Source organism: Thunnus thynnus, chromosome 16 (genome assembly GCF_963924715.1).
Source record: "Thunnus thynnus chromosome 16, fThuThy2.1, whole genome shotgun sequence".
NCBI classification, from domain to species: Eukaryota; Metazoa; Chordata; class Actinopteri; order Scombriformes; family Scombridae; genus Thunnus; species Thunnus thynnus.
In genome coordinates, this window is record NC_089532.1 from 17,221,094 (window position 1) to 17,330,047 (window position 108,954).

The following is a 108,954-nucleotide window of genomic DNA, read 5'->3' on the forward strand; positions in this document are numbered from 1 at the left end:
CTCGATAAGGTGGAGCCAGACATTGGAGGTAAACAAGACTATTTCGGTGTACCCCCCTCCCTTCCCCAAAGTGGAAAGCCCCCCCCCCCCCCCCCTCCCACCTCTTCCTCCTCCATCCCCTCTTCATTGGCAGCAGCGAAACAGATTGGCCCACGCGTATACCAAGCAAACACAATTACCTTTGGCTTAATGTGGTTTGTTATGATTAAGCATTGTTGTGAGGTCTAACCACATTACCACGAAGCTCTTGTCTGAGAATAACAGATGACATGACAGCAGGGCTAGAAAGCTGAACAGCACATTAATCTTTGTTTTGATCTTCACTGCTGCAAGGATTTCATTATCAAGCTTTAAGATGAATTAGATCTGATGATATTAATGTATTCTGCATGAAGAAATTGGTTTATTGGACAAAAATAAGACAAATTTGATTTGCATATTTCTTCTTTTAAAATTGTAGTTTTTTAGTAACTGCATGTATAAGAGGAACCATGTTGAGAGGTGTGTGCCAAATGAGTCACTAGTATAATGATTTCACACACCGTGACTAATGAACACACACACTGGCGGACATATACACACACACACACACTCCCCGGTGACCCCAAGCGAGCTAAATCAGGTTGCAGTGCCCCTTCTCATCAACCTTTAGTCTTGGCTCATCAAAGAGCCCCTCTCCTGCTGTGTGCCTCTGTGTGTGTGAGTGTGTATTAAAGTGATTCTAGGTGCAGGTGTGTATGTGCATGTGTCCCTGCATGTGCACAGGTGTGCGTGTGTGTGTGTTTAATCAAGTCCCCCTTGCTCTGGGGTTGCATCTGTCAGCCACTGCCACCGTCGTGATCGTTTGAACTCGCAGCCCTTTTCGAAAGAACCTCTCTCATTAGCAGCAGCTTATGTAATCAGTGTCCCACAGGTATCCAGCACTTTCCCCGCCCCTGCCCGCCTGCCTGCTGCCTCCTGGAGGACCATATGGGAGCGCTGACCTGATGAGCAGGCAGCTGGAGGTACTGAGGGTAATTAACGCTGACCAAAGGCCTCTCAGGCAGAGAGGGTGTGAGTGGGTCCTCAAAGATTGTGAAGGTCAGCTTTGAAAGCACTGAGTGTGAACTGTTCAACACACACATACACACTCACGCACCAGCAGGATGCATCACCAGGTGTGTGCGTTGGTGACATTCCTTGATTAAAGATCAGGTTGATGGAGGTAGTCTTGTACAGACTGCAGCAGATCAAAATAACCAGTAGTTTTGGACAGGGAGAATTTCAAGAACCCACACTTAGAGAATCTGTGTATCAGCGTCCTTTTCGCTTCATGGAAATACCTTCTGAGAGGCTCATAAAGCTTGTTGAGACAGTGACAATCCCTGGTCCCCCCGCCTAGTGCTGTCACATTGCTTTTATTACAGTGAAATCCTCAGTGCCCTGGCTGGACAATGCATGAATGTTTAAATTGCTCAGAATGTCCATTGGCATTACCATCAAGTGGCACATCTAAAGCAGGGATGGCAAAGTACTCTATGGCCCCTCATTCACATTATAATTCATTGACATTCCTCTTCAGTGCTCTTCTGCATCAGCCTGTATACTACAGGTTTGTCCCCCTTGCTTGTTTCGCATCATTAAGTAAATGTATAATGTGCAAATTAAAATAGAAATGGGAAAATGTCTATGTGATTTAATGTGAGTGACAGAGGTGTTTCGAATCGACTCCATTCTTTTAGCTTCCTGTAAAATCCTAATTCTGTTGAAGCCGTTTTACAATTTGTGTTCTCGCTTTTGCTGCAGAAATCCTTCACACACATTTTTGTGACATTATTATTGATTGAGCCCAGAGCTAGCACAATATGTGACCTATAAGTTTTCTGATTTGCGTCATTAAGCCCCACGGAGTGGAATACACTTGATAATCGCAGTTCATTAAAGATGCACTGTGTGAGACAGACTGAGAACATGTCCTCCACTGTAGGGAGGGGGGCCCAGGGGACGTGGCCGGCACAGCTCTGCCCAAGACATGAACGGCACAACACAGCATAGAGCAGACGGGATGGGCACAGGCTAAATATAACAGATTCACTTTTATCACCTTCGTCACATATGGGCCAGTTTGTCTGCCATCACATAACAGATTTATATCTGCAGGGGCTTCAAACACAAAAGACTGTAGGTCTGTTGTTATGTACAGTTTTATTTACAACTGAAAAACTCAGCAATGAAATCAACTTATGCACATCTTTCTATCTGTTTGATATAATGCATAAATTGTGTATGTACTATTGATTGCCATATATACATTAATGGCTTGCTCCATCAACATGACAACATTGACATAATTCTAAATGGTAGCACATTGTTTAAGTTTTACTATGTATAAACATATGTTCTGTTACACTGTACATGAATTAACAGTCCAGAAGGCAGATATTTAAATATCAATATTTACATTCATGCATCCATCATTTCTCTCATATAGGTACATGGTGGGGTATATTGTTAGCTAATACCTGTGCATGTTTAGATGCAAGCATGTGTTTTTCCAAATTTCAACAGTTTAGCCAATATCTATACTTAACTGACAGCCACAGAGTACAGCCCACTCTCACTGAGTACACTCATCTGCATGCACACTCACAGACAGACAGACAGACACACACTCACACACACGCACACACACACACACATGCATGCACGCACACACAGACACACAGATTTAATGTAAAAAAAAAAAAAAAGAAAAGCAGAGCAGCGTTGAGTGATGCTCTAGTTCAGCTTGGTTGTGTTTTTTTTTTTTTTTTCCAGCGGGGATGTGGAGGATGCCTGTGACAGCACTGAGTCACACACACATCTTTGCTGAGGCCATCCTCTGTGCAACCTGATCTCTGGCTATTGGCTAAGTCTCCTGTCTGTCACCAGTCACAAGGTCAGCCCTGGGCTCATGTCCTCTGTTTCTATAGTGATGGGCTAAGCCCTTCTTGACAGATAGAAAAATGAAGATTGTCAAATCCAAACAAAACGTGTCTGAAGGCATCTAGCTGACCCCCAAGACTTTGAAACAACAAGATTTAACCAGATGACAGGTGTGATGTGATTTAGGGGGCTTGCATTGAGTGAATAAACTAAAAATGGGGACTGGCATATGATGCTGCACAGAAATAATGATTGAAAAACACCCATTCACATAGCACATCATAGAGACCCCTGACTTTTTTTAGCTGAAGTCTCAAGGAAACAGAGAAAAGCATATCAAACGACCAGAGACAAAGCAACTGATACAAAAACTCTTTGCAGAGCAAGCGTGTTTTCTGCATCAGTGTCTCAACAAACTGACAGCAGGCTTAAAGCATCGGAGCATCACAAATGAATTATATGCTTTATAAATAATCCACTTAAAAAAAACCAGAGCTATCAAGAAATAAAATGAATTCTTCAAGACGTTCGTCAAGATTTGTCAAGATGTGAAGAATGTACGAGACAGTTTTTTTTTCCTTTTAAGTAGAAAAATAAATTCAAAAGGTAGATAAGTAAATAAATAGAGCAAATAAATGATGAAGATGAATGATTGAAGTATATTACATTGAGCCTAAGTCTTCAGTGGCATTTTTGGCATGGTAAAATAACCAGAACGTCCCATGTTGATGTCGTTGCTCCTCTTTTTTTTTTCTTTTTTTTTTAAATATGGATTTCTTTAAATTGCATAGTCAGATGAATCCACATCTCAGAGCCTGGACCAAAAGTCAAATCATGCCTCTCACAAAGCATCTGTCTCAAAAATGGAGAACAAAAGATGGACAGTGTGAGCATCGGAATATAAAAAATGTTGCATTCTCTGTAAAAACTGCATGCATGTTATTTATTGTGTGTGATTGGCTGTCCTGTCTAGCTGCCCCATGGGAGTGTGGGGCTGCTTCATTGTCCGTTGTTCCATTGCAGATGTCAACAGTGTGTGTGAGGTCTGGATCTGCGGCAGACTGGCAGACAGTCCCTCTCCAGCCAGCAGCCAACCAGCCTGTCAGCAACACTTGCTGTTACTAAGAGCATAATGTTCAGCCTGCTGTGCCACTTTCAACACCATGGGGGTTTGTGGATCTTTCTCTCCTCGTCCTTTCTGCCTTGATTTTTTTTTCCTTCCATCTTTTTTTTACAGCCCCTCTTGAGCTGAATGGTGTCTTCAGTCCGGGCAACATGCCAAGCAAAAAGGAAAGGTTTACCTATTTGAAAACCTCGGGTAAAATCCTGTTGCATTCTGGGTGAGAAGGGATTGTTGTATTTGGGGTTAAGGTGAGAGACGATAATGGTGATGTCACTTCCTGCGTCTACCCGGAGACAGTCTATACCACAGTGTTGTTGGTACCCATGGCTTTCTTGTTACGGATACTCATGGCGTATTCCCCGCGACTTGTCCCGTTCTCTTCTTTCCGTAGTGGTTTCCTGCGGATAAACATTTTCATAAAGTGAGGATATATTCCTTGACAGGAGAGATTTGGCGTTACACTCACTCTCAACTAAAGGCCATGTCATTAAACAGAGTTTCTAGACTGTTAACCTTTAGGGAGATGTGATTTCTTGCGCTCCTCTGGGTGGATGCGCTGGTCTCAGCGATCCTTTCTAATAAGCTCAATGTTCAAAGGTCACTTTTGCAAGGAGACAGGAGGGAAAGATACATCGCAACACAGGGGATAAGGCAATTACCTACTCTGACTGGTAGATGCAATCTTCCCTCTAAGTAATGAGTATGTATGTGGCTGTCAAAACAACTTGGGAATAACATCGATACATAACCTCCTGTGAAATTCCCTCTCTACACTCGGGTCATTTCTGTGTGTGAGTACGTTCTGGTGCAAAATAAAGCTGCAGCACATGATCCTCTTGCTGCTACTGGCCTGTGAAGAGCAGTATCATTCAATGCAGCCCTTTTCATGCGCTCTGCGTGCCTTTGTGGTTATTATATTTGTCCAGTGTACTGTGGCTTCTGTACCGACCCCCTCAGCTGCTCTCCCCTGCTCGGGCTTATGTAACTCAGAGACAGATCTGAATACAGTTAGTACAGTCATTGTCCCACTCAACACTGTACAGTGCCTTCACTGGCACAGAGGACCCTTGAGCGACATCTTAGCTCAGTGTCTCCTCTCCTCTCCTCTCTTCTCCTTCTGAAATCCCTGCCTGGCCAGTCCGACTTTGACGAACAGTCATTCTCAGTCAAGTCCAGCACAGATCTTTTCCTTTCTCAGGCATCGTGCAGAAAGGGAATCCTTACAGTGTCAAATGAGCTCATACATGACATAATTCAATGTAACACAGAAACAAAACTATCTTTGTGACATTTAGAGTGTTTAATTTGTGGTGAGACTGTGTCAGAGAGGTGTGCATTCAAAATTTAAACACTTGTTAGGGCAGCATTTTGTGGTGCTGTTATGCTATAGTGGATTATACAGTTTCTGTTATTTTGTCCATGGACTCAGACTATGGGAAAATTTTTTATATTATGTGTTTGACAACTGCAGCATTAAAGGATGAGTTCACAATCTTTCAGATCTGTCTTAAAACAATACTCAGGTGCCCATGTGAACATGGAAACAGGTTTTGCTCGCTGTAATCACTCCCCCTGTTCATACTGACCATTGGAAGATCCCTAGCTTATTATGTAAGTGATGGGGGACAAAATCCGCAGTCCTTGTTTTGAGCAAAAATGTGAAAGTTTTTCTGAAGATAATATGAGGCTTTAGCCATTTGAGTTAGTCATATAAAGTGATTATTTTCCACAATTACAGTCTTTTTAGTAACAAATTCCCTCTCTGTGTCTCGACGGACAGTGCTTTCTTGTTGAGCCGCAGTGGAAGGATGGAAACAAAAAGAGGGGATTTGGCACCAAAAACACTGTAACTTTGAAAGACATCAACTTAATTTGACTAATGTGGGCGACTGAAGCTTCATATTATCCTCAGATAAACTTTTAAATACATATATTTGCGCAGGAGTGGATTTTCACCCCCATCACCTACACTGTAAGTGCATTATGAAGAGATTTTCTAATGGCCTGGAGAAATGATTACAGCAAAAACAACATGTGTCAATGTTCATTTGGGCACTTGACTAATGTTTTAAGACAGAGTTGAACATTTGTGAACCTCTCCTTTAAAACATTAAACTGTATTGCAGTTCATACTGCTGTGACACTTGCTGATTCATAAACCAATCTGAGACTGTGAGACAAAAATGAAAAGCTACTGTAAAGTCTTTAATTTCACATTACGTAAAATGTACAAGCTTCAGATCAGATAAGGTTGATTTTTTTCTTTTCTCTAAGATATTAACTATACTGATATTTCTTGTTGGTAAATGTTCTGTCAGGTCTTTTTTGTGCACATGCTCAATTATGCAAATTTCTCCTGCTGTCAACTCAATTTATCAGCTGTCTTTTTTGGTCGCTCCCATTCACTTAAGTCAATCTGATTTTGCCACACCTATTAAACAGTCATCTCGGTGCTGTCAACGCTTACACCTGTTTCTGTCTGGACTGTTTTCAGCTGTCACTTCAGTGCCGTGCACCTCCACCCTCCTGTGTTCATCAGAGCTCCTCAGAAATCCTGCTCAGCTTGAATCCATCCAGCTGAAAGAACTTTCATCTGTCACCAAAGTCAATCTCAAGAACATCAAACATACGGACTTTAATGTGTTTCCACCCCAAACAATACAATCTCCTCACTATTAACTCAAGCTTTTTTGGATTTTTTTTTTAAACCTAGATCGGTTATGACATCTGTGTTCATATTTGCATGTATCTGTGTGAGCAGCTGATAAACAAAACCCTGCAAAATGAATGAGAATACTTGTCCCCCAATAAAAATGTCAGTCTTTGTGGCCTTAATGTGAACATACGGACACGCTGCATTTAACTTACAGTGGTCCGGGGTTGTTGGAGGTGACGTGAGCTCTCGGGCAAAGCTGTAAACAAAACGTCTATGACTAAGCCTAGAACTCTGTCAGCTGGAAGGGGTCATACAGCTCAGGACACCAGGGATATATGCTGGCCATGTAGGACAGATGCTGCTTGCTGTGTCCCTGTGGGACCCGGGGAAAGCCTGAGAAAGGAAACTGTCCGGCCCTGGGGTGGAAACACATTCTGCTGCGGGGGAGAAGATTGGCTGATGCAGTTGCAGCTAAGGGAGAAGGGATATACCGAAGTTTTCTCTAGGGGACAGGCGGTATTGTTTACAGCCAGTCTGGAAAATCTCCTACTCAGAAAAGAAAGTCAGCGGGGGTTGATATTCGTTTCATGTTATGCAACGTCCCTGCGGCTCACTAATGATTTTAATTTTGGAATATTTTGGGCAGGTCAGTATCTCATGTGTTATGTTGCAAAGGACTGCTGTTCAATTTGACACTGGTGATCTATAACCTGCTGGAAGGTGCTTCAGCTCTGTTTATTTCTCCCAGGATTGTAATCTCCAGTCACACTGACCATGTCGCTTCGGGGCCACCACACAGGGCCGAGCTCTTGGGGCCTCAAACCGACCTCTACCCGGGCTTTCAATAATAGATGCCATGCTGTTGACACATGGCAGGTGGCAACACAACACTTCACAGGTTAGATGAATATTTCATATCAAAGCTGTGCAATCACAGCGCACATTCCTGTTTGAAGTTTGGGGAATGGATCATGGTGAAATTGGGACATGTGTTGTGCTGTTTACAATTACTCCAGCCATCTGGAAATTAGAGTAACATGCTATGGTTCAAAGAAAAAATATTAAAAAACAGACTGTAAAAATCTGTCACTTGTTTTGATGGTGCTGGTGTAGTAATTTTGAAAATAAGAGAGGAGACAGAGGAGATTAATAATGTATCAGTAAATATTGGATTTTAAACCATTTTGCCTGACACGTCCTTTTATTGTATACTATCTCTAGTTGAGTATTTTGGATATACTGTGTTACCCTTGGACAGAACCAGCTGTGATGTATTATCCGTCTTTGGACAAGCCTCCCAGAGCGGTAAGTGATTGGAAAAAGCATCTAGCTTCATTAGTCAGTGGGTTTGAGTTCTGTTTGTTTTGGCTTCTTGGATGGCTGACAGCCTGGACTGCAGCATCATGTCTTTTGCTTTGGATGGCACAGCAACACTGAAACGCAGCGTGTGTCTGAATCCTCTTCTCTATGCTTGCACACACCAGCCTCCCTGGTGCTGTGGACTCTGAATAGAATTGTATGGAAGTGTTTTTTTTCCAGGCCCTTTGCTTCTGACAGATGAGTGGCAGACAAAGATTATAAAAAATAACAAAAGGCCAGGAGGGCTGGGACCTGCAGAGCTAGCTACTCTGCTGTCTGTGGAGCTCAGGCCCTGGCCCTTGGCCAGCTGATTTTCATTGGGAAAGCCCGGAGCACTGAGGGGCTGGAAGGGCTATATATAACCGGCTGTGTTTTTCTCACTGACAAACCCTCTCTCACATTGTTATTGACTAAGATGCTCAATTACTGCCTTTGCTTGCTTTGGTAGACAACATTTTATCTGTCCTTTTCGCTGTGCTGTTTCCTCTCCCTTCCTTTCAGGAACTATGGATGATTAGGGCATCCATGACAGATGTTAAAGGAATCACATTTTTCCTTAGACTGCTCTCCTATAGGCTGGTGACTAATGAATGTCTAATGAAACCAGCCTGGCTGGACTTGTGTATTTTTCCCTTCTCATTCAGAGTGGAGGGCAGCTTGGCGTGGCACAAAGTCTGCAGTCTAGAGCCCACAGAGCTTCAGGACACGACCCGGTTGCATGTATAAAAGATGTGGCCTGCGACTGAATGACTGCGCAAATTAATTCATAAATAATGACTTGGGTTTGGGGCTAGAGCCCGTATTGCAACAACACTTTCCTACCACTGCTGCATTAAAAAAGGTGCCCCTTGGCTACACAGGGGGCTGGAGAATTGCCATAATGAATTCCTGAGCCAACCACCCATTACTTCCGCTGCCTGACTTTGCCTATTTGTTGTTTAAAGAAAGGAGAAATAGAGTTCTGCTGAGGAAAGCCATATCTGGCATGCAGGCTTAATATAGTCCCATAAATATAATAAGGTATGATACTAAATCTGTTTAAACACACATCAATAAAACATAGAAGTGGCTCCCTGATTTAGCACACACATCTGTGGTGACTCTCACATGGGTGTGTGAGAGTCACTGTTTATGCCGTATTTTATAGAGTGTGTAAATATGTCAAGATGATATATGTACGTATGTAAAGATGTTGTGTGTTTATGGATGGGTGCACACAAGTATCCTTTGAGTAGCACTCTGTGCATGTGCAGTGCTTTGCACGATGTGGACGTGTATGTGTATGTGTGTGTGTTTGTTGAATGTCTGTGAACATTAACGTGTAAGTCACAGTGCATGTGTGACACCGTGCTGCCAGAATGTCACACAGAGAATTGGGTCTGGGTTGTGCTGCGGGCTAAAACCTCACGCAGCCTTTTCTTTAATAAGCCAAATGGGGGAAACAGTTCCCGCTGCAACAGCAGTGTCTTGGGATTCATCTGCTTGCCTCTCGCTTTCACTTCCATGAACCCAGCTGCCATTCTAAGAAGCTTTAGACACTTATGTAAATTAAAACCAACACAGTATCGTAACGTCAGGTCATCATGCACCTCGATGAATTAATTTAGAGTGTGGGATGTTTCTGCGTGACTCAGTGTAGTGGATCATCCTCGGTGACATTTACAACCCATTCCATTATCTAACCTCTGACCTCAGTGTGACCCGGCAGGGTGATGACAGGGTCAATACTTCTGCATCATTCTAACAACAAAACCTGGAGAAATGGTACAGTTTCCCATGGGTCAGTTTACACATGATATGCTGAGTAACCTGCTTGTGACAGTTCCAATTTAAATCTGTTCTCACTTTAAGATATTTCAGTGATAAGTGACAGTATGATCTAACTGGGACAGAAAATAAAATATTGACATCCAACCTCTTGATGGCCTTGTAGCAGATGATGATGGCTGAGAGGAGGAAGACAACTGAGGCACAGCCCACCGTTCCAAGCACTATAATGTCCATCTCCATCCACCAGGGCCTCAAGGGCACTTTTGGCCCTACCACTTCAAAAGGGAGAGAAGAGGGGGCAGGAGGGAGAGAGACGCACATACAGGAGGAGAGAATGAGCAGAATGTTATAAACACAATAATCTAAACTTGTAACACCACATGAAAAACAAAGCACAATGGCGGTGATTTTCCTCCCTGCTCTCTGAGCTGGGAAGCAGCCGTGTCCTCGCCTGTTCTGTAGGTCTTAGGTTCAACGTTCAAAGATATCCAACCCGACACCATGAATCATTTAAGGTCCCGTCAGCCTTCCTTACACCAGCACTCTTGTCCACACCAATTACTGTTGCAGGAACCTCCTGCTCTTTCCACATTAGATCTGTGGAGTAAGACCACTCACCAGAAATGTTGTATAACATTATGTGCATCAGCAACTTTGTGTGTGTAATGCAGAAATTCTCCTCTTTTCTCTTTCTGCAGCATTTGATGCACTCCCACAATCCATAAATCAGTTTAGTCATGTGCATATTTATCTATCTATCTATCTATCTATCTATCTATCTATCTGAAGGCTGGTTTGTCTCAGTTTCATGTCTTGAAAAAAAAACCACACTGCACTGCATATACAATAACAAACTTGTAACCCCTGCATTTACAGTTATTTTGTCATGAATGAGAGGAAGGTTTACGACATAGCAACAAATACTCCTTAGTAATGCTGTGGACTCTTTTCCAACACAGCACATTTCGACGGAGCAAATAACAAGGCACGGCTCTCCCCGGCACAGCGCACGTCATAAGTCACTATGATTTTAAAAGCTCCTCTCAGCCAAACTTCCATTTTAATCCTGCGTTTTGTCAACGGCTGTAGGATTTAATTCAGTCAGTGGTAAGGATCTACTTCATTGTGATAAAGCACGCTCCTTTGAAGGGAAACCATTTTTAGCACACACAGACGCTTACTTCGCACTGCCAATTGCTCAATTTTTTCAGACTTTTAGCAGATAGATAAGGTCTCAGCCATTGTCCCAGTTTTTCATGTTAGCCATGCATATTCATGGCATTTTTAAAGACTACAGTTTAAAGCAAAAAAATTCAGCTGAATTATTCATGATGTCTCCACCTACTGCAAACAAATCCGTGTAAAGTTAAGAAGGAATAGAAATGGGCCTGTTTATCATATTTATTCGTGACATACTGCTGTTTACGGAGGCATCAAACAGTGTGGATACTGTGCTCAGACTTCCTCTCATGCGTTGGACATAATTGGGCATTCAAACCCCCACATAGCTTACAGTCAGATGGTCCTGGCAGCATTTATGCAGTGACCTTGACATCAATCACAGAAGGGTCTATAACTCTCGATTCATAGGTAGCTCACATGGTGAGTCGGGGGGAAAAAAGAAAGAGGTCTACATCTAAATTGACCAGACAGAAAAAAAAAATCATTGGAACGGATTGATTAAAACCTTTCCATTGCTGTCTGTTGAGACTTTGATGATTAAGTACACCTCCCTAGTCATAACATTAAGGGCTCAGGGTGAGTGATTCTAAAGAGTCACAGTAATAGCTCACAATGGCTGCATCATCAGCAACGCCTGTCCCATATCTCAATGTGCAGTTCATTAAGGTGCTTGAGACTACAAACAAATCATATCAACTTTCAGCGAGCAGGCTGGTGAAATATGTTAGCCTATCTGTCAATAGATTTACCATCTCAGAGTGGGACCAAAGAGGGAGTTTTGGAAGGGGCAGGGGAGAAGGATTTGCTGTAACAGGCACTGGATCCTCACAGATATGCTCGCTTGTTGTATACAAGCACTCCGGCATGCACAACTGCAAACACACACACACGCACACACCCTCATTGCCGCCAGCTCAACTTCAAAACGAAGCCGGAACTACTGGGCTGGTTCATTAGCCCCTTATCTCTATCAAATTAAAGCTAATTTAATTAACTCATCTGTGTTTTAATCAGGGGTCCTCCGGGGGAAACCCTTCCACTGAACCACTGTGCTTGGCAGCCCAGCAGGCATGGATTTCACAGGCAGCTGGGTACTCCCCAAGGTTAGACCCGGCATAAATTAGCCCTGTGTTCAGCTGTCAACATCCTGCTGGCTCTATCACACGCACAGACACACAAGTGTAAAAACTGCGCCTATGCATGGGCACTCGCACGCTAGTCTCAGAGGACTGATGGTACATTTTTCCCCCTGTGCGCAAAAGGAAACACTTCAAAACAGTTTCTCCAGACTATAGCCAGTTGCTTGACACCTGCACCTGGTTTGGAATATGAGATCCAACTGTGGGGCGAGAGCAGACTGAGAGTGAGACAGACAGTTGTGGAGCCAGACAGGTGTGAAACCTAGGAGTGCGAGCTGGGATTATTACCTGTGGTGCCCAGTAGCCGCGGAGGAGGCGGTGGAGGCGGCGGAGGAGGAAGGGGAGGGTATCTTCTACAGTGGCATGCCAGCTGGCACTGTTCACTAACTTTCTCCGCCACAGTCCGTGAGCATGACCTCTGGAGTTCTCCCTTATGGTGAGGGAAAGAGAAACACAAAGGCATTGAAATGACTGAGGCACTGTCCTTTAATGCATTACTCATAAGTACCATCAGCACAACACCGTGCAGCACAAATGGAGATGCTTGAACACTCAGCAGCCCTCTTAGTTAGCACCACTGTGGATATCCTCTCAGCGTTCTTTTCATATCACAAGCTCCAGTGTTGTTGTCACCGGGGCTGTTGTGTATGTAGTTCATGCGGAATAGTAGCACGTCTATGGCTGCAGCCCGCTCCCTGTAAGAAACCACCCACCAACAGAGTGGGCAGCAGGCTGCCCCGAGGAGTGTGCGTGGGTGGACTTGGAAACTCAAGCAGATCACATTACACATGAACCCTGGCAACACTGCGTGCGTGTGAACAACAGCTCACCACTATCTGTAGGCAGCAGCACAGGGCAGAGGTTAGAATACTCATCACTAACATATGCCTGCTGCGGGGATCCTAGTGGGATAACTGAATATTGTTATCATAAAAAACACAGTTGGCTACTCCATGTTCCCACTACAAGAGAGCTGAGTGTTTGTCTCCCTATATGTGTGCATTGCTATATTTCTCATGCCTTCCAGGAAACTCTACACATGCATGTCTGTCAGTATTTCCTAAACACAGGTGTGCCATGAACTGGTGACCCCAACATCTGGTGCAAACACACAAACAGTGAATTATAGATTAACAGTAGCTTAATAAGGAAATAAGTTACTTGACTAATCTCATCAGCTTCCCACTCCATCCTCGTAGTGAACCATTAAATCAAACTCCTCTTACATTGGTGTAACCTCTTCTCATGCGTAAACTGACAAGTGGCGCGCCTGAACATGATCCTTACCTGGCATGAGAGTAAAAACAGTGAGAGAAGGCAATGACCGAAGAAAAAAGGCCAAAAACTTAAAGTAAATGGCATTAGATCTTGGACCAGCATTCCTCTTGCGCTGTTCTCGAAGATACTAGGCAGCGTTTCCAATAAATGAATGCAGTATACATAGGCTTGAACTGTTTGGGAAATAACCATCCACCCTGTCCAGTTCAGCGGCGATATCTGTGACAGGCGTCTCCAGAAATAGTTTATGCCACAATCATTTTCCTCTTGAAATCCCGTTGTCGATAGCATAGGACAGGCGAGCCGGCGGGAATGAGTAGCAAATCTCGATAATTCACATCTCGAAAGTAGTTTCTTTGCTTATTGGCACTCAGATAGCGACCTGAATCACGCCGCTACTCCGTGCAATGTGAGGGCGGTAGACGGCCCGTACCTTACATCCCTCCTCGGCTGCAAGCATGAGTGCAAATGGGCCACTCAAGCCATCGAAGTTGAAGAAAAAAAACGGACAGAGAGATCCTCAGGAATATCGTGCGGTAGGATTCCTCACAATAAGCTGACACATCCCCTCAACTTATCTAGGCTGAATACTGTATGGGCGAGTCCGGAGGGCAGAGCCGAGGGTTAAACTGATGCATCCCCCTCTGTGCCAAAATACAGTGGGCTGTTTTATACGGGAGCATCACCACCGCGCACTTGATGCAGCGCTCACATCAGCTCATCCTGACAGCGTGTGCTCAAACAAATTCAACCCTCCGCTCCTCAAAAAGTCCCCAAAAGCACTGGGAGGGAGGAGAGGGAGGTGGGGTGGGGGGTGGGGGGAGGAGGGGGATGTGGTTATGAAAGGCGTTGGTAATGTCAGCTGGGTTTTGTTTGTTTTGTTTTGTTTTATTTTTTTTTTTATTGTGGTCCAGGCAGAAAGTATAGTCTACAATGCGTGGAGGCGAGTCCGTAAGGATGACGCGTACTAGACCGAATTAAAGTCAAGTGGAGAGAGAGAGAGAGAGGGGGAGAGAGAGAGAAAGAGAGAGAGAGAGTGCAAGACGCCTACCGACTGAAAACATTGCCATACCCAGTGTTTGATGTGCTGTGTGCCTGCTAGAACACTCTGTGGTCCAATGTCCCAAAGTAGGCTGAGATAAACAGCACTGATGTAACCTGGCACTTACTTGTAATGCTGAACAACAAAAGACATTTATAAGATATGTATTTCTAAACCTAAGCTTCATATATTTTTTATTTTTGTCACTATACTTTACTGTTGTAGTTTATAAGATGATGGTGATGTAGGCCAGAGTGCAAAGATTCAGAGTGCAATGGGTAGTTTTTTAAGAGGAGAGAGTTGCATAATAATGTTGGTGGTCTTCACTAGGCACAGTTATGAAATTACCCCACAGCCCTCAGCCATGTACATGGTACTAGGATGCCAATGTGACATGCACTGTTTACTGGGATTTACTAAAACAGTTAGCTGACAGTGGGGATATAACCTTAGTGTTCACCCTGGTGTCATTAAAAAGTGCGGAGGGAGGGCAGGGAAGAACAAGAGCTGATACACAAGACGTCTTTTTGGATCATCTTGGACACTTTATCAAATAATTAATTGACATCACTGCATTTATATAAAGTAGCATCTAATCCCAGTACTAAGAATATTATTGTCTATTGTCAGAAAATGAATCTGTAATGATTTTGATGATCAGCTGATTGCTTATGTCATTTTACAAGAAAAAGTGCAAACAATACCAAGTTATTGATTTTCAGTTGTGAAGATTTGCTGCTTTTCTCTGTTCTGAATCACTGTAAATTGAATATCTCTGGATATTGGACTGCTGATAAGACAAACAAGACATTTACAGATGTCACTTTGGGCTTTAGGAAATTATGGTGGCATTTTTCTGACACTTTACAACAATTAATCCTGAAAGCAATCTGTAGATTAATCAATCACACAGTTTGAATAATTTCTCCTCCTGTACCCTCCACAGGGAACTTTGTTCTTTAACCTCACTTCAACAGGGGTTATATACTTGCACCTGATATGTGTGCTTTGCAGGATAGTTTCTATGCTCAATATACAAAACCTGCTGCACAGGCCGCATGTAATTTTCATTGCTTATTCATGTTTCATAGGTCCACGTTCATTCGTTTGCACCCACAGGATTTGTCTTTCTGTTTCAAAGTATTGCCTGTGGTTTAAATAACAGAAGCAACAGCCAATTGTGTCATATCCTGCTTATATTCCAAATAACACAAATAGCATCTAAGCCAACTATTCAAAACAACTTTGGATTAAGATCAGTGAATTCAGCATGGAGCTCTGCAGCCTTTTGTTGCGGCTGAGCGTTTATCACATCTCCTGCTTATCAAAAAACCTCTTCACAGACAGTAATGGGGTGAGCTCATGCACAAGAGCTGTGGATGACTTTTAGAGTGGAAAATCCACAGCTGCTGTTAAACTGCATTTGCACATACACAATGCAGACCCCCCTCCTTTTTTTCCAGAGTTTTTGAAGTGTACAAACCTGGATTTGGCATACGGTCTACCCAGCGGTTCAGCTCGTCCATCCTCTCCTACAGTCTGTCCCAGTATCGATTATCTGACAAGAGAAAAGCACTACATCCTCCTGGTTCCTTCCTGCTGCCTTACCTCACTCTAACAACCTGCAATCAGCCACAACATACATCACAGCCCTTTTAAGCTCAGATAAGGAAACCTCTTAATAAAATTGCTGTGGTCTTTCAGTGAGATTATTGGTGCCAAGATATCTAATCAGCATTCACATCTTTGCAAACACACATATTGTTTCCTTCCGACCAAAAGTCATTTGAAAACCCCCTCTGCCAATCAAGGAATATTAATGTTCAGAGAAGATTAACTCAACTGCATTAAGCTTTGCAATCTGTATTTCTTCCCTAAATACAACAGTCCTGCTTGGCTTCATCATAATGGAGGTAGATTGCCATCTAGTGTCAAAGTCTGGCAAGTCATGAAATTAAGGTCCTTAAAATAAAAACATTAACAGATCAGATTGGAGAAAATTGAAAAATGAGTTATTTAAATCAGAGAACTGTCCCAGAGTGTCTCTCAGTCTGAAGAAGATACCCATCACAAAATACCTGAAAAGCCATTATTATTCAGGAATATGAGGAAACTGCATACTTGGCTAAAGTTGGATTTTTTTTTTTTTTTGCACATATTGAACTCATTTTACAGTCCTTTTCTATTTACTGTATACTTGTCTGTACTTATTTTGTATATGTATATAGCTTTTGTCACTTTTTATTCATAAAAATTTAGATATACTGTATGTTACTGTAGAAAACAAAGTTAAACAATAAAGCATGGAAACCAAGCATGGATCACATTTCACATTTCTGTCAATTGTTTTTATAGATTCAGATTTTGTATAAGGTGATCCATTTTTCCCATTTTCCGAGAAAGGCCAGGTTGGTTTTTTCATCACATATGCAACCTATTACTTACTATTCCCATCTATTGTTTAAGACAATGAGGTTCAGTTCATCTGAATTTTTAAAAGATACAAGTTGTATCTTCAAACAACTTCTTCTGTTATCAATTTACTGTCCTCAGGAATCCCAAAAATGTCTCTAAGGATTAAAGATATTTTCTCCCCAAATATGTTAATCTGTTCACATGATCAGAAGATGTGGAGATGTTTGGCATACATGTGTGCGCCCACACACTCTCAAACAACACTGCTGTTGAATATGGAGTTTTTAATGTGAGGTGTGACGAAGAAACAAATTAAATTCTTCCAACCAAATTTCCTCCATTTCCTGGAATTTGTAGATGTGTGTTGCATTTCGTTCCTCCTCTGATATTTCTATATTTAGATCTGATTCCCATTTTACTTTGATATATAGAGAACTATTGGGTTTATGGATCTGCCAGCCCTGATACTGTATACTTTTAATAGACTTTGATTTATGATTCAACTCTCCTTATTTTTATTTTCTCTGATCTATTTTTATCTTTGTCTGGTCTGTTTCTTGTGCTGCTGTAACCCCTAATTTCCCCCTTGGCCATAAGTGAAGTGTTATCCAATCTTATTTTTGCTATTTTTGAGCAAAAAGTAATAAAAGTGACAGAAAAAAAGTACTTATATGCATCACCGCAGTTTTGCCAAGGGGAATGTATGAACAGAGTGCACACGACAGCAGAATTAGAGATCCACTTGACTTCTACTAAATAGATATCTACTTCAGTATGCAAACAAGGTGATTGTACATCATCATCATACAAGACACAAGCAAACTCTTGGCTGCTGCCTTTTCTGCATGGAGTTTGCATTTGCACCAAAGATATGCAAGTTAGGTATACTGGAGAGACTTGTCTGTAGGTATGAATGTGAGTGTTTGTCTATCTGCGCTAGGTGGACTGATGTGAGATAAGTGAATATAGAAATTAGGCAAAATGTTTTTACATTGAGTATTATTCAGAAGTTGAATCCACCTGTCTTGGCGCAAGGACAGCGACACATGGTGGGATCTATGGATGCCACTATGCTTCCTCTTTCTCATTCTCCCTCACTTCAAAAGCACAGGAGTGGGGTGACAGGCCAGGGGAGGGGAGCCCCATTGTTAATTGGCCTTTTCAGCTGAACAGAGAGGTGAAGGGAAGAAGAAGAGAGGAGGACAATAGGGTCCCATTGCCTCTCCACAACAAGAGGGATGCACCGCCTTAAAAAAGAAAGAAAGAAAGAAAGAAAATAGACCAGTCAGAGCACATATAGACCGGCAGGGCTCTCCTCAGACAACCCCAAACTGACTGAATGGGACAATCAATCATGTTGCCTACAGTTCACTCAAAATAAATGAGCTGTATCCTTCATATAGCCTGAAGAATCTAGAAAAAAAAGTGGGAGACTGATTTAGGCTGTATGATATTAGGGCAGCATAAAGCGCAGGCATGAGGTGTTACTTACCAGACAAACTGTTTCCTCACATCTCATTCCACTGCTGCTGCGGTTCAATGGAACGATAGGTACTCTTTTCCCACTTCAATAAGGGGATGAAGCTCAATTAGCATTTCACAAGTCCCCTTTTCCTCCTCTATTGCAACCTTCCCCGCGGAGCCCATGCTTTCTCTGGGGATTGTCCTGTTTTGGGCCCTTGTTGCCGTTGGCAGGGTGACAGTATTCGAGTGTGCAAACTTGTGCTATTGTCCGCGGGCCAGAGGGAGCCATGGAGACCCCATAATATGACACAGGAAAATGTTTGCTGATGGCAATTCTATGGGCTTTGTCCGACTCTTTCTCCTTCATGACGACTCGATTTAAGTCTCTAAATGTTTGACTACAAATGCAGGAGTGCTATCCAGCTCCTTTCCCTTTGTCCTGCGAGGTTTGAATGAGTAATTCAGCCTTTGTGTCGCTCGATTGAGGGGGCAAACAGAAAGACAAGATTCTTGAGCGTTCAAGCCCCTTTCCATGGTTATGCACTCTTTAGATCCCCCCACACCCCCTCTCGCCAAATCCTACAGCTGACATCACTCTTGGGGAGGGTATGAGGGGTATCTATGTTAAAAACTCAACTTTAAACAGCTCCCGTGTGAAGTTACAACGCATGCATATTCTAGCAGAATTTGCACTCATTTTTATTCATGCACACTCCGGATTTTAGATGTTTGGCCAACGAGGAGAAATCACCGTGTAAGAGAAATATCGCATCCCCTCGGTGGCTTTTTTTTTTCTTCTTCTTTTTTTTTTTAACAGATCTCCATGACAACAATTTGCAGTGGTGAAGAATTCGATACCAGGGCGCTTGGAGGCTGATTGGGGTGCATTGTGAGGGGCCTGGGGTCGCTGATTGGTTCAAGGAAAGCACCATAACTACAAGGAGTTTATATTCATTCAACTTGTTGAAGTGCTCCTACTGCAGCCTGGAGAGAAGTCTGTGCTTGGACTGTTGCTTCGCGAGAGTCTGGATTCATCCAGCAGTGGTGGGTGAAGGGTTATTATTTTATGATATAATACAAATTGATCGATATCATATACAATTTGTGCTTAATTGCATTATTTCTCTAGCAGAAAAAAAGAGAACAACGCGCGCAATTACGCACTGTTACATTTGTTTTCTGATTTCCTTTCAGATCTTGATTGTGGACTATAACTTTTTAACATGGACTGATTTAATAAAAGTCTTGGCAATATGGCAAATGCAGACAGTGAGGTCAAAACGTTGCTGAATTTTGTAAATCTGGCATCCAGCGACATCAAGGCGGCCTTGGATAAGTCAGCTCCATGCAGACGCTCCGTGGACCACAGGAAATATCTGCAGAAACAACTGAAGCGTTTTTCTCAGAAGTACTCCAGAGTCCCAAGATGCCACACGCACAGGTCTGCAGAGTATGGGTGTGCCAAACCGATGGGGACTGTTCACCAGAGTATGAAGGTCGCAGAAAAGGCCGGTTCAGATGCGCAAAATGTGGAGAACGCGGGGAGCGCTGTGGAGCAGGTGCCTATGAGGAAACGCCAACTACCAGCCTCTTTCTGGGAGGAACCCAAGTTGACCCAGACTAAGAGGGAGCACTCACATTTAGGATTGAAAAAGAGCCCCGCAGACACAAGTGAGAATGGAGAAAATGAAAAGAGGAAAAGAGGTTATGATGATGATGCAAAGCCCACATTGTCTGCGTCCAGTCGACGCAGCTCTGCGGACAAAGAGACGCTGAAATTGGACCTGACCTCTCACCACTGTGTGAGTGTGTGCGGCTGCTGCCCGTTCCAGTATCACGGACACCAGGTCCTCCACAGTCACATTGTTGTCCCCCATCCGCCTCTGGGACTGTGGAGCAAGGCAGCAGGGACTGAGACAGAGAGACTTGAACATCCTTATGGACAGAAAATTCACACACACGTTGTGGTTAAACCCATACCGACCAAGCCCACCGTCCAGTCACCAATATTCAGTGTGTTTGGGTTCATTTAATTAACATATTAATGGACCAATCACACACACAAAAAAAATGTAAATAGGACTAATTATTTTCATCTTTTGTTCTACACAGCCAACTTTTTCTCTTTCAGTATTTGAAAATGAGACACTTCCCCAAGCACTTATTGGAATTAGTCATCTATTTTTGTTGTTTAAATCTAAAGGACTAAATTGCACTTGCAGAATAACTTCATCATGTTCTCTTTCATGTCAGTCTGATGCCACCAAGTATCTGAAATTTGACAGTAAGTTAAAAGGTTTCTACTTTTAGGTTTCTTCAGAGCTACTTTAAAAAAAGAAAGAAGAAAAAAGCAGTCAAGGTCATGCAAATGAATGAAGACATCCTGTTTTAGTTTCCTCTTTCAACTATGAGAATAGAATGTGGCACATAGATTGCTTCTCTTTGTCAAAGTAATGTTTGATAGACACATTTGATACAATGATTTTTTATTTTTAAATAAATGATTCAACTTCCCTTAAGAACTCATTTGGGCATAAGATCATTTTTACCTTTCAACAAGGGTTTGTGTGAAACTACAAAACATTCAAACAGACAGAATAAAGAAACGTGTTGACACATCACATGTCTTATAAATAGATATCTTATACGTAGAGAATAGCTTTGAGAATCGGACCATTTACACATTCACAATATTAGATGCAGCTAAAAAAAGAACCACCTATTCATGGCTCTGATGCTTATGTTACTTAAAGTTCATCTTAAAGTCAGTCAGTCAGACTCAGGTATCTGATCAGTTTGTCTGGCAGAGGTAGGCTTGTGAGAGATCTCAGTCTTTGTGTCCCCACCTGGGTCCGGATCCTTAGTCTGCAAAGGTGCAGCAGTGGACGAGGTGACGCTATAAAGAGACAAAGAGGATTGGATGTAATTTTGCTTTTTCGTAGGCTAATTTTGTGTTCCCATGCATGCATGCATGAAGGACAGAAAGATAGAGGAGATGGAAGGATGTAAGTGGTTTATGTAAATGTGTAAGATTTTGTTTAATACTTACACAACTTCCTCTTAACAGGGAGCCATTCCTCTCTACTGTCAAGGAGTTGAGTGAGCTTGCTGCACAGTTGAACATGACTAACATGCTCCAGCAACAAGTCTATGATCGGTCCTGCCCATTTACACATAATCGATGTTGAAATCCACTCACAGAACTAAAGAGGAGAAGAATCACACAAAAAAAAGATAAATTATTTCAAAAGAACAAACAGATTTCAATTATTGTGATTTCATAATATTGTTTTTGCTCATTTTTCACACCTGTGTTGCTTTTTCTGGTGGTTCAGTGCAGTTTAAAGGAAGCATACTGTCGCTCTGCAAATCATATCTGTTACTGCCAAAAGTTCTTAAATGGGATTCTGCTGATGTTGGGTGACGGGCACTTCCGTATGTACAGGTGAAGCAGGAAAGGGCATCACAGCCATTGTCCAAAAGGCACTTGAGTAGAGGCAGGTTATTCATGCAAAGTGCAACAACAGCAGGAAAAGTTGTGGCGTAAGATGGGATTCTGGTGTTGGCATCGGCCCCTCTCTCCAGCAGTAAGGACACAGTGCTGACGCAGCCCTGCCGTACTGCCATCAGCAGAGGACTGACCGGGTCCAGGCTTAGACTAGCGCCAGCTTTCAGTAACATTTCTGCTGTCTCCGCGCTGCCGTTGGCGATAGCAAAGCTGAGGGCTGTTGCACGTCTATCAGCATACTGGATGGAGTGACTGTGGGCCAGTGTAGCATTTACATCTGCACCTGTCTTGAGAAGCACAGCTGCCACAGTGTGTCTGTTGTGCTCAGCTGCCAGGTGGAGGGGGCTGATCCAACTGTGGCGAAGCCTGGCTCGACTTGTCACTGAGACGAGCAGGGACACAATCCTGAACACGTTAAACAAACATTTTTAGTAAAAATACTTAAAGACAACAAATAGAGAACACTATAACTGTTATCATAGCACCATTTAAAATAACCACTCTATTACTGTTCATTATAACCATGAATTTTGCATGAATACAAACAGTGTTTTCAATTATAATGACTAATTAACAAGTTATCTTAACTTACTCGTGGTATCCATATTGGGCAGCAACATGTAGAGGCAGCAGTCCTGAGTTAGTGGGTTTGTTGGCATCTGCATTTTTAGTCAACAACACTGCTACGATTTCCTTGTGGCCATTTTTACTGGCCTCATGCAGTGCTGTGACACCATCACATGTCTGCATGTTCACATCAGCACCTGCAGAAAAACATTTGTTCTTTTAAACCCTTTTAAAAATTATTAGGAAGATTAGGGGGATCAGTATGAGAAGTAGGTAAAAGTATACCTTTTCCAATAAGGTAACACAGTGCCCTCATCTGTCCTCGCTGAGCTGCTACAATGAGCGGTGTGATGCTGTATGTATTGGGGGGGTTGATCGCGGCTCCGGCTTTTATAAGTATCTCACAGATCTCTGTGTTGTTCCTAGATACGGCCTCATGGAGGGCCGTCCAGCCCTGACCACACCGCTGGTTCACAGTGGCCCCGTATGAGAGAATGAGACTCACCATGTCTACGTTCTCCAACTCACAGGCTGCAGAGACACACAAGACATGTAGTCATATCAGACCAACATTTGGCTATAACATGATTATCCATATATATTTCATATTTTAAATAGTTGTGCTGTGTACAAATGATTTAACGCTGAACCTTTGTACAAAGGAGTTTCTTTGTTCTTGCTGCCGATGTCGGGGTCAGCGCCTGCCTCCAGAAGGCACCGCACACATGACAAGTGTTCACAAGACACAGAGAGTAGCAAGGCCGTCTGTTCATGCAAGGTACGTTTGTCTACTGAACCTGGATGGGCTGAAGCAGAAAACATACATATCACACAAACTCACACTGAGTGACTCATTCGGCATTTTGAAAATGAACAAACAGTTCCCCAAAACACCTCTTTGAATATATCTAACAGTATGTTACCCTTACAGATTAAATGAATATGTGTCATACCCCTCAGTAGGGTCTTCAAACACTCAGTCTGTCCACAGAAGGCAGCGTCATGCAAAGGTATCCACCCATCTTTGTTCTCCTTCATCAGGCTGTGAGGAGTGGATGTTGCCAGATCATTAACAGCCTCCACATCTCCTCTCCTGATGGCAAAGACCACCTGGTCAACATCCCTTGAAAGGAGAAGAAAAATCACTTTAATTGACACACATAAATTCAATCAAGTGTCATTTCAGACATCCATTAGCACAAGGCTATAGTTTAGATGCAACCATGGACTCTAACCTTTATATTTATGTGATTTATTTGACTTTAATTAACCTAAGTAAGAGTTCTAACTGAAGGGTATTAAACCAATCATGATTAAATGTGTCTTACTCATATTCTATATTGACACATAGGCTAAGACCTCACTTGTACACAAAGACCCTTGACACACATACACACACACACACACACACACTCTCACACATAAACACATGCAGCCTCCGTGTCGAGCAGCCCACAACAATAAAGACTCACTCCGGCTCTGACGTTACGTCGCCCTGACTGTCTCTTCTCCTCCTGTCGCCTTGTAGTCGCGACTGAACATTTGTACGTCTGACCCCTGCATTACGAAACTGCGATAAATATTCGGAATAGCTGAATTTGGTCATTACTGGTGGTAGATGTGACGGCAGTGTGTCATTCAGCGCGCAGCGCGGCGACGCAGCGCAGCGCAGCAGCTGTGCCCTCCTCCCCCAGATTATTTTGGGACCGTATTGTCAGCCAGCAGGGTGACGGGTTTATCCATATATGTCAAGAGACTCGGACATCCAGAGATAAGACAAAAAGCACTGGAGATAATGCAGGCCAAGCCAAGCTATCTTTCCTCTTGTGCAGCCTTTCTTTCACTGGCCGGTTTCCAAGTTAAACAACCAGATATACAGAAGATTGAGCAAGAGAAAAGCGCAAGGACGCACAAAACTGACAATACCGCACAGGATAAAAGATAGACCCGCAATTAATGAGTCACTATTCACTTTTAATGGCTCAGACATTGTCACACTGTACTTTATGTGTCTACAGGGTCAGTTGGGCGATTTGGATTTTACTGCTGTGATTAACTCTCATTTTTTATGGGGGGCGCAGACAAATCATAAATGATGGCTGAAAGCTCCTATGATGAAATGCACTATTACCAGGGCTGTAGCCAGGAGTTTAGAAATACTGGAGTCATGAGTCCAAATCCCCCCAGTGTCCCCACCCCCACTTAGACAATTCTGACTGTTGTTCAGATTTATTTAATGTTACTAATATTACATTTTCTTCAGTATAACTATGCAACCATGTAATTTTATCTCCCAAAGTGATGGTCTTATCATTAAAAAAAACATTTTATTCAATTTGTTGAGTCTAAAAATATGATAATCAACTTTAAAAACCCATCATGTGTAATTTATGATTTTGTAGAATGTAAACTTCTCATGAGGCTCCTGTGTTTTGGGGTATTTGCTGAAATTATTCTGTTGTTTTTCTTGGGAGGACAGTCTCCCTGGGTATTTATCACAAAATAATGAATGTGAACCACTGGCTTTAATTTAACCCCAAAGCTTTCTAAGAAAATGACTTTCCCTCCCAGGCTTCTTAAAATGATTCAAAATATTTCCTAAAAGGGGCACTGGTGAGAAAAGTGTGTCTGAACGCAGTGTTTCTTCTTTAACATAAGGACTGTTTAAAATGTGATTGCTACATGTTTTCTCCAGCAAGACTGTCCAGTAAGGAGATTTGTGTTTCTTTCGGGTTAACCACCAGATATTAGTTAGTGTCTACAGAGTGGGCACAATGACACAATTAACAAAGTCACTAATTAATGTTTAAAGGGCTGCAGTTTCTCCAACAGAGGAAGGTGTTTCATCATCAACAGACCAGCTCCACACCTGTCAACCTTCACCATCTACAGGGAATTAAACCAACAGCAGCAGCAGCAGCAGTTTAGACCTGCAGACATTTCAAAGTCGCCTCTTACAGGAAAAGGAAAGTGTTTTTTTTAAGTTACTCTTTTTTTCTGTGTGTGTCTGTGTGTTTTTGAGGGTTTAGATTCAACATTTGTGCTGTTTCAGCTGAAATTAAATTATAAATACAAATTGAGTATTGTTTACACTTCACCTACAGCGGATGTTTCATAACGCTGTAATGCTTCAGTTCAGCTTTGTTGCTGTAAACACCAAATGTTGGCTTTAGAGTTTTAAAAGTGAATGTATCATTTCATTTCCTTTCCATAAACCAGATTAAACATTAATCTGACCATCAGGAGTTAATTGTCTGGAGAAACAGACCCCTTTCACAGCAGACATCTTGACTAGTCACACTTGGAAAAGCACAAGTGTTACTAATAACATTAATGATGGCTCTGTTCTTTTTAAAATGTCTCGTTAAGCCATGACACTATCATGCAGTACGCACATTACCAGGACCCTGAAACTAAAGCAGCTTAATTTTATCATTTATACCTGTGCCTCTCTTACTGTGACATGTTAAAGATGTATTTATATGCCTTTGAAATGTAATTCATTACAGCTTTATAAAATACCATTGAACTAAGTGATATCATGTATCCTCACCTGAGCAGATTTGCTGTGGTGTTGGGTGAAGTGGGGAGACTCAGGGAGTAGACAGCCAACCTGTCTGTGATATCCGCATTCAGTCTCTTGTACAGAGACCTGGATCTGCTGACTGCGATCATCACAGAAGGAGATTTGTTGCTCAGTCTGACGACCCTGTCATCCAACAGCGTGCTGCTGTGCTGTTCTCCTCACAGACCAGTGATGAGGCTGATGATCCAAATCAGAAGATTAGAAAACTGCAGTCAGAACACTAAAAGTAGCACATTGCACGGTCCCTGACAAAAAACAATATATCAACAAACACACATATTCTGCATATTCATACTGTGTGAATCACAGACCAAGCTCATTTGAAAGAAGTGAAATCTGCACTGGCAGACATCAGAGTGCAGCAGCTCAGGCAATGAGGCTACATGCCTTTTAAGGGCATGTTGAACTGTGTTTGGTTCCACTTGATTCTGCAGCTCCAGAGGAAACGTTGATGTGAGGTTATATATATGTTACAAAGAGTTATGCAGATTAAGATTGGTATCAGAATTACGCATAAAGCTTTGGTCACAGGTTCAAGTTTATTCACTCAACTATGACTCATGATAAAAAAAAAATAAAGAAATGATCATATGTTTAAACACAGATGAAACACACACACACACACATACACACACACATACACACACACACACAAAACCCTATAAAACTATATTTTAAACACAAACAAAAACATTGCTTTAAAGACTTCAACTCACCTTGTGCCTGTGTATCTCGTCTCCAGTCACACTGCTTTAATATTGTTGAATGTTTTCACACAGCTTGTTGACAACAGTAAAGCTGCCTTGATTCTTGTATGAGCTCTTCCTGTGACAGAGTAAAGTGTGAAAATGTGCTTGACAAGCACACAACAATGAAAGACAGATGATTTCTGTTTCACAATCACTTCTTCAGAAGTGTGTTTGTGAAAAATGCTTCCTGCATCTAAACTGGAAGTAGCCCCTGGCTTTTGTCTAACACAAAGTAAATAAAGGAACTAGACTAGACTAGCTCTATAAGGCTGTTTCCAATTTCTGAGGAACCTACATTTTTACCCAACAAAGACAAACTTGATGAAAGTCGCGTCATTCTTTGATTGCAGGTAATGTTGCAAAAACATCAGCATTGTTTATGACTGTTCAGTTCAAACTGTGACAGGATATGTAGACACACTAAGCATCCATTCAAATAAACCTAAGCTACTGTCATGACCAATCATCATTGTATTCAAATGTGTTTTATAAGATATGTAGACAAATGCCAGTGCATTTCCTTGGTATAGTCAAAACTTGATTTTAGATTTTAAGTATTTCTCTATAACGTTAAATATTAATGAAAGTTAAAGTGAAAGTCAAAGTTTGGATAAAAAGCTCCTTAGGTAGGTAAAGATCAGCTAGTCTGCTTCATCAGGATTGTGTTTGATCAAATTTGATTGACAATAATAATGATAATAATAATAATTCCTGATTGGGGCTCATAAATGTGTGACATCACCTTTTTTTCCCAACTGAAGCCTGTATGTCAAACCAGTGAGAAAGGTTTAAACTTTGGCATCAAATTGTTCATATAATTGTTAATTAACTCATAGTAAGAAGCCGATTTAGAATAAAAAGGTTTTCAGGGCCTGTTTACTACATAAAACCTTAAATCTAAACTAGAAGATGTAAATCCACAATGATACATCCACCTTCATGAATACAACATGAGTGGGCAAAATATTAGAAAAGCCTCTCACACTACAGTGTGACAGCATCAAAGAGGTCAGTCTCAGCAAATCATAACCCCCCATGAAAGTCAGATTCATAACAGGAGCTGCATTAGTTTTACATTCTGTTGTCTTACTATGTTATTTGCACATGAGAAAGTGAGAAAGAAGATAATGGGTAACATACTCAGCCCTGTCGTTACCTGTTTAATAAGTAATTATAGACTTTTTTTTTTTAAATGTCAGACTTGTCATAACAGGAAGAGCTCAGGTGGAACTAACAACATGACCGATGGCCCTGTTTCATTGAAGTGCATTCCAGTGAACTATCGTGTATTATACCGGGGTCCTGAGACTAGCCTTTTACACAGTGGATATTTTGACTTGTCATAGCAGGAAAAGCACAGGTGTAATTACTAGAGTTAACTGGCTCTGGTCCATGTAAGTGTCAGTAAGTGTTGTCAGTGAGCCAGCATACACAGTGGCAGAGCACTGAAACTAATAAAGCTAAACAGAGTGAAGCTTTTATTAATAATATTAATTACACCTGTGGTTTTCTGCTTGTGGCCAAATGTCTGCTGGGAAAAAAACCTAATATTTCTAAAGCCCCGTTCATGTAAAAAGTGTCTTATTTATTGTTACTTCACTTCACCTGATTACTTCACTGTGAAGAATGACATATGTGCAGAGTTTGTCACTAGAAGACTGTTTTCACATCCGCTGAAGGGAGAAGTACAGCAGATGGGGAAGTAATTGTTTTTTTCCACAAAAACATTTAAATTGTCTCATTAAAATTTTGTAAAATTACATTTACTCCTTCTCCCTCATTAAAAAACTCAGAATCTATGACTATGCAAATATTGTTCATTTTAGAAGTTTAACTGCTGGACGCAAGATGTCTCCTACTTCACTGAAAAGTTCATTCACAGGCTTCAAGTTTCCACAACAAATTTGTGTAAATTGCACACTGGAGCACGACTGGCTCTAAACTCTAGTTGTGATGTCACGAATCATGCTTAAACTCAGATTTCACAAACTTTCAATCTTTCATCACAGTAATCATCAGCTTCTGCACTTACATCCTTCTGCACAGTCAAGCTTAACCATCCAAACATAAAGCAAAACACATTTTTGAGTGGAGGGGGGCTTTAAGACTCTAAATATAAACAAGACAAAGGGTATGTTTTTCTGTAAAACCATGGTACAACCTCCTAACACTGATATTCTCATCAAAAATACAACTTAGCGCATTTTAGACATATTAGAAACTGTCTCTCTTTGGACGCAGCCAAGATAAATGCATGCTATGATTATTTCCCATATGTCTAATTGCATCACATGTTGGGAGCAGGCTGGAGAAACAGCCATAAAACCTCTTGAGTCCTTGTACAAACAAACTTTAAAGACTCTTATCAAAAAGCCAATGTATTTCCATCACTGTAGGGTACTGGAGAAACACAATTTACTGAGCTTTGAGAATTTTAGATTATTCTCAAATTTGTGCCTAGTTTATAAAATTTTAAATGGTTTGGCCCCTCCTCCACTATGTGACTTTGTGTACACTCACTCAGTAAGTTCTATTAGATCCTCCAGAATATCCTCTTTACAAGATTGTACCATTTCATCGCACTGCATTTGGGCAGTCAGCTTTCTTTGTGAAAGCCACAACTCAGTGGAACGTCCTACCTGATGATATGAAGAGCTGCAGTTCCATCAGTATGTTCAAAACCAAATTTAAAAATCTGCTAAAAACTACTCAGCTGTAATCACTGACTCTGCATTTCATCTCATAGTCTTCTCATGAAAATAATCTTGCTTTTAATTTGACAAGTTTACATTATTCATTTCTAGTTGACATTGTGAGTGTATGTGATGTGCTAGTGAGTGTAGATTTGTATTTTGTATTATGCGTCCTGTGTTTTCTTTGCTTTGTACTGTTTGTTATTGTTCTGTTATATGTTTACACACACAGTATTTTTTTAGGGCCTATATGTCACATGTCTGGAGAGGATCTTTAATGCAAAGTAGTAGCCTATCTGAAGTCTCTTTTACTGATGCCTGACTGAATATAGATGTCTGGTGTGGGCACATGCATGCATGTTGGTTGGGATGCTCTGCTTGATAAGCTCCTTGTCCGGGCAGGAGGATGTGAAGCCTTAAAGTTTTTACGTTTCATTGCATGCCCGTACAGTGAAATTAGGTCTAATTATGGGACTTTTCCCTCATTTTCTCTTATGTTAAGTCAGACTCCCTGCATAGTTTACTGGAAGCAGGAAGGAGTGAGCGCTCTCACCTTTCTCCGTCTCTCCGACTTCTCATTTCTATGCCAGTCAGTAAAACAGAACCGCCTCCCTGGCAGTTGCCATGACAACGGAGAAACGATCCCGGCACATTCCCTGTTGTCTCGCCTGCGGTTTCCAGGCAACAGAGACACCGATCCAGGAAAACATCCGGAAAGATCCTTGATCGTCCGAACGTGGAATAACTGCAGGACTTTATTTGTTTACTCATCGGGATTCCTGGACGATATATCTGCAAAAAAACAAACAAACAAACATGACGACTTCTCCCCTTCCTTTCTTAGACACCAGCGACCCCCGTCTAAAGCTCAGGGTGGAAAACAGAAGGAGAAACATTTTTGTAACACAGCCGGAAGACACCAGGTAGGCCTGTGCTTTTAGGCGTCATTTCTGTGTCAAATATGTCAACTTCATTTCTCTTTAAAACCCATTTACACATGTTTTGACTGGGCGATTTTAAGACTGACAATCCATTTTCTGCACAGGCATAGAGAGGAGGAAAATGTCAATCTCATACCAGTTGTAACGGAGGTAAGACTGAATAATGATTAGAAGCATGTGATTAAAAATAAGGGGAAAAAAAATATTTGTTATCAACTTGTGCATTCATGAAAAATATTGCTGCAAATTGAATTTTCTTACCCACAATCACTTTAAGGGGGTGTTCCAGCAATTTAGTACCGTATTGCACTTTCTAATGTTGGTGAACTTGCAAGAAACAAATTTTAAAGATATTTTCACTTTTAGTCCCCAAAAACTCTGGATCCTACAATTCCCATCATGCAACTCAGTAGTATCTTCCAATAGACCTTACCTGTCTGTTAATACCCTCATCTTTTAAACTCCATGACCCAATTTGCAGATTTTCTGTCAAACATTTGAATACTAAATACTCTCAATAGTATTCTTCACAATTAGTAAACTGACTGTTGCGTGTAAAATCGGTGAAGTGCCCCTTTAAGTTGTTTTAGTAGTGGGAAGAGTTTCATTGTTTATGCAATATAAATGTTTTGTTTTTTTTTACATGCAGACTTCTAGCAGAGTCCTTGACGCAGGAGTGAACACTTTGCAAAAGACCCTGGTTCTGAGGAAACAGGCTGAGTTGGAAGAGGTGGACAAACAGCTCACACTCAAAAGGCAAGAATTTAAGAGCTGTGTGCAGGCGCTAACTCAGAGAAGATCTGAACTGGAGATGAAACAACAGCAGGTGAGTTGTACACAAGCTGAGTTTAAGAATTTAGCTGACATGCAAATAACATTGTCCTAATACAGATGCCCTTGGGATTTGTTTGTTTTTTAACCCAGACTAAAGAGAGGGCGATGAAATTTGAAAAGTTTGTGGCTGAAAATGAAGCGAAGCGACGTCAAGCGCTGAAGAAGTATGAGGCTGCACAGGAGCAGAACATTTTGAAGCAGAGAGAGATCCAGGAACTGACGACACAGCTGAAACAACTTAGAGCCAGGTGAGAAGTCTAAGCCTGTAGGCCTTGAGTGAGGACGTTGCTCAGTAAGTCACTTTTCATCTCAGCTTTTCCACATCTCAACTCTTGCAGACAGCAAGTTTTAAAAGAGAGGATGGCAAAATACAAAATCTATGAAGATTACTTGATGAAAACACTTGATTATCTTCCCAGCAGTAAGTCCAAAACTGACTTTTTTGTTCTACTGACTTAATTACACACTGGCTGTAAGAGGGACCAAACTGTGCAATCCCTTTTTTTTAGATTACCTTGAGAATGGATCTGAATCTCTGGTTATGCCCATCATTCGGCGCCATGAGACGCTGTCCATCACCCACCAGGAGCTGCTGCAGCGTTTGTGGCATCTGGAGGAGGAGGTGGATCAGGGCCAGCGACAACTGCAGACCATGAAGCAGGATCACAGCATAAAAAAACTGGTCAGACTCTTACATACAGATGTGTAGCACACCTTGTCCCTAAATTAACAGTGCTTGAATGAACAACCTGGAGTTTTTACATCTGTTGCAGATGGCCAACAAGGAACTTTCTGAACTCCAGAGTGAGTTAGAGAGCCTCAAAGAGAAGAACAAGCAGGCAGAGGTTAACCTGCTGATGGAGCAAGGCCAGTCCAGACAGAAGGTTGTGACTTCACTGTTAGCTAATTTATAAACTGGAGTATTTTGGACAGAAATAATGTCATACATGTCATTATCTCTCAGGTTGAAGAAGAGGGCAGCTTACTCATGGCCATCAACAACCTTGCAGAGCAGTGTTATCTGCCAGCATATGGACCTCTGGAAAACATGAACGTATTGATGATGATGGACATGGTGAAGGTAATATCTTAAGATCTATTAGTATTCATATACTGTTATTTATATCACTTTACATAACTCTTGACTAATCAAGTGTATGATTTCAGGAGTACATTCTAGACAAGGCAGATACAGAGAAGAGAGCCAGGAGACTGATGGAGTCTGGGTCTGCAGTGACGAGTAGAACCGCTCTGACAGACAAAAGAGAGAGGATATCAATGAAAAGCATCGGCAGCAAAACACAAATCAAAAGTCCAAGTAAAGTCAGCAGGAAGAGTGAGACATTTAGTTGATGTAGAAATGTTATGATGTATAATGGCTTGTAGTAATTTAAGATTATAAAGCATGAAAGTTCATTCTTGACTTTGGAACAGTAGTTTGAAAAAAAATCTTGACAGAAGGTTCATTTACTATTAAAATGGAGAACAAGACAACTTCAACTGTCAATTTGGCAAATGACATCCACTGATGAAGCTCTGGTAGAAGTTATAGGAAATAGACTTTGTATTAAGATTTTTTTGTCAAACCAATACATGATTGGTTTGACTGTTTGACAGAGTTTCATTGTGCTAATAATACTATGCACTAAACTGTGCACTCAGTAGATTATGAAATGAGAAAAACTGTTTTACATGAGGTAATCAGGTTTATTGGAGTATCAGAACTTTGGAAATGTTTATTAATGAAATGTAACTTGTTGAATTTTAAAATAAAAATAAAATCACAATTAAATGATGCTGTGAGACCAACTAATTCTCATCAAAACAATGGTATGTATGTAATCTCACATATTTAGATTATACAAATAGCTATAAGAAAAAGATTTGTGATTTACATAAAATGTATTATTTGTGATATTCTGCATTTTACTTACTGAATACAGTGAATACAGCAACATGCAATTGCAGAGAGACTCAGGCTTTTCTACTGTAAGTGCTACATATTGTGCATGGCAAAATATTGCATCCATTTCATTCATCCATCTCTATCTTCATCCATTTTCTGTTTGTGCTTGTACACAGCACATCAATCATTAGCAGTGAAGCCAATCAGCTACAATCCAGCCCTTCAGCTGTGTTGTCACAGATTGTTATACCGGTTTTCTCACATACTTCTGGTGCAGACAGAGATAGTCAATTATGTTGACATGTCAAGCCATGCTTTTAAGAAGTTTGTTTTGGCAGTAATTTGCGTTCCTAAGGATTTAACAATAATCTGGGTTGTCAGATTGTGAGCCAACATTTCAATGAAGGTGTGTGTATCCTCTGCCACAGTAGCTTTCTTTATCTTTTCTTTTTAGCTGTCTCTTCATTAATCAGGAAGGACTGTCTGGACTATGGACTGTCTGACCCCAGCCTGACCTTGAGGAGGGCTAAATTTACCCAACAATTGTACCCAAGTACAATTTAAAGGTACTTTACCGGAGCATTTCCATTTTATGCTAATTTGTAGTTCTACTCTACAATATTTCTCCATGAAACATATGACCAACAAACAAAATATGGTGCATTGTAAATGCATTCAAATTCTGCTTATGCATCGATAATAAGAATCTTATACATATAATAATAATAATAATAATAATAATAATAATATACAACTTTGAAAGGGGCTATTATGAATTATAATTAGCCTACTTTAACTGTGCTACTTTGAATAATTTTACTTTTGTAAAATTTTGAATGCAGGAGATTTACTTTAAACCCACCATGAACCTATATGGGTTTCCAAGTTTTGAGCTAACACAGGTTACACTGGTTCATATTTTTTAAGCTAATTTTAATGTTTTTCGATATTCCATGTTACAATTTTGAAACTTCGTATGTTTTTTTTTCTACTAATGTACATCATGTCCTGAGTATAAACAAACCCTGTACTGTCCGTCAATTTTTTTCCTAGGATGGTGAAGACATGACCCGCCCTACTCTGCCTCTGGTTGGCTAGTGCTCGTTCACTTCGTTGGTTGGATTGGTTAGGATTAGGGTAAGAATATCAGTGTAAGCCAAACAGAGACAGAGTAGGCCGGGTCATGTCTTCGCCATCCTAGGGAAAAGAAAATATGGTACTGTCCCTTTAACATAGCACGTGGTACTGGCAAACATCCGGTATACGGAAAATGGAAACAAAATTGCAACAATGTATTGACACACAGCTTTGACGTTTCGGTGTCTTACCAAATTTTTATTGCGTTTTCGTGTAGTATTTCCATGTTGCTGACATACGACGGAATGACGTACAGTCACCCGACCCTTAAAACCGTTTGGACTCGCAGATAATGACGTTTGTTTCTCGACAGATGGAGGCTGGCAGCCTTGTCTCATGCAGGGAGGACATTTCTGCGGTGTTCCCGGAGGAAACGCCGGATGCCAAATATAATGTAGGCTATTCAGCTGGGGGTGGGTGGTGTACTGCAGGTGGTCGTAGCCACTCCAATTAACTTTAACATGCCCGTGCCGCAAAATAACCAGACGTATTGTCCTTTGTTAGGATTTAAGCAGCCAGTTTTCCTCCGTGAGAAAAGTGCGCGGGGATGGAAACTGCTTCTACAGAGCCTTCTGCTTCGCACACTTGGAGTCAGTCCTACACAGTGCCAGGGCTCTGCAGAGGTCAGTTATCATCATCAGCCATACGCCCTAACTAAAAGTCATTTAAAATTCAAGGGAGTGTGTTAAACACTGCATTATCGAGGGGTATAAGATCACTTGACTAACTGGTTTCATTTTCAGATTCAAGGACCAAATTATTCAAACCAGCAAAGACTTGACCTCTGCGGGATTTGATGAGAGTTCCTTCAGGCACCACCTGAACACAGTAAATAATGTATTTCCTTCACCAATCACACAGTCTGTTGAATTTAACAGTTACGTAATTCAGGCACAAATTCTAATAATAGTGATTAAAAAGCACTTTTTTTCTGTATTAAAAATAAACGAAATTTTCTGCTCAGATAGAAGCATTAAGTCTAATTCAGGCTATGAACCACTCAGAAATTAATGTCAAGCAACAAAGCAAAACCCAGTGGCGGATAAAAATGTAAACTTTGTGGAGGTAACAGCAATGACAAAGTAGCCTGAGATCATAACAGATACCTCGATCACTCCAGTTAGGCCCTCCATCCTGGGTAGCACTACATAACATTGTACATGTGACTTGTCTTATTACTTGAATGCACCATTTCATCAGAGTCCACATTCACAACTGCAATTTCGAAAGGTACATGCATACAAAAAAATGTGCATGTTACTGAATCGTGTCTTGAGGGAAGCAACTGAAATAGGAAAGTCCCTGTGATGGCACACAGTCTGGCCTATTAAGACTCTCTGCCATTTAGGTAATGATTACCTGGTAGAGGTACTGTAAATGAAAACCAACTGGACTTGACATCTTAAGACTTTGGTGCTCATCTAAGAACATTAAAAACCTCTTGGTTGAATGTAGGTAGTTCTGCTACTAGGTTTCTCTGCCTGATAATAGATGCTTGCAATGAAACACAAAGGATTCAAGCCTGACTAGCAGCACTAGGAGGGAAAAAAAGTTTGTTAAACCAACGTGCAATTCCTGAATTCTTTCTCTTCCTTTGAAGGTCATAAATGTTGTAGAGCAGTGCCAGGCTGATGAGCAGGAGGAAACACTGTTCAGGCTCTTCAATGAGCAGGTGACCTCTGACAGTGTAGTGCAGTATCTCAGGCTGCTCACTTCAGCGCACCTGCAAAACCACGCAGACTTCTTCTGCAACTTCGTGGAGGCGCCCAATCTGCAGGTCTACTGTCATCAGGTTAGTAACGAGGTGTTGCTGCCCTCTAGTGGGAAAAACAAGTAGATGATTTTTTTTTTTTTGGAAAGGAAATGCAACGGTAAAGTGCAATAACGTCTACCTTCTCTTCATTCAGGAAGTGGAGGTGATGGCGATGGAGTGCGACCATGTGGACATCCTGGCTCTGACGCAGGCTCTGGACGTTTGCATCCACATCGTCTCTATGGAGGGCGATGAACAGGAGTTGGCTCACCACATCATTCCAGAGGCCGCTGAACCCTCCCTGCACCTCCTCTACCAAACTTCACATTATAACATTCTCTACCCACGACCTCGACCCTGACCACTGATCCCTAAGGAATCAACCCAACTCAGGAATATTGACTTTTAGTTGAATAAAATCCCAACTGGGCTTGAAGACACTTATGAAAATAGCTTTTTTTTAAAAATAGAATCTTGCAGTGTAAAGTGACTCAAAAAACATCTGGAGATACATTTTTTTGCACACTGAGCAATAAGTATGTAAAGACGCTTTGATACTTTAAAATGAATTTATATGAAAATTACATAAATCAACAATTACATAAATCCTGTGATAGTTGTTTTTTTTTTTTTTAAATACACATTTCCACAAACAGATCACTGCTGCTGCTCTTCTTTCTTCTGCTTCTTCTGTTGTAGCGGAATGCCTTTCTTTAACTTTTGTCTCTTCTGTATTGAAACCTTGGTAAGGGCGCTTTCCCTCCCTGCGAGAGGCATGTGAGGCAGGGAGAGCTTCCCCATTTGAGTTGGGTACTTGGTCTTTATGACATTCTTGAACACAGGCTGGGAGATCAAATGCTTCAAATGCTTTTTCATCCCTTTCACCATCTTCTGCTGCTCCCTGTCAGCTTCATCATCATTTGCTCTGCCTGTGGACACAGATGTAATATTCAGTCATCTGCAGTTTGATCATTTCTGAACAGATTGAACATGTTTTACGACTGTGGTGTGGTTATGATTGTCGTACCAACTAAAAGTTCATCATCCAGGTCCACCTCCAGGGCCTCTGCTGCTTGTCTGAACCAGGAGTTGTGCTGTTTCTCCCTGCTGTTGTGGAACTCAATCTTCTCTATCTTCCTGGCTAAGTTAACACGTTCCTGTGGAGCGATACATACATAAATATTCAAATATAAACTTTTTAAATCAGCACATAAATAAAAGGACCTAATGGTGATGGTTCTCACCTTGATGGCTTCCATGCATTTGATCTCTATGGGAAACATTGGAAGCTCCTCGTCCTTTCCCAGAGTCTTGTAAATCTTTTTGAAGTTCATCATGTCGTCTGGGCCTATTAGCAGCAAACTGAGACCCTGTTTGGTGGCTCTTGCTGTTCTGCCACTCCGATGGACATAAGTCTCAGATGTCCTAGGAACCTGGCATTTACAGGAAAGCATTGGGGAGATAATTATATCAGGTACAGGAAACCTCTTTTTAGAGATAATGTTGCAGTAGAGTATCGACAACAGCTTCTAATACACTACAGCAGTTAACAGAGCAGAAAAATCCAACCATATTAACTAATAATGATATTTTCATTGATCAATTGAAGACCATAAATGAAAAAATAACTTGGTGACCAAAATTCTGCTTGACAGTAGAATATAACAATGCTCGTGTCTTAGCTAGAAGCCTTTGATAACTGTCAAAAAGCTTACCTGGTAGTGAATAACATGCTGAACATTGGGGATGTCTAGTCCTCTTGCTGCCACGTCAGTTGTCAGCAGAACACAACTGTGGATGAAATGATCAGATTTAAGTGTCAGTTCAGTAAGTTCAGCCTGGAGTCAACTGAAGAGTATTTCTTAAAAACTACTATGCATTAGGGCTGCAACCAACTTCTTGATCAATTGTTGGTCTATAAAATATCAGAAAATAGTGAAAAATGCCTATGAACGTCGTTCAGGTCCCATGATCAAAGGTATTGTCTTTAAATGTCTTGTTTTGTTTGACGAACAGTCCAAAATCAAAAGATATCCAATTCACTATCATGTTTGACAAATAAAATCATTAAGTCATTACATTTGAGAGGCTGAAACCAGCAAATTTTGGGAATTTTAGCTTGAAAAAAAAAGATCAAAATAGTGAATAATTTTAAACTATAAATAAATTATAAACTATTTATATACAATAAAGGTGTGAAATTTCATAAAAATATAAAGTAATCACATGTTTTAACTTTACTCTAAACAGGCAAGTCCCACTGTAATCGTTTTTTTTTCCCCCAAAGAAAATGTGGCCTGAATGCCAGCAGCATGAGTACATGTACAGACAAGATTGTACTAGTTACATCACCATCCAGCTTTAGGAGTGATGAAAACTCTTGTATGAAACTGTAAGTCTGTCCTCTGAATGAAGATCTTCCTCAAAAAAAGGTTTGGGTAATGGTTTAAATTATAAACTACTTTAGTTGAAAATTTGCAAGTTATAGAACATATTCTGCAGTTATGCATATGAAAAGACACAAGAATTCAATTACTGATAGGAAGTATAATCCAGGACTTTTCAGGCATACAGAATGAGTCATAAGGGTTCTTATTTCATCATAGGTTCATAATGAATGTAAACTTTAGCCTAAGGCTGACACCTTCTGACCACGACTGCAAGACTCACCTCTCCCTCTCAGCAAACCTTTCCAGGTTTTTGAGGCGTTGTTTCTGGTGCATGTTGGCATGTAGAGGCAGTGGAGTGCAGTCTAGGATAACCAGCAGGGAGTTCAGCCTCTTGATACAGTCTATACTGTTGGCAAACACCATGGTGCGCCCAGGGTACTGGAGCAAGAAGTAATAGAGGAAGAAGTCCTTATCGTCCTTCTGACAGTGGATCTGTGTCTCAGTCAGGGTCTCCACGGTTGCCTCCTTCCTGGTAAGATCAACTATTTTGGGTTTGGACTTAATCCCCACTCTCTCCATGAGAATTTCTAGCTTGCTCCTCTGGTCCAGATTCTTCTTCTTCTTCTGCAGGAGGCGGGTGGGCAGGCTGCGAGCCATGGTCAGTGTGGCGGAGAACACAAAAGTTTGCCTCATTGGATTGAAGTGAATGGTGTTCAGCATCTCCAGCAGACTGTCAAGCTCTGCAAAGTGACCTCTTTCTACCATACGATCTGCTTCATCAATGACCAGGCACCTGTCCAATAACACAAAAGATAAATGGAACAAACCAGCATCCCTGTATCACAGTTGATATTCATCACACTTTTGATGTTTGAAAGCCCTCCTGCAAACAGCAACTATGTGCATGCAGTCAAAACTGGATCCCTTTTCTTAATTCACACTTTCTCTGCAAGCATTGTACTTAAGTCCCTACATGCCAGGGTTTACATTATTTTATGTATTTTTCAGTGTAACTGCAAACAGGCCATTGTTGTAATAAAGCATGGATGCTATGCCGAAATAAATGAAAAAAAACTTCAAAGAAGGAGAATACTCCGATACTCTTTGTTAACACCTAACGACTGAATAACAAACAACAGCTGTGACCTACTTGAGTTGTCTGAGGTTGAGCAGATGTGGATGTCTCTCCTTGATCAGGTCCCACAGACGTCCTGGAGTGGCAATAATGATCTCTGGCCTGCGCTTTAGCATCCTCCTCTGTTTTTCTTGTGCCATCCCACCCACCACTATGGCTGTTTTGATATCTGTACAAAAGTAATAGTTTGAGTGTCTGATACCAAATTGTTGAGGTTGATATTGATATGAGAGAATTAAAAAAAAAAAACAATAAGATAACGATATATTGTCCAACAGTAATTTTTAAAACTTAAATACATACATAAATTAACAATTTTGAGTGAGCAACTACAGCTCTGTAATTGAATTAATAACTCACCAGTGAATTTTGCGACAGCGTCAATATGGTGTTTGACCTGTACAGCCAGCTCCCTGGTGGGAGTGAGAACCAGTCCAAGCAGAGGCTGATTCTGACTAGCAGCGGCTTTCTCTTCCGCTTCGGCGGTGACGTCAAAGTCAAACTCTGCATTTTCAATTACTTGAACACAACCAAGCCTTTTGTCCTCATCATCTTCTTCAGCGCTGTGATCATCCTCGCTGGCGTCTTCATCTGAGTCACCTTGATCCTGCTCAGCGCCACTTTCACCCTCTTCCTCAGCATCCATGTTTCCCTCCTCGTCCTGTTCTGATGTAGATTCGACACTTACGTCTGCTTCGCCTCCTGCTTTCGTGGACTCATCAATAGCAGGTAAATACAAGCTCTCCAGCTTTGTGGCTGGCTCCTTGTTGTCATCAGCAGGTCTTTCTGAGCCTTTCTTCCACTCCAGGATGGTGTGGATCATGGGAATACCAAAAGCTAACGTCTTACCGCTTCCTGAAATGACAGCGCTGACATTAGCTTAACTTGCGGAAATGTGAGGATTGATTGTTACGGGACAAAACAATAACTTAAGAATTAAAATACATTTGCTCTTACCTGTCTCAGCTGCCCCCAGTATATCCATACGATCTCTGATGGCTGAAGGCAACGTCAGGGCTTGAATAGGGGTTGGTGAGCCAAATCCAAGACTGCTCAGTGCCTTCAGCACAGCGGAGGGAACAAACAGGTCTTTCCATGCACTAACATCAGCATTTTTGACATCAGAACCAGAAAGTGCAGCATTTGTCCAATTCTTTGCTTGCTTTTTGGGCTGCTTTGTCACTTTATCTTGACTGGATTTGTCTTTTTCCAGAACCTGATGTTCAGAAGACGGAGACTCAGAGTCTGGCTGTTCCTCTGGGGTTGTATCCTTTTCTTTCTGCTGCTTCTGTTTCTTTTTCTTGTTTTTGTTCTTCTTTTTCGTCAGTTTTGATTGAGCACCATTTTCTGAGCTAATGGCAGAGGAATCTTTTGAGGTGTCTTCTGCGGCTGTTTTATCTTCCCCTCTCCCCTCCTCACCTACACCTGCATCCTCTACAGAATCTGGTTGGACTGATTCTTTTGCAGCCAGTTTCTTATTTTTCTTCTTCTTCTTTTTGGCTTTTTTCTTGGCTGGTTCAGTTGTTTTATCTCCCTCTTTGCTCTCTGCATCTGCCTTCTCTCCACCCTCCTGCTCTCCCTCACTGACTTTCCTCTTCTTCGCCTTTTTCTTTTCCTTTTTCAGTTCTTTCGCTGCTTTAGCCGCAGCCTTTTCAGAGTCTATCAGACGGTAATTTGTCAGTTCTTCAAAGCACACCAGACCCTCCATGCCCTCGTCGGAGAAGAGACTGGGATCCAGCTCGATAGCTTTCCATTTACCTTTCACATGGATGCTCCGTTTGTCTGGTTTGCGCAGCCCGGAGGACATACGCCTGTTTTTCGGATTCATCTTCTTTGTCTTCATTTTCCTACAAATCGTCACAAGTATAAGTGATCCAAGTCACGCCAACACTGACTGGTTAAAAACGTATCCAACAGTTCAATGTTTGCTTAAGCTAGCTTGAAACTGCGTGCCGAAGCACACACTTGTTAAATGTTGCTCGTAAAAAAATATACATGTATACATATATATAAAACTCGGATACAATTACATAACTATACGCTGAAAAAAATGTCTTACCTTTACTTTGTTTGGCTCCTTGAAACATCAAAATATGACTACACGTAAAGACAACCACGCATGACACGAGGACGCTGCCATGACAGTGTTGATCACGTGGTTTTGAAAAACTTTATTTGTCGAACAACGGGAACAGTGCCATCTAATTTCAAACTCCACTAATATTTAGAGAGGATGTGTTGCACCATTTTTCTCCTTCCAAATAATTCTGTGTTAATAAACACAGAAATATCTTGCGGTATTAACCGATAAGTCATTAATTAAGGCTCATGAGTTTCTCATTTTCTAACAAGTCATCAAAACTGTAGTTATACATCAAAACAAGTCTAAAATACAAGGTAATAAACAGTCATTTCTGTAGTTATACGTGCTAATATGGTTACGAGTTTCTCCACTTTCTAATAAGCCATCAAATCTGCAGTCATGCCTCAAAGCAAGTCTAATAAAATGTAAAAAATAAAACAAAAAAAAAAAACAAAACTTTCATTTTTACAGTTATATATAGCAATAATGTCATTAACAAGGACCATGATCATGAGTTATCTGCATGCAATTATAAATAAGTCACTGATAGTTACGGGTTAATGAATAATTATGGGTCTTTTTCAGAAGTTCAGCAGTGTATTGATCCTTTGGAGTAATATGTTTGTTTATTTAATATATTTAACAAGATTGAATTACTGTGGCTGTCTCATTTATGTACCCAATATTGTTCTAATTTTGTATAACTTGAAAGCTGGAATCATTTGTTACTCATTAAATGCAAAAAATATCAAAATAAAAATGAAAAAATAAATAAAAAATAAAAGGCACAGTAATGTTAAGTCTTTATTAATATGGATCACATATAGGTTTCAAACCAAATTTGAGATTAAAAAATACATCAAAACAGGTTTTTAGAAACCTGAATAAACACAGCGTCATGTGCAAACACTTCTACCCTTGAACCGTACAGTCATGACTGTTAGTATTTGCTGGGGTCAATCACCCTGCCCATGAACAGCAGACAGTTTGTGTCTTCGTGGTATATGAAGAAGAAAAATGGTTTGTTGATGTAGAAGGTCCTTGGTAAGGAATATGCAATAATGCCAGCTGTTGTAGCAGCTGCTGCGGTGGTCCCTTTCTCATCCACCTCAATCACAGCCTTGTGCAGCACCTGTGATTGTCCACAAGAGATAAAAGTCATCATCTGCAATCTGGAAAATGCAAGGATGTTAATTATAGCACTTTGAAATTGAATACCAACCTCTGACAGTTTGAGGCCTTTGTTCTTACTCAGCCTTGTCAAATTGGCTGAATAATTGAAGATACTGGCAACACCCATATGGGGTAGAAGTTTGTGCAGATGATACGACTGCTCCATCTTGAATTTGGGCATGTTTATCTCCAGTTTCCTGTGAACACAGTGTTTTACTCAGTAAATTAAGTTGTATTTTTACAGCAACCATTTCAGAAGTGCTTCACAATAAAGATAAAATACAATGGACATACAATTATACAATACCGTTGGAATATAAGAGAGTAAAGCTAAACAAGTTGGTTTGACAAATGACATTTTTCCATGCACTAACGTTTTTTCCAGCTTTTTGATCCAGCTGAGGAACCTTTCAGTGGTGATCTCGTCATCAATGACAGTGTAGTCGACACCTTTGTTGGGTAGCACGATAAGCATGGAAATACCTTGCTTGTATGATAGTTTCAGGACTTTGACACCAAGAACAACATCTTCCATTGTGTAGAACTTATCCTCTTTAAACATCATCTGCACTTGCACAATATTATAGTTGTCAATGTAGAAGGAGTCATTTCGTGTGAAATTGGCATTGAAAGGCATCTCCCAACCTCCTGTGGAGGATATAATAATGTTTGTGTTATTGTGTAGGCTGGAGGTCAAAGGTTAAGGTACAACTGGGAGTCAATATACAGATGTTAATAACCAAAGAACTTACCCTGGAAGAAAATTGTGTTGATTAACATGAGTTCGGTCATTTCATTAAGAGTGGAAATCATGTTTGTCACTTTGTCCTCAGTCATGTGCCTTATATACTCATTGATGACACTGATACTCTGCTTTGTGTCTGTAAAGTTTAGGCTTTTGATGTCCGCATGAAAAAACTTCTGGATTCGGTCCTCAAAAGCCTGCTCTATGTCGAAATGCTGCTGGATGAAGAGGGCCATGGCTTCGTCCACTTTCAGCGATCCATTCTGTGTGATGTTCTCATGAAGGAGCTCGAACAGCTGTGGAATGAGTTCGGGCTGGTCGGCCCGCTCCAGCTGATCCAGCTTGAATGCCTTGAGTATTTCTTCACGTGTGGCACCATCAGAAGCCATTAAGAGGGCAGCAAAACTGGTGGAGATGCTCAGAGGTGAGAAGAAGATGTTCTTGTCGTGGTAACTGGATATTTCCTGGTAAAGGTTCATAGCAAAATCCATATTTTTGAGGGACAGATCCGAAATGGTGGCGCTTGGACGTTTTGCTTGGTGGACAGGAGCGAGGAAGCACATGTAGGTTAGGATAAAAACAAATGCCATCTTCATTTTGTTTACCATCATTATTTGTGTCTGGGAAAGTTTTGCTGCACAACCTGAATCATGAAGAGAAGTACACATGACAAAAGATATCAAGGAAGCATAATTGAACAATCACTAACACAACTCTACAAATGATGATAAGGCAGGTTACATCTCTTAAATAACAGTTGTGACTAAATAAAGTAAGCCATATGATAATATTTTTTTTCCAAGATGGACTAACTGTCATACGTACCATTCAGCTTGGGCAAGATTACATCTGAAAGCAGCATCTATTATTTGGGGAACCAAAGTGCAAGTGTGCTCTGAGTGTTACATATTAACTATGACACACAGCCTGTGGTGTTGATCCAAATGCTGTCAGAGCTGTTTTCTGAACATTCAGGACCTCACAACACTTCACTGTAACAAAAATCAATAGCTGCACATTAATATGAAAAGAAATGAGACGTGAGAAACTTTAGGAGGAGTGAATGTTGCTTTAATCCTGGAACATTACCTAATACATTAAAAGAAAGAATGTGCTGTTGTAACATGTGAAATATAACCAAAAAAAGGATGAATTAGTACTTATTGTAAGAATGTAGTGAGTGAAAATAATGTAATCATAAAAACCCGCCTACCAACATTTGATATTCTTTCACAAGTGCATTTTAAATAGAAAAAACAAGCCTAACAGATCCAAAGAAAATGAAAACAACGATGAAATCATGGAATCCTCCTGGAAGTCAACCAGCACAAGAAGTCAAACTTTACATGACATCCAGTATGTTTGTGGAGGAATTGTTTTAAAGATATATCCACGCTAAACTATAGATGTTTATGCACTAATAATTGGTTCCATGAAAACACTGTAAACAAACTGTTTTAATGCGTAATGGTCTGTTCATTAACATTGTGTGTTGTAACCAGAATTCAGCTTGCAGGACTGAAATTTGTGGAAGAGAAATGAGAGAGATTTCAAACCAGCTGTGGGATTCAAGGATCAAATGCAAAAAAAAAAAAAAATACAATGAACTTGTATGCACAGTGACATTTTTGTTGTCTTATTTCTCTCTTTGGATTTCAAATTACAAGGTTAAATAACAGTCACCCTTTAATTCTCACTATTTTTCTGTGACCAATCAGCCAATGTCTTTAACCCACAGTAACCTCAGTGCAAATGAATGTTTCTTTGCACAACTAACGTGCACAAAATTGCTTCAAAGTATTACTGGAATACATGATAATTCAAATCAGTGCAATTACACGAGTATTTCAGCAGCTGTAATAAAATAGAGGAAACAACTGATTGTACTTTGTAAAGCGGTGTCATCAAAACAGAAATCATAATTTTAACAGTCATTTCTTTATAATAAAGTCACTAAAATGTTATGACAAATACTGATGAAGAGAAACAATGTATGAAACCATTTGTCAGACTCTTTTTGGTTTGAAGTGATCCGTACTGTGCTGGAATAATGAACTATGTATTCATCTGTCAGCTGCAGTTTCATGGCGTTTACAGATTGCAAACTTTGTTCCCCATTGCATGTCAACTTATTTTGGGTGAGATATGAAAAATACGCGTCATTCGAAAATCTCTTAGATGCAGCTAACAGCTCTATAGAATTATTTTGTTCAATGGCCATCCAAAATGGTGTTTGTAGGATGTGAAATCTTAAATGTCATTGTGTCTACTCGTTTACTTAAAGGTAATAACAAAGCCACAACATCAAAAATATGTTGCTGTCTAAATACCTTAGGAGTTCACTCATGAGTTCCCAAGTAAAATGACTGATGATGTCGTGATTAAATGACCCACACATTAGTACTGGCTAAAAGATATTTCAGTACATTGCAACAAGGAATAACTTCAAAACTACACTGGTGGTCTGATGGGGTGGGCTTTGGGATCACATCTTATGGCCTACAAACCAAAGTACAATACAAAGTTAGGAGGCTCGGTCATCTTGTGAACTTTTATCTGTGATCTAAACACTGGTCTCCTATGGCCTTCACAGAACACCAATCTCTGTATGTATTCACCTCAAAACAAGTAAACACACCCTTTGTATGCTGAGGATTCCTTTCCATCTCTTCCAGAGAAAAAACAAGAATAAAAAACAGTATACAATAGAAATAGAAGGCGCCATGGTAAAAAGGCAAATTGCAAACTTGGATTAACTGCATCATGAGTTCTGTGGTCACCCTCTTCCCAGCCTCAGTGCCTCACCGAGTTAGATTAGACTAACTGCTGCCTTTTCTTTGTTGTCGTTCTCTTCTCTATAGCCTGTCAGCGAACTAACCAGGGGAAATGTGTCAGCCTTCTGACTGTCCTTATGTTCGCATGTGCAAAAGGTTAGAGGAAGGAGCAAAGCTAACCCCTTTACGGGGTTGCCATTCCAGGCAGCTGGTAAACAATGTAAGCAAACCTTTGATAACTTCACTGGCTGGGTTTTTGTTGTTCGTTCACCTCAGAGCCAGTATTCTCTGAAAATAGAAAAGCAAAGAAAGCTCAAGTTAGTATATTTCAAATCTGAACTGGACACAGTGATAATCTGCATTACATTTATATTAAAATCAGTTAATTAATGTGCTCACCTGAGCCACTTGTTGATTTTGTGTTTGGTTGTTGAGGAATGTTCGGCTGAACTTGCTGCTGCCTAAGTAGTCAATGAAAATGCATGCTGTTATTTTCCATTTACTTAAAGGGGTTGGACACAAAATCAATCATACTACTGCATTACACAGTACACACTTATATGTACAGCATATACTCATGTAGTTGAGTATACACATATATATACATATAGCACAACTACTGAACTGGATTGCTAATAAGTGTTTACAATATTGTGTCCACACCCTGTACAGTATTCGCCAGACATGCAGTTGAACCTACCGATCAAAGTAGGCTTGTCTCCTCTTCCTCAGTTCCTCGGCTGTAAGCGTCTCATTCTGGCCGTCTTTTTGTCCTCCTGCAGCACTTCCTGCTGTCTGGCTCCCTGACTTCACATTTCCCACCTCAGACTCTGAAGACTTGTTGCTCATCACTGCTCCTATATTATTATAAAAAATAAATATCCAATTTTCAGGACTGACAATTTGCAAAAATCCTGATAAATGCTGCGTATGCTTAGTGTACATATATTACTCTAAAAAAATTGTTTTTAATGTAAACCTGGAATTAAATTTATGAGAATAAAACTGAAGACTAACTGATTAATTGACATGATTCATGGTAAAAGCCTGATTAATACCGCAATGTATAAGGATATAGGAGTTTAATAATAATAATAATAATAATAAGAAGAAGTGATTTGTTGATTTCATACACTCTATTTTTTATAAACTGCAAATAATCTGGATGAATACATTTCAGAATATTTAAAAACCTTATGACTCATTGTTTTACCTTGCATGCTAAGCTGTATGGCCCTGCGAAGATCAGCCTCTTCATCTTCTACATCTATATCCTGTCTGCTGAGTGCTAGAGCTCTCTTCAACTCTTCATCATCATCCACAACTTCATTCTCCACACCAAAGTTCATCTCTGCCTGGCTCAGAGCTGCTGACCTGCTGCTCAAAGTAAAAAGCTTAATCAGTAACCACAAGTAAGTCAAACATTTATTTTAAACAACAATATGAAAATAAATGAAATACTGTATGATCTGTACATTCATACCCTGCACTTGTCTGGGCCTCATCTTCTCCGATAAGCCTGGGCCGCTGCTGCTGCTGCACTCTCATGATCCCAAGAATCTGTTCCGCTTCACACTCAGGGAGGTTTCCTCGGATCACAAATATGGAATAACCTGTACAAATATAACTTCTATAATTAGTTCTGAGCTGAAAAATTGAAAAAATTAAATATTTTGGTCTGTAAATAAACACATAAATCTATACATTCTATATAAATAAGTCCATCTGACATTACCTTCTTGTTGTAATTGTGCAAGGAAAAGGGCTAAATAGGTGTCTGATATCAACTCTGGTCCAGTCAACAGTGAATTCAGGTTAAACCACTGTAATAAAAGCAAAACAGCGTTTTTTAGTAAATCAAGCTATATTCAGTGGTGGAATGTAAGTACTGTACTTATGTACAAATTTGAGGTACTTCACTTGAGTATTTCCATTCTATGCTATTTTCCAATTTTACTCCTATACTGTACATTTCAGGAGGGAAACGTTGCACTTTTTTTGTACTTTTATTTTGCCACTTATTGTTACTAGTTAGTTTTCAGATTAAGATTTTAAATTAAATTATGTATTCTAATATTCAAGCTTTTTTTAAAAAAAAAAAAGATTAAATAAATAAATAGTTATGCACTCTGAGCTGCATTAGTGTGTGACAGGTGCTATATAAATTAAGTGTATTATTATAATAAAAAAACATATGATACACTTGTAATATAATATAGTGTGATGCTGTGCTATTACAATTAATCTACCCAAAATGTATAAAATTGGCTCCACATTGATGGAACTACAGGATTAAAATGCTCTTACATGTATCTGTTAGTGATAAAACAAACAATATAATATACTATAATAATACAACACTCTAAAAGAAGCCAGTCTGCATAATGAGTACTTTTACTTTTGATACTTTAAGTACAAATTGCTGATTATACTTCTGTACTTTTACTAACATTTTGAATTCAGGACTTTTTCTCGTATTGGAGTATTTTTAAACTACAGTATTTCTACTTTTACTTAAATAAAGAATCTGAATAATTCTTCCAACACTGGCTATATTACAATTGTTTATGAAGACAAGTGTCTCATACCTGTTGTCCAAGTTTGCGTATAGTAAACCAGTGCTCCTTGTAATTGCAAATGAAGGCTTTCTCATTTCTGAAACATGAAAGTAGAAACAGTGACAGAAAGAAAAAAACAAACAAACATAAACTGCAAAGCATTTATGTGAATACATATGAAGACGATACACAATCTTGACAAAGAAACTTTACATTGGATTTATCATCAGGCTCTGGTACTCCCGGCTGTTGAAGAGGATAAGCTCCAAGCCCCACACTCTCAGAGCATTGCTAATAACCTGGAGAAATTATATGACAGAAAAGACACATTTATATTAATAACTTGTACAGTTTATTAATCTGTAAGTAACCATAAAAAGTGACTCTCTTAAACTCACTTGTATTGAAAAGAACCCGCTGTCATCCATGTTCCCAGACGGTTGCTTGAAACACAATCACATAACATAAATGTATACACTGTTTGGTTACAGTACGTATAAACAGACTGACCATCTGTATCTCCTCACCTGTAAAAAGGTCCTGTACTCCTCACTGCCCATGCCTCCCTCGGCCATCCTCATCCTCTCCTCTTCATCAAGCTGTTGAGCAATGGAGGACAGGTCCACGGGAGTGAAATACTCACCCTGCAGCAGGTTGTTGAGGCAGTGCTGGGCGCACAAAGAGCCCTCTTGCTACAAATAAAGGATAAGTTATTTGCGCAAATGACACTTCAAACATGACAGCACGACTTAATAGGTTTCTTCACAATTTAGCTTAGGAATTGGCTAAAAATTTTGTGCATTTGGTCTGTTTCCCCTACTGTAACATTCATACTCAAGTATAGCCACATACAGCTAGCTTACAACACAACTAACTGTTTTTTTACTCCTCTGTCAGGCCAGATAGCTGTAGCAAGTGACCCCATTTACTAACTTGACAAAAATAAAACGCTTACGGCTGTCACAAAGTCTTTAGCGTTATCACTCCTGATTGAAAACAAACGTTTCTATTATCTTTGGCTAGCAGGTGGAGTTAGCATTGTTAGCTGTCTGGACAACAATACTGCCAAACAGCACCACAGATCTCGTAACACCGGCTCGATAGGCCCGGTAAACAAATCACCGGCATGAGATCCAAGGTTTAACAAATGAACGAAGCGAATGGCTTGTGGTTAAATGTTTTAAATTAAACGTTTTTAACTTACTTTCTCATGAAATATGGAATCCATATTCAGCTTTCTGTCAAACATTCAACTCTGACCTCCAGCCCCGCTGTGTTCCGTCACCATGGAGAGAAGGACACTCTTTACCAGCGCCCTCTAGCGGCTGGGCTCCTCATTCAAAACATTAACTGTATGTAAAAGTTAAGATTAAAGGTTATATACAGTCAATGATTCAAACCTTAAAGTCCCCCTCCTCTCAAAATGTGTTTTTATTCTTGTTCTTACAGTTGAATGTTTGAGCTTCCCTGTGCAGAAGGATTTATGTGCAGAGTTTGACACTAGAAAGCTGTTTTCACATTCATCTGCTGATTTGAGATGATTCATGACATCGCAACTTGTTTGGAAGCTGGTCCAATATTTAGCTAACACAAGTGTGATGTGGAAACTTGAAGCCTCCAGTGCACAAACACTGAGGATGGACTTTTCAGTGAAGTAGGAGACATCTTGTGTCCAGCAGTTAAACTTCTGAAATTAACATTTTTGCATATTCATGGCTTCTGGGTTTTTCAATGAGGGTGAAGGAATAAGAACCATTCTAAGGATTTTAATGAGGTAATGGGACTTTTTTTGTGGAAAAAACCCCATATCAGACACAGTTTTATTCCAAGCAAAGTATTTTTTTTATGTATCTTAAAACTTGTCTGGTCTGGAAGGGATTTTTAATTGACGAATTTGTACATTTTAAACCAGATATTGTTCCAATTATTGGAATCGGTGGCCTGTGTGGGATACACAGAACAAATGTCAGTATACATCAGATTTCTGGAAAAAAAATTGAGGATTATTGGATTATTTTGACACTCAAACCAGCCTATTTAATTAAACTGGAAAGCTAAGGATGTAATACTATACTATGAAAACTTCACACCAGAAAGTTCAACAGGGAAAATTTCATATCCATAAATCCAAGTTCACAAGGTCTTGCCCACCATTTGAACTTTTCATGATTGAATTTAGAAAGTATTTTGAGTCTATCTTATTTAGGAACCCAGAATCAGAATCTGTTTATCAGCAAGTATGCAGCATACTAATAATGTGTCTTGGCGTTTGCTCCCACAAATGCAACATAGAAGAATGAAAATAGAACAAAAGTAAGGTAATAATAATAATGAAATGAACAAAGTAGTGCTAAATTTAAATGAAAATTTCAAATAATTTAAAATCTATCCACAGAATAATAATAGTTTTGAAATGAGATATAAAAATGCAACGTACAATCTAAAGTCCAGTTTGATGAAATATATGAAAGTGACCAGTGCAGGGATTAAATGAGGGATGTGAAATGTAAAGTCCAGTTTGATAACAGAACAGCTCAGCTATTTAGCAGGGCAGCAGACACAAGAACAGCTTCTTTCCAGAAGTTGTTCTTGTGTCTGCTGGTGGAGGTTTTTATGGATCTCAGTCTTTTTCCTGAGGGAAGAATTTCAAAGAGTCAGTGACTTCTTTTAAATCACTTCTTAAAACCCATTTTTTATAGACTTTCTTTTTTTGTGATGTCGTCTTTTATCCCTTTTATTCTTCTTATTTTTGTTTATTTATATTTATATTCTTCAATGATTTTTACTGTCTTTTTTTTAATCTCTTACTGTTTTTTTTTTTTTTTTTTTAAAAAACAAGTATCGTCTTTTTTGTCTTTTCTCTACTGTGTTTTTGCATCTTTTGTCTTCTTGTTTTAAGTTTTTTATGTTATCTTTATTTCATTATGATGCCTAGTCGTTCTCTGTTATTGTCTTAATGTTACACATGTTGTAAGTGAGGCTTTCTATAAATAAAGTGATACACAGGTCAGTGTAAGGGCTATATAAACCTTGATCACTATAGTGTCGTTGTTAGTTAAATTATGTCCATACAACAAAAACAACATTCATAACTTATTGACTTAAAACACCATGAAGTACTTACACGCTGCCACCAGAGGGCGCGTGTATTTTCCATCTAACAGGATGTTTTGTTTACAACATTTTGACATGAATCAGAATCTGAATCATCTTTATTGGCCAAGTATGTTTACGCATGTAGAAATTTTAGTGTTTGTCAGTGTACTTCCATAAAAAAAACAACACAACAATCTTCAGATATGACTATATACAAGTGAAACCGTTTCTGTGAACTGTAAACAGGATGAGAATAGTGCAAAGAAGTGAAGAGTGCTGAGATAAATATTAAATGGTAAAAAAAAATATCATGTCATTACATGTAGTCAGTGGTTATGTACAGTATATACAGCCTGGTCAAATATACAGCAAATAAGAACATTACTAATAGAAATACGGACACATCTTCAAAGGAGTGTCCTATTTGTTCAATAAATTAGTGTTAACTACATATAAATATATTTAACTCCCATCAATTATGGTCTAAAGTAGTCGCAAAAGGTTTCTATTACAGGGGGAACAGTCTCCTAGCGACACCTCCTCCTTTACGGCAAATGGAATATGGCGGAGGGTGAGAAATCCCTCAGCGGACTGGAGCTCAGCAAGGTATGATTTTCAAATAGCTGATATACAACTGACAGTGAATACTGAGAGTCGGGGACAGAATATAATAAATTATAATGCGCTAGTAACTTTATACAATATAGTTTGATAGTGCAGTGAAAGGACACCCGACTTGTCAAGCTAGCAATTGCAGCTAGCTGTTGTGCTAGCTACCTAAAATGGTTAAAATGTCTCTGCGGTTCCTTAAAGGTCTGCTCACGGACAGTGAGTGGATATGTTGCGGGCTTTCTCGGAGTCAGGACTTGCTTGAGCAGACAGCATTGTCGGTATAAACATGGCCACCGTGAGTCCCCCGTGTTGTGTAAATTTATCCTTGTTATGTTGGTAGCCGCTTTTGTCCAACGCGCTTCAACATTAGTAAGTTAGCCGTGAGTCAATAAAATGTGAGCATCGCTGTTTTTTTGGACCTCAGACTCTTCAAACACCATTGTTTGAAAGTGAAACTGACTTGTGTTTTCATGTCGTTAAATATTTACAGCTTGACACTCGTGGTGAAGTTGACTGTATGGCATAAATTTACATGAAACAAAACAGAAATGACTCGCATTGCTTGTAGCAGACGTGGCGTATTATACTGAACTGTTGGCGCAAGTTATTGCTGAAGCAGCAGAATAAAACATGCAAATTTACTTGATATCTAGTGTAACTCTAGCTTCCACGTACAGTGCGTATGCCACTACAGTAAGTGATTGCCAACACGAATGCTGTTTAAATGAGCACATCATTTTTGTCTGCACCAACTAACCCTCACCCATCCAAACACTTGGCTGCTGTGACTGGAAAAAAAAGGCTTTGCTAAAAGAAAACTATGTCTAAATTCAAATTCAGGCACAGCTGTAAGGACAGTAAAACAATTTTTTTCTAAGAGGAAAGTATGTTTCCAAGTCAACTGGTTATACCCGTTATATTTTTTTTTACATGGAAAGGATTCACTCCATCTCTTATTGGCAGTTCTAATTAAGACCTTTGGCCAAAAAAACATGGTGCACCTTCCAGTCACTGCTTAACCAAAAGTAACACTGTCTATGTGCTATATATATATATATATATATATTTATCATAGTATACTTTATAGATGTGTCAATACCATTATTAGTATTTTTTGTTAACACAGATCTCACCAAACCAACTGGAAAAACTATCCTATGTATTTGTGTGCACACCAGCAAGCGTCAATGTGCCACAGTAATTCAGTAGACATGTGGAAGAAGCAGTGTGATTTATTCCTTACTAATAACTCAACTAGTCACTGCCTGTTATTTTGTATTTACTCTCTTGCGTGTTGAATGAATTCAGGCTTTTTCTCTTTGATGCCTGGCTGGTTGCGGTGCATTGCTGATTTCAAAGACATAACAAAGTGAATATTTTGTGGTGGCATAATCAGTCAGTGCAAAATAACTTTTATTTCTGCCTTTATCGCAAGTAACACTAAGAGTCAAAGCTTACATTGATTAGTAAACATGATGCATTGCTAAAGGTAAATATCTGCATATGATCCTTATGATAAAGACTAATCCATGCAGTTGTGTGTCATCAGGTGGAGACAGATGTGAGTCATTGCAAAACAGGTCACGCTCTCCTTTGTTGCCTTGCAGGAATGGCAGGAGGCCACAGACAGCAGGGCGGACCTGCTCCGCTACCTGAAGGAGCAGGTGCCTCAGATCTTCTGCCTGAAGAAGGAGTCCAGCCCTCTGGAGGAAGAGGAGCTCATGCAGAGCCGACTCCTCCACCCTCTGGAGTGCTTCCTGTTTGGAGAGGATCCTCAGGAGGGTTTGGAGAAGCTCAAGCAGGGCAGCACCTCCTCCCAGCTCTGTGGACGTGTCTTCAAAGAGGGAGAGACTGTCTACTCCTGCAGGTCTGAACACATCCTCTGATCAACTGTAAAGTTATTTCAACCATACAGACAGTAGTTATTTTAGTTGCCCTCATTAGTTGTTTTGACTATATGGTGATAAATGTCAAGATCTACAGTGTCATAGGGCATCCCAAAACTATTGTTTTGATTGTTACTAAAATTTAGCATGAAATAATGCAGATATCAGAATGTATTTGAACAATACTCAGCCCCAGTGGAGTCTGAGGTTACTGGATAAAGTATGAATCCACAGAGTTCAAAGATAGGAATATATCATAGAGGGTATTTGACTTCATCAAGCCACTTCTATGGGAATTGCCTTGCTTCCATAGGTTACAGTTTGCTCCAATTACGCTACAACACCACAGTAGTGAGGCTAAAGGCCTTTACACACTGGACGTGATTTTTTTCGTGCCATTAATTCGCACGTCAATATATTTTTTCGAACTGTTGTTTGTGTTATGAGTACTTACACACAGAACGCAAATATTACGAGGCGAAAAAGCAACAAGGTCGATTTATCTGAGTTTTCACACAGCGAAAACCAAAAGTGTAATCTGCACAGACAGCTGTTTCTTGCGACGGCCTGTGTGGGGTGTTGAATATCCTGCTGTATGTTTTGAACTTATTTACCGTATCTATATTGATTGATCAGCTCCAGGTCTGTCTGTGAGCACTGCAGGCAGACAGGTAGGTTCACTCGCTACAGTGGGCGGAGAAATAAAGCCAATGAATCAATACATTGATGTATCATGTATCATATGCATCATCACTATGTATTTATAAATACAAACACTGTGGATTTCTTCCCATGGGGCGGACATGCAAACTGTTTTGGTTCAGTAACTTCCTGCTGTCAGTCAGCCTGGTGAAGGCAGTTTGTCCTCTCAGATTCCCAGGAGTTGCAGCTGACAGGCGGCTACTTATGTGGACATGAGACGCTGAACGCAGGTCGGAGATCATCATCATCACTGGAGGATGGATGGATGGATGGATGGATGGATGGAACATCCTCCAGTGATGATGATTTTGTCCTTCTTCTCCTCACTCGACAAAAGAAGAGGAGAGCGTTATATCCGCTCAATCCACACCGGCTCCGACCTGTGTTCAGCGTCTCTGTCCACAGAAGCAGCTGCTGGACAAACTGCTTTCACCAGGCTGACTGACAGCAGAATGAGCTTTCACAAATTCTGTCACAAATTCGTATTGCTGCCGGTGTGAATAGCTTTGATGCGAACTATTCGCAGACGATTATTTCGCAATTTCGTGTCGTTTATTCGCATTGCTGTGTATGTGTAAAGGCCTTAAGCTGCAAAAAGTTTGATAAATTGCAACGTCTGTCCATTGTGAGTTTGACAATGTTATAGGAGGGCACCCTTATCAATTTTACTTTAATCAATCAATCATTGTGTATATCTACACCAACCATTTATGTAAGTTAACTGTGCTCAGCAAGAAGCATTCACCTCGTAACATTTCTTAAATGTGGGAAACAAAATGTAGCCTATAAGTTGGCAGTGCAGCTATTGTTGATCTTGTGATTTTATACTGTTATCTTCAATTGTAAAGTGGCCTATATTAACCTGCTTTGTCATTGTGCATGCACTTACAATAGAGTTTGTGGATAAATATTGTGTAAACTGTGTGGTTACACAGCTAGCATTCACTGGGTGTGGCCAGCCAACTGTCTGTGACCATCGGTGTAGATACTGCAACAAGATTCAGCATTTCATCTCAAGCAAGCCATTTAAAAAGATTAATGTCAGAAAAATAAGTGAAGAAATGTGAGTACTTCTTGGTGGCAACACTATTTAATTTACATAATGTAATACAAAAAGGACCAGACGAATATATACTGTGCTGAACATAAGATAATTTAAGACTTTCAGAAGGACACCTACATATTCTCTTCCTGTTTTCAACATCTGTGGTCACCACCACAACAACCATGACACATTCCCCTGAAAGCCACCAGATAATACCGTCTCTGGTTAAACTGAAACACTGGTCGACCGATTAGAAGATTAAAATAGAAGTGAAACTAAAAGTATAAAAGTGCTGGCAACAAAATGAACTCTGCACCTCTGGTTTCTGTTTTTTAGGAACAGATACTAAACACAAGGTGATGTCTGAATAAACTTAACTCTGAATAAATAACTATGATAAAATTGCTCATGAAAGTTAGTAGTAGTTCACTAAAACTACAATAAGTACTAAAAAGCACAAGAGATTAGGTGAAAGTTGAGTAAAAGATGAATGTGATATGTAGTGAGTGTAAAAAGGTTGCTCCTCTCCCTTTTCACTAAGCCTTGGTTCCCAACATTACTTGTGTTTTTGTGTTAAATCACTAATTTCAGTCTAATGTTTGTGTTAATTTCAGTCATGTTGCACAAATGTGATACGGGTTTCAGTTGAGTATTTTCACATTGTTACATTTTGAGTGTGTTATCAGTGTAGCTCACCCTGTGGTAGCCTGAGATGGTACGTTCTAGTTAGGTGAGGCTGAGAAGGTAAAAGGCCAGTCACTGGTCTATTGAATGCAATAGGGAAGAGAGTAGGTGGCAGCTTGCTGTGAAGCTGCAGATTTTATTTGTTTGTTGCGATGGCGTAAGTTATTGTTGTTGAATTTCCCAGGGTTCATTTTTGCCTCTGTGTCCTTCATACTTTTGTTAATAAATGTCACTTTTTGTGCACATACTTCGGCCTGCCAACCTGTTTTTTTCCAACATCCCTTTAAAGGTTTCCTGTGCTCAAATACCAGCTTCTGCCCTTTATACGGGGTGGCGCCACTACAGTGAGACTTGTATGTACTTGTATGTTTGACAACACAAAATACAAAATAATAATAAAACTGAGTTGCTCAATTTGATCAGCGCCAGCTAACTGAAGCAGCATGTCCTCTAACATCAGAAAATACATTTTCCACTTTACAAGAGATGATCATTGCTTCACTTTGTTTATTGCAGTTAGGGTGAAACTGCACTCAAGAGGTGGTACAAGTTGTTGACATATGTCCAATCGGGTAACAAATCCTTTTCAACTCATTGCAGGGATTGTGCGATAGATCCCACTTGTGTCCTGTGCATGGACTGCTTCCAGGATAGTGTGCACAAAAGCCATCGTTACAAGGTCAGTGTCAATGTGGATGTTTACATTTTTATAATTAAATTCAAATCATGTCATGAGTGTTTAATTGTCAAAGACGCTAATCATGATTTTGCCTTAACAGATTAACAGATTTTATTAGAGTTCGAGTCAGTCACAGCCAACTTGTTGCTAGCTGTCAATCACAATTTCATTAGATCATTTTTGTGCATCCACCTTAAATTTTGGGAAGAACACTTCAAAAAGCTATGATTAGTTCAGATTTAGTGATTGAGTTCATGATTTTTGGAACACAGTGTCACATAATAATGCATCCCCCAGCTAAAGCATTTGCATAACTTAATTGCGGATGTGTGTATCCATTACTTATCAGTGACATACAGTATATGCATTTTTCTCAGATGCACGCGTCATCAGGCGGGGGGTTCTGTGATTGTGGGGACATAGAAGCCTGGAAGATTGGCCCCTGCTGCTCCAAACACGACCCAGGGGCAGCCACTGCCATGGTAACGGTGAGTTACATAATAGAGCGGAAAGAGGGACGTGGGAGGGGCGTACTTGTCCCATTCTGTGTCAGTGAACCCCAGAATGCTTATTTTCCCATCTTAGGCTTGATGCTGCTCTCTTAGCTGCAGCTTTGGCTCCGGAAATGAGAAAGAAAAAAACACTTTGTTGACCTGCATCAACTGAGAAAATTTATAACTACTTTAAGAGAGGGGGGGGGGGCTGAGAGCAAATAAACTAGTGGGAAAAAGTTGTGGGTGAGACAGATTGAAAGCAGCCTTTCTACAATTGAATGGTGCAGGGATGTATTCAGTTTAATGCTTGGGTTACAGCTTTTCCCACCAAACTGCCACCTGGTACACATTTTGATCGGTTGTTGCTGTTCAGCACTTGTTTGTTAGGCCTATCTTTGCTGATCACAGCGTTTGGGCTTTCCTTTGATAAGATCATGTTCAGGGGCTTTGAGCAGACATGCAGCTTGACAGCTCTGTGCCTTTTTTCCGTAAACAGCAGGTGCCTCTATTAACACAGACATCGCTGGCCCCGGTCCGCCAGGCTGCTTTGTGTTCTCTACACCAGATCCAAACCTGTGCTTAACAAGCAGTGACACATCACATGACCACAACAGCATCTCCACACTGAACATGAAAAGCCCATCATGCTGTTCCAGACCTCTCGTTGTTTAGATTGGGGTAGATTCCAGTGCTTTTTCTCACACAGTAGTGTGACGTAGAGATTGATGTAAATATACAGACTCACTATATGTTTTGTTTAGTTTGTGTGTTAAATGTCAGACATTTGTACGAAATACTGAGCTGCTATGTGGAATGTTTGCTCTCAGGGGATTTGATATTAATGTTATCAGGCCAGATGTTTATTTTTCTCTTATTAAGCCAAATATGCAGACCAGTTCCTTGTCACATTATGGAGTCACTGCTAGTGACACAGGAAATAGGGATTTGTAAAGGTTATTACAGGAAACATTTCAGTGAAATTGCATATTGGTGTTGAGATATGTCTCTGTCTTTGCACTCATGTGCTTGTAGTGATGCAGCATTTTTATTAAATCACTTTAGGCTTATTATTGACATAACTAACAAATGACAATTTGCAATGTGTGAGAAATGTTTCTGTCAAGTGGAAGACAATGTTTCAAGGAAGTTATTTTTGGAGAAGTAGAGCTCTGGGGAGTGCTGGTGCTGTGCTCAAAAAATGTCCTGTGTGATTCTCTCCTCCCTTGCAGGATGAGTGTGTGTTGGAGCCTGAGTTATACGAGCGTGCTGAGAAGCTATTCCGGGTATTACTGTGCTACGTCACAGATTTCCTGGTGTGGGAGGAGAACTTTGAGCTATCAGCTGAACTCCAGCCGCGGTACGGCCTGTGTGATCACACACACGTATAAAAATCCATATGCAAAGTGCCCAGCTTTACTTTTAACAGTGTATTTCTCCATCCATGCAGGACAAAAGACAATGCATACTACTGTGTGCTGTACAATGATGAGCACCACTCATACGACCATGTGATCTACACCCTGCAGCGCTCTGTTTACTGCGATCAGGCTGAGGCACAGACACACACATCACTCATTGACAAGGAGGTATTTTCTGAGTTTCATCTGCTTGTGACTTTCAGTTTACATTACTGCCATGTTAAAGGAAGCTACTTAGAATTGCACTGTATTATTTCACTCAATAGCAGATAATCTCATTTTGTAAATATTATTAACCGTTGCACAGGGTCGGCGGGCAGTAAAGAGAGGAACCTTTCGATCATGCCAGCAAGCAAAAGACCTCATCAAGGTAAATACCAGCCACTGATTTTGTGCCAATTTAGACATATAGATATTAATTCTTGAACCTGAGGCCATTACTGTTCAGTTTTTCCACATTTCACTGAGCTCTAATCCTTTCACTGCTGTGTTGCAGTCCAACTCCGAGCACATTTCCCTGCAGCCACTACGTGTAGAGATCCTTCATGCAACAGTGATGGCTCATCAGACGTTTGCTCTGCGCCTCGGCTCCTGGTTCCAAAAGATCATCAGTTACTCAGGTGCTGCCATCATCGTCACTGTACTTGCACTAAATAAGTCTCACAGCTTTACATACAGTTTGTGTAACTTTGACATGTGCATTTTCTATACCTGGAGAGACTGCAGTTACTGATGATTAGTGATTAGTTTGCTTGGGCTGTTTTTTCTAGTTACTGGTTTCTGATGGCTATAGTGCACATTTGTACATGTACAGTTGTATGTCTTGTGACTGGGAACCTTTTGTGTGTCTTGTGCAGTTGGCTTCAGACAGGCCTTCTCCCAGGTGGCACTGGAGCCCAACGAAGACAACCCTTGCCTCATCAGCAGACTCATGCTTCACGATGCCAGGATGTACAAAGGCAAGTACATCTGACATTGATTCTCATACATAATAGCAACTTATTCTCACCTCGATTTCATACACTCACACAGAGATTTTTTTCTTATTTCTTCAAGGAGCTCGCAAGATAGTACATGAACTGATTTTCTGTAGTATGCTTATGGAGACAGAATTCAAGAGGCTTTTTGCAATCGAGTTTACAAAGGTAAAGTAAAACAATTAGAATGTTTATTTTATTTTTTTGGAAGTTCTTTTGCATAATTAAATGAGTACATGTCCCATCTTTGTCTTTTCAGCACTATAAGCAGCTGCAAAAGGACTTCATCCTTGATGACCATGACAAGAGTATATCCATCACTGCACTGTCTGTTCAGATCTTCACTGTACCCACACTGGTGAGTGTTGTTTGTTGTAGGAGCGTTAGAGTGGGCTGAATATGGCATATCTTTAATAATTGTGCCTCTTCAAGAAGACATTATGTATCTGTGCCTTAACATTTTTGCCACACTTTTGTTCTCACATTCTTGTCCTTTCTCCAGGCCAGACAGCTGATTGAAGAAGGAAATGTCATCAAAGTGATTGTTGATACAGTCACAGCATTGCTGCATGAACATCTGGATGATAACAATCGCTTCTTCTTCCTGGGCTACAACTCTGACAAGTTCTCTCGCATCCAGGTCATTTTCCACGACCTCAGGTGATTAAATGGGCAATAGATTTTAACAAGTCCTTTGTTCCCAACTCTTTTGGGAACAAAGGACTCTTTTATCTAAGATCTAACTCCTGTCTTAGGTATATTCTGATCAGTAAACCCCCAATGTGGACTGAAGAGCTGCGGAGAGAGTTCCTAGAGGGGTTCAAAATCTTTCTCGGGCTTCTCAAATGCATGCAGGTAATTATGGCAATGCTGATTCATTCTTTAATAGCAGGACTACTACACCAGGTTATGGTAACTCAGTAAACCAGATAAATAATGAATCTTCTTTCACTTTCTTTATCAGGGCATGGAGGAAGTGAAGCGCCAGTTTGGTCAACACATTGCAGTAGAGCCAGAATGGGAAGCTGGCTTTTCTCTCCAGATCCAGCTCCGCCACATTCTTGCTATGTTCCAGGACTGGTGCGCATCTGATGTGAGTTGTCATGCATCGCATCCATCAAACCATTATTCCGCAACTAGTGGGAGTGCATCTGTTACCCCCACCCCCCTTGTCAATTCCCTTTGAATGGACAGAAAAGACAGTAAGAAAGAGAGGAGTATATTTCTGCTTCACTCAATTACTGCTTATGTTTGCCCCCTCAGGAAGAGGTCTTGCTGCTTGCATTTAAAGAGTGCCACAAAGTCCTGATGCAGTGCAATAACCAGCCCTTCCACCGGGAGCCTACCGACTACTACATGTGCAAGCACATCCTTAATGTTCGTCCGTACAAAGTGTCTCAGGAGCCTGTCAGCATACACCTGCCCATTTCCAGGCTACTGGCTGGTAGGAGAACTAATATTTGCAAATCTCAGTGATTTATATCTGTATATTTTCTGTTAACTGTGAACTCAATACTGTGTCCATTTTTTATCTCTAGGCTTGTATGTACTTCTCTGCAGAACAGGGACAATTGAACGTCTGCATGATCCTGTAAGTCATGTGAAAAATGGTGTTTATCACCATTTGTTCATCCCTAGTGATAAATGTTTAGTAAGCTTCCACTGTCAGTAAGACAACAATCAAATACTCAATGATTGCACTGTTGTTGTACTTAATGAGTGAAATGTCTTAATTGCCAGTGTTGTCATTCATCTTAATGTTAAGCCTGTTTGTTGCAGGAGAGCTATGACTTCACCCAGCTGGCGGAGCATCCTCTGCGCTGTGTGGTGCTGGCTGCACAGGTCTCAGCTGAAATGTGGCGGAGAAACGGGCTCTCATTGGTCAGCCAGGTATATTGCATTTTATTTTTGGAAATTCAAGGCATTCATTCTCTCTCTCTGTGTTATAATATGTATATTATAATATATGACTAATAATTAACAAATTTAAATTTTTTTTTCACATGATCAGGTCTATTACTATCAGGATGTGAAATGCAGGGACGAGATGTACGATAAAGATGTTCTCATGCTTCAGGTTGGTGCCAATTTTCCTCATGCTTTTAACTTTGAATCTTTTTAGGCATGTAATGTGGTGATATCATATGAACCCTGCCCCCCTTTTGCAAATTGTTTACAGATAGCTGCTTCCAAAATGGATGCCAACCACTTCCTCATGCTGATCTTGTTGAGATTCGAACTCTTTGATTATTTTAATGGAAGTTGTTCAAGCAAAGACCAAGTAAGGAACACCTAAAGTAATCATTCATGGAAAAAAGGTTTTGTGCCACTAAATGCTTTACTTTTAATGACATGCGACTTAATTTACAGGATGAGTTGATACAGTGGAATCGACTGACAGAAGAGATGCTATACCTCCTGATCGTCATCGTTGGTACCGTGTTACATGCTACTAATCAAAATTGGGAGGTTACTTAGTTGATATGAACCACACAATAGTGTCTGATCAGTGTTGTGTTTCCAGGTGAGCGCTATGTCCCTGGGATCAGTCAGGTGACGAAAGAGGATGTGACAATGAGAGAGGTCGTCCACCTGCTGTGCATTGAGCCCATGGCTCACAGTAGCCTGGTCAAAGGCCTGCCAGAGAATGTAAGATATTGTCTTAATTATAGATTATTAATTATAGTCTTAGTTCTCACAATTGAAGAGTCATAAAATAAAACAAACACAAAATGTTTTCCTTATAGGAGAGCCGTGAAACTGGCCTGGAGAGTGTAATTACCAAAGTTGCCACCTTCAAGTACGTAAAGACTGTTAAACCACTTGTGAGTTTCATCTTGACAATAATTTTTGAGGAAATTTAATCTGTCTATTCTGCTTCTGTTTGTAGAAAACCAGGAGTGTCAGGACATGGATTATATGAAGTGAAAAAGGAGCGTCTGGTAGAATTCAACCCTTTCTACTACCATTATTCAAGATCCCAGCATAGCAAGGTAACTCAATGCCTCAACACCAGTTTCACTTTAAATGGACGCAATTTATGTTGAATATCCCTCCCTTCATTCTTATTTTTGACCTGTTCTAGGCAGAAGAGTCTCAAAAGAAGAGGAGAGTTCAGGAGGGCAATGATAAAGGTGATTGCTCTCCTGCACCAAGAATTGACCCTCTTCTTTACACTATTTACTAATTAATAAACTCTACTAATGGTGCTTTTGTCTGTGTTTGTGCTCAGCTCTGCGTCCTCCAGTGCCCCCAGCCTTCTGCCCAGCTTTCTCCAGCATCGTGCGTCTTCTCTGCTGCGACATTATTGTCCACATCCTCAGACGCGTCCTGCAGAGAGCTGCAGAGGACCGAGCGACTCATTGGACAGAAGCAATGATCCAGAGGGTAAACACTACATTTATCTTTATCTTTCCAGCATTACTATTTGCTACGCAGACCACATTTAGTAACAAAAATGCACGTTGTTATGACACAGGCCTTGCACCTGATCGGTCAGGCATTGCTTGAAGAGAAAACACAGCTTGAGGACAGCACTGTGGAGGATGTGACCTTTGATTTCAGTGTTAAGGCCCGAGGTAAGTGAAAACAGATTAGCAGTTGTTTTATCATCATTCACTAACTATCTTTTATAGCTATCAGAGGTATGACCTGGCTTGGTAAATTTTTATGACTTTAATGTCTCTTTTAGGAATTGGTTCAGAGCACAGCAAGTCAGTGTTCCTCTTGTTGTCCAAGATTAAGGCTCTTCCTTCCCTTGAAGCCCAAAAAGACATGGTCAAATGGGTTCTACAGGTAGGCTCATCAGTTAGCAGTTTCCAAACTAGATTTTTATTATTTGCGTTGCATAACTTTTTGTATTTTTTTTGTAGATGCCTCCAACATTTTGTATTAATGTTTTTGTGCTAGATGTTTGAGATTGTCAAGTGCCTCAGAGAGAAGTCCAGTCCAACAGCCTCTGTGAGCATGGAGACAACCAAACCAGAGGAGGTAAAAGAACAATGAATGATGAATTTATTAATACACTTGACGAGACTTGATGGGACCTACAGTAGTTCTATAATGAACCAGCCATGGGGAGTGATTTGTCTTCGTTTCCTCAGACATTATAAAAGAAATTAATCTATCTGCGTTACACACTGCAATTGGGCATTTAAATATAAGTTTGTATATCTGTATGTAAGACAATCTACTTTGGTGAAAAACAATAGCTAACTGGATCAAGTGAGATAAATACTGATTTCTGGCCTCCAAGAACCACAGACTCACTCAACACTCATCAAAATCATACTCATTTACATCTCCGTCATCACTTAGGCTTACATCCACTTCACATAAAAATATCTGACCATTTCTAACCTCACCCTTAGTCTTAACAATTGTGCATCCTCTCTGTATAAAAAGTCTCTGACTTGTTTTTGCCTTGGTCCAGAGTGCTCAGGACAAAGAAAAAGCTGAGCGGAAAAGGAAGGCGGAGGCAGCCAAACTCCACCGGCAGAAAATCATGGCCCAGATGTCAGCGATGCAGAAAAACTTCATTGAGTCCAATAAGATGCTGTATGACAACATGCCAGAGAGCGGGGCGCAGGGAGAGACTGTTACATCTACTGAGAGGTGAACATCCTAAAAAACCCAAATGGATGTTTCCTGGTCTGAAACTGAATCACTTAAACATAATCAATTTGATTAATTCCTCTTTGGGTAATGTTTATTCATCTAGCTGTGCCATGGAGCACAGGGAGCTGTGTGTAGCCATCGGACCCCACCGAGGCTCCACCCCAGCCGAAAGGGAGGTGCTTACCTGCATTCTTTGCCAGGAGGAGCAGGAAGTGGCGGTCCAGGCTCCCGCCATGGTGCTGACTGCGTGTGTCCAGAGATCCACAGTGCTGACTCAGTGCAGAGGAAAGATACCAACCAACAGAGCAGATGGTCAGTTTCATTCACTGTAACTGCAATTTTATGGGAAAAATCAGACTCAAACTTATCTGACTCATATTTTCATTGTATTTTTATCTTAAAGGGACGGGGACGTCATATCCCCTCTTCATGCCTCCTGAACTGGCTGTGGGGGCCCACACTGGCAGCTGTGGACACGTCATGCATGCCACATGTTGGCAGAAGTGAGTCATCACAAAACAAATTTGGCCATTTTTGGAATTATTTTTCTCACATTGCTCCTCTGTTTTTGGTCTACTGGAAGGCACATATAGTTATCATCTTCTCTGTTTTTTAGATATTTTGAGGCAGTCCAGAATACAACCAGAAACCGGCTCCATGCCGAACTGATCATCGACCTGGAGAATGGGGAGTACTTGTGTCCCCTGTGCAAGTCACTGTGCAATACTGTTGTCCCTCTCATCCCTATGGAACAGCTAACATTCAACTAGTAAGTCCAGTCTACCTTCCTTAGGCCAATCTGCAATGATATGTCGGAGGTACAGATACGTAGAGGCTATTTTAATGTTTCTGTCATTGTGTGTAGTGAAAATGCAGAGATAATTGGCCAGCATTTGACCATGCCTCGCTGGATCCAGATCATCTCTGCCAGGATTAAAGGACTCAAGTCAATCACTCAGGATAATGGCAAGACAAGCGAACATTCAATACATGCATCTATTTCAACAACTCTGCAATTTAAAGCTGGTGATTGTGTGAAATAACAGGGTCATTTTTTTTTTCTGTCTCTCTTGCAGATTGCAACACAGAAAGCAGTAGTGGTGATGGAGACGCAGGGCTGTGTGGAGAGGGCCAGCCAGACTTTAGATCCATTCTGAGCTATGGCGTACAAGAACCGTGAGTGACACCGTCCACTCCGTCAGTATTACTCAAAGTTATGTTTTTTGTAGCACAGCAGTCCGAAGTCTCTTTTGCTGCTTGTTTTTAGGAGAAAGTTCTCAGACAGCGTAGCAGAGATGCTGGTTGTGTGCGCCACCACGGTCCACAGGGTCGGTCTGCAGACGGCACCCAATGAGATGTGCCCACGTGTGCCCCTTATGGCTTGGAACACATGTGCCTTCACTATTCAGGCCATTGGTAAGACTCCTCATTTTAGCTTCTCTATATCCTTTCTTTCATTTTTAAAAGATCTAAATATATACATGTGTGTCCTTGCAGAAAACATATTGCAGGAAGAGGGCAAGCCACTCTTTGGGTCCTTACAAAACAGACAGGTACTGACTAGCACACAGTTCTCACATATAATGCATATCATGGTTTGAATTTTGTTAGATATCGTTTTTGTGAAATACTTCTCCATTTTAGCATGCAGGTCTGAAGGCGATTGTTCAGTTTTCAGCAGCTCAGAGATTTAAGAGCTCCCAGTCTGTCATCCAAAGGCATTTCACTGATATGTTGGGAGGTACCTGGTCCATCTAATCATAATTAAAATGCATTATAAAGCAAATGGAGTTCTCCCTTGTGTATGAAATGTACAATATAAGTTAATTTTGCCTTTGCCTCGGTTCTCTTCCCAGTCTTGCTGCCTGTCCTGAACAGAAAGACCTCCCCCTCTCTTCTGGAGGTTGACTTCTTCCATCTTCTGGTAGGTCTTCAATAATGGGAACAACTGTGTCGAGAATAGACTCCAACTTGTCTTGTCCTCATCTCAGAATAAGTTATTTGACTTTATTCTGTCACACAGTAACTTAATTAATGTATTTTTTATGTGTGAATCACTGTTAATAAATACAAAATAATGGTTATAGGTATGTGTTCATGCTTTCAAAATGCGCAAACTTGTTGCCAAGAGTTTTGTTTTTTAATATAATCTTGATTTCTCAAATTTGACTGAAAATTAATTAAAAAACCCAAAAAACTAGCTCTTTTAGGCTTTTACTTGGATTTATTCACTTGTCAGAATTGGTGTGTGTTAACCTTTGTTTTGTTTTGTGTGTGTGTGTGTGTGTGTTTTGTCAGGTGGGTTTGGTGTTGTCTATACCCTCACTGTATCAGGAGGAGGCTGTAGACTTACAGCCGTCTGCTGTCAGCTCTGCCTACAACCATCTGCACATCCTACATCTGGTCACCATGGCTCACGTGCTGCAGATCCTCCTCTCCTCTGCAGGTACAAACAGTCAAAACTCAACAATACAAACTGGTCTATTAGTACTGCTGATATCTACAATTCACTGAACTCCTACGGAGTGCTTACAAGTAGCAGTATATAGTGATAAAGATGATTATGGTGATTAAATAAAGGATGAATTTCTGTGCAGATTTCCCTGCAGTAGCGGGTGGAGAAGACACAGAGGAGGCCAGAGTGGCGGGAGAGCTGTACTCTACAGTGTCACAACACACTGGAAGGTACAAGTGCTACACATCATGCTGTCATTTATCTGCTGAAATACTGGAGCATAATTCTTTTATAATTTGTTTGTTGTTAGATATAAAACAATATTGATAAAAGTCACACTAGTAAGCTAAGAATTTTTCTTGGGGAAAAAAAAAGTGAAAGTGTTAAACTACGTCCAAGGGGCAACTTTGAGAGATCTCCATAATCACAGACTAACTGACTTGAATGTGGATCATGTAGTCCAATAAACATCTGTCTGTGTGGATTAGATCACAACTGTTGCAGTGTTAGTACAGAAACCAGCGCCATTGCTAAGGGTTTTCTTTTGGAGTTGAAGGCACAAACATCTTTTGTCAAGGAAAAATATACTGGATACATGTTCCCTCATGAGCCACCAATAATTGCATTGAGTATGGAGAAAGTTTGTTGTAGCAGGCGGAAGGGGCCAGTTATTTTTCATTTCCCTGTTTTATAATCAAACTTGACAGGAATCGACCACACCCGATGTAATGGAGACTCATGCCCACGCAAACATTGCTCCTTGCCATCAAGGCCATGCTGCATGCTCAGAAGTATATGTACGATAATGTAGCTTATTTTACAAATTGTTCTGTGGTTTCCCCATCAGGCTGATTCCAGATGTGTCCGGCAGCTCTGTGGCTGAAAGAGTGAGGAGAGGAATAGAACCTTTCCTGCGCTGTGCTGCTCTCTTTTTCAATTGCCTTACAGGAGTACATCCTCCTGAGGATCTTTTTAGTTCTTCTGGTAAGTGAAATGTAATTGCTATATCATCATATCATGCTGTGTATACTAGTGAATTCAGGCTCGACATTTGGTCTATTGCAGTTACATCTCAAGGACAGGTGGAGGCACTATGCAGTTATTTGGCACTACCCTCCAACGTGTTCCAGCTCTTCCAGGAGCACAGAGACACTGTTACTCCACTCCTGCACACGTAAGTGATAAACATTGAAGCAAGGTCAATGTATTTAATCTGTGATGTCTTAGTATTCAGGCGAGTAGTTTTGTTTCAAAAATGTTTATTTTCTCTCTAAGGTGGTGTGGGAGCCCAGCTATAACCAAAGCCCTGAAAGGCAAAATCCAGACAGTCAGGTAGACTTGATGTTAATTCAGTCACCCTTTTTGTTTTTGTAATTGAACATCTCCTAATAATTAATCAATAAACTCATATTTCTACAGATATCCTAGAAGAAGGAATCGATTAATTGAGCTTCCTGAGGATTACAGTGCTCTCCTCAATCAAGCCAGCCATTTTCAGTAAGTGGAAAAAAAAACAGAGTCCTTTCATTCAGTGAAAAATTCTGCCTCTGATGTTCACCCTTCTTGTCTTCTCTACACTTTGTCCTCAGATGTCCCAAGTCTACAGATGACGAGAGGAAGCACCCGACCCTGTGCCTGTTCTGTGGGGCCATGCTCTGCTCTCAGAGCTCCTGCTGTCTCAGTAAGCTGGACGGGGAAGACGTGGGAGCTTGCACCGCCCACGCTGCTACCTGTGGCGCAGGAGTGGGCATGTTCCTCAGGTAGGTCACTGGGACCTAGAGATCAAGAGTATTATTTTTCAGTTTTAAAATGTGCTTTTGATATTCATTTTATTGATTTGATGTCGACAGGATAAGAGAGTGTGAAATCGTACTGATGGCCAGTAAAACCCGAGGAAGCACATATCCTGCTCCTTATCTGGATGATTATGGAGAGACTGATCCTCATCTTGTGTAAGAATTGTTGATTTAATTGACTTGGTGTTGATATATATGGCCACAAAGTACATATTTTCATCATTTCAAATGTATTTTTTGTTCTCTTGAACAAACACTTTAATGAAATAGATCCTCTGTCTTTTCATTTCCAGGCGGGGCAACCCATTGCACCTTTGTCCAGAGCGTTACAGGAAGCTGAACCAGCTGTGGCAGCAGCACTGCATCCTGGAGGAAATCGCCCGCAGCCTGGAGGTGGTCAACGTTATGTTTGCATTCGAGTGGCAGATGTTGTGATGATTGGTCCAGCTGCAGCGGCCGGGAAATAAAGAGCACAGCCATAGAGCACAGTCTGCTCCAGTGCTCCCTAGGCTTACACACACACACACATACACACATACATACACACCCAAACAACTAACCCTCCTACAATCAAAGGAGGCCTGAGTGGCCAACCCCTCCCTGATGAAACCCCTGCTGGAGTCCAGAGAGATGGGACGGTCAGATGAGGAAGAGGAGGATGAAGGATAATGGATGGTGATGGATAATGAGCAAAACCGAAGTCGCCTTGTTTTAATTTGATTGTCTGCTCTGAGAATGAGTTTCTCCTAGAGTAATGTTATTTGCAAAGAGGCTCATTCAAATAAAGACAAACATCAGATACACACTAACATGTTTCTGTTATCAGTTTATGGATTTGATTTCTGTCCTCAGTAATGCTGTGAATCTTATGAATTCTCTTTTTGTGTTAGAAATTCTTATTTGTCATAAGTTATAATTGTTGATTTCTGCTGTTGATGAGGGTACATTCATTTGGAAATTTTTTGGGATGGCCAGAGACCATTTTTTGCTTTTTCCCCATTAATTATATAGATGGTCCAAATTACAGGGCCATATCTTACTATCACCTTTCCTCATATATGTATGTATATATATATATACACACACATATATAATGGATAAAACATTTATAGAATATACATTATTTTCAAAGTTGTATTGAAACAAATCCAGTATTCTGAGAGCAGTATACTGTACCCTGCTTCCATGATTTCCTAATCTAGATGCAGTTAATGATAAGTAGCCATTTTGGCACATTTAAAGTATTTCTTTTGTTTTTGGTTGAATATTTCAGCCTTTTTTTTCCCTCACTGAGCACCAGAACCAATGAGTGAATTATATGAATTTATACCACAAATAATACTGTGAGATGCCCTTTTACAAAAAAACTCTAAACATATTAGGTCAAACATATCCGGTGTTTACTGCATGTTTGTAGTGAGTAAAACCTTTTGAGGGGACCACTGTCCAACAGATTATTAATCACATTTCACCATTTGGTGTTTACTCACTAAACTCACTCTTAAATTGAATTTAAGAAAAAAAAACTATGTCAATATTATATTTAAGAAAGAAATGTAAATTTTATTGACAAAATCTAAGGTAATATGTTATCTTTTTTCAGTTACTCCATTCATTATTGCTCAGCCTTTTCAGGAAATTATGTGTGAATATATCATTTCTTCCTTTTTGTGTTGTTTGACAGTACTACATGACTTCCAGGCTGTGGAAATAAAGACACTAGCCTATCTGCAGACAAACTGTTCCTGTGCCCTTAATTAATATGAGTGTAATACTTTGCAATTTCTAATATCTTAAAGCATAGAGCACATAGAGCGTAAAGCATCAGTTTAAAAGGAAGTGATCAAATTGCCTCTTGTGTCGCCCACCTAAAGAATAAACGAATGATGATCCAATTTTTGTCATTAAAGGATAGGTTCACAATTGTTAATGTCTGTTTTAAACCAATATGCAGGTGCTCAAGTATCTTGAAACCGGTTTTGCTTGCTGAAATCATTCCTTCTCTTCATACTGACCATTAAAAGATCCCTTCCTAAGGTTAAAATGAGTTAATCAGAACAAGTGAGCATCTTCCAAAGTTAGTCTTTTTAGTACAAATTCACTCTTTGTTACTATCCCTCCACTGTAGCTCAGCAAAAAAAACCTAAAAACAAAAACAACAACAAAACTGGAAATATAAAGAAGAACTTTGGAAGATATCAGCTCTAATAGTGTAACTCACACTGCTGAGGCCTCTTATTTGCTGCAGCTTAACTTTGGAATATATTGTTGGAGAGAAAGAGGACTATGGATTTTGTTCTCCATCACTTACATCAGAAGCACATCATAAAAGGATCTCTAAATGGCCAATGTGAAAAGCAGAAATGATTACAGCAAGCAGCAATGATTTGATTGTACTGATGGGCATGCTAGCTTACCAGTTAATATTGATTTGTCAGTCATGTGAGATCCCCAGATGAGGGACAAATAGGCAGAATTCTGTTCTTCCAGAAGCGTACAATAAATTGCACATTTATAACACACATAACACATTAAAATGCAAAAGACAGAACTGCAGCTTAATTAACTTAAAACAAGCTTTAATTCAGAAACTTCCAAGTATCCAACTTATCCAAGTGACATTTTTTCCACCTGCTGAAGCCATAATATTCCATCTCAGTTGCCATGTGCTCTATAATTTCTGAAAATAAAGGCAGAGAGAGCAGACAGTTCCTTTGACTTGCCACAAGCCGAAATTTTGAAGGCTTTGTCATTAAAACGAATTACATTAAAACAACCATAATAGCCTAGTTTGCAGTGTGCCGGTCTGTAAACCTCCCAAAATAATGACAAACAATAAAACCCAGCCATAACCAGCCCATAAGTTTTATTGTCACGCTTTTGGTAGCTCATTCCAGCAGAGATGACTGAGGTGTTTTCATTAGATCAGTAGACCATGGTGGCATTGCTGAGGCACATTAGATTTATTTTATTATTGTGATGGCTTCTAGAAGATCTATCTGTTACTCATGGATTTCTGTCTATGCGAGTGCTTTTAACTAATGTGAAAGCATGAGCATGGAGTATTTATCACGTTGTTTTCTACTCTCAGCAAAACCTATATTTGCTCAGGTATTTGAAGCTGTATTTTTTGGTAAATTTCACATTTGCTGTTGATGTAAATCAAGCAAAGAATGCACAGAAATGACCAAAAAAATGTTACAAAAATGTTGCAAAAAAACTAATGTTCTTGCAGGCTTTATAAGGCCTATTTAACTTGAAGCCAAATTCCTATGTGCCTTGATGCGTGAAATGTGATTTATATTTTCTAGAAACTCTTGATAGAATAATTTTAATTTGTTTTGACTGCATTTCCTATCATGCGTTGAGGCTAAATCAGTCCAAAAGCAAAGTATGGGTGCTTCAACTTCAGACCCACATCACTAATTTGTGTTCATCAAGCAATAATATATTTTAAGCTACATTTCAAGTTCATTTTGACTCCAGTGTTTTAAACTAACAGGTGTATGATACTGTTTTGGACACCTGTTGCAACACGATACACTGTAACAGGCAACAAGATAACAATCGTAAATAGTACATTACAGTACAGATGTGCGCAGATGTCCAGAAAATGTGTATTTATGGTGATTTATGATTTATGTTATGTAACTTGTGGTTGTTAAAAGGCATTATCTGCGCTTCAGAAAAGATGTACCCCGTCATTCACAGAATTGCAACAAAATATTTCATTTTCCTCACACACAAACTAACTCCTCTGAAGCTTTTTCTCAGTTTTAGCTCTTGACCAAACTCATACAGATAAAAATCCATGAATGTAATGTCCAACAACTTTCATAAAGTAGCCTGGGTTAACACTGAAAACCCTTTCTGGCCTTTTAGTGTTGTTGTTCACAGAGGCCTGAGAAGGGTCAGCTGGCTACAGGTATTTGCTTGGGTGGCACGTTGTCTGGCCCGTAGTGCGCTTTGGAAGTGGAAGGAACGTTAATGTTGGGGTCTCCATTGTTGGCCGTGTCTATCTGGTTGTTCTTGCCGAGGCTCTTGATGATGTTCAGGTTGGTGCGGGCAGTTTCCATGAAGCTGTTCTCCAGCAGCCAGCCATCAGACTCAGAGTTGGGGTCGCCCTGTCTCAGCACGTTTTCCAAGGAGGTCTGGAGGTAACGAACCCCCGTCAACACCGACAGCTAAAACAAGACACACAGACTCGTATCAGTGACAGGATCACACAAAGACATGAATGCAAACCATATTACAAAAGGTCAAATAAGTTGAGTAATATTATTCCTCCATATGTTGTGGTGTATTTTTGTATCTGTATTTTATAATGTTTGTGACAAACAGTATGTGCATCTTTTTTGACAGATATATTTGGGAAAATAACACAAAGTTAAGGAGTACAGGTAAGACTACAGGAGCGTCTGCTCCAAGTGCTGCATGGATGACCCAGAGATAATATGACAGCAGAGATTTACTCAAGGATTAGTACTGCAAGCGTGTGAAGTGAACGTGTAATAGCCATGTTAATGCAAAGACAGGTGACACTGATCATGTCCTCCAGTATTGTCAGTAAAAAAATCACAGTAGCCTATATTTCTTTAACTGTTGGAGTAATTTGACCAAAGAAAATATGAACTCTCAACTTCAACTTCAATATTGGGGACCTTCTGTTAACAACTTGTATTTCCTGACCTCAAACAGCCAGGTGATGAGGACTGTGAGGCCAATGGACTGCACGATGTGGGTGTAGTACTCCAGCAGCGCCTGGCGACACCCTTTCATCCACAGGTTCAGCTCTTCTGTCTGGTGTTCATAGTTGAAGTGAGCGGAGTTGTTGGTTATCTGCCGCTGGATGCAGGGCCGCGGGGAGTTGATGTTACAGCAGCTGAAGGGGACACCGTCCATCAGGTACTTCCCCTCCACGTTACTCCTCAATCGGCTAGAGAAGGAGAGAAAAAGAAGGAGTTTCAGGGCCCGTCTTGTGTGTATTAGATAAGACGTCAGTGTTTTTATTCTGCACTTTGTACTTACTCCATCACATCTTTTTGGGACATATCTAGGTAGCGGCTGCTGATCCACTGTATTTGAAACCAGTCTTTATAACCGTTGTTGCCACAGCACTGGAACTCTATCTGCAACATGTCCACAGTACGCTTCAGGAAGCATCGTCCCGGTGTGTCTGTGTCCTTATAGAACCTCATGGCCTCTGTAAGCCCCAGGTTCAGTGACTCATCTAGCTCCCCGCGCATGGTGTAACACATCAGAGCTCCCACCAGCACGCAGAAGGTGAAAAAGAAGGTGAATATAATGTAGGGCAGCATGATCAACTTCCAACGCAAGAACTTGGTGGTGTCCACGCAGTCGTAGCAGATCTTGCCCCCCAGGAAGTTGATGGCACAGGCGATGAGGCCCACAGCTATCAGCATGTTGGGCACGTACTGGATGTCCCTCTCGGCCATCAGCTCTTCTCGCTTGTTGATCTCCACCTTGAGGAAGAGCCCCAGGCTGAACAGGATGGCCCCTGTCACCACTGAGATCCAGTTGAGGATCCATAGTACCTGGGCGAGCTTGTCCCTCTTGGTCTTGGTGAACTTCACTCTCAGGACCGCCATCCTATATCTCCTCTCTGTGTTTTTCCTTTAAGTCCAGTAGGGGATTAAGGGTGGGATACAGGTAAAGCAGGGGAGAGGAACAGGCTATGCAGGGGGTGTGGGGGACCAAGGGGAGGGGGATTGGTTGTGCAGTTCTCTGAATGTCCTCTTATAAGCAGCTTAGCCAGGTAGCTGTGATTGATATTTTGTGGACACTGCATTATGGTTACACTGTTGGTGCTGGCAACTCTGTGAGACTACAACCCTGAGAATATATAAAAAAGAACACATCCTCACATTACTTGCTGAACAGTGTCTTGCAATGGAAAACACTATCAGGACAAATTGCAATGAAGTGTCATCAGCTGTTCTACAAGAGCAGGAAAAAATCTACATCTGAGACAAATTGAGAAAAGATCAGCAAGATCAGATCTATAATTTGGTGTAGAAAAAACACACTAACTTCCTTTAAAATGCAGTGTCTAGCATATCTGCTCAGACAGAGTAAAAGAAAAAGCTGACCCAGTGAAAGAACAAGTCCACTGAACCTACCTTAACCTGGTCAGCATTTACCTGGCAAGTTTGATCTCACTCTCCTGCCATTTTCCCTTTGTTTTCTTGCTGACATCCTCAGATTTAGTCCTTAAGAAAGGCGAGTAGTCGTAGTGACACAGATAGTATGAAGGCAGCCGCAGCGGCATCAGTGTAAGACTCGTAGCCAAGTCCTGACCCTTCTTCTAATCCCCTTTAACCATTAATCAGCCCTGGGCGCCACGAGGGATTTGGACCCACCTTCTGCCACCTACGCAAATCTGACCTGTCCCAGTGCTGTGAAAGTAATGGCTGATGGCCATTGTGTCTATGTGTGTGTTTGTGTGCGTGTGTGTTTTTCATTGAGTCAAAAGTAAAAGCAATCAAAGAGCCTACACATCATGGTATACTTTCTGAAAAGTGATGTTATATTATCTACGACATTATTATTATAGTACACAGTTTGATTAAGACAGCTTATTGTGACAAATAAAATGCATTTTTTGATACATAAATACATAAAATGAACTTATATTCAAGCAAACATGCTGCCTTTTAGTGCTTTTTATGATTACAATCTAAAGTCTAAGTCATGAAGGGCAAACTAAAGGTAAATACTCACTGAAACAAATATAGAAGAAAAACACTACTACTGGTGGAAACCTTCCAGACTGTGGTGGTTTTGGCTATGTCCCAGTCAGTGTTGTTACAGCATGTGTTTTTGTCTTTTGCCAACTGATGACAAAACCTGTTCTGACCAAAAGTGCCACATATATGAAAGATTCAAGCTCAGCAACAGTTTTCTGCCTTCCATGATTTAAATAGTTCCTTCTCAACCTCTGCACCTTCTGCTATCATCTCACCCCTGCTGATCACACCTATTCTGTTTCCTCTCGCAAACACACACAAACAGACACGCATAGAAATACTCGCCCCGCTGCAAATCAGCCAATGAAATGTTAACTGAGAGTGAGATTAGTGGATTAACATGTACCAAAGTAGCTTGTGTAAGAAGAGAACGTTACTGTAGCCGCTGGGTCCAGCCAGTAAATCCACGGGAGAGACAGAACATGCAGCATGGACCAAGAGTGAAGTTTAACTGAGCTACTTGACAACTAGACCACTGTCTCAAGTAAGTATTGAGAAGACAACAAATCTTTGGATTCCTTTGTATGGAGGCGCCTCAAAATAATTACTACCACCATCATGCTTTAGTCTGTTCTTGCATGATCTATTGATCTAATTAAGGAAACATGACTGAGAATGGTTTTCCAGGCTTAAGTGCACAAGTTATTTAACTACTCATTGAAATACCCTAAGATCATTACATTAGCTATGGTTGAAACACCTTTAGTATACACTGTGTGAAGGTATCATGTTAGTATACATGTATAGTATACGTACAGTATAAATGTGGAAATAGGAAATAGTCTTGTATTGTACTATATGTATTTTTTTTCAGTAATGGTACCTGGTTCACACATATGAGCTTGTCTTGGTGTTGACCCCGTGACCCGAGGATAGAGGCTCAAGCATCATGCTGGAAAGCCAGTGGTCCGAGGCGTTGGCCAGCAACAACATCAGAGCCATCATCCGCTGGCTACGGAAGCTTACAGCTGAGGGTAGATCAGGAACATTTGTATTCTGTAAAAACTTAAATACTCAAAGGTACGTTGTTTGATTCGACATTTAATCTCCAATAAGGTGACATTAGCGGAGAGGAAATCCTTCCGACTTTCAGCTGCTGGGTACAGAGGACGTCAGAGTTTGCCAAAAAAGAGTTATTAACCCTATGTAAGTGCATCTCACTTAATCAGTGACATCAATTGAAATGGGAAATATACTGTAATTTCAAGTGCACAAGTGGGATATTAGTATCTCTTGTGTATTGTTTATTCACGCAGGCTTCAGTCGCTGTCAGGGACTGTGGATGTTTCTGGATAAAAGTTCTTTCACCAGGGTGCACATGCTGCTCCAGAGACTGGGGAACCTGCTCACCCTGGCCCAGTGGGCGAGGAGACATTTCAGTTCAGCCCACCTCTGGCACGGTAACACACTTGAGAACACACACAGCATACACCTAGAACAACATGATGGTTTGCAGTTGTAATCCTAACTAGAACTTGTATATCTCTGTCATTTAGGTGTGGGGGTCCCGTGTGTGGTGTGCAGGGATACATACGGCTCCTCAGAAGTCAGACGTGGCTGTTGGAATCGAGCGCACAGGGCTCTGAGGCAACACATCTGGCTGGGACGGCTGGTTCAGTGGTGGGGCATCATGGGGCTCTTGCCCAAATACCCTGGTACAGATATCATCTCACACCGTTATATTGGCATGATGAACTGTTATCATGCCTCTAAATGTTTGTCTGTTCTCTGCTTTTGCTGTCAGAGGCTCACGAGGTGAAACGCATCTCTCAGATGTGGAAGGAAATGGATCACAGCCATCGAAAAGCTTGTCTTGAGACACTTGGGTAAGTCATTCTTCCAATTTCTCTAAGTTTCTCTTTATTTCCTCTCTGAATGTCCTTTTTTAATTTTATTTTTTACATTTGACCAGATGGGAGGAGGTAGGAGTGGAAAGATGGAGCTCTTTCATCCAGGGTATGGTGACTCAGCTGAACAAACAGCATGGCTGTTTTTGGACTTCTGAGGACTGCACAGATCAGTTCTACCCTCCTCCTAATCTGCAGGCCCTGCTGAAGCTTGTGCTGGTGCCTCATATCGACCACATGTCAGTCCAGGCAATTGTATCCATTTAAGTACAGCTTGTACAAAGCTTTCTGTGTACAGCAAACTGTATGTCCTTTTGTCTCCTATTCTGATTTATCCTAGATATACAGTATATTTGATACAGATTAAATAATCCTTAATCTACATATGTCACAGCTCATGTATTTCATTCTGGACATGGCGAATTTCCTGCAGTGCAAAGATGACCTCCTACAAGCTTTCTGCCATGCCTTCACAATTCCTTCCAGCTTTTCCCAACAAATTAGGGCCCTGTGGATGCTTGATCATGGACACGTCAAGGTATAAGACAGCCAAGAGGCAAAACAGCTATTAGGCATCAGACAGGTGACCAATTATAAAACTTACATTGATGGAGAACATGGGCACACTGACTGTGAAATAGTGAGCTTCAAGGACCAGTTAACCATCCTGTTGATCACATTAGTGTCCCTGTTGAAGCAGCTATAATAGTCTGCAGGTGACACTAATGGGCCACTCGAGTAGTGAATATGATTAACGTAATAATTTTTTTTTCTTGACAGCTCATTCTCTCTCTTGCTTGGTATACTGCTTTCATGGATAATAGGAAATTAGCAGATGTCCTGTCTTTTTGTGCATGTACTTTACATTTCTTCTCATATTTATGTATGTTAGGAGACAACATCTTAAATGCCATTCAAAATAAGCGTATGAAGTTATTGTATGTTATGTTACACCCTACCTAGGCCTCCATGGAGCTGCTGCTGAGCCCCAGGGCTGCTGTCCCCTGGCTCTCCTGGCAGCATCGTTGCATCATCCACTGCCTGCTGGCGAGGAAGCAGCCTCAGTTGGCGTTAAGGTACCTCAACTGGACCACGCCTGCAATGGAGAGTGCCGAGGATGCCAAGCTCTGTGCAGATGTGCTACTTCAAAACAGGTGGATTCTGGCACGCTTAATGGCTTCCTACTCATACTATGTGTTTGATTACCTAATATTATTAAGTTAAATTTGATTAACTGGCTTTTTTGCATGTTGCTGACAGTTGTGTCTCTGATGCCTGGGCTCTGCTGAAGAGAAGCCACACAGAAAGTGATGACATGGTTGTGCACTTCCTCCAGGCGTGTGAAGGATTTGGTCTGTTTGCAGAGGCTTTAAAGTACATTCCTGAAGGATATAATGTGGGTGAATCTCTTGTAACACACACACACAGCAAAACATACTGTATATACCAGAGATGCACAGCTTAGAAAAGACTTTTTTTGTTTAACATTTTTATCAGGGTGAAGGAGACAATGGTAGGATTGAGACTGCAGGCTCACAGTTGCTACTTATAGAGAAAGGTAAGGCAGAGAATATTAAATGACATAAGGACAGAACAAAGTGCATTATATTTCACAATGAGAATTTATTTCAACAGACTGTTCAGCAGGGAGGCCACCCTGTCCGCTATCCGCCAAACTGTATCAGGCTCAGAAAGTGAACTCAGTGTCCTCAGAGGAACTTGTCAAACTAGTCAGAAAGGCTGTGATGGAAGTGAGAGAACTACATCCCAAGATAAGGTACTGAATTTGTAGAAGATTGCATGGGGATAAAAGAGTTGAAGAATGTTAAAATGCATTAAAATGTGTTGCCCTAGAGATCCCAGCAAATAATTTCTCTATGTCTCTCTTTATTCCAGTGAGGTAGTGTGGCCAGAGCGCACAGAGAGAAAATTAAAAAGCAGAGAGATGTTTCTGTCAACCCAGGCTCTGCGTCGTCTCACGCCCAGCCCATCCCCGGTAGACATGGCTGGTGGAACAGAGTACACAGCACAAGCAGATGAACCAGAAGAGGAACAACCTGTCATTGATAATGTATATAGATTCAGTGTCCCTGCTAATGGATGATTTATACAATATGTGATTTTATTAAAAAAACAATCCCTAACCTTTACATGTGTTCTTGTCTCAGCAGCAATCTGAGACACCAGAGTACATTTCTTCCTCCGAGTCCCCACTTGTAGAGGATCTGAGCTCTGAGTCCGTCTCCTCCTTCACCTCGGCCTCCTCATTGCCTCTGTTGAGACAGGACCGTCCTTACGTGTATCAGAGTACCTTGACTCTGCAGAGGATCTCGTCTCTCCTCACTGATGGAGAGAACCAAAGCAGGGAGGAGGAAGAGGAAGAAGAAGGAGAAGAAGAAGAGAGCAGAGCCCCATCATCATCGGATGTCTTGATAGATTGCCCTGAGCCAACAGTGACACTAGATGGCACCACAGACCTTAATTCCCTCAGCAACTTGAACAAAGACAGTCTGGTTGAGCTGATGCTCTCAGGAGAGGGTAAGTGTTGAGTTGCATTTTCATTACACATCATTCACACTTCCTCCAGTACCTTCCGTCTTTGAGCCCCAGGTGGAGAGTCACAGTTTCCACTCACCTGAATACGGTACACAGGTACCTTCAGCTTGAGTGACACAGATATCTCAGGATAAATTTTAGTCTACTGAATGTTTACACCACTGCATGAACTTATATCTGCAGAGAAAATGGCCTGCTGTAAAGGTGTGTCTGAAGAAAATGTTCATGGTCTCCCAAATGTCAGCACTCTATGGAGCTCTGGAGTGTCACTCAACCAAGACGACCAATCAGATTGCATCCCTCCTCAGATTTTAAGCTTTAGTGGGGCAGCCACATCTGACTGTTTCCTGGAAAAGGAACATCATCAGGTAGACAATATCTCTCTTTACCTGAACAGTACATACTGTAGGTTGATTGTTATAGTACCTGTTTTCCCAAACAGGGCTCTTAATGTCTAATAATTTTCACTGTATGTGTCCAGGAAGCATGTGAGCATCGTCAGCTAGAGGAAGCAGGGGGATGCTTCACTCAAGGATTCCACGATGTAGTGGACCAATTTGAGAGCCTAACTTCCTGTGCCCTGTTTGAAACCACTCAGGATCTACTGTCTGACCTTCACCAGAGCCTTCAGATAGAAGAGAGTACAGACTGTAGCTCAGGGGCCTCAGCAGGGATGAGTGAGCCAGGAAGCTCCCTCCTCACCCCTGTGTGCAGCTCCACGCAGCTTCCGATCCCTGCCTCCAGGGCATCTTGCAACACACAGACCAGCTCTGCTCCTTGTGACACTAACCATGAAAGCTCCCTCAAAGCACAATCAAAGATGGATGAAGCCTGTGTCCAGAGCGCCTCAGATCATTACAAAATGGGCAGCTGGTGGAAACAGGACCTGGAAACCCATAGAGCTTCCTGTAGTCTCTTAGCTGTCACAGAGCCTGGAGCAGCTATCAAATCAGGTGATTTTTGGGGGCATATTTTTAGTATATGCAAATAAACAAACTAGTACTACATATATACAGCCGTACAGTGTACAGCACTCCTCACAGATACTCAAATGTGTGCAACCATTTGCCTAGCTGACATTTAGAGCCCCTACAAACATTGAACATGGTCATTAGCAATATTCTAATTGAAAAAAAGCCATTTATGTCATTGCCAGCAAATGGGCTGAGGATGAATAATTTGTGTTTGTTTTGGCCAGACATAATTGTATGTCAGAGGTGCTGCTGTCCCCTGCAGGGTGTAGGATGCAGGTACGTGTACCCAAGGTGGGGGGTCTTGGCTGCTAGGAGAAGGACACTGAGGAGGAAGTGAACTGTCAGAGATTGGTTCCCTTAACCTTGCTGCAGTCACTCATCTGTAAAACAACGCCCTCTCCCTCCTTCCACGCTTTCTGTGGGGGGTTTACTGTCTACCACTTCAAGCAGACTTCCCTCCATCTGCCGGGCTGTACTGATCACCACTGGGCCTCAGGGATCTACGGCCTATTGCCCCACACTGATGCCCCAACCTTGTCACTGGGACAAGGGTTAAAGACATAATAGTGGAGCAATGTTGCATAAAATTAAAAGAATAGTCTCAGATCGGTGGACACCCATTTATGTGATTGTTTTTTTCCCCAGTGCTGAGTGCTAACATTGTAACTTATGACATTTCAACGGAGAGTGGTGCTGACAATGTTCATAGTTTTTTTTTATTCTTGTGTTTCTGCTCATTCACAGATAAGAAGCCTTCTCTTGTTCTAAATCAGCCATATTCCTACAGTCTGGTCACTACTAAGCAAAAAGCAGACAGCAGAGATGGCAAACAGGTAAGTCCCTCTCATCATACAGCACATACGGTACATTGAAGCTGTGGTGTAACAGTAAAGGCCAGACTGCTCAGTAGGGGTCACTATTGTTCCAGTTAAGAAGCTTGTCACCGTCTCCTCTTCGGATGATCTCATTTTTGATCCCTGAGGATTTTGCTTCATCACAACCCAGCAGGTGCCCACTTTACTACCCTTCTACACCCCCCACCCCCCCACCCCCCTCTCCTGTCCTCTAGCATAAACATCAATGCTTCGAACATCTCCGCCTACAATGATGTCATTTTCTAAATATGAAGGCAGTATTTCAAGGGACATGAACCAGTTGTAAATCTGTAAAAATACAAAGTAAAATGTGCAAGAAATACTACAGAATGCACACAGTTATTATTTATTTGTCAATTTTATAATGCCAGATTTGACCACTTCCTTGTAAAGTAATGCTTGTGCATTAGCCTGAACGTTACACTGCTAAGCATTGTCATATCATTGCACGGATATGATCAGGTAATTGTTTTACAGAGGTTTCATTGGATAATTGTTTAATTGGGATGCAGTCACCTAATTATTTTGTTCAAAATTGGGGACCATATGGAGCTTGGCAGGTGAAATGTAATTAGGCCGTGTTAATTTATGATGATTATACCTTGGGCCTGAGTAGTCTATACTGTACCAACAGTGTGTGTCTATCATGGCTGATCTATTTTGGTTGTATAGTGCATGTTTCTGGTGATGGCATTACATTATGTGTTTCCAGGGGGATTACAATGAAAGAAGTGTTGTTAGTGTTATCTAATTGTTCATCCAGGCCAGAAAAAGAAGCTGTGAAGGATTCTCTTAATTGGCAGATTGAGAGATAGTAATGAGTAATGTGTGAAAATGAGTTTAAGACAAAATATCTGATCAGACGGTCATCTTTTTAATGCCAAGGCAGCTAAAGATAAGAAAATCAGGATATTAAACAGTTATTAGTATGAATTTTCTTCTTGTTCTATACGACCTCATGCATGACTGTTTATGATGATTATTGTGGCTCAGTTTTGTCACAGTGGTGACAATAAAGTCACTGATCAAATCGTGGAAGCTCACTAAGAGATCGTGCCCATTTTAAAAAGATATCAAAATGAAATATTATCAGCTTTTTCTGTCTTTATGATACAGAATATCAACATTTATACAGAGAGCGGTGGGGGAGCGTAGCACTGGGTGGCGTTGCATGTTGAAACATTCAAGTTTCAAGGGGAGATGAATGGCCTCTATTATGAGCATTTAATCAGTGGCTGGTCCAGTGCTTCCAGTCTCCTACACCCCCTGGGGAAAATTAATGGGTACAGGATATTTCATCAGACCCTCCACATCAGTGCCCAGGATATGAGGCTGTAATTGTGTCTGTTTTTGCTGTTGTTTTGTGTTCCAGGCAGACAAAGTGCAGCTCGCAGGTTGGAAGGTTTCACAGGGTGCCATAAGGAGTGGAAGAAGGAAAGGCAAACGAGTGAAGTGAGCATGACACAAAGGACATGGAGAACTGAAATGATTGAGAAAAATCATTTTCTATCAGTGATGTCAAGTCTTTTGACATGATCTAGACATGCATTTGGTATTTGAATTTGGGAAGGATCAACTCATCTCAAAATGAACTTACAGGTCATAATACAACCTTGATGATCACCACAAAGACTTTTCACCTTGATGTGAGGCATCCCCTCCTCATCAATCAACTGGTCGGATTCTTCTGACAGCTGCTGCTGATTTTATAAGTAACCGTTCCCACCCAGTGCTGTTGTCCTGCCACACCCTTTCTCTCCCTCTGTAAAACACCACATTTCTCAAAAACGCTCACTCAATAATAAATCTCTCAGGAATTATTGATGAAACATAAATTATTGAATATTTTGCTAATTAAAACTCCAGTAAAACAGACCGTTTTGGTTCACGTTGTGTGTTTTTATAATGTTCTGGCCGACACTGCAAGGCTGCATGGTGGGCAGTTTGAAGCACAAACATTCACAATGCAACGATGGTGTCCTTGAAAATGATTCTGCACTTTAGATTCTTCACTGGTTTCCTGCTCTTGAAAAAGGATGTTTGCTTTGCTGCCATTGCATCTCATGAAAAATGGATGACCTCCCAGTGCTTTCTGCTGCCCATCGCTCCCCATATTTGCACAGAGCCCAGGGACTACATTTGGGTTAGCATCTTCCACCTCCCTCCCTTCCTCCCTCCGTCGCTCCCTCCCTATGTGGTTTGTTCTGGGGGTGAATAACTTAACACATATTTCAGCTTGACACACTTCTGCTCTGGGTCTCCCCTGGGTGCCCAGTTCACGAGCCCACACATGCTGTATTATTTAAAAGTGGGGTTTGGAGTTCTGTGTGTGTGGATGCGCATGTAATCTTCTGTTTGTGTATTGGGAATACCTTATGGAGTTGTTAGGCCTTTCCTTGTGACCTTGCAGGTGTGGCAGCACCTCTGATACCAGATGATGTCTGTGGTCTAACGAGCGTCAACATAAGCATGTCAGCACAGTAAAGATTTGAGCTTTATTTTTTAGATTTTCTTTTTTTTTCAGGTCTGTGCTTTGATCTTTGTATTAGAAAAAGGAGAAAATACTGTCTCACAAGCAGTATAGTCCTCCTATACTGCTTGTATAGGATGTTTTTATGATATCATATATCATAAAAACAGCAAAGTGATTTATAATAGGAAATAATAATCTGGGCAATTTATCAAGAATAAAGATCTGCCAACAAAAATGCCCACGAAGCATAAGTAGAAATACCTAATGATGTTAAAAACCAAAGCAGCTGTCGAAATGAAATCAACTTTCTGGTCAAGACCACACACACACACACACACACACACACACACACACACACACAGAAACACACACAATAACTCAAGCTAATCTGAGAACTGATAACATCATGGAAATCAGAGTGCTGCGGTGCAAAATGGCACATAAATCATGTGCAGGGAAGGGGATGCAAAATACTGCAGTTTGTATGATGGATACAAATAGCTGTCTGATGTCTGGAAAGCTCTCGTATAAATACTTGTCTTTGTGTTGCATGGGTTTTTTCCTAGGAAACTGCAGGACTATTAATATCTTCAAATGAAAAATTAGTCACTAGTGATGCTGTCTCTGTTTAAACTTTGTCCTCATCATCTCAAAATTAATGTTTTTACATTTTATATCTCTCCATCCTCCCATTCTGCAGCAGGCTATGTGGAGGCTATTCAAGGAAATAATCATACTTCCAACATAAAACAGGGGAGGTTTAGACTATGCAGTGAGGTGACAGGCAGCAAGCACCTCGCCCACTGGAGGGCACTGTGAGTAGTGCAGAGGTTGGGTGGCTGAGGAAGGGGAGAGACACCTGGGCCGGCCCACCAGATGGGCTTAGCATGTCAGATGGCTGTGACAGCTACCTGCCCTTCCTTAAGGACTGTCACCGTGTATAAATAAACCATTACTCTAATTTGTGAGCAATGTGTGAACAAAATATGTGTGTGTGTGTACACGGGCATGGTTGCATTGAACCAACTGATGTACATTTCTTAAGTGTTGCATAAACATTATTTTTTTTGCTGTTTGTTTGTGGGTATTTGTATTGACCTCTTAATCCTCAGTCAGTGCAAACTCATTATACTCAAATCTACAGAACTTTATTTTAAATTCTAGAGGAGATTGCAAATCTTCCAAAAAACAGCAAACATATCAGGCTTAATTTTGGGGAAACATGCAAAAAATGATGCACAAGACATTTATAATATTTGTATTTGATGGAATAGTGCAGCCATAATGGCATGGAGCTGGAATAAGCTGATACAGAAATACACAGGTACCTGATACTGAAGTTGTTTTCCCCAACATTTTATGTGCTGTACTGTAACCTACCTAAGAGGATCACGGGGAAAACTGTGTGTTAAAGGGTTAAATGTCATAATTATTTGTTAAATACTTGACCAAATGGGAACACCAGTGAAGAGGAATCTCCACAGCCTGGTTGGAGATAAGATGGAGAGCCCTGAAGGCCTCAGTCTGCTCATTAATTTGCAGCAGAGCGCGTCGTCGGATGCTGCGCCTCCGCTCATCGCTGCCTCCACTGCGCAGCCGCACTTTCTCCAGGACGCAGAGCCCGAAGAGGGAGACAGAAAAATGGCCCTCGATAATTTAATTTTCGCCCAATGCATCCTTTACTTTTTAGCCTTCGTGTTCGGTTTCATCGCCGTGGTGCCTCTGTCGGAGAACACGGAGGATTTTGGAGGGAAATGCCTGCTGTTCACGCGGGGTATGTGGCAAAATGAGAACATCACTGTGTCGAAGCAGCGCTTCATCGTGGAGGAGTGGGGACCCGAGTCCTCCTGCAGCTTCATCACTTTTGTCGGGATAGCGTCCCTCATCCTGTCCGCAGTGCAGGCTTGGAGACTGCTGTTCTTCCTGTGCAAAGGACACGACGAGTGAGTGACCGTTCACTTGTGCTCGTTCAACACAATTCAATACCAGCACTATAGAGAGCTCGATAGGACCCGCTATATAAAGCTTTAACGGCTCAGTGAAAATGTGTCTTTTCTGTCCTTCTCCCACGCCCTTGTCTGCACGCCGCTCTGACAGAATCATAGAATTACAGAATCACCATTAAATGCGTGTATTAGACTATTAACTGTGGTATAATGGTTGGATTTTGAATGAACCTATAAAAACGACAAGTCACTGTCGTCCTTCTTTAGAAACATGGAGGAAATACAGTGTTGTGTTGCCTTTGAACAATTAACATACCAAAGGCTGTCAGGACAGCTGTTTTTTTTAATCTTGTCTTTACATATTTTGTGATATTTATCCATCATGCAACAGTGTATTTTTTCATGTGTCAATGAAAGGCATCATTCATCACCAAATGAATGCTGCAGCTTATAACAGGCCTAACTGTATTTCAGTGACGGGCCTACAAGTTACAGAAAAAGATGACAAGCATGTCTTTAAACCTTGATAATGTGCCAGTGATTGAGACGTTACAGGTTTCAATGTTTCTGTTCTCTCCTGCCTGCAGCTCCATCTTCAACGCCTTCCTCAACCTGCTGATCAGCTCCCTCGTGGTGTTCACAGTCTTCCTGTCCAGCACCATCGTCAGTGTGGGTTTCAACCTGTGGTGTGACTCCATTACTGAGGGCGGGACTATGCCCAGCAGGTGAGAGAGCAGCACACTTTTCAGAGAATTTCATTATAAAGAAGAGTCATCCTCCTAAATGTTTGTTTATGTGCATTGTTTTTTAGCTGTGAGGACCTGCAGGACACTGACCTAGAACTCGGGGTGGACAACTCTGCTTTCTACGACCAGTTTGCTATAGCTCAGGTAAGACTGTTACTTTTTTTGTGGTCATATCATCCACAAAATCCTGAATCTCAGTCATAAATACAATGATTTTCCTCCTGCAGTTCGGCCTGTGGGCTGCCTGGCTCACCTGGCTTGGGATCGCAGTGATGGCCTTCCTGAAGGTCTACCACAACTACAGACAAGAGGACCTGCTGGACAGCCTGATCCACGAGAAGGACCTGCTGCTCGGCCGCTCCTCAAGCCGCAGCTCTGACCTCAAGACCGGCCTCATCTAGAAAACCAGAGGACGCACAAACACACACACACATGCTCACAAAAATCGTACAGTCCTCTCGCCTGCCATGAGAAACACCAATGTTTGCCTATGTAGACAATCAAAATCAATTGGCTTTTGCTCCCATTGACCATGGATTGAAGCAAACTGAAGGGTTTCGCTTTGTTCTCGAAAGGTAATTGATTTCCCCTCAAAAAAAATCCACCAATGGTTGTTAATCCTTGAAGAGTCCTGCTTTATTGAATTCATCCATCCACTGTGTGTGCATTTCTCTTCAAGACACACAACAATAGGCTAGTTAAGCTCTGATAGTATTAAAACCATTTAATGGAACCCCAGTTTTTCTTAAATCATGAATTTCTATTCAGTAAAACAGTATTAATGGCTTGGACAGATTGTCTGATGGATCATGTTGTCTTTGTGAAACTTCTGCATGGACCTAATGCATGACAAATTAATACGGTGGTTTTTAGATGTAAAGGGATGTTATTTTGTTTTATACACCAATAAATGTGTTCATTTCTTCCTGGTAGGGTCCGCACTGCGTCACAGTGAAGCGAGAACTCTTTGCATGCTGCAGCAAAGTAAAATGATGTGTGCTTTTGCAGTGTATTCACACTTTTATCAACAGTTATAAAAAGGTGTTTTGTAAAGACAAAAGAAAAAAAAAGAAGTTCAGAACATTCATGTATTGGGCAGCCTGTCCAAAAAATGCTTTTAGCGACTTGTGTGAGATAAATAACAAATCCTATCTTGTGCCATATAGTAACTCAGGCTTCTCCTTCACACTCTATAGGCTACAAACCTATATACTGTATTACTGTGAATAGACGCACAAATATGCCTGCATGCATCTCTCTCCCTGTTACGTACACATCACGCACTCAGTTATTGTCAGAGATTACAGGAAGGAAGCAAGTCACCTGCTTGACTTTGATAGGCAATGACAGTTTTATTTAAAACAATTGAAATCATAAAACGGTAGGAACTAAGAAAACCCTCCATAAAGGCACTTCTTTCAAAGTGACCATAAATGTTATTTGGACAGCTGTGAAATGCAGCTACTGAGCTAAATGTGCATATACAGGACATGAGTTCACTGGGTATTGTTTTATTGCTAATGACAATTTAGTTTGACAGTACAGAGTCAAGAGTATTTCTTCTTATACAGGTGTTATTAGCCTCATATTGCTTTGACATTCAAATGTGAAACCTCAAAAATCCTACGCTTTCCTTTGAGTTCCCTGAAACCTGTTATATAAAGAACAATGTTTTACTGGAATCTATGTGATGTGTGTTATTGCTCATAACGAGAGGTCTGTGGGATGTGCATCACTGCGCCCTTTGATTCCTAATCCATTTGTGTGATGGTTTTGGCTTATTGAATTTTATTCGCTTCATTTGATAAAGGGACTCACAACATGGACATACAGTATCCCGCTCTGTTATATTTCTGCGTTTGGCCTCAAAATAATAGTAAAGAACTCGATATAAGGCGTACGTCTTCCAGCCCACACACAATCCATACATTTGTCCAAAGCTTGATTAGCATTTGACATCACGATTAAAACCTGAATATTGTTCTGAAATAGAAATGTAACAAAAAGTTTAAAAAATTTTAAAAGAATCTAAAGTTGGATATTTGCGTAGATGCAGATACACAGTATAGAAGAATAAATAACATTTAGAAGAGAGGAGGATATTTTGGTGAGATTCAAGCGGTTATAAAGAGGAACACTGTCAAAAGCATAAAGCATTCATTCAGTTTGAGTATATTCTCTTCAAGGATAGATAAAGAGAGAGAATTCATAATATTGTGCTGCAGATCTCCTCAGTGGGACTAAGAATCAGCTGAAGACAGTCAGCCATACAGAAGACCAGACAATATAAAGTCTGTAAAGAAAGAGGTGTTGTTTTTTTTTTTCATCTGTTAGTCGTTCGCCCTGGTACTGGGAAGTGATGCAGCCCTGTGTTGTCTTTCTCACTGATCATTATGGAACAGCTTACACATTTGTTCTTCCATCCTCCTCCTCCTCCTCTCCTCGCATGTGCCGGTCAAAAGCCGTTTCCAAACATATCTACATTCATTTATGTGCAATTACAAGGCTGAATATTGTGATAGTCCTTAAGTATATTGAACCACATATACACATTCAGTTCTGTGTAATATCTGATATACAGAAATCATGTAACAAAATAAATATATGCATTCCATGGAAACATTCACTCACATACAATATAGACTGTGACTGTGAACTGAAAATGTTATGGTGATTAAGTGAGCATTATACGTGAACGTTAACATTGCGAATGTGCAAAAAAATGTCAGTACAACTTAAATAAGGAGTGGCTTTCCAACCACTTCAGTACATATTGTATATACACACATGGACATGGAAGCTACATATTTCTGGGATTACACATTTTTTCCCTTTTTCACTGTGACAGTGTACAGAGACCACAGACAGTGTAACTTACGGAGCCTTGCCAAATGGCTGAGGTGTTTATAGGCCTGGGCACCTTCAAAGATAGGAAAAAGAGGGGTCTGAAAAAAAAAAAAAAGGAGGAGGCTCCACGTCTCCACCTGTGGTCGGTCTCAGTCACTGCATGGTCAGCCATATCCAACAGCCCCACAGAAGCTGTTTCATATGCAGCAGGTAGACAGCCAAAGCGGCCTCCAGCTCCTCGCACACCCTCTGCGGGCGCTGGCGGTCCGTGCAGTACATGGCCACGCCCAGGAATGACATCATCAGGAAGAGGCAAGTGAACAGGGCGAGGTGGGGACGGGACGGTGTCGTCTCATAGGCTACACAAACAAACACACACCCAAACACATAAAACAAGACCAGTGTGTTACAATGAGCATTTGAATTGTCACATGCTTAGATTTCTCACTTTGCTCTATAACAAGACCTGGTGAGAGGCAAGTTTTTGATGGAGGATTTAATGTGATTGTGCCTTGTCACACAAACTGTGCTTTCTGTGTCTCAAACATTGTTAAAAAGGGTGTTATAGTGAGATGCTACACTCCATATTGCATTGCAACAAAGTTAATCAAAAGTAGAATTTAACCTATGTTTTAACAACCAACTTAAAACCTTCTCCACACATAATTAGATCCAATGCTCTCTCTTAATGAAAAAGTGCAGTGCTGTTTCCTCATGCATATTGTGATTCTGTATACTTCCAGATAGACTTACCACCTAAACAGTCACAGTAAGGAATCTCTGTGAAGCCGACAGAAAAGCCGTCAGTCAACATGAGCAGCTTCAACGGGCTGCTGTGCCCCTATAGACTCTACTATCTCTCTGGGACAGACGCCATGGTGCCTCATTTGCATGCATAATTAATTATGAAAAGTAAATCACTTGCTTGTGTTTGGACGTCTCTCTTACATTATTTTTAAATAGTGCAGAATCCCCAAAGGACATTACGTTTATGATGCAATCTCCTGACGTTTTAATGCATTTTGTTCATTCTGTTTACTGCTGTTACATGTGGGTGGAGGGGCCCGTGCGCAACTGGGATAGCAGGGATTTCGAGGAAAATTTTTACAAACAACTGAAATTAAATTCATGTGGTTACTGTATGATTACATTCATGTATTCATGTTTCTGTAAATGTAGAGCTGAGATGGACAGGATGCAGAAAAAACATGGGTGGTATGCAGCCAGTCATTGTAATTTGGTAAAGGTGTTAAAGCACCAGAGGGCAGCATGGTCTCTCAGGTTTGCACAAACACAAACAAATCCTCTTTTTTCTCTGCTCCGACTGTGACTGAGCAGGATGTACTCTGTGCAAACTTTTTACTTGTTTGCATTTTCTCACCATGTACTGTGGTCTCTGGCTCCCTGAATCGAACCCTCCGCTCGCCTTTCCGTCTGTGGGTGGGTTCTGTGTCTGACCCGTAACTGGGGCTTGGCCTCTTTAGAATAGAGGTGGGAACTTTGCCATTGGTTATCTGAAAAATATACAATTCAGGATGAGTAGGACTCACTACAAGACATTTCAAAGAACCAGCAGCAAACAGCTGGAGGGTACAGATCTTCTACAAACAAGCTGCTCATAACTTGAGTAACACTGCTGAAGATGGCTGCAGGTGTTGTTCTCTTTACCATAGGTTTTGGTGTGTCCTCCTGTTGGTGGTGGGTGTCCTTTCTGTGGCGGACCTCTGAGTGTTTCTCCCGGTGGGAATGAGGAAGACAGTTGACGGTGTCTCTGATGGATTCTGCAGCAGCAAACCGTTTGGACAGCGCAGACACACACTGACCCAGGGAGTCTAACAAGAAAACCATGACCATACATGTGTATCAATCCAGTGCTGCTTCAAACTGGAGACTGCACAGTCTGCTCTGAAGACAAAGTTAAACATACAAAGTTAAACTTGCAAATGTGTTTGAGAAAACACCCATGTTAACTCTGTCATCTCCAGGTAGAGCTAAGTAGGATCAAGTCAAAAACACTGATGCAAAGATGGTCAAAAACCCTCCAATTCCATATTTGCACTATTAAGTCAAGACTTCAATAATAATCCTTCTGGTGATACTCACCAAATGTAGTTTTAATTGATGTCATATTTTCTAAAAAAAACGTGTGCCACCACCAAAACTCAGTCTCAGCTCCTTCATTTGTATTGTCTAAAAGTTGTGGATTCCCCAAACTAAATACTGTGGGTCTTTTGCCAACATTGTCTTTAACAATGGCTGATGAATTAGTCACTTGCTGACTGCTCAGTGATGTAATCAATTGATAAGTCAATCTATTCTGGGGAATTTTCAACTAGAGTACCTTGAATAACTGAGTAACCAAAAGCAAACAGTTTTATCTGTTAAAAACAATATAAAGATTTAAATTAACAACCTTTTTGCATTTTTGTAAAACTGACGCAATGTTAAGACCAATGCTTGATGTTAAATCTGTCAGACATTATTTTCTCACTGAGGCCAGTGGAAAAAAACACAAATCCTTGGTTAATTGGGTCTGTTTTCACTTTTATTAGACAGGAAGAAGCTGCATGGGCTAAGGCCAAGAGAACTGGGTAGCTTTTTGGACTACACACACACACACACACACACACACACACACACACACAAACACACACACACGCACACACGCACACACAGGTCATTAAGAAATACAGTACTTGAGCACTTTCCCATTCACTTGAATGGAAAAGTGAGTACAAACTTGTACTGTAAATGCACTTGATTTATTAAAAACAAAACAAAACAAATGTTAATACAACATTAGTGAAAATTTAATAAAACTGCCAAATTTTGAAATATTAAATTTCCATTTCTATTACACTAACCATTACTATATTTTTTGTGTCTTTTAAAATTGCACTAAGCTTAAATCGAGGTTTGCATATTTAGGGACAGCTGAAGATATTTCTTCACTGCTTAGTAGTTAAGCTTATCATCTTTTCAAAAAATGACCACATACTTCTACAGATCATACTGATCAAACTACAGTTAATATATTCCAGTTAAACTTGCAAATAAACACAAATAGCTTGTTGGCTTTGTGACCGACCCAGTATGCAGTGAAGGTTATCTAGAGCACAAGAGCTATAAACACTTGAACATGCCTCTGTTGAAGCATGTTACTGTGGGTCAAAGAGAATTCCTCTGTGTACAACACAAAATGAAAGGTCACAGAAAGCGCAGAGGGACTGTTGTGCGTTGTGAAACTGTAGCTGCTCTCTGATTCCCCACTTTTGCTCTATTTCACCGAATGACCATCCAAGCTGAATAACAAGGAATGTTCTAAAGCTTTGCCTTTATCTATACTCCTTGTCTTCATGTACTGGAGCCGGTCCTGTTCAGCACCACTGCCTCTGAAAGCTGACTCAACTACAATGCTTCGTATTGCTTTTAACACCGCAGCACAGCAGTCTCACAAAAATGCAGAGTTCAGATTCGGGCAGAGAGTTGCTTCCTCTTAATGCAAGCCAAGCATACAGTATGTACAACAAAACAGTGGCCTCAAACTGTCACAAAGGCACTTTTCTTTTTTTGCTCTGTAAAACCACTCTTGTGTCCAACATGACTACGACTGTTTATTAATTTAACATTTTCATGGGCTGACATAATTTTAAAGGCTAACTAAAGTGCTTTAAACCACAGTCACACTGCGCTGTGTGCTCTCTGACTCAGAGGAGATAACTTGTTCTTCAGATTAACATCACTGCTCTGGTATCGTCAAGCCTCACGAGACAAACAGGTCTCCACCCTCATGATTCAGACAGAGTTGCAGCAGTGTTATATATACTGCTGAGAGAGGTGTCCTCCATGTTGTCATCCAAGTAACATCACTTGATAGTCAGGGTGACACAAAGTGGCACAGTGGCACAGGTGAGTGTTTACCTGAATATTCAGTCTTGCCAATCTCAGCATAGACAGTAGCCATAAGCTCCAGGCTTCTGGCTGTAATTGGGTGGTCGTTACCAAAGGCTCTCTGGTGGATCTTTGTAGCCTGAAAGATGCAGTGAGATGGGAAGTTAAAGCTAACACAGAAGTGACATTAAAACGTCTTATTTGTTCAAAAATCTTGAGAGAATAACAAAGAAAATGAAATCCACATACCTTACCGCTGTATTCTAGAGCAAGATGAGGTCTGAAAGGTAAAGGAAAAGAAAACAGCATTAAACAAATGTGATACACCTCAACTTTTTCTGTGACACTGAGATAAGAAATACTTTATACCTGCTGAAAGAAAGATGACTCTGATTTATCAGGTGAAGTCTATATCTGCACATTCCTTCTCCATTTAAGCATATAAATAAATATTTTCAGAGATAACAACAATGCCTGACCTTAATGAAGTGTAGTGACCCGTGCTGGATTGTCAGGTGAGCATATCCGTTTCAGTGTTTGGAGCACAGCAGCGTGACAAATCTAAACATGCGTGTGCTGTGATTAGACACAGGCAGCAGGGCTGTTGGTACTCAGGCGCCTTATAGAGGAAGTGGAAACCTTCTGCTCCTGCCAGGACTGGCCACTCCTGTCTATTCTCTAGCGTGAATTAGAGAGGGCATGGCGCTTACAGGTTGGTTTACCCGCCCGAGCCCTTACACCACTCCTCTGCTTAGTGTTAAGCTAGTTGAACATAATGTGGTACACTGAGGATCTGCCAGCTGTTCTGCTCATATCTACCCTGGAAAGCCAGCCAAGGACATTCATCACCATCACACCCCTCACATGTGCCTATAGATGTAGAGCAAGCTCTGTTTAGTGTGACACATGTCAGCTTGTTGTTCCAAACCCACACTTCCCTTCAATTAGTAATGGCCAGGTGTCGGTTTGCACTGCTTTAGAAGGTCCGTCTTAGGGGACATCTGATCAGCAGAGACAGAAAAAGCCATTCACTGTCCCAAAGGACTTCCTACGACATCGCTGAAAGAGTCAGGAAGTATCACAACTTCCTGTCCACAAGATAGAAAAACTGGCACTGAGGCTTATGGTGGAGGCAGTAAGAGCTTTGGGACCTTAAGACTATTTCCGTACTTAGAGTAACCAAAGCCAATTTGTGTGTTTTTTTTTTTAATGTTCATCATTTTGTACAACTTTTATAGTCTTCAAAGGGCAAGTTTCTAAAAGAGGAAAGATCAAAGAGCAGAATCAAATTCCTGCTTGTCCTTATTTATCCAGAAACCCAAGCCTCTTGATACTGTCATGCACAATCAGTACCATCTTGTTTAAGCTTAACTACTGTATGCTCCTTGCATTAATGAAGCACTGTGACCAGCCCTCCACCGGGCCAACCTTCCACCCTCCGTCACCCTCTCTGGCAATCAGGTTAAATGGCTTAATCCAAACAATGACAACACAGGCAAAGAAAATAGGTGCATGCTATGGCCTAACAAAGTACCCCTGCAACAGGAGACACCAGATCTAGTTAAGGTGTTCCTCCTGTAACACTCACGTAGAGTGCGGTGTCTCTTTTCTCCACATCTACAGGGAAATTCAACTCTGGCCAAAAAGACTCAGAGCTGGAGTTTATCTAGTCCGAAAAATTTCCATTCCAGAAAGGTGAATGTGTGTATGTGAAAGGGCAAAGCATATGCGTATATTTCTTTGCCATCTTTCATAAAGTATTCAAAATATTTTAAACAAGACCTGTGACTATGACATGTTGATAAAAGCAAAGATAAAATTGAGTGAATACTTTAAGTGGAGATTTAAAAGTCAGACAAATCTACCCTACCGTTCACTTTCATTAAATTATTATCTCAAGATTATTTTCAGAGCGATTTATCAACATTTTGCTTGTGTAATAAAACAGACACAAAACAGACACAAGTGCCAATATACTGTTAGCTTTGTTACAACTGAATTTGCATAATTTTCACTTCAGCTCTGATCACTGCTGTGAAATGATGACATTGTAAGCATATAGTCCAATATCTGTATACAAAACTGGTGATAAAACAGTAGTAAAGGTGAATTTATTTAACTATAAATTCACTCATAAAGTGCCCACTGAGCCATTAAACTCACGGAACATGTAATGCCCCATTAATTACAACACAATGGAAGCTACAGCAGGACACAGTTTTACCTTTTGCTCATGATGCAAAGCTGGGCCAGCCGTTCGAGGTGCTGTGCCTGGGAGGCCTGCTCCGAAAGCTCCTCTGGGGTCGTCCATCCTGCGGAGCCCAAAGTAGCCTCCTCCTGAGGCCCTGTTACACAAACACAGGGCATGGAATCAAAGTCAGCCTGCCAACCACTCTGCTTTCTCTCTGCTTGCCAATCTACCCCTTTTTCCTCACTATCCCTTGTTCTCTTTACCTCTCTACTACCACTGCAACGGGTTTGAAAAATAAAGCCCAAAAAGTATCTTGCCACAAGCCCGTTTGGCACTGCTGCAGACTTTAAGCCTGAACAGCAGAGTGGAGCCAACTGAGGACTGGAGACAAGTGAGCAGAGATAAGGACAGGGGAGTGCGGATAAGGCAGTCAAACAACATACTCACCACGCCCACTGACACGCATGCACACGGTGACAAACCACAAACATACAGTGTGTACTGTACACACTGAACACACATACAACAGTGGAAGTGGAAATGAGTTTGGCTTGTAATCCATGCCACAAGCAAGTGCAAATAAATCATTGTAACAGGTAAATACTTTAGTTTGCATTACAAAAAACAAATAATGACCATTATTTCAGCTGTCCGTCGGGAGATAGAGATAAGGGCAAACTTGAAAAAGACACCGGAGAGAGAAAGAAAGCTTGTAAGCTGCAGCCAGAGTGCCAGCTCTGCCCCTGGAGAAGTCCAAGTGAATGCTGAATCAGAGGCGTCAGTATTCAATATAGTCCCTTCAGGAAATTGCCATCTTATGATCACAATAATTAATACCAATTCAACCAATCCTCCCAATATTTGCAGGGGCTTGCAATTTTGAAAAATTCCCATAATTTCTCTGCATTAAAAACGCTACTAGGAAGATTTTGACATCAATATATCATTATAACTTTAATTTCTGTACCGTGCAATGAGAGTGAAGACAATTGTGACAAATCCATTGATATCCTCTATTTCGTATTGATATTGTGTGCGACCAGGTTGGATTCACAGGAGCTGGCTGAAGGCATTACGGCACAAAGTAAGCCTTTCGAAACAAAACTTGCTTTATCAACAAAAATAACTCCTCATTTACGGTTAGCAAGGCTCTTCAACCTTTCCTCTCCTCATCAAAACAAACCCCATGGGTAAATGCTAGGTTGGATCAGCCAAAGGGATGAACTCTCCTGTGTGTGGTTAAGGTTAGGGCTAGGCTAAGGTCAAGGTTAGGGTTAGTGGTAAGGTTCGGGATATGTGCACAGTGAAGAAACACAACTCGTACAAATCTCACAAGAATTTTGCAAATTGGCCCCCTGGCTGATCCAATCTAGCCAAGAGGGTCCAACTGCAGCACCTCAGACCCTCCTCAGTCCCCTCTCATGCAGGTGTTATCACCCTGACAAGAAGTGGACTTAGCTGCAGGAGACCACTGTACACTTCTCGTTTCCAACCACGACTGTAACATCTTGTCGTGGTGTTTACTGTTGCCATGACAATGAAAGTTGCAACTTTAAGGAAGTACTAACCATGTTTCAAGTGATCATTTTAACCCAAACCATGGTCTTTGCTGAACCTTAACCAAATGGTTTTTGTGGCTAGACCTAACCAGACATTAACCACAGTATTGTCACACCATAAAATATAATTATTAGTTGTAGTCGTTTGGGGCTTTGTGCTTCGAGAAAGCAGTGGCAACCGGCAGTGCAGTAGTGCCCTTGCCTTATGAAAGTTGAAACAAACTTTTAAATTATACCATGTAGATCTAATATGAGTTAAAATTCAGCAACTGGATTGCTTATTTCTTGCCTCAAATTTGTTCAGAAATAGATTTTGGTGGACTGCTAAGGTGAAATAAGTGACAATGTACGTACTTTGTACAATGGAACCCTACAAGTCATGCTCAACCCCCATTGGCTCACAGAACTGGGGGCCTCAGGAGGGAGGTCTGAAGCTGGACCCCTCTCAATCTAGCACCAACTAACCCCATGCCAGTTGGCAAAACAGGAAGTGATAGAGTTTGTGGGAAATGTCGTCTTATCATGGGCATTAAAAAAAAATAACAACACATCTTTTTCCTTGCAATTTTTGCTAATTCCCACAAATTTTCCGCAAAGAAAAAATCACATAAAACTTCACAAATTGCATCACAATTTTTGAGAAAAGCCGCTTCAAAATCAAGCATCTTTGATCACAACAAACACAAAAAACCCTGCGAAATCCTGAAGGGAATATAGTGACACACAGCTCCTAATGAGATAGTGCAAAGCGTGGCCATTTGTCTTCTACTATGTCTGTCCCCAATCTCCTCCACTGTGCCCACGCTTTGCTGGGCTGCTGCCTCAGCAGCAGACAGAGAGGAAGAGGCAGACGTCTGGAGCAGCAGATGATGAATGACCGGCCTTGCTGAGAAAGCTGGCTTAAAGCTCCACCAGGTATATTGTAAACAAAGATGGAGCTGGGTCAAATGTGTTGTCATGTCATATTACCTTAACGAAATGAAAAAAATAAATAAACAAAAAGATCTTCAGACTGTAGAAACATATAGTCTAAAAATCTATATCTTATTTGGAGGTTAGTTTGTAGATGTACGTCACTTTGGAGAACTGCCTACTACAAACACAGCCCACTATCACTGGATCAACTGGCTATTTGGTACTTCTGTCTCAAAACTGAATAAATTAAACAAAAAACTTTACAGTGAGATGTCAAGCAATACAAGCAATATATGCCCAGAAGTATTCATAATGTAAAATGTACTTGCCTGTGCTCCCCTGAAGAGCCGTGAGCTCGATCAGTGCCACTTCATAGAACATTTTTTCAGCCTGAATGAACTGGAGGGCCTTCCCATCTGTTTATATGGGTGAAGGATCAGTCTCAGTTGTCAACAGGATTAGTCAGTTGTTGAAGTTAAAAACAGCCTCACTCCCTAACTCAACATTGTTTTTTTCCCCCGTTTTCTCCCTACCCCTCTTGAAAATGACCCCAACAGCCGAACAGAAAGTGTCCAAAGCAGATTGTTGATACTGAGGTCTGGATTTTGCAATATAGATTTCAAACACTGGTGCCTGAGTCATTGTTTTTGTGCTGTGTTCCGAAGCTGAATTTTACAGTATCTGATAACACGTCATTGCATCATCATATTCCTATTTTAACGTTTGGTTTTTATCTTTTGTTTTCATCTTTTGTACAGACTTCTGTTGATTGATCTGCATGCCAGTTTTGTTTCCATAGAGGTACTCTCTATTAAAAGCCTCCCTAAAAATAGAGCTTGTTCACTTTGTTAAAAGTATTCTGTGTGCTGAGAGTCTGTCCCCCTGTAAAATGACACCATTGATGCTTGTCAGGTAAATTTAAAGACCAATGGGATGGAGAATGCTTAAAATAAACACAGTCCTGCCTGTCTAAATGTCCTACTTAACGACAAGTCTCATGTGTAAAACTATAAATTCCAGCCTAAGTTTTTGTCAAAGTGGCCACACTACAGGCATATTATACTTCAATATATTTCACATAAAACTATCTACAACTTTCAGGTTGAGGTTGGAAAGACGGACAGTAGGTTTCCACTTTTATAGAACAGTTAAGCTTGTTACTGAAAATCACAACAGCTGGTTTCCTTCATTTTGTCACCAGGATAATGTTAGCACTGCACACTGTTGGAAGAATGTATTCGGTGAGTCACAGATTTGCTGGGAGACCTAAGACACATGATTTCTACATATGATCATCACCTAAAGGAAGGGGCAGTTTTCTGTCAGATGCATGAAAGATAAAACATCCTCTAAAATGTTTAGAACTGATGAGTACCAGAAGATACCAGAAAAGATCATGGATGGTAAGGGATGGCTGTTAATGGCCCGTTATGGTTCCTGTCTTAAGGGCTGTCAAATCTGACTATTTCAATATACTTTGCATCAAATGGAAGAGATAACAACAAACAAGCATGAAAAACTCAGCATTTTTAATAATGTAGTGAAAATCCCTATTTAAATGTAGCACATAATGCCATGAATTTCTTTTGAGTGACTATTAAAGTAAATATTACAGGATGGTTAGACATGCATTATACTGTACTTTTCTCAGCTCCTGGCTGTCACGGGGGAATAAGGTGAGTATGAGGTAGACCATCTGGAAGGGAGGATTAGGGGAGCAGCCATCATCAAAGGTCAGAGCACTACTTCTGCCGGCTATTTTTAGCCAGGCTGGACCACAATAACGACACAACAGGAACCTCACACAATCCTCTCCGGGGAATGTGCTCCACTATCCCCACACACACAAACATGCAGACACACACACACACACAATCACACACACACTCCAAAACTCGACAAGAACTTGCAATAACACTGGCACCTTCAAAGGCACGTCTGTCTACACGTGCTGCACAACTCTGCGTGGGAGTGCACTAAAATAACCTCGTGAAGTACACAACACACACTGTAGGAACCTGGAATTTCTTCTAGCATTATACATGTTGTTATATGTAAGATTAAATTTGACAAAGCTATATTGATTAGCTTGTGCTTGTTTACTTTGATATCCACCTTTATTTGAGATTAAAGTCAATTTGTCTGGGTCAGCATACTTTCCAAGAAACATGTATCAGTAAACACTCAGCAGCCAAAAGAGCTTTTGGCTCTGAACAAAGGTCACTTGTGGATACTGCCAGCTTTGATAACAATACATCAAGCCTTAAACGGCAGCACCACTATCAAATGCACCTAATATATTGTATTTGTCTGGAGTAAAGCCAGTACAGCAGCATGGAATCAGGATACTTTGGATATGTATATTCAGCTTTTTTCCCTGATTATGGATTTTGTTAGACCCCTGAGACAACATGTGAGGACACACTGCAAATGTTTCCTGTGTTTTCCTGTGAAACTCCATGTTGCGCTCCCAGTATGAAAATGGTCCCATAATGCTGATGAGAAATACTGAAAAAAATTGAAGCAACTTTTAGAAGCATTTAACCAGCAACTTTCAAACTTTGCACACAATGAAACTGTAATTAACGTCCTCCACCCCCCACCCCCTCCCTATCATAGACCCATTTCTGACTTTTTTAGGGTGGGGCAGGGGATGTTTAGGGGAAGATAGCAGGTCAACAGTATATGCCACATAGAAATGGTATACATCATCTGAAAGCTGAGAACCTGAAGATTAATTTGAGATGCTCAGCACTGTGTGTCAAGTTTTTACCATCATAAATCTGTAATAAACATTGTGTTTTGGTTAGGCGCCTATTCAAAATTTAAAGGTTTAGAGTGTATAAGGGCTTAGAGCATTATGATGGAACTATATGATGGCCATTCCCATGCTCAAGTTGTTGCAGTAATTTTTGGGTTGATACTATTTGTTACACAGATTTAGTGCAAACTTTAACCATTTTTGACCACTCGAGAATTGATAAAAATGTGATTTGGTATCAAAAACTTTTGACATTTGGAGATTTCTGTAAGAATTGCATTTTTCAGTTACTGGATGGTGAACAGTTCTGTTCGGGAAAATGCTCAGATCCCCTCATTGTCAATATACATAGGAAAGCCATACATCCTCTGAATGCCTGAGATCTCTAGTTTGTGGTTTTAAAGTTTCATGAGGCTGTGATTATCCTAGAGGTCAAATTTTTTATACAGTGAGGTTAAATTTCAAAAAATGGTCTCACTTCAATGAAATGGCTACTGTGGGGACTAACATCATCACACATGAATACAATTGGGCTCATTGAATCCACACGAGTCTCAGCTTTTCAGTCATACCCAATTTATGCAATTCCAGTTCAGAGCTGGGATGACTAGTTGAATGATTGATTGGTTGATCGACAGAAAATAAATCGCCAACTATTTGACCATCAATTACATTTTTAAAGAAAAAACGACTTCTCAGATTCCAGCTTCTCACTTGAATATTTTCTGGTTTGTTCAGTCTTCTATGATAGTAAACTAAATATCTTATGGACTGTTTTATAGACCAAACGATTAATCGAGAAAATAATAGACAGATTAATCATCAATGAAAATAATCATTAGTAACAGTCCTATATATTATGAATACTTACAATACTTTTAAAGTCATCATTTCAAATAGCTTCTGTCTGCTACTGACCTACAAAAAATAAATGATGTGGTTACATTTTTACAATTGTAATATTACACCAAAAGTAAAACAATGTAACACGGTAAGTCTATCATACATAAAATACGACTGTTGACATAACACAACACCATTACTATTGATGACAGTATGTAATAATGCTGTATGTCAAAAGATTTAACCCTGCCGTGCCAGATGACCCTCTTGAGTAGATACCTTTTCACGCTGAGATGGGCCTGCTGATGGTTATTGATGAAGTGAAGCTCAGCAAATCGACCTATTTTGGAAAATGGACAGTGAGGGGTAAAGCCTTGCTGAGGCAGATAACCTGAGCTGGCAAGTTAAGTGTAGGAGTGTCTCAGTAACAGGGAGAGGAGCCATGGAGGTAATATATCCTGAAACGCAACACCTCTCTATTATCTCTATGTCCTATACGGCTATAGTTTATAGAAGCAGTGAAGTGGCGATGCACAGTCTAGTCAGTGCAGATACAGGTTAATTAGTGCTCTCCCACTCTGTTGTGCTGAGATAAGAGCCTACAAATCCTCTTAAGAGACAGACACACAGCCTGAGCTACACACAAAACGTATGGCATTCTAGGACAAATGTGTTATTATGAACTTGCCCAAAAGACATCCACTCATCCCCCATTAGTTTACACTGCTCTCTATAAAGGATCTGCATCCTCTATTGTGCAGGAATTTGCCATGACTGCCTCCACTGGTATGTTCGCCTCATAGAAATAGAATACTATAGTACTATAGTTAGGCTGCTTGCTAACACTTATAGGACAGTGAAAGTAAAAGTGCCAGATGTGACCGACTCTACTGATTTTACCAGTAAAGGATACAATTCTTTTCAGTGATGAAGAGTTCTGCAATCTGTTAAAGCACAGAAAAAAACAACCAAAGGACATGGTTAAGGGTTTCATTTCCAACATCATTCCCAGTTGTGTGTGTATGCATGATGTCATGAGTTGTCAAAACAAGTAATTCTGCTCTCCTTGCAGCACCGCTGGTCTGGTCAACATCATGCCACACGTTCCAAAGTTCTGGAGTAAAGGCTATGTTTTGACACCAGGGACATTCCTTCAGGCACTACTAAACCAAATTAAAATTGTAGCTCTGCCTTTGTAGGAAGGCCTTGGGCATCATGTAATCTGTTGAGATGGGCATCACATTGCCAGAACATTAAAATAGCAAAACATAACACACACAATGGAAGAGACATTAACTAAGTACTATTTTAAACTGTGTGAGGTGTCTAATAATACTGTTACTGTATATTACTGCTGCAGCCAACACCTCATTTAGCAGCATGCACACTATCAGTCCTACTGAGATGGAAATTATCCTGCATTGTCAACACAGGCACCCATGATGGACAGTGCTGTTAGATTTGACATTGCTGTTAGTGATATCAAGGTTGAACGTATCCTCTGTGCTGTGGTATGTAATTATTTATGATGCTCTAAAGGATAAGTGATACAAATGTGTCTATAGAGCTATGTAAATACATGATACAGCAGAGTTTGTAGATGCATGTGGTGAATATATACATACATGTGTGTGTAAGACAAAGAAAAGGGGGGAAGAAACATACTGGTTGTGTGTGTGCTCAGTCTTCAGGCAGCTTTCTCACCTGGTGTAGGCAGTTGGGCAGAGAGGTGAAGCTCTGCACATGGGTCAGTCCCAACAGGCAGCTGAGGAAGCAGTGGAGGGCGGCCTGGTACTCCCCCTGCTGCTGGAGCTGCTGTCCCAGCTCAAACAGGCCCTCCCTCCCCCCGTTCAGCATCCCCAGTCCCAGCCAAAGCCAGCACTGCCTCCCATCAGAGCTCCACCGGCCGAGGACAGACGCTCCTCTCTTCGCCACTCCACTGAAGCACCACAGGTAGAAAGAGACAGCCACACACAGTGAAATATATATATATTTTTAAAAAAATGCAGCTGCTCACATAAACACAGACAGAAAGGTGCCAGAAGAGGAGTGAGCAGCACAGCTTCCTTTCAGTCTCGTCTGTGCACAGTAAGTCAAGGACAGGTGGTAAGGAGCAGGCTGAGGGAGCTCCGGCGACTCACATAGAAAAGATCCATTCCCCTCCCTCCTCCCAGGCTGCACCAGGAAAGGAGGACAGAGGAAGTCAGAGAGTATTTGCTGCTTGAGTGGCAGAGCTTTGGACCAATCGCTGCTCTGCACACGTACAGTAGCTCCACCAGCATGTGTTTAGCACATTGGGTCTTTCTCCAATCCCTGAAAAGGGAAATTGCAATGTGGTATGTTTTGATGATGAAAAGCAAACATAATAAGCACCTGTTCTGTGATGTATATCTAAACGTAGTATACAAAAAGATTTATATCTTTCACTTGATTGTCTCTGCTATTGCACATTATGTTTTACAGTGTGTGAGAGAATCATTTCGAGTCTTAATGCCCCACTTATGATTTATAGATGAGAGTGCATGGGAATTATGCACCAACAAGCAAACCAGAATAAATGCTGTGCGAGCATGTTTTACATTACCACAGAGAAACCAAGCATTTGTAAATTCTCTAAAGCAAACCAGACGCTCAATGCAAACATGTGGTCATTAGGAGCAGTCACTGCACTGTATGTGTGCGAGAGAGAAAGCACTCTCTTTCACTATCCAAACAAGGACAACAAATATTTATTCACGAGGAGTGCCTCCTGTGGATGTTTGCACACTTCCCTTCACACTTGGCTAATCAACATTAATATGAGGCCAATCTGTGCCTGTGGAGAGCGGGAAAGGGAGGAGAGGAGAGGATACAGCCACAACACTTAATCTATTGATGATCCAGGGGATGGTGAATAGGTTCTGACTTTTAGAGGAGCACTCCTTCCTACTCCTGCTCCATTTGGACACAAGCATGGTAGCCGGAGGAAATGAATGGGTAACACAAAGCAAATGGGCAGAGTCAGTCTCCATTAGTGTCCGATGCACCTAGGTAAGGGAGATGGGATTTTAATGGTTGTCAATGCCAGAGGACAGAGGATCAGAGAGCATTAAACTTGCACTGGCAGGTCAAACTCAGGGAACTGTGAACAGTGCTCATTTTGGACTAACAGCATCTAGAGCAGCCGTGGCACTTGATTATGCTGATGCAGGCCACTCTAGTTGCAGGACCGGGGAGCACAGACAGGTGATTCTGCTCACTTTACTGTGCTGTCAGTAGAGGTGAGTTAGAATGCAACGAGAAAGTAAGCAAAGCTTCTGATGTTATTGAGTTGGAGGGTCACGGGCCGACTCCTCAGTGTTCAGTCGTAATTGAAAGAGAGTGGGTGCCATCTCCTCATTACAGACCAGTCAAGCTGAACAAACACACATCAGGCACTGAGGAGGCAGCACTGGATGTTCTTCTCTTCGTGTTAACAACGTATGACAACAACCATGCAACAGGAAACCCATCCAAGCAGGACTGTAACCCTTTCAAGCTGAAAAAGTGTTATATGTACTATATAATGAGGCATAATGCAATATTGGATATGATGACATTACAGCAATATATGCTTTTTTGTAGGAATCACAGTGCTTGCTATGTTTGGTTATGCTGGAGAGGAAATAACATCAAACACTCAAAAATGTGTTTTGCTTATTGTTCCCTCATTTTGATGTTTGAGCTTCACTGTGCAGAATGATGTATGTGCAGTTTGACACTAGAAAGCTTCATCTGATGAATGATGCAAAGTTTCTCTGTGCTCGATTTGAATTCCAGTTTACCACATGGATGTATGGGCATGATCTGTGACATCACAATTAGTTAGGAAGCCAGTTGTGGTCCAGTATGCAACTTACAGTGTGATGTGGAAACTTAAATCCTGCAGTGCACAAACACTGAGAACAGTCTTTTCAGTGAGGGAGGAGACATCTTGTGTCCCGCAGTTAAACATCTGAAATGAAATATATTTACATATTCATTGACTTTGCATTTTTTGATGAGGGAGAACGAGCAGATAAAACAAGGTCAAACTTGAACTGGAAAAACCATATCAGACACAAATTATTATTCAAACAAATATTTTTTTATGTGTCTTAAAACATGTCTGGAGGGGATGTTAAACAAATGTATTTATCCAGTTGTGTACAACATAAATCATTAAAAAAGTAGTAATTAAGGAGAGTATGAGGATGATGTGCAAATACTGTACATTCAAAGTAAAATGAATCCCCCATGGGGTTATTTTTTAGGGAGTCCATGGATTAACCCTATATATTTTCATAGTCCATGGGTTTTACCTTTATTGTGAATATTTTGTAGATTTTTAACAGAAAGAGCTTCATAATTCAGTGATTTACTGGCTTTAGAAAAAAATACATTAGTGTAACGTATATAGGCATGAATACAGAAATACATAAACAAATATATGTCAGAAGGAAGTTCACAGCTGTTCACTTTCTTTTACCCATACCGCATTATGTCTCCACTGTAATTGTCATTTAATTACTTTGTCCGAAAAGATTCCTTGCCGTAATACATTTAATGTTGATTTATAGCCATAACTATTATGCTTCCTTTTGACGTTGCTGGAAATGATCCAAAAACCTTTTAGATTGGCTGCAGCTTTGCATATTGGAGACTGGACAACTGTTCAGCAGTGAAGATTTGCATTTCACCAACTGCCATCTGGTTTTCTAAGATTTTAATGTAAAATTGTTGCATGCAAGATTGACATTTATTGTCTCTAACCCTTACCAGCGCCAGAAAGCTGTAAATCATTTGCTCACATACTACTCCAAACACCTCTTTGTACATATGCTGGCAATCATTTTGACATAGATATTGGTTGATGTTCACTATTCTATGGTGCAAGAATGGAAATCTACCTGTAATTGGAATATTGATTGCCTGTCTTATGGACTTGGTAGACAAATACATCAGTATGATCAGTGAACACTGTCCACAGCACTTGTTCTTACAGAAGCCAATACACCAGACTAATGTGAATGAATGGTACGCAGACCCTGCAACAGAATGCAGAGTAGAATGAAATGATGTCTTTCACATCAGCAGGTTGTTTCAGTGAATCTAAACCTCAGTATATTCAGTTAGTGTTAATGCTTTGTGTAATCCATATTAACACTGTTCTACCATGAGCACATCTGGTGCTGGTGTAAATATCACATTAAATCCCCAGTTAAGTTTGTAACTACATATAAAGTAACTACAAAATTTATCAGCGTGTTAAAATCAAATGTGGCCTTCTGTTTTGTTCTGAAAAGCTCCACAGCTCCAGTTCTGCAGTGGATATATGCACATTCCTCTTTTCACCACTTACCACATAGTCATTAATCTTAGATGATTTAATAAACCATTTGTTACAATAATACATTTTGCATTGTCCAGCAGGATTGCAGGGGAACATTGCTTCTCTTGTGTCCTCGTGTCATTTCACGACACTGCGCATGGCCCTACATCAGCATATACTATTTATATTTCCTGCATTGTGCACATACAGTAAATCCACTCCATGCAATTTTGCTGTAGCCTAGAGGCTTCTGGTATGCTCTCTGCTACTCTCTGTGAGTGACAGCGGCTACATCCCGAGCTACAGTATGCCAACTCCAATGATGTGAGAAGAAGATCAAGAATTCTGTTGGAAATAAAGCACGAATGAGATCCTGCAGGACTGAGTATACTCATGTAGAAGTCTGCAAAAACAGCAGATGCACTATTGTAGACATGAAACCTTGCATCCTTGTTAACACATACATGTGTCTGCACTCTTGATGTTGGAGCCTGTACTCTTGGCCCACTGTTTAAACCTCTACTTTCTTGCCCAGGCAGCTGCATCCCTCTAAGATTCAGGCTCTGGCAGTTTAATAGGCTTGGACCTGACACCCCCAGCTACTGAAAGGCAGTTTATGACCTCCATATAATCAGCAGTAAATGCTGCCACCATCTGTCTCTTTTTACTCAATTATCTGACCCAGTGACTTTTACTGACAAACACTGTCCAGGTAAACACAGTAACAAAAATTCCCCAGCTAAGATTATGACACATCTATGTATCATCCCGCACTCCTTATGATTTCTTTTTGGTCAGTTCTCATTGCAGCAGTGCATCGAAAGTAATCACTGTCCTTTAGTTATGAGAATATAAGAATCACCAAACACTGTGTACCATTACAGCTGTGTGGGTGTTATTACTTTGATTCTCTTTACTGTTCCACTGTGAAAGTGTCGCATACAGTATACACCACACACTCAGCATGACTAACACTGCAGAGCTGGAGCTTTATTTAAAAGTTCTTACTGAAAACAACAACTTAATTGGATTTATAATGATTCATCACCGTCACACTGTGTTAAAATCAATTCATTAAGAATGGTTGATTAAAGGGAATGCTTTATCCA

At 40.8% G+C, this 108,954-nt stretch overlaps 13 protein-coding genes and 1 long non-coding RNA gene across 18 annotated transcripts; 7 read left to right on the forward strand and 7 right to left on the reverse strand.

The window, feature by feature from the left end:
- Positions 1 to 2,716: 2,716 nt before the first annotated feature.
- Positions 2,717 to 14,175, reverse strand: prima1 (proline rich membrane anchor 1). The gene is made up of 4 exons (XM_067614321.1): positions 13,421 to 14,175; positions 12,422 to 12,563; positions 9,958 to 10,087; positions 2,717 to 4,425 (listed from the first exon to the last, which is right to left on the reverse strand). Exons 1-4 carry the CDS (start codon positions 13,700 to 13,702, stop codon positions 4,326 to 4,328), a joined length of 654 nt encoding a protein of 217 aa, XP_067470422.1. The 5' UTR covers positions 13,703 to 14,175; the 3' UTR covers positions 2,717 to 4,325.
- Positions 14,176 to 18,369: 4,194 nt separating this feature from the next.
- LOC137200259 (protein FAM181A-like) lies at positions 18,370 to 20,846 on the forward strand. The gene is made up of 2 exons (XM_067614931.1): positions 18,370 to 19,376; positions 19,527 to 20,846. Exon 2 carries the CDS (start codon positions 19,586 to 19,588, stop codon positions 20,363 to 20,365), a length of 780 nt encoding a protein of 259 aa, XP_067471032.1. The 5' UTR covers positions 18,370 to 19,376; positions 19,527 to 19,585; the 3' UTR covers positions 20,366 to 20,846.
- Positions 20,847 to 20,850: 4 nt separating this feature from the next.
- Positions 20,851 to 30,078, reverse strand: LOC137200254 (ankyrin repeat and SOCS box protein 2-like). 4 transcript variants are annotated; one of them, XM_067614926.1, is made up of 10 exons: positions 29,989 to 30,078; positions 26,710 to 26,818; positions 25,961 to 26,170; positions 23,361 to 23,530; positions 23,058 to 23,213; positions 22,693 to 22,938; positions 22,433 to 22,604; positions 21,642 to 22,245; positions 21,382 to 21,535; positions 20,852 to 21,228 (listed from the first exon to the last, which is right to left on the reverse strand). In XM_067614926.1, the coding sequence occupies exons 3-10, from the start codon at positions 26,080 to 26,082 to the stop codon at positions 21,098 to 21,100; spliced, it is 1,755 nt and encodes a 584-aa protein (XP_067471027.1). In that variant the 5' UTR covers positions 26,083 to 26,170; positions 26,710 to 26,818; positions 29,989 to 30,078; the 3' UTR covers positions 20,852 to 21,097. The 4 variants fall into 4 exon arrangements, with proteins under 4 accessions (XP_067471025.1, XP_067471027.1, XP_067471026.1 ...); XM_067614925.1 differs by lacking the exon at positions 29,989 to 30,078 and having other exon boundaries at positions 26,710 to 26,896; XM_067614924.1 differs by lacking the exons at positions 25,961 to 26,170; positions 26,710 to 26,818; positions 29,989 to 30,078 and adding an exon at positions 23,880 to 24,260 and having other exon boundaries at positions 20,851 to 21,228.
- Positions 30,079 to 30,172: 94 nt separating this feature from the next.
- si:ch1073-416d2.4 (coiled-coil domain-containing protein 42 homolog) lies at positions 30,173 to 33,679 on the forward strand. Its single transcript, XM_067614929.1, has 10 exons — positions 30,173 to 30,358; positions 30,481 to 30,526; positions 31,026 to 31,202; positions 31,301 to 31,458; positions 31,549 to 31,631; positions 31,720 to 31,892; positions 31,984 to 32,094; positions 32,175 to 32,291; positions 32,378 to 33,040; positions 33,571 to 33,679. Exons 1-9 carry the CDS (start codon positions 30,252 to 30,254, stop codon positions 32,561 to 32,563), a joined length of 1,158 nt encoding a protein of 385 aa, XP_067471030.1. The 5' UTR covers positions 30,173 to 30,251; the 3' UTR covers positions 32,564 to 33,040; positions 33,571 to 33,679.
- A 664-nt stretch (positions 33,680 to 34,343) lies between these two features.
- LOC137200260 (ubiquitin thioesterase OTUB2-like) lies at positions 34,344 to 36,612 on the forward strand. The gene is made up of 5 exons (XM_067614932.1): positions 34,344 to 34,647; positions 34,758 to 34,876; positions 34,997 to 35,081; positions 35,854 to 36,045; positions 36,161 to 36,612. Exons 1-5 carry the CDS (start codon positions 34,546 to 34,548, stop codon positions 36,365 to 36,367), a joined length of 705 nt encoding a protein of 234 aa, XP_067471033.1. The 5' UTR covers positions 34,344 to 34,545; the 3' UTR covers positions 36,368 to 36,612.
- Positions 36,562 to 41,703, reverse strand: ddx24 (DEAD (Asp-Glu-Ala-Asp) box helicase 24). The gene is made up of 9 exons (XM_067614923.1): positions 41,591 to 41,703; positions 40,489 to 41,378; positions 39,892 to 40,386; positions 39,547 to 39,700; positions 38,677 to 39,189; positions 37,722 to 37,797; positions 37,251 to 37,439; positions 37,034 to 37,163; positions 36,562 to 36,935 (listed from the first exon to the last, which is right to left on the reverse strand). The coding sequence occupies exons 2-9, from the start codon at positions 41,372 to 41,374 to the stop codon at positions 36,664 to 36,666; spliced, it is 2,715 nt and encodes a 904-aa protein (XP_067471024.1). The 5' UTR covers positions 41,375 to 41,378; positions 41,591 to 41,703; the 3' UTR covers positions 36,562 to 36,663.
- Positions 41,704 to 42,405: 702 nt separating this feature from the next.
- serpina10b (serpin peptidase inhibitor, clade A (alpha-1 antiproteinase, antitrypsin), member 10b) lies at positions 42,406 to 44,461 on the reverse strand. The gene is made up of 5 exons (XM_067614928.1): positions 44,358 to 44,461; positions 43,540 to 44,175; positions 43,162 to 43,435; positions 42,837 to 42,984; positions 42,406 to 42,746 (listed from the first exon to the last, which is right to left on the reverse strand). The coding sequence occupies exons 1-5, from the start codon at positions 44,392 to 44,394 to the stop codon at positions 42,555 to 42,557; spliced, it is 1,287 nt and encodes a 428-aa protein (XP_067471029.1). The 5' UTR covers positions 44,395 to 44,461; the 3' UTR covers positions 42,406 to 42,554.
- A 120-nt stretch (positions 44,462 to 44,581) lies between these two features.
- atxn3 (ataxin 3) lies at positions 44,582 to 50,176 on the reverse strand. The gene is made up of 11 exons (XM_067614930.1): positions 50,069 to 50,176; positions 49,392 to 49,556; positions 49,263 to 49,307; positions 49,078 to 49,163; positions 48,895 to 48,961; positions 48,042 to 48,129; positions 47,790 to 47,919; positions 47,520 to 47,683; positions 47,007 to 47,163; positions 46,706 to 46,767; positions 44,582 to 46,594 (listed from the first exon to the last, which is right to left on the reverse strand). Exons 1-11 carry the CDS (start codon positions 50,111 to 50,113, stop codon positions 46,548 to 46,550), a joined length of 1,056 nt encoding a protein of 351 aa, XP_067471031.1. The 5' UTR covers positions 50,114 to 50,176; the 3' UTR covers positions 44,582 to 46,547.
- A 2,283-nt stretch (positions 50,177 to 52,459) lies between these two features.
- ubr1 (ubiquitin protein ligase E3 component n-recognin 1) lies at positions 52,460 to 71,064 on the forward strand. The gene is made up of 47 exons (XM_067613323.1): positions 52,460 to 52,566; positions 54,180 to 54,439; positions 57,490 to 57,568; positions 57,946 to 58,056; positions 59,292 to 59,419; positions 59,510 to 59,648; positions 59,788 to 59,850; positions 59,977 to 60,100; positions 60,338 to 60,439; positions 60,537 to 60,625; positions 60,717 to 60,815; positions 60,960 to 61,117; positions 61,213 to 61,312; positions 61,422 to 61,550; positions 61,721 to 61,901; positions 61,996 to 62,048; positions 62,237 to 62,347; positions 62,469 to 62,534; positions 62,637 to 62,738; positions 62,828 to 62,891; positions 62,982 to 63,106; positions 63,205 to 63,257; positions 63,348 to 63,450; positions 63,543 to 63,591; positions 63,690 to 63,844; positions 63,936 to 64,035; positions 64,149 to 64,252; positions 64,367 to 64,447; positions 64,890 to 65,071; positions 65,178 to 65,386; positions 65,478 to 65,577; positions 65,691 to 65,843; positions 65,940 to 66,040; positions 66,151 to 66,250; positions 66,342 to 66,490; positions 66,572 to 66,627; positions 66,719 to 66,815; positions 66,931 to 66,998; positions 67,373 to 67,520; positions 67,672 to 67,759; positions 68,377 to 68,513; positions 68,595 to 68,703; positions 68,805 to 68,861; positions 68,949 to 69,026; positions 69,119 to 69,289; positions 69,380 to 69,481; positions 69,619 to 71,064. The coding sequence occupies exons 1-47, from the start codon at positions 52,522 to 52,524 to the stop codon at positions 69,758 to 69,760; spliced, it is 5,220 nt and encodes a 1,739-aa protein (XP_067469424.1). The 5' UTR covers positions 52,460 to 52,521; the 3' UTR covers positions 69,761 to 71,064.
- An 823-nt stretch (positions 71,065 to 71,887) lies between these two features.
- On the reverse strand, positions 71,888 to 75,652 carry prph2la (peripherin 2-like a). Its single transcript, XM_067613325.1, has 4 exons — positions 75,466 to 75,652; positions 74,354 to 75,178; positions 74,015 to 74,261; positions 71,888 to 73,509 (listed from the first exon to the last, which is right to left on the reverse strand). Exons 2-4 carry the CDS (start codon positions 74,932 to 74,934, stop codon positions 73,237 to 73,239), a joined length of 1,101 nt encoding a protein of 366 aa, XP_067469426.1. The 5' UTR covers positions 74,935 to 75,178; positions 75,466 to 75,652; the 3' UTR covers positions 71,888 to 73,236.
- A 736-nt stretch (positions 75,653 to 76,388) lies between these two features.
- LOC137200213 (uncharacterized) lies at positions 76,389 to 77,377 on the forward strand. The gene is made up of 3 exons (XR_010931925.1): positions 76,389 to 76,576; positions 76,907 to 77,066; positions 77,149 to 77,377. It is a non-coding gene; the product is annotated as an uncharacterized lncRNA (long non-coding RNA).
- A 192-nt stretch (positions 77,378 to 77,569) lies between these two features.
- Positions 77,570 to 84,230, forward strand: LOC137200212 (uncharacterized). The gene is made up of 13 exons (XM_067614864.1): positions 77,570 to 77,918; positions 78,005 to 78,194; positions 78,334 to 78,477; positions 78,903 to 79,093; positions 79,200 to 79,335; positions 79,437 to 79,497; positions 79,575 to 79,716; positions 79,836 to 80,010; positions 80,111 to 80,477; positions 80,679 to 80,863; positions 80,977 to 81,448; positions 82,214 to 82,302; positions 83,717 to 84,230. The coding sequence occupies exons 1-13, from the start codon at positions 77,806 to 77,808 to the stop codon at positions 83,798 to 83,800; spliced, it is 2,349 nt and encodes a 782-aa protein (XP_067470965.1). The 5' UTR covers positions 77,570 to 77,805; the 3' UTR covers positions 83,801 to 84,230.
- Positions 84,231 to 85,975: 1,745 nt separating this feature from the next.
- Positions 85,976 to 89,465, forward strand: LOC137199335 (transmembrane protein 179). Its single transcript, XM_067613563.1, has 4 exons — positions 85,976 to 86,760; positions 87,351 to 87,488; positions 87,575 to 87,653; positions 87,737 to 89,465. The coding sequence occupies exons 1-4, from the start codon at positions 86,270 to 86,272 to the stop codon at positions 87,908 to 87,910; spliced, it is 882 nt and encodes a 293-aa protein (XP_067469664.1). The 5' UTR covers positions 85,976 to 86,269; the 3' UTR covers positions 87,911 to 89,465.
- Positions 89,005 to 104,638, reverse strand: c16h14orf180 (chromosome 16 C14orf180 homolog). 2 transcript variants are annotated; one of them, XM_067613561.1, is made up of 10 exons: positions 104,221 to 104,635; positions 103,430 to 103,460; positions 99,242 to 99,328; positions 96,472 to 96,592; positions 94,497 to 94,527; positions 94,278 to 94,386; positions 92,025 to 92,188; positions 91,738 to 91,870; positions 91,110 to 91,136; positions 89,005 to 90,715 (listed from the first exon to the last, which is right to left on the reverse strand). In XM_067613561.1, the coding sequence occupies exons 1-10, from the start codon at positions 104,371 to 104,373 to the stop codon at positions 90,510 to 90,512; spliced, it is 1,062 nt and encodes a 353-aa protein (XP_067469662.1). In that variant the 5' UTR covers positions 104,374 to 104,635; the 3' UTR covers positions 89,005 to 90,509. The 2 variants fall into 2 exon arrangements, with proteins under 2 accessions (XP_067469662.1, XP_067469663.1); XM_067613562.1 differs by lacking the exon at positions 91,110 to 91,136 and having other exon boundaries at positions 104,221 to 104,638.
- Between the last annotated feature and the right edge of the window lie 4,316 nt (positions 104,639 to 108,954).

What these genes read in the sequence shown, in the direction of transcription:
- prima1 (XM_067614321.1), bottom strand. Translation starts at nt 13,702, where the DNA reads ATGCTATCGACAACGGGATTTCAAGAGGAAAATGATTGTGGCATAAAC. An exon ending in GCGGCTACTGGGCACCACAG is followed by an intron (nt 10,088 to 12,421) that starts GTAATAATCCCA and finishes TCCCTTTTGAAG; the next exon opens with TGGTAGGGCCAAAAGTGCCC. An exon ending in TGCTACAAGGCCATCAAGAG is followed by an intron (nt 4,426 to 9,957) that starts GTTGGATGTCAA and finishes GTTTATCCGCAG; the next exon opens with GAAACCACTACGGAAAGAAG.
- LOC137200259 (XM_067614931.1), top strand. Translation starts at nt 19,586, where the DNA reads ATGGCAAATGCAGACAGTGAGGTCAAAACGTTGCTGAATTTTGTAAAT.
- LOC137200254 (XM_067614924.1), bottom strand. Translation starts at nt 24,013, where the DNA reads ATGACCAAATTCAGCTATTCCGAATATTTATCGCAGTTTCGTAATGCA. An exon ending in GTGTTACCTTATTGGAAAAG is followed by an intron (nt 22,605 to 22,692) that starts GTATACTTTTAC and finishes GTTTTTCTGCAG; the next exon opens with GTGCTGATGTGAACATGCAG. An exon ending in CCCTGTTAAGAGGAAGTTGT is followed by an intron (nt 21,229 to 21,381) that starts GTAAGTATTAAA and finishes GTCTCTTTATAG; the next exon opens with CGTCACCTCGTCCACTGCTG.
- si:ch1073-416d2.4 (XM_067614929.1), top strand. Translation starts at nt 30,252, where the DNA reads ATGACGACTTCTCCCCTTCCTTTCTTAGACACCAGCGACCCCCGTCTA. An exon ending in CTGAAACAACTTAGAGCCAG is followed by an intron (nt 31,459 to 31,548) that starts GTGAGAAGTCTA and finishes CAACTCTTGCAG; the next exon opens with ACAGCAAGTTTTAAAAGAGA. An exon ending in ACTTGATTATCTTCCCAGCA is followed by an intron (nt 31,632 to 31,719) that starts GTAAGTCCAAAA and finishes CCTTTTTTTTAG; the next exon opens with ATTACCTTGAGAATGGATCT.
- LOC137200260 (XM_067614932.1), top strand. Translation starts at nt 34,546, where the DNA reads ATGACGTTTGTTTCTCGACAGATGGAGGCTGGCAGCCTTGTCTCATGC. An exon ending in AGTGCCAGGGCTCTGCAGAG is followed by an intron (nt 34,877 to 34,996) that starts GTCAGTTATCAT and finishes TTTCATTTTCAG; the next exon opens with ATTCAAGGACCAAATTATTC. An exon ending in TCAGGCACCACCTGAACACA is followed by an intron (nt 35,082 to 35,853) that starts GTAAATAATGTA and finishes CTTCCTTTGAAG; the next exon opens with GTCATAAATGTTGTAGAGCA.
- ddx24 (XM_067614923.1), bottom strand. Translation starts at nt 41,374, where the DNA reads ATGAAGACAAAGAAGATGAATCCGAAAAACAGGCGTATGTCCTCCGGG. An exon ending in CTCAACCTCAGACAACTCAA is followed by an intron (nt 39,190 to 39,546) that starts GTAGGTCACAGC and finishes GTTATTGGACAG; the next exon opens with GTGCCTGGTCATTGATGAAG. An exon ending in GGATGATGAACTTTTAGTTG is followed by an intron (nt 36,936 to 37,033) that starts GTACGACAATCA and finishes CTGTGTCCACAG; the next exon opens with GCAGAGCAAATGATGATGAA.
- serpina10b (XM_067614928.1), bottom strand. Translation starts at nt 44,394, where the DNA reads ATGCTGCTTTCAGATGTAATCTTGCCCAAGCTGAATG. An exon ending in AATCTTGCCCAAGCTGAATG is followed by an intron (nt 44,176 to 44,357) that starts GTACGTATGACA and finishes TTCATGATTCAG; the next exon opens with GTTGTGCAGCAAAACTTTCC. An exon ending in AAGGCCTCAAACTGTCAGAG is followed by an intron (nt 42,747 to 42,836) that starts GTTGGTATTCAA and finishes GGACAATCACAG; the next exon opens with GTGCTGCACAAGGCTGTGAT.
- atxn3 (XM_067614930.1), bottom strand. Translation starts at nt 50,113, where the DNA reads ATGTTTGACAGAAAGCTGAATATGGATTCCATATTTCATGAGAAA. An exon ending in TGCACAATTACAACAAGAAG is followed by an intron (nt 47,920 to 48,041) that starts GTAATGTCAGAT and finishes ATATTTGTACAG; the next exon opens with GTTATTCCATATTTGTGATC. An exon ending in CATACAGCTTAGCATGCAAG is followed by an intron (nt 47,164 to 47,519) that starts GTAAAACAATGA and finishes ATAATAATATAG; the next exon opens with GAGCAGTGATGAGCAACAAG.
- ubr1 (XM_067613323.1), top strand. Translation starts at nt 52,522, where the DNA reads ATGGCGGAGGGTGAGAAATCCCTCAGCGGACTGGAGCTCAGCAAG. An exon ending in CAGCCACTGCCATGGTAACG is followed by an intron (nt 58,057 to 59,291) that starts GTGAGTTACATA and finishes CCTCCCTTGCAG; the next exon opens with GATGAGTGTGTGTTGGAGCC. An exon ending in AGACAACCAAACCAGAGGAG is followed by an intron (nt 64,448 to 64,889) that starts GTAAAAGAACAA and finishes GCCTTGGTCCAG; the next exon opens with AGTGCTCAGGACAAAGAAAA.
- prph2la (XM_067613325.1), bottom strand. Translation starts at nt 74,934, where the DNA reads ATGGCGGTCCTGAGAGTGAAGTTCACCAAGACCAAGAGGGACAAGCTC. An exon ending in TCCCAAAAAGATGTGATGGA is followed by an intron (nt 74,262 to 74,353) that starts GTAAGTACAAAG and finishes CTCCTTCTCTAG; the next exon opens with CCGATTGAGGAGTAACGTGG. An exon ending in TCATCACCTGGCTGTTTGAG is followed by an intron (nt 73,510 to 74,014) that starts GTCAGGAAATAC and finishes GTCTTGTTTTAG; the next exon opens with CTGTCGGTGTTGACGGGGGT.
- LOC137200212 (XM_067614864.1), top strand. Translation starts at nt 77,806, where the DNA reads ATGTTTGTCTGTTCTCTGCTTTTGCTGTCAGAGGCTCACGAGGTGAAA. An exon ending in GCTTGTCTTGAGACACTTGG is followed by an intron (nt 77,919 to 78,004) that starts GTAAGTCATTCT and finishes ACATTTGACCAG; the next exon opens with ATGGGAGGAGGTAGGAGTGG. An exon ending in GTTGCTACTTATAGAGAAAG is followed by an intron (nt 79,498 to 79,574) that starts GTAAGGCAGAGA and finishes TTATTTCAACAG; the next exon opens with ACTGTTCAGCAGGGAGGCCA.
- LOC137199335 (XM_067613563.1), top strand. Translation starts at nt 86,270, where the DNA reads ATGGGAACACCAGTGAAGAGGAATCTCCACAGCCTGGTTGGAGATAAG. An exon ending in CTGTGCAAAGGACACGACGA is followed by an intron (nt 86,761 to 87,350) that starts GTGAGTGACCGT and finishes TCCTGCCTGCAG; the next exon opens with CTCCATCTTCAACGCCTTCC. An exon ending in ACCAGTTTGCTATAGCTCAG is followed by an intron (nt 87,654 to 87,736) that starts GTAAGACTGTTA and finishes TTCCTCCTGCAG; the next exon opens with TTCGGCCTGTGGGCTGCCTG.
- c16h14orf180 (XM_067613561.1), bottom strand. Translation starts at nt 104,373, where the DNA reads ATGCTGAACGGGGGGAGGGAGGGCCTGTTTGAGCTGGGACAGCAGCTC. An exon ending in TGGCAAGACTGAATATTCAG is followed by an intron (nt 92,189 to 94,277) that starts GTAAACACTCAC and finishes TTTTCTTGTTAG; the next exon opens with ACTCCCTGGGTCAGTGTGTG. An exon ending in TTACTGTGACTGTTTAGGTG is followed by an intron (nt 90,716 to 91,109) that starts GTAAGTCTATCT and finishes TTGTTTGTGTAG; the next exon opens with CCTATGAGACGACACCGTCC.